Source organism: Ornithodoros turicata, chromosome 9, assembly GCF_037126465.1.
Source record: "Ornithodoros turicata isolate Travis chromosome 9, ASM3712646v1, whole genome shotgun sequence".
NCBI classification, from domain to species: domain Eukaryota; kingdom Metazoa; phylum Arthropoda; class Arachnida; order Ixodida; family Argasidae; genus Ornithodoros; species Ornithodoros turicata.
The window spans coordinates 12,292,375-12,436,553 of NC_088209.1; the positions used below are offsets into that span (position 1 = coordinate 12,292,375).

At 47.8% G+C, this 144,179-nt stretch overlaps 5 protein-coding genes and 1 long non-coding RNA gene across 10 annotated transcripts in view; 1 reads left to right on the top strand and 5 right to left on the bottom strand.

Moving 5' to 3' along the window:
• Nucleotides 1–3,798, top strand: part of LOC135369394 (PR domain zinc finger protein 8-like) — a 10,037-nt gene extending 6,239 nt beyond the window's left edge. The window contains exons 3-4 of the mRNA XM_064602987.1: nucleotides 1,758–1,974; nucleotides 2,049–3,798. Coding sequence (XP_064459057.1) covers nucleotides 1,758–1,974; nucleotides 2,049–2,962 — 1,131 coding nt within the window. The 3' untranslated portion in view covers nucleotides 2,963–3,798. The remainder of the gene's footprint in view (nucleotides 1–1,757; nucleotides 1,975–2,048) is intronic.
• Nucleotides 3,799–23,564: 19,766 nt separating this feature from the next.
• LOC135369318 (uncharacterized) lies at nucleotides 23,565–36,952 on the bottom strand. Of its 2 annotated transcripts, none has more exons than XM_064602915.1 (6): nucleotides 36,861–36,952; nucleotides 30,352–30,422; nucleotides 30,174–30,287; nucleotides 29,995–30,033; nucleotides 29,023–29,076; nucleotides 23,565–23,742 (listed from the first exon to the last, which is right to left on the bottom strand). In XM_064602915.1, the coding sequence occupies exons 1-6, from the start codon at nucleotides 36,919–36,921 to the stop codon at nucleotides 23,701–23,703; spliced, it is 381 nt and encodes a 126-aa protein (XP_064458985.1). In that variant the 5' UTR covers nucleotides 36,922–36,952; the 3' UTR covers nucleotides 23,565–23,700. The 2 variants fall into 2 exon arrangements, with proteins under 2 accessions (XP_064458985.1, XP_064458986.1); XM_064602916.1 differs by lacking the exon at nucleotides 36,861–36,952 and adding an exon at nucleotides 34,726–34,794.
• Nucleotides 36,953–43,408: 6,456 nt separating this feature from the next.
• Nucleotides 43,409–89,613, bottom strand: LOC135368117 (hemicentin-1-like). 4 transcript variants are annotated; one of them, XM_064601203.1, is made up of 24 exons: nucleotides 89,364–89,611; nucleotides 88,168–88,446; nucleotides 85,546–85,854; nucleotides 81,597–81,872; nucleotides 79,256–79,516; nucleotides 77,744–77,995; nucleotides 77,545–77,688; nucleotides 73,001–73,126; nucleotides 69,711–69,858; nucleotides 69,482–69,609; nucleotides 68,263–68,456; nucleotides 67,117–67,333; nucleotides 63,047–63,184; nucleotides 62,797–62,984; nucleotides 61,838–62,189; nucleotides 58,839–59,000; nucleotides 58,007–58,168; nucleotides 56,679–56,849; nucleotides 55,254–55,424; nucleotides 52,541–52,711; nucleotides 49,719–49,832; nucleotides 48,961–49,080; nucleotides 47,845–47,974; nucleotides 43,409–44,295 (listed from the first exon to the last, which is right to left on the bottom strand). In XM_064601203.1, the coding sequence occupies exons 1-24, from the start codon at nucleotides 89,548–89,550 to the stop codon at nucleotides 43,929–43,931; spliced, it is 4,767 nt and encodes a 1,588-aa protein (XP_064457273.1). In that variant the 5' UTR covers nucleotides 89,551–89,611; the 3' UTR covers nucleotides 43,409–43,928. The 4 variants fall into 4 exon arrangements, with proteins under 4 accessions (XP_064457273.1, XP_064457275.1, XP_064457274.1 ...); XM_064601205.1 differs by lacking the exon at nucleotides 48,961–49,080 and having other exon boundaries at nucleotides 89,364–89,613; XM_064601204.1 differs by lacking the exon at nucleotides 49,719–49,832 and having other exon boundaries at nucleotides 89,364–89,612.
• A 2,570-nt stretch (nucleotides 89,614–92,183) lies between these two features.
• On the bottom strand, nucleotides 92,184–95,706 carry LOC135369395 (hemicentin-2-like). The gene is made up of 5 exons (XM_064602988.1): nucleotides 95,646–95,706; nucleotides 94,076–94,366; nucleotides 92,508–92,662; nucleotides 92,300–92,423; nucleotides 92,184–92,203 (listed from the first exon to the last, which is right to left on the bottom strand). The coding sequence occupies exons 1-5, from the start codon at nucleotides 95,704–95,706 to the stop codon at nucleotides 92,184–92,186; spliced, it is 651 nt and encodes a 216-aa protein (XP_064459058.1).
• Nucleotides 95,707–99,008: 3,302 nt separating this feature from the next.
• On the bottom strand, nucleotides 99,009–101,193 carry LOC135369325 (uncharacterized). Its single transcript, XR_010415074.1, has 3 exons — nucleotides 101,047–101,193; nucleotides 99,208–99,384; nucleotides 99,009–99,116 (listed from the first exon to the last, which is right to left on the bottom strand). It is a non-coding gene; the product is annotated as an uncharacterized LOC135369325 (long non-coding RNA).
• Nucleotides 101,194–101,227: 34 nt separating this feature from the next.
• Nucleotides 101,228–108,256, bottom strand: LOC135369396 (hemicentin-1-like; the record flags this gene model as incomplete). Its single annotated transcript, XM_064602989.1, has 7 exons — nucleotides 108,079–108,256; nucleotides 107,156–107,307; nucleotides 106,964–107,096; nucleotides 104,748–105,020; nucleotides 102,773–102,906; nucleotides 101,413–101,566; nucleotides 101,228–101,337 (listed from the first exon to the last, which is right to left on the bottom strand). Coding segments are annotated over exons 1-7 (1,110 nt in total), but the record flags the coding sequence as incomplete, so codon positions are not given.
• Nucleotides 108,257–144,179: the final 35,923 nt, after the last annotated feature.

Sequence of the window (144,179 nt, forward strand, 5' to 3'; positions counted from 1 at the left end):
CGGCGCAAAAGTACCGAGTTAAGCTACAAGTTACAAAAAAAAAAAGAACTTAGTTACAGTAACGAGTTACCTCGAACTCTGAATATTTCTTTCTCTCACCCGAGAACACGCGGCGCACAGAGGGAGTCATAAATGAATAAACAGGAAGCACTTGATCCCCTTTGTGATGAAGAGCCTCCATATAAGCGACATATGTAAACAAACAAGCTTATCGAACGCGCTAATTATGTTCCCCTTTGTTTCGCTACAGGGCACGGACGCGAAGCAGCAGTCACTTTTCCATTCGACGTGCCCATTAAGGGTAACACGAAAAGAACGACAGTACACAGCTCGCTAATTGCGACGTCAAAGACACATCGGAGAGCCCATTGTTCGGCGCAATGCCACAGTCATAAGGAAACCCCCCGCATATAATCTAAAACGCGCTCCCCGAGCACATTCATCGATTCGCCCGCCGAGTCAATACCGCCCGCGACCCCGCCACATATACTCGCGGGGGAAACTGGGTGAAGCAAAAAGGGGTAAGCATTCGTTATGGAAACAAAGAACGAAGCCCGCAGGAGGAAGGCAACGCAGATACAAAACCGGGGATCTACAGATAAAAGCGTCAATATCGGACCGTATACATAAAGAGGAGAATCGGCAGCTGAAGATAGCCTCGCCTTCACAAAAGCGCACTCATTTTCTCTTCCTCCGTATATGACAGTCGTCATCGAGATTGTAAGCCAGTAGCTCGCGACGATGGTTCATTAGTGAAGCCCACCGACAAAAGAACATTAAATAGATCGAGGCAGAGGGCGCATCTCCGCATGCCATCTTGCCTTACAGGCGAATGTACGAACGAAAACGTCTTTCAGAGGGTCTGGATGGGGATATGACCGGAACGACGCCAAATGAGGTCCATAGTGTGTTGAGCAGCTTGCTCTGGAAGTCACATGGAAGGGAGACTAAAAGGGACCGACCGTCTATGGGAGAAAAAAACAAAATGTCAGTGGAGACTGAACTATGAGCCTGTAAGCGTAGACCATGCGAAGACGCTCGTCGTTGTCGATGACAGTGTGTGCTGTGTCCACCGAATATAAAGCACTGCGTTCATTCTACGCAGTAAAAAATAATGCTAGAATCACTCCTACGTCAGTTCTTGCTGAACGTTTCCCTTCGTCCCGCGTTCCTATAATCCTATACACCGTGTCGAGATACCTGCAGGCTATGTATACCTTCTTGCAAGAGAACCTTACTACATAACACGGTGAAGGGTAACGACTGATAATGACTAATGATAACTGACTGGTAATGGACTGATATGCAGCATCACTCCTGGTTTGTGGGAAGCTGCATTGTGTCACATAAAGGAGTACGCCTTCCGTTTTTGACCATTCGGGCTGCAGAACGACGTCATTGTCGACGGTGCTTGGCTAATAGCGATTTCGGGTGGTTATTGGTCATTCGGGTCGCCGAACGCAGCACTGCACTCGGAAATCGCCCGCGCTGGATCACGTGACAGTTGCAACACGAAATGACAGTAATCTAGCGGTTTATGCGCTTGGACGGCGCTAGGGGCATCGCTGTCGCTCGTCTCCGGGTTTCGTCGTCTGCTTTCGCCATGCAAACTGGCGCGTAATAATTACGCGTCATTTTGCGGTACGCGATTGCACTCCTTCCTTTGTTGCAGTACATAAATATAGGATGAGTCGCCTTACGTGTGAATCTACTCCAGTTATTAATTAGTATTACTACTTCTTTCTCTTTCCCGAAAGGTTTCGCCCAAGGAAGATGATGCGAGCCAGTGGCTGTGTCAAGTGACTCCCGCGCGAGGCCCTCACGAGCAAACAGTGGAGGTGATCGCTCAAGACGGCCAACTTTTCCTGCGTGCAATGCGCGATCTCCATCGTGGTGACCAACTTCTTGCCTGGTTCGGCAAAGAGCTAGCCAACGTCCTTCGTCTACCCGAGATCACACCCACGCTCGTCGACGGTACGCTGTCTCACACTGTGTCCACTATAGTGGTTCTCGTCGCTCGTTTACAATAGTTTTTTTACAATTTGCAGGTGACAAAGCCTACCAGTGTGCATTGTGCAACGAAGCCTTCTGCTTCCCGTTCCCCGTCATCTCCCACCTGATGTATCGCTGTCCCGCTAGGAATCCAGGCAGTCTCCTGGGAACCAGTCCTGAGCGGCAGCATCCTGCGCCGATGTCCAGACGTGTAAAGGGCTTCGACATTGCATCGTTGACCGACACCGCCATCGAAAGTCCTAATACGCCGCCTCCATCGGAACACTTGTCTGCCGACCGTCTCACCCCTCCGGACTCCGAACAGACGGCCCTCATTTCGCGGCGGAAACCATCACCCGATGCTCCCGCGTTACCCGACGTCAAACGTCCGTCCCTCGCGGATCAACTCCGAGCATCAATCGCTGAATCAAAATCGTCGCAGAGAGCATTAGACCGGCACGCGTCCCCGCCGGACCAGGACTTCAAGCCCAACGATCTGTCTCGTAAAAGAAAGTCCGAGGACGACCCGACATCCTTTCCGCCACAAAGCGCTTTCAAGAAGGTCGATAAGACGGATCGTACGGCACCTCAGGGCCTAGGTGTCTCTGCCTCATTCCCTTACCCTCTCCCTGGACTGTGTCCACCTTTCCTGACAATGTCCACACTGGACAGCCGCCTTAAGAGTGACGAAGACGGCGGCCGGAGGTTCCTTGCTGCAGCCTACCCGCCCCTGGTGCCATATATGCCACCGTCCCTGGCGGCCTTGTCGCTTCCATCGCAGAACTGGTGCGCGAAGTGCCAGGCCAGTTTCCGCATGACCAGCGACCTGGTGTACCATATGCGGTCGCATCACAAGCGGGAAGTGGACCCGGCCAAGAAACGCAGGGAGGAGAAGCTGCGATGCCACATTTGTCACGAGACCTTCCGCGAGAGACACCATCTCACGCGGCATATGACTTCGCATCAGTGAAGCATACACTTCCTGTAGAGACGATATTATAATCTGGGTGCTACGTTCGTGTACCTTCTGTGTGCATTTAGAACACATTTCCATCAGAAGACGTTCCGGAAGCGGTGACTTTGAAGCATTTTTTGTTCCTGTACCGAAAGGGTGAGGGAACCGATCGCTGGAACCGATGTACAGAGATATATTGTTAGTCTTGATCTTACTGACGCTTGCCAGACTTTCCAGGTTCAGCATGAAGTGAAAGAGCATGTACACACGGCTTCTAGTCAGACGAATGCTATACAGGTGTACATCTGCCAAAAAATTGCAACAACTTTCTACCAGTGCAGCGGCCAGAAGTTGTTGCATTGAAGTCTTCAAGTGATAACGTTATAGTGCAGTACCGTAGCTACCTTAAAGTGCCACTACGGACTAAAAAACATGTTTTCAGATGTCGTTTTCTAAGTCAACCTCGTTCGAAGGAAAGAAAACGCAATAAAATGGTGTCTGCGAACATTGCATACCTCAACAGATTTTCGAGAGAGACCGCGAAATCTCGTAGTTTCGGATTCTGCATGAGTATATGACGTCACCGCAAGCTATGGAATGTGTCGTGTGTAACGGCACGCTCACACAACTGGGTCTCTGCTCTTCACCTCACACTGAAAGAATGCCAGCAACTGCAGTGAGGAGGCGGAAATCGTTTTTCGAGGAGCAATGTTGTCAGACGCCTGGCAGATTACACACCCTATGACGTCATACTTCTCAAAACTAGAAAATACTTTCATGACGCGTTCCCGTCAGGCTGTTTCGGGAGAATATAATGCAAGACAGGTGGATTGCAGTGCCATAAATTAGACAGGATTCCGAAGATACAAGATTCACACAAGACACAAGAAGTACGCGGCGGCACCTTAGAGGGAATATCGCGTCAGTTTCTGTCGATTTCCAAACTATAGTGTCGTATTATTCCTCGATGACCACGGCATCTAAAATCCCACGCAAAGTACTGGCGTAGTTTGACTTTTATTCGATGGATTGCACGAAAAGAGCAGGTGGAGGATGTTGAGAGTACGCCGGAATTCCCTCTTTGAAACAACAAGGAACCGTCACTCCTTATGGACCAATGGGGGCGCGGTCATGAGAAAAGGAATGCCGCCAGCGTACAGACATCTTACGAGGCGTCTGGACGGCGCCTTTCTTCTCTTAGCGCCGCCCTCTCACTCCTGTCTGGTTAGGTAATGACGTCATGCCGCAGAAGCCTTTGCAGCTGCAGCAGCAGCGCTGACCTCCAAAATTCGTGTGCTCTTAATATCCAACCACATTTCGGACGAAAAAAAAAAAAAAAGACGAGTAGATTGTCGGCCGGTGCCGAACCTAGTGGTCACTATAGGAACAAACCGGGGTAGTTGGTGTAGATTCATGATGGCGAATAGCAGCAAGAAGACGAGGACATAGGTAGAAGTAGATCGCCGCAGTTGTCCTGTCTACTTCTACCTATGCCCTTGTCTTCTTGCTGATATTCGCCATCATGAACATAGTGGTATCAGTTTCACAGATGGGTTTTCGGATGAGACTGTCCCTTTAAAGTGACTATGGCATCCAGGAACGTACGTGTGAGACTGATACGGCAATGTTCGTCACCGCTTCACAGTCAACTTGGCCAAGTTTCGCTTCCGAGAAAAGCCTACATATTAAATAAACTAGTTTGAAAGATTCGCTCTCCCTCTGCAGCTAACGCCACGATGACGTAAGCCAGGCACACGAATGGGAACGCAGCGCAGGCGATTATCTCCGAGGTCGTCTGTTCGGCGTTCGCATCGCAATATGCTAAGTGAAAAGTCCACGGTACATACGACGACTTTCGTTTACCGGTGTGAGTTCTAACGTGACCTTGCTGGCGCGGAACGCGGTGTTACGCTCCTGGTTGTACGAACACGTCCGCTAAGCAGAAACAACATTCCGCCGACCATTGAGCAAACGCCGTCCCGTAGTATTCCGGATCGCCCGCCCGCGGGAGGAGGAGGAGGAGGAGTGTCGTTGGGAGGAACCCGAGAGGTCTGCCTGCCTGATTAGGCGGCATGTTTCTCGGGAAGGGAAAGATGGTGGACAGGAGGAAAGGGTGAAGTGGAAGACCGAGCGGAATCCGCTCGGGGGGAGGATAGCTGCGTCCATGGGCCGACTTCAGGGGAACTGTGCCGGCATACGCCTATTACACATCTGAGGGAAACCCAGGAAAAACCCCAGACGGCACAGCCGGCCCGCGGATTCGAACCGCGGACCTCCCAGTCTCCAAGCGCACGCGTAACCGCTGCGCCACCGGAGCTGGTGCCCGCCCGCCAACCCTCCTGTCGCCAAGGCTACCAAGGTCTCTCCATCCGCTCTCTTATTGGTCTAGTTCTTGGCAAGGGGCGATCACTGATTGGCCTTGTCCAGATGACGTTTACAGAAAGGGACTTCCGGAATAGCCTCAATATGTGTCGTCTGCTCTTGCCATATGTTACATCAAACTGCACAGGAAGAACGCCACCAATTCGCGTCGGATATGCGGGGTTATTATCAGTGATGAACACGGAGTAAAACAGCACTATAGTTTTGGAATCGACCGGGACAGATGCAATAGTCCCTTGAACGTTTAATATTTTTGTGCAATGACAGGTCCAATATGGAAAATCGTCTGGACTTAAAAACGTGGACAGCGTTTATGTACATGCATCAGGGTGAGATAAAACTTGAGTTGGAGTCCATCCACTGTCATAGCTCGTTTATCGACTGACTATCGACGGAGTGCGATAGAAATAGAGTATTTAGTAATGGTAGCATAGCATTATTGATCGTATGTATGGTTTATTTACTAGGGGATCAACTGGAAGCGACTTGTGACAAAGCGTGTATTTCTGTGTGCAAGGACGGCACTCTATGGCGAGTGTGTTTGGTGAGGAAAATGTGCAGTGATTCTGAAAGGGAGAAAGCAGCAATACATTATGTTCGAAAGCATTACGCGCGAATCAATTTTTATGTGCGTCCTGGTAGATGTGGTTCCTCTCTCTATAGCTCTTTCGCATGTAGTCTGTAAAAATTATATGCTTCTTAGCGAAGCATTTACAGGTTTTTTTCTAAATCGTATTTTTTGGTTGAGAGTTTTTGTGAAAATGAATAAAGAGAACGTTGTTACATATAACGTGAGAAAGAGCATCATTTTAATCTTCCATGGGTAGTGTTGATGGTGGTGGCGTCAAAACGTCCCGGGTCGATCCCGGTGCAAAAGGACAACAAAAAAAAAAAAAAGAAAAGGAAAGATGTGCAGAAAACTCTTATTAGAGCTCTTCAAAATAATCGGAAGGCACGTCACGTGTCACGTCCTGTGACACCCACAGAAGCTGACCTATAATTACAAAAAAAGAAAAAGAAAGAAAGAAAAAGATAACGGTAACTGGGGGTATGTCCTGTCGCATCCGCATGAGACCACAGAAGGATGCCTGAGTTTTTATACCTTGTTAGCGCCGCGAAGCAACGGTGGCTATGAACGGCGTACAGACTATGGACACATGGAGAGTGTACAGCTGGGGGAATGGGGGACATGGGGGTTAGTGTACTTCCTGGGGCGACTTCAAGGGAAGCCGTGCCGACATTCGACTGGAACGTCCGCTGGAAAATCCCGGAAAAATCATAGCCGTTGGTATAGGATTCGAACTCACCACCTCTCGGTCTTCAGCACGACCTTGGCTATTATAAACGAGCGGACGCTCGGATGCCTCAGTGTCCAGACAGTATGAGTATTAAATTATTTCTTCCTCTTCTTCTTCTTTATTGTATTTTTTATTTTTTTTATTTTATTATTTTTATTTTTATTATTATTATTTTTATTTTATTATTTTTATTTTTATTATTTTTATTTTTATTTTTATTATTTTTATTTTTATTATTATTATTTTTATTTATTTTATTATATTTTTATTATATTTATTTAGCAAGCCGACCGCCTTTCTGGTTGACCTTTCCCTTTTCCTTTAAAAAAATCTTCATATCTCCCCTTATTATCAAAGTATTTTTACGCAGTATCTACTCGTAACATCGGTTTTGGCCTGCATTCGTGGTTGAACGGAGCCCCATCTGTGCGCAGGAATCCTGAGAACGGAAGAATCGTATATATATACATACGTATGTACGGCTCGCGTCATAGTTAACTTGAACACCGCACTAGCCCGCGAAGCGGGAAAAGAGCCATCCGGCAGTGCCTAGCACAGAACAACACCTTCGTAACAAGGGTCCCCCCCTCGGACTGTAAACAGATGACCAAAACACCCTCCGACGTGATTCCTCCGAAGCATCACCAGGGTGCGCAGGGTGGAACGGCGTTCAAGTTAACTCTGATACGAGCTGTACATACATACATACGGGATGTGCGCATAGAGACCTAACTGTCATTTGCACACGTAACTCGTTGTCTACTTACCTGAGGAACTTCCGGTGGCGCACGATGGCGTATTTATGCGTGCGAAAGCTACAAAAAATATTGGAAGCGATACTCAGCGTTAAAAGATAAACAATGCGAAGAAGTCGGCTTCCATGCTTTAGAATAGACAACGTGGCGGCCTCAGGAGAGTTGCATTCAGGTGCAACTAAGGGAGCTATCGGTGAAGAAACCGAAACGATGTCCCACATATGGATGCTCAGAGGTAGTGCCCCTAGTGGTACCCGCACACAACTCACCGGGGACCGCTATGTTGCACCATTCTAATGCATGGAAGCCGACGTATTCGTGCCCTATTTCTTTTTTAATACGCTGAGTATGGGTTCCAGGGTTGTTTTGGTAGCTATCGCAGGCATAAATGCGCCATCATGCGCCACCGGAAGTTCCTCAGGTAAGTTGACAACGAGTTACGCGTGCAAATGCCAGTTAGGTTTATCTGCCAGTTACCCACCTTTCCTGCACCCACTTCCTGCATTATCTGCACCCACCCTGTATGTATGTATGTACAGCTGGTATCAGAGTTAACTTGAACGCCATTCCAGACTGCGGGCCCCGGTGGTGCTTGGTAGAAATCACGTCAACTCTGTCACATCAGAAGGCGAGGAAAGCGCACGCGTCTGCGGGGCCGAAAATAAACAAAATAAAGAAAAACACACGGTTTTTCGGCAAAAGGACTGTGTAGCAAAGGTTGGGCCGATTTGGATTCTGAAAACGGCAATGGCATCAGGGGAACAAGATCTACCAATGTTACATTTGAACCGAGCCTCTATATCTAATAATTGAAAAGTTAATTAGTACAAGTTAATTAGTCAGTTGCGTCGTTCATGGCTTATGATCGAAAGAGAGAGAGAGAGAAAAAAAAAATAGCGCAATTTACGCTTTCCTCTTCCCTCTCCTTTTCGTGAAGGAGTGGAAGACAAAACAGTGCGGAGGGGCCTTTGATTGGTTTCTTGGCACTCTAGTAAAATAATGCAGAGTGGTGATTGGAGAAATCATCTGAGGGAACCAATGATATCGGCTGCTGCTCGTTGGCGCTCGACTGTCTGTCTGAGGTCCCGTGTTTCTCGCTATATAGTTCCTGTCGCATTGTCCTCCCAGAAGGCTTGGTCACTCTTCTTAGCCCCGTTAGCCACGGATAACTTCTTTAATCTTGACTAATTCCATGGGAGAGACTCAAACATGTTTTATTCCGTACCTTATTCACTCCTGAGTTTTGCATGTATGTTTATATTTTTATATATTTTACTTACAGTTACCAATATTTTTACTTTTTATCGTCCTTTTTACAATTGTACTGGAATACCTTTCCATCCTTTGCAAGCACACACGTTCCCTCGTGCAGTTATCGATGTTACCACCGATCGTTAAGAGGTTCGTATTACGCGCCTCATATTCACCTACGCTGAGACGCCGAAGTGTACACTTTCTTTTTACGCTGTCTCCCTTGCCCTTTGTGTATTTCATTGCTGGTTCGTGAGTCTATCTGTTCATCTCGTCCTGTGTTCGTCCGGTGTTTTCCCCTCAAACTCAAGGAAAAGTTAATATCACATTAGAAGCGCTCTGCACGAAAGTGGGGTCCATATTTTTATATATCAAAATATTACACGTATTTTGTACGCATATTACGCGCGTTACAACGCTTTGAACTGGGTTTATTTTTTAAAGTAGCATAAAGCTTGTTTTATTCAGTGAGTGGACTGCATCGACATCGTGGTATTTAATGTCATCGTGAATCGTCATTGGATACTCAAATGTCATTAGACGGTAATATCATTTCTCGCGCCCGTGTTGCACGAAATTCTCCCTCTTAAAGCTCGCGAGGGCCATTATGTGTCTCCACAAAGAGATATCAAAGAGATAGCGTATCACGGAGTTGCTCGGATAGCAAAAACCCGAACACGTTCTCAACGCTGCATAATGGCCCCTACCACGCCATTCAAGCTCTTTCGAATCAACACGCTCGCCCAAACGACCACATCGATTTGACTGAAAAGATGCCATCAAAACAGTTAGAATATTCTTTCGAGAACATTCGGCATAGAAAGCAGGCGCGATAACGAACATGCGTACCAGATTACGCAAAAAAAGTGTCTCAAATGAAGCCCTGATGAAGGCGTGAAAAACCATTAAAGCCGCATTGAGGCTGATGACGACCTTCGTTTTATTTGCTCCAAAAAACGCGTGGGACAGGGAGGTGGTGGTAGTGGATGGGGGGGGGGGGGTCATTTATCATGCACAAAATCAACGTTTTCTTATTTCTGAGTGCTCATGCAGCCAATATCTACTGATGCGGCGATAGTGAGACGGAAGTTTTAAGTTGCTTTCTATCTTGCGTCGGTACCGCGGTCATTTTCTCAAGCATGAGGGAGTTGTAGGAAATTGTAAGCGATTCCGACCCCAATCACTGTCAGTCAATCAGATATCAGCAACGTGATGTCATCCACTCCAAAGGTTATCAGGCGATTGGCTTATCATGTTCTCGGAAACGTTATCGTGAGACTTCTACGTTTTCCTAAATCTCCTTATTGAGAGCTACGCCGATTCGCATCCGAATGTCCGGTACGGGAAGCCATGGTCGCTGCAGCGCTGGGTGGCGTCCTTCTCCGATGACTGAGGTACAAGTTCGTCTGACGTCCATAGCAAAGGGGGTGGCATCGAATGTATTGCTCCATAAACGAAAGCGTGCTGGGCGAACGCAATGCATTCTGGACAGGTCATGGTCACTCGTCACAGCAAACGTCACCGCACACGTGACCTTAAAGGGACTATGAAACTATTTTTGTCCCGTTTTCATCAGAAATAAAACATTTCTCTGAATACAGAACTGAAATTTTACATTCGTCATGCCAGCGTCTTTCCCTGCAGACAGGTCCCCCAAAGTCGCCATTTTCCCATGTATTTGTTCCTATCCCGATGCGTGCAATGCCGGAGGCCGCCCTTAGATACCCCATTGTTACCAGACGTTGGCTTGCGTTGCATTGTAGCGCGCTAAAGATCCAGTTGAAGCACAATCCAAGCCAGGCCAAGTCACCGAAGGAGAAATGGACGACTGCGCCTGCGGCGCCTGGTACGACAGGTACGCTATGTGATGCACGCAGCCGTGCACTAGATCCTTCCGATCGCTCAACACGTTTAAAAACGGGACCAAAAAGTGAAACACGGCACAGAAAGTTGTTATACGCGTTTTATTTGGACATATAAAGACTAGATTCATTCGCAGAAACAACAAAAACATTTTGCCGCTAAACTTAGCGCGCTGAAGTGATCCGGAACGGCAACAGTGGGGTATCTAGTGGCGGCCTTCTTCGTTGCACGCTTTTCTGAGGTGAGTTTGGGGGACCTGCCTGCAGAGGGCAGATTTCCGCCAGTAGACCAAAAAGCATTTTATTTCATAGTCCCGTTACAGGTGGCAGCGGCCTTGATCGGTGGCCAAGTCGACTTTATTCCACCAGGAATATTTTGGCAAGGGCTAAGGCGACATGAAAACAAAGTCATGACCTCAAAGTGACGTTGCCTATGACGTGTGACCACAACAAGATGGCGCTTTTGCGAAATCCACCCGCTCGAGGGTTGTTACAACAATGGGGGGTTTGTGTCACCCCTGTAATCTGTACTCCTGTGACTCAACGTCGAGTAATATACTGGGCAGTTTCATTTTAAATCCAAGAAGGTGCGAGGGACAAAAACTGATATATACGTTGGATGGGACCTTGGGTAATGTGAAAGGCACCCTACAGACGACCTGAACTCCCGCGTAATCGACCACGTAACGCTGCCGCGCAAAGCATGCTGGTTTGCACCTATCACCCTTATCAGCCGACGTATTCTTCCGACTTCTTGCCGACTATAACAAAATATAACCTCGAACCGGTCTTCTCGTGACGTCAGATGTTTGCCAAACAGAGTTGTTGATTTATGCCACTCTGCGACCCGCGTGGGTCAGGGTCGTGACGCATGAGAGTGATCGTATACGCTACCGACCCCAGCACTCCGCGTCGAACGAAGAGTCGCTGGAAGGCGACTCTTGAGAAGCAGTCTAGTGTTGAACCCTCGAATTTTCGAACGGGAGTCACTTCCACGGGGACGACTTCACGAGAAGCGCGCGGGCTGTATTTTCGCCTCCCCCTAAAATCGACACACTCGAGTTGCTCGAGTCCAGTAAACGTCTAAACGAACACAACTAGATAGGGAAGAAAAGTAGCCGAAGCTCTTTGGCTGTTGCCCGCCTGCGCACTGTAATGATGGCCCAATAAGACCAAAACAGCTGTCCAGTGCTGCTGTGGCGACGTTTGGGTCTTATAAGCAATCAAATAGGGTCGTCTATACTAGGCCCGTGCAGGTGACAGTGTGCGAGGTGAAGACGTGGAGAAACTCCGATGCTTCTTGCGCGCGCTTTCTTATGTGTCCTCTTTGAGCAATTCCTGAGACGTTCGTTCTCGGCGTGCAAGGAAAATACTTATTGGTGTACGAGACAAACCTTACTGTCTCTGCGTCACTCAGCTGACGCTTCGCTGTGGCACATACGTAGTTAATTTGATCTTTCATTTTTTTTTTTTTAGAATCTTCTAAAATTGGCACGTACGTCATATAGTACCAACCTTCCCCAACACATACGTTCGTGGCGGGTTGTTCCGCGACAGTGAGGTTGATATCATAGCTTTCGTATGATATCAAATTTGTTTGTATCGGAAACGCGTGTTTCTCGAAGAGCGCTCAAATCTGCACACTATGCTCATGTTTTTCTGGAAAACACCAAGTTTGTTTTTAATACGGATTCACTCGCATGAGTAGTTGGAGACCTCTCTCTTACATTAGCAAAGAGGTACTTTTGTGTGTTTGTTTATTTTTTATTTTTTGCCCGATACGTCAAGACGTGCAAAGTGACCCGGGTGCGAGTCAGGGCGCCATCTGTGCTATCTGGGTGTTTTCTCTTGGTTTTCTTCAGACGCTTAGAGACAAATGTCGGCATAATTCCCTATGAAGTCGGGCCAGAACACACAATCCCTCAAGCTACATGCCGACAGGCAGCAGGAAGATTGCTCGGAGATGAAAAATGAAAGTCACTGAAAAGGTTACCCAGCTGTAGGACTCGAACCCACATCTTCTGGATTGCCGGTCCAGGGCTCTACCATTTGAGCTAAGCTAACACGCCTTCTCAGCGACTTCCAGGGTGCGTCACCTGAAGGGACAAACCAGCCACTCTCTCTCAGTCATCCTCCTTTCACTCTTACATTTTTGCTTACTCACACACACATTCATACGACGGGATCGACGCAGGCAGCAACTGATGAACATGAAAGAACTGATGTTCTGAGACTCTTCTATGTTGTTCCAGTCTCAGAACATCAGTTATTTCATGCTCGGAGATATTACGCTATACCACCGCCGCCATCACCGCCACCACGACCCTGAGACGCGCGACGATGTGTTCTTTTCTCTCTTTCGTTTTTTTTTTTTTTTTCCTGAGCTCTCGCGCCTTAGTGCCCTGGATGATGACATACCACGCAGTGACTGGGACTCCAAGTGCTCTCTTCAGCCCCGCATCGACGACCCCATAGCACATACCATACTGGAGATATGGAAACAATTCAAGAACAACGGTATTGCCGTGGGTTTTCAGTGGGTTCCTTCCCATGTAGGAATATCTGGCAACGAAACAGCTGACCAGATCGCCAACAGCTACCACAAGCTTCCTCCTCAGGTCCCTGCACCTCTGGACCCACGACATAATAGGAAGCAGTCCTCTGCGTACGTCCAAGAAATCCGTCTCACTGCTTATCCGGAAGTACGGCACTTCTCCCAACCATGCCCCGTGAAGGATCCCAACCGGAAGCGATCTCCTCCTCTCCACAGACTCCGATGCAAGTCCACTATGGCACCCGCCTTTCGTTACAAATTGGGCTTCGCGTCATCGCCACGCTGTGAGGCTTGTTTCTGTTTTGGTGACCTGGCGCACATCATCATGGACTGTGCAGAGTCTCCAGCAGCCAGAGACACCTTCATCTAGAGTTTCAGTGCCTTATCGCTTCCCTGTGGCTCTCTGGACGAGATTTTGTATCCGTAGGGTCCCACCCACATCCGTAGAAAAGCGCGAGACGCGCTCCTAGCTTTCGCTTCCTCTGTGGGACTGTTGTGAATGCTTTCCTTCTCCCTCCCTCCCTTCTTCTTTATCTCTATGTTTCTAATTTCTCTTCTTTTTTTTTAATTTCTGACCCTCTATACTTTCTCTCTCTCTTTTACTCCCCCTCTCCCCCTCACTTTTCACAAAGGAGTGAAATTTGCCGCCCTGTCCTTGCAGGGAGACCTCACTCCTCTTCCTTATAACATCACACCACCACCACCACGGCAGGAGTCTGCGGGGTTCGAATCAGGGCTCCGGCTGTGCATGCGTGCTTTCCTCAGACGGTTTACGACAAAATATCGGCAGAGTCCCCTGTGAAGTCTGTCCAAGTTTCACGATCTCCTCCAACCAACATGCCGCAGGCAGGCAAGCAGACCGCCAGGAAATAGCACTTTACCACCTCCACCGCTGAGATACTGTGTTCCTGGGTGGTGGCCCTTCCAGACGCCAATCTTTTCATGCATGCAACGAAGCATTTCTCGGGAGCATCTCTCTTCTGTCCTCTCTCCACCTACGCCTGTACGCCGCTCATAGCCAAAGGGACTTCGCGACGTAAGCAGGAACAAAAATTCTCGGAATATCATGAACTAAGAGTCTGGTCCTCAGTTCGTTGTACAGTTTTCACCTGGTAGATTATTGTCGTTCGCGTGACCCAAAACTGATACCAAGCCTGAAGGAACCCAAGCAGCACAATGTACTGAAACTCGAGTGCAGTAAGGGTGGATGGGTAGGTGGAAGGCGTCGAACCGACTTGTGAAACTAAAGAACATTGATAAGATACATATCGTCCACCCATATTGCACTCGACTTTCAGTGCATTGTGCTGCTTGGGAACGGTCGCATTCGGGATCCGATCCATGAAATTGGTGATTTTTTTTTTCGTCCGAAAAGTGCTTAGATATTGAATCAACGAATTTTAAACAGCAGTGTTGCTTCCGCAGCTGCAGGGGTTTGGAAACGACATCAGCCTGACGTCACACTCCTTAACAGAAGGAGTGTGAGAGCTCACATCAGAAAGTAAAAGCACCGTCCACACGTCCGCATAACCGCGGTATCCTTCTTCTCAAGGCTTCGGAGAGGGAATTGCAGCGCACTTTCAAAATCCTGAGCCTGCTCTGTCATGTGCTCCATCAAATAACAGTCAGACTGCGCCAGTATCTCGCGTGGGATTTCCGAAAGCGTGGTCGATGGTCTACCAGGAATGAAATGATACCATAGTTTCGAAATGCACCAGGGAACGATGCGACCGCCCCTTTAAAGGCAAAGAAACGAAGACGCTCCTTTCACGGCCCGTATTTCGTCCCAGTATTGTCTCGTGGCTCGTTCAATTCGTTTCAGTAATTCTTCCTTTATGTGTCTTGGTAGCCATAACTGCCACATTATTCAGGACGGAAACTGCGTTCGCCATTAAAAACAAAAGGAAGGTATTCGCACAACCACAGCGGGGGTGGCTAGACGAATAAGTAATTGGGCAAGATCAAAGACGCTATTTCTTGGGGACCCTAAAACGTTTGGATTTCCTATTCTAACACTCTCTAATAACGATACGTTGTTCCTCTAGAGTCTTATGACGTAAAATTTCTTTTTCAGGGTGTCATGCTTGTACGACAACACACCAACAGGGTCTTTACCATTACTCGTAGAGCATGGAGATCGTTATGTTCAACCCTGTCACCCAACACTCCGACGACCCGAATATAGTAGGTTGTGAAATTCTTCAGCTTCCCAGTGGTGCAAACGTCTCCCTTTAAAGCCTTAGCGATGCACCTCAACGTAGACGAGCCTCTCCTTGCCGATGGTTTCTGCAGAGTGATCCTAAGGCCACCAGCAGCTTCAACGTCTCTTGAGCATATGAGCTCCCAGGAGAGAGTTAAACTGGATACAGACATTGGGACCTCGGTCGACACACACACACACGCACACACATAAAGATATACGATGATGAGATGGGACTGATGCCGGCCACATGGACTTCACGGTGCAGGAGCTACGGACGGCGTTGCGCGCTTCCCGTCTGAGTCCTTCTCCTGGTCCGGACGGAGTACCGAATCGAGCGGTTTCAAACCTGGGTCCTGCAGCCTTACATGCACTCCTACGGTTTATTAATGAGAGTTGGAGGGAGGGCAGAGTCCCAGACTGATGGAAGGTGTCGCAAGTTGTGCCTGTGCTGAAGCCTGGAAAGTCGCCCATGGCTCTTGACTCTTTTCGACCCATCAGCCTGACAAGCTGCCTGTGTAAGCTCATAGAGCGTACAATCCCAACCGAGTGGCATCTAGAGGCAAACGCACTTCTGCCTCAGGCGATGACCGGTTTTAGGGCACCGCGATGCACGATGGATTGCGTCCTTGACCTGGTATCGAGCACTGAGCACGAGCGTGGATGTGGCCGGTTAACTGCCGCTGCCTTTTTTGGACATCAAGAGGGCTTATGGATCTGTAAGCCACGCCCATGTGCTGCTTGCATTGTGCATCTTGAGTGTTGTCGGACGACCTCTTCGGTGGATTGCTTCGTACCTGGAGGGGCGGTCGATCTTTCTACGCACCAACAGTGGAGTGAGTCACCATACCACCTAGAGTCATCGGGCGTTCCGCAAGGGGGAGTTCTGAGCCCCCTGCTCTTCAACGTAGTGCTGGCTTCACTCCCGGGCTTGCTTTCCCGCCGCGTGAATATCAGCATGTACGCAGCTTGTGGTCGCCAGGCTTGCAATGGCCAGCCATGCAGCGTCGGCTTCAGGAATCTCTGGAGATAGTGGCCAAATTTCTGTCTCAGCGTGGCATGGATGTGTCTCAGGACAAAACAGTCGTCCTAGCATTTACTAGAAAGAAGCTTGCAGGCTTCCAATTCACTATCGGTGGGAACCCAGTGCGCAGAGTAACCTCACATCGGTTCCTGGATGTTGTGCTGTACATATGCCTCTCCTGGTCAGCAGAGGTCTAAAGCCTCCGTGAAAAGGCTGCTTCACGTATTAACGTCTTGAAGTTTTCGGCAGGCCATCGGTGGGGATCATCTTGTGCTTCGATGCTTCGGCTCCATTCTGCCTTGATTCGCCAGATGCTTGGGTGTCACTTGCCGGCACTCCATGGCTTGTGTCCGACATCTGAGCAAGTTTTGCACAGGATATTTGCTCGAAGCGTGAAGGTCTGCCTTGGTCTACCACGTGCAACTCGGAACAAGGTAGCCATACCTGAGGCTAGGAAGCCCCTTTGTAGGTGCTACGTGCAACAGAGTCTCTTCGCCATTACGTTCGTCTCTGTACGCGTCTGTTCAATCATCCGTTAGTTTCAGCCATTCATAGACGACGTTTTTCAAGCATTCATAACGCAGTAATGGCATATAAGAATCTTATCCTTGCGCACAGGCCACCGTCCCAACAGCGTAGTCTAGTATGGATTTTTCAAGGCCCTGTTACTAGCACCGTGGTCCCCAGACTGCGTCGCCCGTCAGTGCAGTCTGGACCTAATGACCCAGTATAGCGACCGAATGGCTGTGTTCACAGACGCTTCTAGCACGGCAACGGGGTCTACTTGTGCTTACGTGATCCCGGACCTCCCTGTTAAAAGGTCTCAAGTTATCGCACCGTACGACCTCGACTGCTGTGGAGCTCTATACAATGGTTCTGATACTCCACTACATGGAATCCTCCTCCAGTGCCACTTCATGGATTATTTATAGCGTCTCGAAGATTGTCCTACAAGCGTTGCAGAATGTGTTTGTGTCTGACGCCATTTTTGCCCCCATATACGAGGTCACCACGTCTTACAACTCCTGCCGCTTCGGCTGGCCACGACGTGACATTGCACTGGGTACCAGGTCACAGCGGAATTCAACGAAATGACGCAGCTTACGATGCAGCGTGTCCGGCACACCAGCTTGCGTCCACGCGGAAAGTGTTCTTTTCGCGATCGGACGCGAAATGCATGCTTCATTCCCTTCGAGAGCGGCTCAGTAGGAATCTGTGGTTTTCTGGCAGTACACGGTCCACTCTGCGGTTTACCATCGACCTTCAGTTAAGTTTCCGCACTCCTCGGTCTCTTTCGCGTTCTACATGGAGTGCCTTGTCCACCGGCTGCGCCTGAATGTTCCCTAAACTGCTCGGCTGTTTCACAAGGTAGGGAAGGCGGACTGGCCCAACTGCCCCGACTGCGGTGTCATCGAGGATTCAGAGCATATACTGGTGTTGTGCACTCGATACTCTGATACCCGATCGAAACTTCAGCGATCGCTCGCGGCCCTAGACAGTCGCCCTCTTGGGTTATATCTACGGTTCTGGGTGCCCGACCCCCGCATGAAGATCTGTTTGCGCTGCGTGCCTTGTTCTCGCTCCTGTGTGATATTGATGCCGACGATAAGTTTTGATTTTTGTGCATCTGTTTCGGTTTCTGTTCACTTCTTTTCTTTTGACTGTTCTATCTTTGTGTGACTCTCTCTATCTGAGTCTAGTGTATGTTTTCTGAATTGTCTACGCGGTGTGGAGTAGCCGGGTTCGACGTTGGTGGTACAAATTGTCTCAATTATTTTCTTTTTCATTCACTCACTCACTCACTCATTATTCAGATTCGTACGCTCATTTTCCATCCAACATCCCCAAACTTTCTTGCCCACAGCTTTGAACTCCTCCTCTCCAGGAACAGTCCGCATACACCTACGCCCCCCCCCCCCCCCCCCCACACCCACCCCCCGCTCTACGAAATCTCTGGCCACATTCCCACACGAATTTCTCTACCGTGCCCAATTCGCTTGTGGAGGCCACATTCTATGCCCGCCGACAAATCGCTTCACAGAGCGGAGGATCCCCGTTTGATGGTCACCTAATTGGGTTGAAGACCCTTGGGGGCTTGTGAGCGATGGGTCCCATGCGAGCCTTCGGGCAAAGCCACCGCGGCGCATCAATCTGCTCTGGCAGATTGTCTCCCCGAGACCGCCGGATAGATTGTAATATTTCCCAGATGCCGCTTTAACGTTAGCCGCATTCTCCATGCAAATATATGGTTTTTCTTCGGAAGATGACGTTGTATCGAATTGCTCGAGGGTACAGGTCTGGTCGTCGGAGTCTAAGACAAAATTGGAGGCACCGAAAAGGGTGTGGGTTGTCAAGGAGAAGCCATCTCGTGGAAGTTGATCGATATATACGCATCGTCGCAAAGATGTTATAGTCTAATACACCTGTTACATGGGCAGTTTTCAGTGGCCTTTGGAACCAATGGTCATGGAATGGTATCAGAGGTATCATGGCTGTGAATGGCAGTGGTATCGAGAGCTCAAGAAATGTTGATGCTCGAAACTTAAGCTATGGTGTTTTCTTCTTGTTGTTTCTTTTTTCTTTTCTTCTACAGAACCTGCTGACCTTTCGTCGTTACCACCCAGGGATGAGAGTGCGTACCCCCAAGCTGCTGAGGGTACCTCATCCAATTGTCTTTCACCTTTTTTTTTTCCCCTTCGTCTTTTTGGTTGCCAGTGATGAATGACAGCCAGTCATTGTATAACAGAATGTTTTTTTGTTTCTTTGTTGTTGTTGTTTTTTTTGGGGGGGGGGGGGCAAAGTCAAAATCTTCTGTTTCGCTCATGATCACAGTTGCCTTGCCATAGTAAAGTCACGACTTATTATTATTATTATTATTATTATTACAGAAGCTGTTCAAATTTGGTATATCCGTGTATCCGTTGTCAGGCATACACTGCCATTTTTCACACAGTGTTGGTAACACATCAACCAGCTTTGAAAATTCCAGCTCTCCCGACAAATGTTTTAAGCACAAAATATCATGTATTATGGGTGGACATGAGTCAGAGTCAGTTGACGCAGACCATGAACCCGAAGATAATATTCCAGCCCGGGATACGCCAGGTATACGTTTATTTTCTTGTTATTCGCAAACTCAGAAGATCGTAATGGTCACTACATGTGTGTGTAATGTTAACGTAACGTGTAATATCATGTGTAATATCATGACCTCAGGACAGCCACAGAGTCTTCCTGTATGCTCTGCTCATCATCTGTCATGTGTGCTTCATCCACTTCATCGACATCCCTATTACATAATAACCGATGTGGAACGAGGTATACATGCCGCGACCGCTCTGATGAAACACCTCTTTACGACACCAATATGCATCTATTGGTTGAGAGTTCTTCATGCCTGCGCTTCGTTAACTGATGATGATGATGATTGAAAGAAAAAAATGGGGATTGTAGCTCTCATCACGAGGGCCGGCTACCCCAGATCACCTAAGGAAAGGAATGCCAGACGCATCCACCCACACCCACTGGAGATGTCGCGAAGCGGCGACGAACGCCACAGACAGGGTCATAGCCCGTCTAACAGCTTGGGCTTCGTTAACTATGGGGGCTCGTTACGTAAGGCCCGCGTAACCATGCATCAACTTAGCGCTGGGCCTCCCTTTTATGGTGGCATGTATCTTTTCCGTGTGTAAACTTTTAATGACGTGTGAATGCTCTATTGATTACCAATGCAAGGTTGTCATTGCGTGCAGTGGTGGTTGGAGGCGTGGAGGATGGTTGCATGAGTGGTGGTTGATGTGTGACGCCCTTTCATATGTTTGGTAATGACAGCCCCCTAAAGTCAAAGTTGCAACACGTTCTAGATTGCAAATGGTGCCACACAGTTTTGCTGCATTGTGCGCACGGTTGACCTTCGAAACTTGTCACATGACACTTTTTGCATCAAATGCCGGAAGGCTAATTTCGGCAACTTTTATAGCAAGAAATACAAGGGTACGCTTGCAAGCGAGCTACGCTCAAGGGGCTATGCCACGATATTCCCGCGGTTGAAGTCCCAGGACTCAACATCCACAATATACCCAAATGGCAGTCTGTGGACCTCTTCCGGACAACCCATCACGGATGAGGACCCAACGACACTTTGAGGACGTCCTGAGGACCGCGAGTGTTCTTGGGGCACTTTGGCAGATAGACTTTGTTGTTACACTAAGCAAAGAAAATTGCATACCTACTCGCAGTAGAAGTCGTAGAAATCTAGCTTTGAACAGTCTATGAAACGATTTTTTCTTGTTTTCGTTCAAACAAAGGATTTTTCCGAGCCTATGTGCCGAGAGATGCGCCGAGCCGAGAGAACGTGAACGAACGGAGTACGAATGAGGTACACCTGGCGCCGCCCAGTGGCAGTGCACAAGGATACGTAACTCGGCAGTTCGATAGCTGGATAAAGTGAGGCGCTGCATCCTTTGCACGTCATTAAACGTGACGATGTGGCGTCACAGAGATGTAATTGCGATCAGTCTTCAGCGATTCGTTCTCACGTCTCGTCACCCTCTCTCAGCGGCGGATTCAGACCCTCGCTTGAGTGTGGGTGAGGGTGGGGGTGGGGGCGGGGTTCCTTTGTCGAAGCGCGTAACTGGGGAAGAGGAATACTAATGTTGGGGGACGAACGTCAACTACCCCCGTTCCCTGGTGGGGGGTGGGGGTGGGGGGTATGTTCAATGCGAAAGAGAGAGAGAGAGAGAGAAGAGTGTCGGGCTGAGAATGCTTCCTTCAAGGACCCTATGATGAACAGAATGCTTAGGGCTTTGGCCTTGCGATGTCCTGACAGCGACAGTTTGGTCCGTAAGGAGGTCTTTGAGCTAGATGAAGAGTCCACCGGACAACCCCCCCCCCCCCCCCAAGAAAAAAAAAAAGGCGTGAAGCACGCAATTGTGCGAGACGGTATCACATGCGCGCTTCATGTTCAGGAAAATCGATATGACGATCCGCCGATGAGCACGAGCATGTTGAAGTGTAGAGACTAAGGTCGAGAGCTGGATCAATGGAGTTTCTGTGTCGACGACATCCAGCTATGTCGTGAGGGGACACACATTGCTGTTCCAGCCGCCAGTCGAAGCGATGCAAAACCTTTCTCTCCGTCAGTTTTCCCAGACAGCTTGTCATGCTCACAGGGCGAAAGGTGGATAGGATGGATTTGGAACCGGGTTTTAGGATAGGAACAACTAATGCCTCCAGGTAGGTGGTAGAGATCCCTGTTACCAAGAAGTGTTATACACATGCATGGAGTAGAGCATGGAGTGACCGCTGGTGACTGTTTCGCAGTGCGGCATAGGTCATCGAGTCCCGGGGACGAGCCGGCGTTCACAATTTTCTTTAGCTCGATTGGTGTGAAGTCACGGTGCATAACCTCCGGTGAACTGAGCCAATCCTGGTGAATTTCAAACTGCTATGTACCGGAGTCGTCGAGGCAACTGTCGGTGTTGTTAGTACCACACAAAACTCCGTCGCTAGTGTGTTTTCGTCTACACCCTTAACGATGCGTATTTGACTTTGTCATACAGCACGCTTTTCAATTGCTTCCAATATTTACAAATAGGCTGTGTGTAGGCTGGTTCACAATCGCGCATTAAAGTGAATGGTTAGAATGCAATTCACAGTTCTCACATACACTGAAAGGATATTTTACGTGTTAGGAATATGCGCTCGTATTAAAACGTATGCACGACAACCAGGCACACTAGCATGCTGAAAAAAAGCATTCGATTTGAGTATAGGAGTATAGAAAACATACTACCCTCGTCATATCCAGACGCGGCGCTATGCAAATATAACCTATTAGTCGTTGAGGCTTAGAACACATACAGAAACGCAACACAAGCTCACAACACCCAGTTATATATTCCAACTGCACTAGGCGAAGGAAGATCTAGCGATGGTACAGCTAAGTGTAGGAAGGGGTTACTGGGTCCCACCCGTATTCTATACCCTTGAAACGCAGCTGACAACATTTCATATCCATACATTGCTGTGGAAGCGTGTTTGTCATCAAATTACTGATGGCCATCCCAGCAAACCACGAGACATTATCAACCGCAAGATGTTACTTAATGGTAAAAAAACGACGATAAAACCTGAGACACGGAAGAGAAAAAAGACAACACGACACGTTCTCACTCAGCAACCCATTTAAATGGGTTATGAGTTAAATGGGTTAAATGGGTTGCTGAGCTTGAGAACGTGTCGTGTTGTCATTTTTCTGTTTCGTGTCTCAGGTTTTATCGTCGTTTTTTTACAATGTACCACCTCGCATGCACCCTCGCACTTCTACCATCGTTACTTAATGGACAACGTGATGTTCCGAGGACGTCCAAGATTTGTCTCTATGACGTAACTTGGATGACTATAGGACTGCCAATGCAACATATTGTGACATATTCATAATAGAGTGCACACGCAACACAGAAACAGGGCGACGAAACAACCACTCACTTCCATATTGAGACATCCTTCTGGCAATCCTGTGAACATCCAGAGGGACATTTTAGGGACGCCTTACGGGACGCTACCGCCGAGCGCCCCCAGCTGCCTTCGCGATTCGTCGCTCGGCAGCTGGCGAAACCTCACATCCAGCGATTGTTGTTTGTATAGCTATCTAGCCAGTTGCTGTTTAGGCAGCGTTCAGCACCGTTACAGGCACTTCGGGTGAGGGGGTGATGTAGGGGGAAGGTGCGGACTTCGGGTGATGTCGAGACGTATGCCATCATGATTCACGCGGATGTTCGGAAAGATGGTGAAAGACAAGCACGAAAATGCTCACACAAACTGTAAGCGCACTTGACTTGCACTTGACTGCACTATCTTGGACTCCACGCAAGACGGGTTTTCGGGAGTTGCACTTTCCAGCTGAAAGGAACTTTGTTAGTAATGCTTTTCTTTTCAACAGGAAAGTGCAGCACGCAAATGACCCAGTTCAGATCTGGTGCAGGAGGTGCAAGCGAAAAGAATGCACCTTGTAATACCAACTTCTGTGAAACAGCGTGCCGAATGCCAAGATCGTCGTAGCTCAGACTTCCGTTTTCCATTGAAGGACTGGATAGCGACTGAGGATAGCGACTCGCATAACTTACTGGATAGCGATTAGCATAATTCATAAGGCAGGTTTCGAGTGCTACTTCTTGTTTTTAGATGTTGTGATGGCAACGTTTTTACGTAGAAATGTCGTTCCATGCAGATTATTCACAATCTATCGCATTTTACAGTGTTTATTACAATAAACATCAGAACTCATCAGGCTCAACTTTATTTGCTTAGAATCGAAAAACTGAATACTTTTTAACAGCAGTAACCTGCGTATTTGTTACTGTTCCCTGCTCTTTCGGAAGATGCTACGGTGCCTCCGTGCGTCGTAGCTTTTCCTCCTGCCATTGTTAAGACGCAAGCGTATTGTTCCACAAGATTTCCATGCAATCCTGCAAAGCAGAATAAACAAAGAGTACGTCGTTCTGAAATGTCAAATATTAAACGGATAACCGCATACCACGCTCATATAGCAAGCCGTTATCCAGAGGCATGTCCTTATCTCTGACAATTTGTGCACTTTTGGAGGCACATGTTCGCTAAATGTCACACACCGCCCTATGCATCTTCTCTATAATCAAAGCGACATCGATAACGCTATCACTCTGTGTGTTGGTTGGCCCTGAGCATGTTATGCGGCGGAGCCTGACGATTGCTCTCTAAAGACAGAACTACATTGCATAATACCCATGGCTGTTTGCCAACGGGCAATTTTCAACGATCACCGAAACCAATGACAATTGAAGACGCATATAGCGTTCCACGAGGCGTAGAACGCGTCAATATATCGCATGAAAGGTTCCCAGACAAGGTTAACGTGTTAGGGTCGATTCACGCGCTGCAACTGTTTTGCTGCAACTCAGTTCCCGCAACAGTAGCGCACGACCGAAGTTACAAAAAATAGGTTCCCCAGGCAGCACGAAACTTTATTTCGATGTCCGAAAAATATCCCAACATCCCACGTCCCAGAAAGAGCGTCCCTAACATAGCCCTGGGACGTGCCCCTTGAACAGCGGCTCTAGTTGTTAGTTTTTTTGTTTTTTTTTTGTTAAGGAACACGTAATGAAGTCCCAGAAATGTAATGTCCGTCGGCGTGCGAAGTAGGAATCTCCTCCCACTCCTCCAAGTGTGTTGAGAGAAAGAGTGAAAGAGCGGGTGACATGAGGCGTTCGCGCGACAGTGGATACGTGGCGCCAGTGCCGTGTATGCCAAAGGGAGTCTGGCCATTAGGAGGAGCCTAAAAAAGGGGCTCGACCTGTCAATCAAATTGAGCGTTTTTCATTGGCTGCTGTTTTCTATGCGGACCGCCATGACACCAAAATTTTCCCGAAAATGGCAGCGTAGCTTGGAACGGCGAAGCGAGGATTTCATGGCAATTTTTTTTCACAAATTACGTCAATTTTATTCCGTAAGTGTACGTTCTGTTGCAATTATCTTGCAAATCACCTTTAAATTACGCTCCAGTGTCGATGTTTACCTGAAAATAATATGTTTCATCGTCCTTGTTAGGCCTAGTAACGACAGCGATCACAGGCAAATAGCGAGAAAAACGCTACAAATTGCCAAAAATTTACATTTTATGACATACTTTTATTCATATACACACCTTTGCCCGTTCTTGGTTCAGTCTTGTTATGTTTCATAGTTAAAATACGTATAATACCGGCAGTCTGTTCCAACTAGCGGTTCTGCCGGCCAATCAGTTCTGCTAGCAAGCACTTCTGCTTCTGCTACTTCTGCTATTCTGCGTCTTCCCGGCGTGCCCCTCACCATCCAGATGGCGCCGTTAAAAGTGGATGCAAATCCATTATGTTGCTAGGTCGTCAGGGAATATCCTATTCAATCTAATCCAATCCAGTTTCTCGAAAATGTCGGCACCCAGTTAATACAGGTAATATATAGCTTGGATAGCCTGGGGTTAATAGCGAACTGTATTTTGGCTCGTGATTGGCCAGAGAGCTCAAAAAGTGGGTGGAGCTCCAGGCATAGGCATGCTCCATTAATGGCCAGACTCCCTTTGGCATACACGGCTCTGCGTGGCGCCATTTGATGAGTTTACGCCGAGCTTCCGAGTAGAGTATGCAGAATACGAAGCACCACGACAGTTGAGGTTAATCCTTATCATGATGTCCATGTTTACGGTTCATAATTCGAGGTGTTTGCGTTCGTGATATGGATGACAAATGCAGAAATGTGGCTTGCTGAAACTGCTCTTTGAAAGTGGAGGGAAGGCAAATTTCCATTGACACCTTGTCCTCCATGTTGACTATGCGTGTGGCTGCTTACCTTGTGAGGAACAGGCGAGAGCACTGCATGGCGAGTAAGCTATGCAGCTGATTCTAATACTTCGAATTACTTAAATGTGACATTATATACCGTTGTTTAAATGAGCAATAGTTTGACTTAGATGCGCTGCACAATATGTTTTGGCCAAGTCATTGCGAATATTTGCTTACATGGGACAGCGTTAGGTTGATAGGACAAGGTTCCTGGGATATGCAACGGATGAACTGGCTGTGCATTTGTTAAATATTTAGCATGTTCTTTGCTTTGTTTGTTTCCAGGTTATTTCACAGAAACTCAGAGTGTATCCTCAATGATGCCACTGTGGAAGAAGCTCAACAAGCGACAATGTCATGGTTGCGCCACGCACACAAAAAAACACACACACACACACACAAAAAAAACGTTACTCCATCCATTGAATTTCCCTCTCTCCCCTCCCCCACTACGCGCTTCGACAAAGAAACCGCCCTCCTCTCAACCGAGGGTCCGGACCCGCCACTGGCTTAGCTATTGAGTTTATCTCAGTTATTGTACATGTAAACTAGATTGGGGAGCTAATAAAGAAGGCGCGTTTATTATCTCGCAGCAAGTGATCATTTCCTGTTGCCTGATGACAGTAATTTGTACAACAAGGGAGAGTCTGTCAAACAGCATAGATGAGCACATGTCCTGATCTATGGTGTTTGTAAACCTCTATCAAGTTCAACGCGGCAATATCAATAGACTCTCTTCATCTGACGTCACTGTCGCAGACGGCATAGCCTTTCGCCCTGCTTGTGGCAGCCATACGTTTGTGCATGGCGCGTGCACGCTACCAGCATTAACTGTGGTGCGAGCACGTGCGAACACAAAAGTATGGCGGACGGAATGAGGTAAGTGAAAAGGGTCTATAAGGCTAGCACATCTGCAGAGTTGACATGCTATGCAGGGAAGCCCGCTTCCAGTGAATGCATAACATCCCAATAAGGACTCCTACCAGCCCAATACAGATCACAACGGACGTCCCTGTAACGTGAACCACAAAATCTATCCGAGTTTCATCTAGACACGCTTTAGCCTTCTATTGGACGAAACTCGCACAACGCCTGGACGTCCACAACATCCGCGAAGGGACGTCGCAGAGACATTCCTCGGATCATTTTGTGCCATCTTTCACACGGCGAGCAACACGGAATGTCGTGGTGGTCAGCGAGCGCTCCAGATGGCGCGAAAAAAACATCATTGTCATCATTTTCGTCCTATCCGCACTGAGACTTCCACCCGTTGCGAGTTCAATCCGCTGCGACTTCACATTTTTCTACGAGTCAGTGATATATTGATCGTCCCGCGTATTGCATCTGCAACAACTGATACCCCTGTCACACGGGCAGTCTTCAATGATTATTGAAACCAATCGTCATTGAAAATGCGTGAAGCGCCACCTTGCGTGTAACGTGTCAAGCTGTCGGGGAACATTGAATCCAATACTCTGTGGGAAGTTGACACGTCACACGCTTGGTGTCACTACAGGCATTTTCAATGGTCATTGGTTTCAATGATCATTGAAGACTGCCCGTGTGACAGGGGTATGACACACGGAAGTTTCATCACGGAAATTGCGCATGGGCAGCCAATTGTTCTGATTTTGACGAGCTTGGAAGGAGGAGCCATGTGATTGACAGGTTGCACCTAGAGCTGCAGGAGGAATCGCTCGTGGAGCGATCGGCTGTGCAACTCCTGCAACTCGGGTTGCGCAGCCAGAGCTTCCGGTACAACCTGGTGGCGCGCAAGTAAAGTTGCATCGTGTGAACACGCTTCTTAGCACTACGCAAATGTTCAATGACTATTGGTTTCAATGATCATCGAAGACTGCCTGTGAGGGATAATACACCCGACATCACCCAGCACGAACGATTATGTCGGTATGTCTTCCGATTATTGAAACCCGAGGTGGAGACACGGCCTTTCTATATCACTCGACGGACACACAAAATGATGGTGCATTCCACTGATGAAATATGAAAGTCACTGAAAAGGTTAGCCAGCTGTAGGGATCGAACCCACATCTTCTGGATTACCGGTCCAGGGCTCTAACCAGAAGATGCAGGTAAGGTAATCCAGAAGATGTGGGTTCGATCCCTACAGCTGGCTAACCTTTTCAGTGACTTTCATATTTCATCGTTGATTTCGTAGGCAATTTGAGGCTTTGTCTGTATCTGTCTCTTCTATGTTGTTCCAGCCTCAGAACATCAGTTTCTCTCGCATTCCACTGGTTATCAGGAACGTGATTTTATCTTTTTGTAGTCACTTTGTGGTACACTCTTAAAAATGAACTTCACCGCATAGCACGCTCCTAGCCAACCATTATCTCGAATGATATCGTTATCTGCCCTGATTTGTTGAAAACACGGGGCGTACGCCTTTTCTGTGACAATTATGAACAGCATCAGTGTCACAGAAATGGCGTACGCCCCCCGTTTTCAACAAATCAGGGCAGATAACGATATCATTCGAGATAATGGTTGGCTAGGAGCGTGCTATGAGGTGAAGTTCATTTTTAAGAGTGTACCTGACCGTCATCGCTATCGAACACAATCCTGTTTCACGATGAGGAACAGCAACAGAGCTCGACTCGTGGGTGGGATGGTGATGGTGGTCGTGGTGCTGCGGCTGCAGCTGCTACACGAGCTCGCCGTTGTCGGCCCCGCAGAGGTGGGCAGCGTGACGACGAACGCTCTTGGGTAATGTGCGTAATGGGCCGACTTCTAAGGGAACTGGGCCGACATATGTCGTGCACTCCGACAGAGCTTCACCACATAGAACGGTGAAGGCCAACCTCTGCACAGAATGATACATTTATCACTACCGGTGCGTGGAAAGTGCGGCGCGTACGCTTTTTTTTTTCGAGCTGCATAAGTGTTCCAAAAAGGCGTATGCCTCTCCCGTTTTTAACCAATCAGCGTTCAGAACGATGTGATTCGGGATGGTGATTGGTAAAGAACGTGCTATGTGGTGAACCTTCATCCTCCTCTATCCTCCATCCGTCCGTCCTTCTTTCTTTTTCTTTTTTTTTTGCTATTTGCTTTGCTATGCTTTTTTCCTCCTCTTCTGTTGAGTCGCTTTGTCCTCTGTTGCATGCAACCGCTGCAGGCCGTGCCCAACCACAACAACAACAACAAAAAAGTTGTGGCTGTAAGTGCCTCCCTGTGCGGCTGGCGTCGACTTGTTTTTACGGCTACGGCCATCGGAGATGCGACCATGATTGGCAGGGTTCCTGAGGACGTCACGTCGATTAGGATTAAAGGCCTTTTAGTGTACTGATGCCGTTGACTGAGCTCTATCAATACGTTTAGCCCACTTATTTAATGCAATTCACAGCGAGATCACGAATGACACACAGATCTCACCTGTGCGTCCCTCACGGCTGCGCTCTCAGCTGGTAACAGTCGAACAGACATTTTCTGAAAAGAAAAAAAAAAGAAAAAAAAAGAAACATGGCTGAAAGGGAAGGCTTTGCAAGACAACTCATGTTTTGAAACTTGCTATAATTGTCCCCTTATTTTCCTGTTATAATTTTTCTACTAAATGCAGAGCTGCGCTTCAGTTTTTAGATAGCATGTTTAAGGTTATGCTTACAGTTGTTTATCGTCTATTTATTATTATTATTTTGTCAAACCAAACACCTCAATGGAGCAGTGTTCCTGGTCTCCTCTCTCGCTCTAGTGATACCAGTCCAAATGCCTAGCGCGATTTTCTGCCAAGGTGGTCATTATTGGGACTTGGCTTTGTTATCTGTTTCTCTTTCGTTCCTTCTTTTTTTTCTCTCTCTCTCTCTCTCTTTCAAGTTGCTCAAGTGAGCTGGCTATGTATTTTCCTATGGATTTCTACTCTTCGCTACACAACGCCACCTTGTGTAGCCGCAGGGTATATCGATATGATATAATTAATAAATTAATAAACTACAAAATTACGTTATTTGAGTACACGTGAGCTGGACAGAGCGCTGAGGGGGTTACTCTACCCTTACAACCTCTCACACATAGGCCTTACTAACGCTCAGTAAAGCTGACATGCACACATATTGCAATGGCCTTCATTCTCATCATATTTTCACGAGAGGAAATAGAGTATGCCTCGATTCACAACAGCGTTATACAGTGAAATCTACTCCTAATTATTATTATTATTAGCGTCACGGTCTAGTCGCTTCAGGAACTCCCGATAACCGCGCGAAGCCTACCATTGTGCGTGGCGGAAATTTTGATAGCCGAAATAATTTACAATACATAGATAGGCGTTCTACGTTTTCGAGAATTCCACCGAAGGAAAAAGAAAAAACACATCACGGTTCCTTGTCGTGCCTTCCCAGCCACTCTCACCTTGAAGTCTTCGCGGTGTTCCACAATGCACTTGATGAACTGAAACACATGAAATGCAATTCACTCGGCGTGAATTACAGTTACCGTATTAAGATTGCAAAGGGCAAAGCGGCACTGTTATATGATCAGCTTTGCACGTTACGCTGCATGCTGCGTTTCGCTTGCAGCACATCGCTTACACTTGTGAAGAGATGCCGTTTCTTGCAGAAGTATTCTTCAACGTCTTTTCCAAGGGTATCGCCTGTGACCTCTTTCAAGCAAGCAGCCTTATGTTTGTCTCCAGCTTCCCGTACCTAGTAACGTCCCACATTGAAACTTTTATTAATTTTCCATTTTCTCGACATATTGTAAGCTCACCTGTCGAGGAATCATGTTCTCGCATTTCCTAACCCCCTCTCTCAGGACGTCCTTCTTCTCTGATGACATGTCTGGAAGACAAAACGTTTTCACAGTGACACGCTCACTACGTACAGGGTGTTTTTTACCGCTTCTATATTTTTATTAAAACACACTATAAGAGTACCATAGATGTTGCGTTTGTTGTTCATTTACATCACAGGGCTAACACAAAACCCTTCATATCTGTAACGACCATCAAGCGGGTGTTTTGTTTTTCTTTTTCTTTGCAAAACCGCCATTTTGTCCTGGCCACACGCCATAGAAAATGTCATTTTGAGGTCATGTGACCCTGTTTAGTAAGTCTTAGTGCTTGCCGACGTACTGCCATCTGCATAAAGCCAAGGGATAAATGTATTTTGCCACCGTGAACTACAGGGTGCCTCATAAGCGAGATGGTAACCCGTAGAAGAAATGAGTAATAGGCAAGCTAGCTAGGCACAGACTGGAAACACATTTCCCTGAGTTTGAAGGCCACAACGAGAACGAGTTTAAGTTTAGTTTAAGTATAAGTTTAGGTTAGTACATCGCATCCGCTCAGCGCGTATTACGCGGGGTCGTCATCACATCTTAGGAAGTGATCAACAGTACTGCGCGTTTTACTACAAGATTATGAGTTTAAAATAATTTCCGTGGTGAAAAGACGTCCGAAACGGCGCACAGAAACAGCAAACGTGTTTGTATACAAAAGGCTTGGCCTCAAATCACGGGCGCAGCCATCTTTAGGGTCACGTGTGCGCTGTCGTTTGCTGTGACATGTGATCAGGACCTGCCAAGAATGCATTGAATATGTCCAGCACGCTTTCGTCTACAGAGCAGTAAGCAAGACACATGGGCCTGTTTTACGACGTCTGGGGGCACTCCGAACCGTATTCTGCACACTGATCTCTATAGTATAGGCTGGATCCCGCATAGGGTGCTCCACAGCGTGGTCACCAGCCGCCATATTGGTGGGCCCAACGCATTCTGTCGTCTGCATTTAGTTCAAGCGAGGCTACCCGTATTTTTTAAGATTTACTTTAAACTAAAGGGCATGTCATGCCAGTTTGTTGCAGCTTTGAGTACACTTCACACGGACAAAGAAAGAGGGATAATTTTTCACAGGTAAGCTCTTTATTTTGAGGAAAAATCTGTTTATTCGTATCGCATGCATCTGACAACTCGGACTTGTTTGCATTGCTACTTCGCTGGTGCCGTTGCGTGTATGTGTGGCTGCTCCTACAAATCTCAAGGCCATGTATATTCTATAAACAATGCGCTTGCGCTTGCAGGTTCCCCTCACAGTCGCTCAGCTGTGCCGAAAAACCGGATGCAGAACCTACGCTAATGTGCCAATTAGTTCCACTGTTCTTTTAATCTGTGGTGGAAGTAAATAAACTGCTGTGTTAACCTCGGGTGTTACAGATTAGCTAGGAACAACGCTGACAGTTGAACTACTGCAAAGCACTCGTGACAATAACGTTATTTTAAGTTGAGGAATGGGGAGTTTCATCGCCAGGGTCCGTACACCACCCCATTGCTGGTGGTCATGTGGTGAATAAAATAATGAGCCCCTATTCAGAATAAGGATCGAGGTTGTGTGTTGTGCAATACACGCAGAAACACTCGTAGAACATAATACAATAATGGAAAAAGTCAAACGAGAACCGTATAATACCAAACCACATAATAACGAACGAAAACCGCGGAACACCACACGAAAACCGAACAACAAACGAAAACAAACAAAAAATATAAAAGCGGAAGTACCTTACAATCACAAACAGTGTGGGACCTTTCTGAGTAAAAATAATTAATTTTATAGGTTGACATTCACCAAATTCACCTTCATGTGTATGCGCCCTGTGCACGACAGTTACCACACCCTATTCGTATTCGGAGTACAGGCAGCGGAGAAGAATAAGGAAGGCAATTACCATCAAAAACTACAGGAACACTGCTAAAGCACGTTTGGAATACATCAGCACACTGATTCCTAAGAAAGATGCGTGCTAGTCAGCAATGAGGAGTGTTTAAAGCGCAATAAATACTCCAGATCAAATCGCTTCCCATTGTTTCCTATGGGAGCAGCCGGCGCCAGTGGGCCCTTCAACATGGGGGCCGGTTGCCGCACCTCTCTCCCATTCACCCCTCTCCTATGCGCGATCCAGCCTTTATACATAGAGATCAGTGATTCTGCAGCGCCATTTGTGGTCGTATAGCCTGAGGTTCTTCCGTACACAGGCATGTATCCCTACACTGCGGCTCTGAAAAATCGTGGCGCAAGGATTTCCACAAAAGAGATGATGCCGGACACGACCGTCTAGTAAAGGCGCTCCACGCTAGAGGAGGACTGTTGGCGCTGGGGTCGCCGAACGAAACTTCTGTGCAACAGGCCCATATCCAACATTTGAGACGCTCAGATTTAGCACTGGGAACGAGGCTTAGACGGAAGTGCAGCTGAAGTGGCAACGGTTGTTTCCCCTGTCGTAAGGCTTCTGCCATGGCCCCGCCGTCTGTTAGGCTCTCCAACCTAACCTCACTTACAAATTTACAAATAACAGCGTAATTCATTACTAGCGTATACTCGCGACTTCCGGTTAGCCTCGCTCCCAGGAGTGGGGTCCGATATGAGAATTGTGCTTTTCCGATAGAGCAATAGACTGGAGGGCACCCGTCCGAGTTACACGGCCACGCGCACATCCTCACGGGAAGGGCACCTACATAGTTGTGAACATTCAACTTTTCCGATTAGGGGACCTCGGGCAAGGGCGAGCCGGCAGAATAGAAGACAGTCCTCGTTGAAATATACTTCATTTCTTAATCATTGTGAAACTAGCGCGTGCTTTAAAACATCCATCTCCGAATTTCGCTATGCAAACGAATCGAAACGGAAACCGCGTCCATCAGGAGCGCAGAGGGGACAGCGCTCATTCCACGTAAAAAGGTTATGTGATTTGGAGTGAGGGAGATTATTGGAGTAGGTGTTGACCTGCTGGCCACATCAACAGCTTTATCGTCCAGATAACCCTCGCTGTTGATCTGCTTGTCACATCAACAGCGTGACCACGTCCAAGCCACGTGACTCTCTGGCGTGGAATGAGCTCTTGCTGCAGGGTTTCAGCTTTGCATTCCACATAAGCCTCGACGTTGCAAACTAATACTGTGCCCGCCTAACGACAGCATGGGAGACCTCGATGTCACAGGGATCATTAGCTTGCGCCAAACCGGTCGTCCTGATGGAATCTTCACAGCAGCAATCTCTGGATCTACAGTTCTCCTTCATGGGATTGGAGAGCTGCCTAAAGGAAACCACCCCCTCACACTCCTCCTGGGCCTGATGGTATTACGTCCAAGGCGTTCCAAAATCTACGCTTCCATAACCGACACGCCCTCCTCAGGCTCTACAATGGTTGATATTGCGGAATGGTGTATTTCAGACAGAATGGAATCATAGCGCCGCCTCTGAAGCCAGGCAAGTCTCCACACGCCATTGATGGCTTCCGACCAATCGCCCTCACCGGCGATGTCGGCGATGTATGGACCGAATGGTGTCCGCACGAATGAACTGGTATTTTCAGAGAACCCGATTCTTTCCTGCGGTCATAACTGGCTTCCGGCAAGCACGTTCCGCAGTTGACAATGTCATCAACCTTATACCTCCTCAATAGAGTCATGTCTCGATTATCCGGACACTTCGTCGGAGTCGTCCCTTTTCGTACGTATAACGAATTTCCGGATAAACGGACCAAGCAAACTTCGAAAATTTGGAAGACGTCTTTATAGCAGTGATGGCCAGTAGTTAACTACATGTAGTTAAACTACTAGTTAAACTACCTGATTGTAGTTAAAAAGTAGTTATCAACTACTTGCAGAAATGTAGTGTGCAACTACTAGTTAAACTACTATTTCAGGTAGTTAACTACTGTAGTTAGGTTACTGCAGGCGCCAACTACTTCCGATTTTGCCGCAAGCTTTACGGCACGATTGTGCTTCCGACTTTTACCTTGATTGACGATTGATTACCTTGATACCTTGATTGCTTGATGAGAACGGAGGTGCAGAGCAATTGTGCCGTGCATGTGTACTAAATCTCCACTTTTATCACTGCTTGTGATTCATATTTAGGTGTCCAAGAACACTATAGAAGGGGATTCGTGTCGATGGACAACGTTAAGTAGTTAGAGATGTAGTTGAAGAAGTAGTTTTAACTACCTCCCCTGAAAAGTAGTTGAACTACTAGTTAAACTACTCCATCGCGAAGTAGTTAGTAGTTATAGTTAAACTACTGTAGAAGTAGTTAGTGGCCATCACTACTTTATAGCTCCAGAAAAGGAAACCAAGAAAAGATCTTACTTCAAAGATTCAGCCGGAGTGAGCTGCTTGAAATTAGTAGGCACTGGGTGGGACAAAATTTTTAGTCACAGCGACGGCACCCGCTGCGTCAGCCTGCTGTTGAAAGAAGGGCAATGTCTCAGAAAGATGGTCCCGCGCACATGTTTTTGTCTCTTAGCAAATGCCTTTGGCATAGGCCAAAAGGCGGGCGATGCTTTCAGACGGCCTGTGGACATTGACGTTCACACGTGGGTTTCCTCGCCCGGTGGGTACAGGGCACCTCTTCAGCTGATCGTCTACCATCTCTACCGTGTGCCCACACACACCAAAAGGGAGTGACCTCTGAAAAAAGGGGAGTCAAACAGTACAGAACGCCCCCGTGAGACGTGCCCCCTTCCCGGAATAATTCGAACGCAGCACACTCTTAAAAATGAACTTCACCGCATAGCACGCTCCTAGCCAACCATCATCAATCTCGAATGATATCGTTATCTGCCCTGGTTTGTTGAAAACGGGAGGCGTACGCCATTTTTGTGACACTTATGCTGTTCATAATTGTCACAGAAAAGGCGTACGCCCCCCCCCCCCCCGTTTTCAACAAATCAGGGCAGATAACGATATCACTCGACATTATGGTTTGCTAGGAGCGTGCTATTAGATGAAGTTCTTTTTTAAGAGTGCACATGCCACACTGTTAAAACAGAACTTCACCTCATAGCACGCTGCTAGCGAACCATCATTCCGAATAATATCATTCTGTGTACTGATTTGTTCAAAACAGAGGGGAGGCGCCTATCTGGGACAAGATAATCTGTCCCAAATAGGCGCCTCCTCCCATTTTCAACAAATCAATACACAGAATGATATCATTCGGAATGATGATTGGCTATGAGCGTGCTATGTGGTGAAGCTCTGTTTTAACAGTGCAGGGACAGAGGACGTTGGCACTTTTCCGGATTAGCGAAACAGAGTGAGCTAGGTCCTGGGAGATTGTTCCCCGTACTTGCTGTCCGGATACGGATGACGATTTCCGGATAAAAGAGACAAAACCCAATGGTAGCATGTTCGTTCCCGGTAATGTAGTCCTGATAACGGACGTTCTTGGCCATATGTTGCTCAACCGTCTAATGATTAATTACCTAAGAACCATTAGTTAACTTTTTAATTATTAAAGCTACGAAGTTGTCCCAATAAGAACATCTGTTCCCTTCGGTGAACAGATATCGCAGCCGTTTTCAGAACAAAAGTCCGTTCGATAGACTGTCTGCAAAAAATTCGCGAAGGAGCACCAATTTTTCTTAATTTTGTCCATTCTGCATCTTGGGAAACGCGTTTTTCCTTTACCCCCAATGTGAGAGGATGAAAGAGCCACTATCGCCTTTTGCGTCCTCGAAAAAGATTAGAAGAAAGCAGAAACTGCAACCCAAGATATGGGCAGTTCGTGTAGCCCCACACGATACATTTGTGTTTGTTTTCTTTCCGCAAGTTAAGGCTCATCTTCGACACATGAAGGCAGCACTGTGCTTCTTCACCCTCTCACAGTGGGGGCGAAAGAAAAACGCGTCTCCGAAGATGCGCAATGAACAAAATAAAGAAAGAAGTTGTGTTCATTCACGACTTTTTGCGGGCGATCTATCGAAATCTGACACGAACCATCGAACGATCTATCAAATGTTCTGAAAGCGTCTACGATATCAGGTGACCGAAGGGAAGAGATTTTCTCATTGTAACAACTTCGTAACTTTTATAATTACAAAGTACGGGGCGCCCCAATGTGCAAGAAAACAAAATATTCAAAAGAAAAACATGAAGAAAAGAAAGAAAAGAAGATTATGTCTTACTTACCATAATCCTACGTACACACCCTTAAGGGAATGCACACAACTCCTTGTTTTTTTGTGTTTTTTTCTTCTTCTTTTTGCTACTAAATCTAAGAGGGTCGAGCTACACCTCTGGCGGGTTTCGGCTGGAATGGCCGAACTGTTGTGTTATAACGACCATGAAAAGGTCCCAGAATTTCCTACAAGTATTCTAACACTTTACAGAAGTTGCCCCCAAACTGCTGCTCCAGCACCCCATCCAGCTCGTGCCCCAAACTATTACTTGCCCCAAAACACTATTTCTCTAACTGACGTGCAAATACGTCGCAGACTCACTGCAGATGACATCCAACGTCGTCTGATCCACTACGAACCGCGCTGCGATTAAGAGGGACATCCAGAGAATTCCCGAGCACGCTGCCACGAGAAACGACTGAGCCCTACGACAGGTCATTGTGGACTGCCTCTCTCCACGATCAGTGAAAGGAAGTTATTGTGCACGGACTGCATGAGCTACTGGAACGCGGAAACGGCTCTAATTTATAAGACCGCAGAATTGAGGACGACTTTGTTTGAACACATGCGGCTGTGCACACATGTTTCCCGAACAAGTATGGGTTTAACCTCAGAAGAATCGTTACATGTCAATGCGGCTCGGAGTGAAAGAAAACACGACTAATGTAGAACTGCGCACTCACGTATACGATGTGGGTAGAGTATTGAGCCCGCTGTTTTCGAAGGGTTACTCCCACAGCGAATTGGTCAAAGAGGGAACGCAATATACGACTTAAAGCGACAGTCAGAAGTAGTGTTTTACGTTTTTAAACTGTTGGGTCCCGAAATTCTACTTAAAAAAAGTCTAACAAAGCTTGTCGGACATTGGTGGGGTTAGCGGCAACTACCTCGTTATGAATTAGGAGCACTTTGGCAACTTTGATCAGCTCTTAATGGGCGATTTTAAAAAGATGCGCGCGCCACCAAACGAGAGGCGCAAAGCAGCATGGGAACTTTGAGGGTTTGAGGGTTGAGGGAGGGAACTCTGTCGTCTGCTTCGAATATGGTTGACTCTGGCTGACGCTGCTGCTGCGCACACCGGGAATGTTGTTGTTCTTCCTCTACCTCCGCCGTATCTTAAGTCTTGAAGGTGCCCTAAGCTCCCATGAGCCCTTGCGTGACACAGGTGGCGCTTGCTTTTCTAAAAAGGTCTATTTCGAGAAACTGATTTCTTTTTCTTTTTTACTCAGCTGCTATACTATTGTACCAGGTACCTTGTTGTGAGTATTGTGATAGATTGGGTGTGTTTCTGGTTCTGATAATAAAAAAAAAAAAACAGGAACGTGACTTCACTCGGCAAATTTCGGAGATTTTTAGGATGATACTTTTATCTTGACCAATCAAGACGAGAATTTCGTTCGAAAAGGGAAGGTCTTTCGGATCTAATGTGGTCGCGGTCAACACGAACTTAAGAAAATTGTCAACAATGTATGTCAACAAGGCGCGCGCATATGCTCTCGATATACATACCACACATCGAGTCGACACGCCGTCTGGCTGACCTTTCCGATTTTCTTTTTTTTTTTTACTTTTTTTTACAGTGGCTGCGGTTTAGGAGAAGCTGTTCGGAGATCGCCGTGTCAGCGGCACAAAACCAACTGCGACACACACACGCCCCTCCCCCCCACCACACACACGCGGGCGCACACACATGCACAAACACGCATATATACACACGAACGCTCATATACGCGCACGCGCACAAAAAGACGCGTACAAACGCGCGCGCGCACCGACGCATGCACAAGCTCAAAAACCGACACGCGTTCGCTTACGCATATCCTCTCTTACATGCACACAAAGACACACCCACACAAACGTGCAAACACCCACACGCTCGCTCACACATGCGTTTACACACAGACACAAGCGCATACAGGCTCACACGCACGCACACACGCTCGCGCTTACATACTCACACACACGCACAAACACACGTCCCCCACACATCCGCGCGCGCGCGCACACACACACACACAAACATACCAAACATACACACACACATGCCACGCAAACAAACAAATCGCGCGATTTTCATCTACAGCTGAAAATAAAAAATGTGTGAAAATCAAAATGTCAAAAATTCGTTTTTGATGTTGTGGGTTTCATATTCTTTCATACATTCATACGTAAGAAAAGTACGAAGCATTACCGACGCTGTGTGTGCTAATATACCTGGTAGTCCGTAGTCCGCTAACTGGGTACTGTTGTAAAACTGAGACTGGTTTGATTTAATTAACCTATATAACTGCCTTCGTAGGGACTTCATTTGTTCAGCAATATGAGCATTGCGAGTTCGCTTGGACAACCTGTTCAGACGACATTTGAGGTGAATTACGTCACGTGTTATCCAAGGTCAGGTCCGACCAACTCCTTTTTCCTTATTCGACACAAACTTCTTGACGCAGTCGAGTACAATGTCCTTGAGCATCGCACAGGTCTCTTTGCTCTCACTCAACACACTCAGTAGCGGCAAAGCAATCAGAATGGAAAGACAGGTAGTCAATAATGCTTTCATTATCTGTACGTGGGAAGTCAGGGAAAGAGATATACTCACTAGTGTCTATCTGAAGTATAATTTTAAAGAACCATTAAAGAAACTAACACTGTAGGTGGATTCTTTTCGCTTGCACCTCCTGCACCAGATCTGAACTGGGTTATTTTCGTGCTGCACTTTCCTGTTGAAAAGAAAGGCATTACTAATAAAGTTCCTTTCAGCTAGAAAGTGCAGCTGCCGAAAACCCGTCTTGCGTGGAGTCCAAGGTAGTGCAGTCCAGTGCAAGTGAAAAGAAGGCACTTTGTGATCAGAAAGACCTCCACCAAATCAGTGCCATGCTCAGGTATATATTCCCGCGGATGAACATCAAGTCGAGGAGAGGAGACTTTTCATTACAAAAACATGGGGGGGGGGGGGGGGCATTGACAGTTTGCAATAAATCGAAGTTAAAAGCAATGTCTGTTAGAAGACTAGCATTGTACTTGTCACGACATTCTACAATTAGATAAATCCTTCAGCCCCATGAAGATTAAAATCGCCACACAATATAACCTTCTGATTTTGCTTAATGTTGTCATGTAAATAGTCTTGTAATGTCACGAGAACACAGCTATCGGCGCCGGGATGCCTATAAATCAGACCAGTCTGTACATGATAATTGTTATTCAACTGAACATAGTACCATAGCCCTTCACAGTCGATGTCGGGAAGCGCCTCAATATATACCGTGTATTCGCACGAGCGACATTCCCCCAGAAGCGTAAGATGCGAAAAGTGTCATAGCTTTCTGGTGTCACGTGAGCGCGACCGCTCAACGTCGTGTCTTCACGTACGCTGCTAACCGTGAATATCCTACTACACAGCCACAAGATATTCCGTAGCAGACGACAGGAAAACGCGCTGACGGTGTCGTCTGCTAAGTGTCGTCTGCTAAATGCGCAGTACGCCACTTCCGATATTCCGCGTGAATGCTCAACATAACACAGGACGGAACTTCAGCTCTGTGAGCACTGTTCTCGCTTTTTCTTCCACTAGAATATTCCGTGAGGATGTCGCTCGCGTGAATACACGGATAATCAGTCCTTTTGCGGCATAAAAGCGCCACAGCTCCACCAGGCGAGGAACGGTATTTTCGTACTGCAGTATAATTAGGAGGAAACACTTCTGTTGGTGATATTTCAGACGAAAGACAGGTTTCTGTCATTGTAACTACATCAGGTGTGTATTCTAGCAAAAGACATTTAAGTTCTACCTTCTTATTGACGACACTGCGGGCATTAGTATAAAGAATAGATAAATACCCTTGTCCATTTAGTTTTTTGAAGGTCCCCTAACGGCCGTAACCTCACGTACTGCAGCGTTCCGATGGTCGAAGATGTATTGTTCGTTTCCTATAAACAGTTCATTATTAGTTCTATCTAGTTGGTGTTGACTCAACATGGACGACGCGTTCTTGGATGGAGAAACCACGTGACATGATCGGTCCAATAGCGGACACCGAACGGCAGGTCCGGCTGGAAAAACGAATGCGGCGCTATGCACCCAGGCGCAGCCAAGTCCAACAGCAACGGTGTCGTGTCTTTCCTTGCATATGAGGTGTTTCCAACTGCAGGTGTCGAGCAACCTCGCACGGCACGGCCCTCTGTACGCACGCTAAATTCGAGAAATAGCGTACGTACGCAAAGCGCAAAAAGATGAGTTGCCTTCCACGCATGCACAATGTCCTCCCGTATGCTTAACACATTTCCGTGTGCTGGCCTACACAGTACTGAAACATCCCATTGTACTGGTACGCTGCTGCAGTGTCACGGGGTGGACAGACATTCGCTCTGTTTCTGTGAAATAAAAGTTTGGTGTTTTGGTGCTTAATGGCACAAGAGCGACTAAGGTCAAACAGTGCCAAGACACATGATTTATTTTCCGTGCTGTGTTTGCATGTTCTAGGGCGGATTACTGGCCATTGCATCGGTGCGTCGGCCTAACGTGGCAACGCCCACCGTCGGGCAAGCGCGCGCTGCCGACGCACGATCTGAAGTGGTCAGTAAGGCCACCGTCGTCCGCTGGATAGGCGAGCCTCGCCGGCGCGAGGAGCAATGACGCTACTCAAGTAGACTCAAGGTGGCAGACTCAAGTCTGTCAAGCAAAAAGCCTAAATTTGACGACATTAACTTACTTTGTATTTACCTCTAACAAATATAAATTTTGTTACCGCGTGGAAAGAAACCTTCTTGCACGTACTTCGCTAGATGAGCACGTAATACACGAATCAGCCAATGCGAATGCAGTGCGGTATCGTCTGCTGCCGTCGCTGGCTCGAAGGGAATCCTTCGGCGCTCAGAGGTGTCTCTTTTTCTTCTCACTCTACACATGTGTTGAGAATTAGTTTCGTATTTTATATTAGTATCACATTCGTAGAAGACGAGGACGGTGATCTGTGCACTATACGGCGCGTGGAAGATTGCTATATTGACGAGGATAAAGTTATTTGGTGGACTTACGGTGTGCTTGCTGAGCTTGTCGAGTGATCTCGTCCTCCTTTTTAGTTCTACAACTAAACTAAGCAGTGATTCGGGTAACAGCTCACGACTACACAGCCTGCTGGGGCTTCCAGAGAGTTGCCGGCTACAACAAGCAGCCAAGCTCAAAATGTGCGGAGCGGAGGCAGATGTCGACGGAGGAGGAGGCAGGTGCCACCATCAATGTCCACCAACACATTGAAGAACGAAGGAGAATCGTGGAACAACAACGGTGGACCGCAGGAAGCATTGATCGCCTATGCCAAGTATGCCCAATGAAAGAGTTACTAACAATACGGATAATAAAATATGTGCTGGCTCATTCCCGCAGGCACTGGCTCCAATATCACAATATTGTGCGCACAAGCTTCTGCAGAAAATGCATACAAATGAATAGCGCTAGTATTGCTAGTTTTTTTTTTACTGCTGTGTCCAAATATTTCATAAATAAAGAAATGTCATGCTTGTGCAAGGCAGGGTTAATTTCACAATGGTGGGTTACATACACACGAACTCAGCTAATGCGGGTATATAACATTCCCTATATGGGGAACACTCGATGTCATGTCAATGTTTCCATATACATCCTGTATGTGTATACACGAGGCTTTGGACAGTCGGAAGAAGGAAACAAACTGCTTTTCCGACAACGACGTGAAGACATCCTTGTGAGCACGAAATGTCCTCGTTGACTGCACTGAAGTGGCTACTTGGTCTTCTAGAAACCCGTACACAAGCGCCATTTTCAACGACGAACATCGCAGCGTTTTGCGTCGGCTGACCTCCTCGCCCAATGGCTACGAACGCCACACACCCGGCGATGGTGGCAGGCTGCGAGTAAGGTCACTTCTTCCTTCTCACGACGAAGCGGGTCACGTGCAGCACGCGTTACTATGGAGACGACGCTACGCTACGCACCGACAAGTGGCCAGTAATCCGCCCAAGACAAGAAGAGTCTTATGTGTCATTGGTTTAAAAAGAGCTGTGGCTGTTTTCGTTTTCGTGAGTGTAATAAAAGTTAAAATGTTACTAGGTATAAGTGCAAGGGTGCACGCGCGCTTCTTCCCATTGCACTGATACTTCCCATTGTACTGGTACGCTGCTGCAGTGTCACGGAGTGGACAGACATTCGCTCTGTTTCTGTGAAATGAAAAATTAAAAATGTTACTAGGTATAAGTGCAAGGGCGCAGGCGAGCTGGTACATTGTAAAACGACGATAAAACATGAGACACGGAACAGAAAAAAGAGAGCACGGCAATTTGGATATATCATCGTGTTGTTTCTCGGAGACATCGTGTTGTCTCGTTTCTGTTCCGTGTCTCAGGTTTTATCGTCGTTTTACTAGGTATCATTTTTAGTGACGAAGTGACGATTCTAATTACTTGGATCGTACGTAGAAATGGGGTAAAAATGGCCCTGTTCAAGAAGCGCAACCATGCGAAGAGGCATCCCATTGGTCTCCTCAAAGGATTTCGCTTTGTGATTGGACAAATCGTTTGAGGCGAGACCAGCGCATTGCCGAACTGGATGTCCATTTCTGTGATTTCAGTTTCCGCTTCATTATAGCACCTTCAGCGGTATACCCGCACATAACTCTCCGGAAACATCATCATCACATTAAACGTCATCATCACATTAACATCGCATTAACCCATGCGAAATGCACAATGTGCAAAGTGTGCGTGGTTACACTTTTCTGGCGCACAGTTCTGCTAGTCCGATTATTTTTATGTTTTTGTTTTGTTTTTTTTATACCGCACGAATGTGTTGTGGTGCGCCATTGGATGCTCGTCCTGAAAACAGGCACAGCGTTACGTGCGGAGACGTTGGCGTCCTTTATTTCTATACAATCCCTGTACAATGCGTGTGTGTCGCAGAGAAACGCACCCACGAACGTGTCGCAGCCCCTCCTACCGAAACACAGCGAACATACTTTCCAAATCAGATCGAATAGAGTCAACAAAACAAATCCCATCTGTATTCGCACGTGACTATACACTCTAAGAAAAAAGGGTGTGAGGAGGTGGTAACCTCCATATAGTCAACATATATAGCGTCTGATAAAGGGTGTAAAAGGGACGGTAAAAGCAATTATCATGTATATCCAAATTGCTACAAAAAGGCGTACGCCCCCTTCCCCCTCGCTCACCCTATCACTCGTGTAACCCTATATCATTCGTGGCAATGGTTGTCAAACATCGTGCTCTGCGGTGAACTTCTGTTTTAAGAGCGAGGTAACAGATAGAACAACATATGCAACAACTGTTACCTCCTAAAAGGTGTAACTGCCCCACCCTTTTTTCTAAGAGTGTACATCGAAATGCTCTCACGAAAAGCTAGTAAGGGTACCTGGAGATAGAAATGAACACAATTATGCGCGTAGTGAACAAATTCGTCGCATTCGTGCGGTCGCGTGACGTAGCCTGTAACGTCACGCGGTACAGCGCTCCAGGCGGTGGCTCGTACAATGTCCGCACAAATCCGTAGCCGTTCTTTTGGCTCACAGAGAACGGTAGGTCAGCAGAGAGCATCGTGAAAGTTGTGTTGGGATAAAGTTCCCCGCCGTGAGCGTACGCTGCCACTCTGATGACGTCAGCACCCGCCTCGACACCGCTTGGAAGGGCAGCCGTCCTGAATTCCACGATGTCCGGATTCCCGTGTGAGCAGTTATCTTGAGATCGTTGACAGTTCAGCTTGCACGGGCTTTGGAAGGAGAAAAAGGTAGCGTGAAGTATGTGGCGTATAAGATACACTCAACTCGGGCAGCACAACACCATCGGTCCAATGTCGGTCCAATGTCGGTCCAACATTTGCCGGCCAAAAATGGCGCACAGCAATTTATCTTATCACAGTTACAATCGTACATGTCATCATGATTACATCTTATTACAATTTTCACCACTTTCATAAGTGGGAATATCGAATGTCATGTTGCATCCCAATATTTTGCCACTGGTAACAGTATACGAAGGCACTATATTTTCTAGTCAATATGGACAGGCTGCTACATTACGCAGTGACTGCATGTGATGTCAACTGGTATTCTCGTAGTTTCTACTTATTCAGAAACTGTATGAACTGGTATTCAGTACTGGTAAGCTATTTGTGGTTCAAATTCCAGTAGATAGCAAATATGCTGCAAATAATGGGTCTACATGCCCAAGAAATAGCCAATATTTGGAGAATTATTGGAATATTAGTCTCATATACCCAACATTTAGCCCATACTGGAAGAATCCTAGCAAGACTGTTCCAGCATTGGAACACTTTTACAGATATGGAGGGAATATTGGGCCAAGACTGTGTACTGCTTGGGAAAGAAGAAAGGAGTAATTTTAGTCTCATTAGGAACCCTAGATCCACTGCCAAGACCACTACTGACTTCCAGGTCCAAATGCACGCAAGAGGACGTCCGTCAGTATGCCAGGCCTGGAGCGGGAAAGGTGAGTTTCCCCCATAGTATGTCATGCGCGGCATTCTGCCATGATATGTTCGATAGTTTCCGGATGATGACAGTGACCGCAACTGGAATCCTCCCTGCAGCCGATTCGGTTCCTCTTCGAGGCGTCACACGAGCGAGAGAACTTCGTCGAGATGTGTTGCCACATATTGCTCTCCCGTTTTACCGCAAACGAGATGCGGGACATCATACGCGAAATCTTGGACGAGTACCTGTCGGCTTACAGGGAGCAATCACTGGGCGAGCTTCAGGAACTATGTCAGGAAGAAATAAGAGTCCTGGAGACGATCATCAATCGCACTAGGAGCTAGGGATGAAAATAAAGATGCGTCATACCTCGCTACACAGTCTGCTCAAGTCATTGCACAATGCGCATGCAATTCCCCCGCAGCACCCCGCTCGAATTCTCATCTCCGTCTCCTCCATGTGTGGCAAGACGGTGCTCACGCAGAATATAATGAGACACCCAGAATTATTTAGCATTCCACCGCAGAAGATACTCTACATACGAAAGTATGCAACTGGATGGGAAAAGGATTTCGACGGCGTGGAGTTTAGGACAGGATACCTGCAGATTGGGATGAACAGTATCCCACTCTTATAGTTATTAACGATCAAATCATGGAAAAGGGGGTTCTATCGGTAGTAGAGTCGCTGTTTGTGTGTGGTAGCCACCATAAGAATGCGTCCGTGATCCTGATCACACAAGCCTTGTTCTATCACAACGCCTCTTTTCGTATGATATCGCTGAACGCGAGTTATATCATATTGTTCCGAAACGCTCCAAAACGCGAAGTCTGATTCCGTAGGACCAATCAGCATGAAGTGGGTGGAGCCATAGAATAGTTACATAATAATAGTAAATAGGTATGTTTGAACATCTGAAATAAAGCTGCAGCGGGGCCGCTCGCATCTCACGGGCGCTAATGAAGGCTATGCGCGCCAATCGGTGGGCTTAGAACGGGCCAATCGGTGGCGGCGGCCAATCAGAGCGGTTAGAAAGTCAGGGAGAGTGATCAGTAGATATAGAATGGACCAATCAGCGGAGCTCAGCGATCGGCGTGCCCCAATCAGCGTGAAGTGGGCGGAGCCAAGGGATTGGCATAAAGGGACGGAGCTACGACCAACTAATAAGCAGTTAGTGGGCTTTGCATGGGCCAATCAACGTGAAGTGGGCGGAGCCAAGCCAACTAATTAGCATTAAGGAGCGGAGCTACGGTCAACCAATCAACGATCAGTAAGCCGGGCATGAGCCAATCAACGTGAAGTGGGCGGAGCTAATGGCGGCCAATCAGATGGCTTTGGAATTGGCTTGTGTTGGCTTAGAACTGGACTTTGGCTTAGAATTTGATTGGAATTGGATTAGAGAAAACTCTTGACTATAGGACTTCTAATTATACTACTACTGTGATCTGCCTGGGACCTCGCGCAGACGCTATAGGGGCCACGCTCGCTAATTGGTCCCGAGAAATGCTGTCTGCTATTCGGGGTTGTGAAACAGCATTGCTCCTGGCTCTTGACAACTGGCTAAACTGGTTTACGGTGGCAAAGGGACTGGGCGCTGACCCCCACTGGCCAGCGAAACATAATAAGTTGCCCCCGTAACGTCATCCGTGACGTGGCATCATACCTTCTCCTCCTTGTTATACCTGGAGTGGTGAGTTAAGGGTGAACGCGCGAAGCGATGTTCATGTGAGTTTTTTTTTTTTTCTGGGAAACAAATTGCGCACATCAAAACTTTTAGCGGTACTCGGTAAGGTGACACATTCACTTTCACCAGACGTCTCAATCTGATTTTTTTTTCTTTTTTTATGTCTCTTTGTACTCCTTTAATTAGTGAGCGTATGCAAATGAGCTGCTCACTACTCGGTTCATGGCCGACGTGCCAATAATCTTTACCACAAAGAAATTTCTTGGATGGCGCCACCTGTTCACGAATTATTCAGCCAGGGGACCTTCGTGAAACACCCGGTATACGCTGAAATTGTGTAACCACTACAATGAGCAACGCAATATAAAGAAAGTTAACTAGTTCACGAAACAATAAAACGCTTACAAATCAGTATTTTACAGCATTTCCAGAAGTCTTTTATAAAAAAAATGTCGCCAACAACACAAAGCATTTAAACGAGATGCATTCAATCATCGTCCTCCCCAGATGCTCCAGCCGAGCTACTGGCTGATCAGGAAAAAGCTATGGAATATAGATCCTGAAACAGTTTCCCAGTCTCCATTCTCTGTCCCACGTTGGAGTACTGAGAGTGATACACTGCGTACCCCACGACGTCCTACTTCTCAAAGCTGGAAATTAATTTTATGATACTTCTGCTCCACATCGAGGGACGCTATTTTTTGAGAAATACAGGAGGATTGCGATGACATTTGATTTGATTTGATAACATTCTGAAGACACAAGACTTAGTTCGAACTTGAACATTTTCAACACAATTGTGTCTAGTTGGGTAAAAGAATGATTGTACCGAAAATCTCCAACCTACAGGAAGGGTATACCGACGTTTCGGAGCCAGTCCGGCTCCTTCCTCAGATGCGACAGTGGTGGCTGTTTGCAGCAGTGTCCTTGTCGCGGTTCGAACGTCGTGATTCGTTGGATCACCAAATTCGAACGACGACGAGAACGCTGCTGCCAACGGCCGCTACTGTCGCCTCTGAGGCAGGAACCGAACTGGCTCTGAAACGTCGGGTATCCCCTTCCTGTATCTTGGTTGGAGAATTTCGCTATAATCAAGGCTTAGTTCGTAGTGTATCATCAAATTTGAGAAAAAGTATGTTACCCGTCTTCTGCATCGCGCAGGTAACCAGGAGGGCAAGACAAGTCGATACACTTATAACCGCCTCTGATATTGAAACAACTTTGTCCTTCTTCACAGGTGATGATATGATGCTCAGTGCATTCATCAATATCTGAAAGCACAAATGAATGGTAATTCATACATTACATGCGACGCGACAGTCAAGCCATTACGTATCAACCCTCCGAATTTTTCATACCGAGGGATTTAAAACACTGGTAGTTTCGAGTCCACAGCGTCCACAAACGTGTGACATACGGCAAACATTGGAGGACGCTCCAGATTGGGGGACACGCATCACGTGATGTTGGAATTAATGAAAAGGCAGGACAGGCAGGGGCGCAGGACAGGCATGAAGCGCCCTCTTCCCGCCCAGTCCCCGCTTTGCAGTGCCATGGTTGAAAGATGATACACTAACCCAAGTTTTTCCCTTCCCCTCTCGGGGAAGATGTCCGGGAGGCTGCCCCTCTCGCCTCCCCTCGAAACGGCTCGGCTCATTACTTGTAGACCCGTTTTGAAGAACAACAGCCACTACTGAGTAATTCGGTCAACACCGTTGTAACCTGCAAGAATATCTGCGCAATGCGCGCCGCCTGTCGGCCTTCCATGCTCCCGTCTCCTCTGCTCTTCTGCATTTCCCACGATCCCGGTGTGACTAGAGTCACCAGAAAATGTAAGCTGCGAAAGTCGCTTTGGCATCGCTGCTCCGTGCGAAATCTGGCCATCTCTACGAATGTCCGGTTTACGCTGCAGTGTAGTGGACGTGGAGTGACGAAGCGCACATTCCAGCTGCCCACGACTTACCAGCTGGCTAAAGTAGCTACTTGCGTTCTAAATAGATAGCGCGCGAGTAGCATCACGGTTGCCGCGTCTTGGAGCCCGTCAGTTTTTTGTTCGTGCGACAATCTATGAACTTCGATTACAAGAGAAATACTCATTATGCATTAAGGGCTATTAAGTATATGAATCCTCCAAGTGCAGTTACAGAAACGCACACAGTTCCTATGGATTGACCATTCACTTTACAGTCCCTTCTAAAAAAGACGCAGTCTTCGCGTAACAGTGCGTTATCGATTCACCGCCTTGCTTGACGCGTACCTTGGCAGGTAACTCCGTCGTCCGATACGCGGTATCCGTGAGGGCAGAGGCAGTTGTAACTTCCGTCGGTGTTCAGGCACTGATGCTGGCAGATCTCCTCTACCAGACATTCGTTTATATCTGCGAGTTGAAAGTACCAGGATGTAAAACACAAAATATCATCCGCCTTCAGTTATGCAGCGAAGCAGAGGTTCATTTGCCGCGCGATGCCACACGTCAATAGCATTTAACGTCAACAGCCAGCAACGTCAACGTAACAACGTAACGTCAACAATGTCAACAGGTTTTACGGGATTGTTCACTCTGCAAGCGCGAGTTTGTAGACTTTTGTTCCCACATGTAACGTATTCCCTTATTTATCGCACCTTCGCTTTACTTTTCGCCAAATTCGCATCATTCCACATTGAATGTAACCCTAGCCGGAGTCGGTGAACATCAGCGCTCTGTGGCGTAGTCAAGAAAAAAATATTTCGAGAAAGGTTAATGGGGACTTTGCATGGTGGAGGAGGATTTTACCCCCATGCGCCTCTCCCAAACGATTTCGGGTACAGGTACGATTTCGTGGGGGGGGGTGCCTGAACCCCCGAAACCACTCAGTCTACGCCACTGTCTGCGCTCCTCTGTCTTTGTAGAAGTTGCGTTATCAACTGAGAATACCGTGATAGTTGGTGCGGAAGAAAACAGAGCGTGCAATCGTAGTACCACAGCGGTGCGGAAGGGGGAAGCCGTCGCTCGCAAGTCCGGCAACCTTGACATACCTTGACAAACTCCGTCATTCCAGATATGACCTGGGGGACAAATCTGAGAGGTGACGGGCATTTGGCGAAGCTCTTCCAACCCTTCCTCCCGCGTCTCAGTGTAGCTCAGAGACCCTGTGGAGGAACGCAGATATAAACAGAGTTCGACAAGAGCTGTTGGGGTCGAAGCACATGATCCAGCTTTAATGGCGCGCAACTATGTTGGGCCGTGTGAACTGGTTGCGCAACTTGGTTGCTATACGGTTGCTTGGGGACTCGTACACAAGCGACTTTTCTGGTATTATCTTATTGCGCAGCCATAGTAGTTATCAATTGACTCCCCATCCGAAGACATCCAGTCGCGATGGCTGGCTGCCGGGGCGTCACTTACGGGACGTAAATTCCGCAGCCCAGACAAGAACACGACGGCAGCATTGAAGCTGCCCCAGCGGTTCACGTAAAACGTTTTACGAGAATGTGTTCTCGAATACGTCATTGCAACCTGCCAACCGTATGTTTTTTTTGTTTTTTTTTCAGTTCTGGCTCTCGTGTAATCGGATGAACATGATGATGATGACATTTTCTCTCGCACTACTTCGCTCAACACTACGATGCGGCGGGTTGCTCACCGTGTGAAAGGAGCCTACTATCTGCAGCTTCAATTGCGCGCAACCGTTGGTGGAACGAAGCTGCAGCAAAAGTTGCATCGTGTGAATCGACTCTTACAGTCAATCACTGGCTCGCTTAGTAACCCATAGCGAAGCGACGGAAGATAGACGAACACGGAAAACGAAAAAAAAAAAAAAAAAACAGTCGCATTATCAACCGTTTATTGACATAGTGAACGGGTGAAACAGAAAGAAACGCATGCTATGTTTTTAAATCTGAACCGGCTGTCCGAGCCACGCGCCTGCATCTATCACCTGGATTTGTCGTGCTGTTGGGGTGGGTACTAATGCCCATCCATCTTGCGCTCTGTTTATTCTTGATGTCTCGATAACTTGCCGGGTAGCGCAAGATGGGGGGATGCATCACTGCCTCAACAGACGCCCCATCACCAAAACAAACACGTACGGACGCAAAGGCGATAGAGTACGTAACAGATATGGTTGGTGGTTCTGCGTACTGCGCCAAGCTCTCTTTCTGTTATGGGCGCGAGCAAAACCATCAACGACACCCCTTATGCACTCAAAGGCGAAGGGATTACGATGTACTAAAACTGTATTGTCTTGGCTCAGGAACACTACGTAATGTTGAGAGAAAGGAATCATAATTTGTGATTGTGTTCCAACGGCATAATGTTTACATTGCTGAAGCTGGGGGGTGACAACCGCCTCCCTTGACAGTGCTCATCCCCGCGATCTTCAGCTCAGCAAGCGAACAAGTTTCTGTCTGAGCTATAGAGAAGGGATTCACCCGTTCACGGTTGTCAATAAACGGTTGGTAGTGCGACGGTTTTTGTTTCATCGTTCCGTGTTCGTTTATCTTCCATCGCTTCCCAATGAAACTTTACCAACCAGCCCCAGTGTTACTTTCTTTTGATCTCTTAGTAACACTCGTAAAACAGAACTTCACCGCAGGATGCGCTACTATAGCCAACCATAACCCCCAACGACGTCGTTCTATCCCCTCACTTGATCAAGAGAAGGGACGTATTTGTGACACTTATACACAAGGAGTGACTTTTTCGGGTTAAATGCTTTTCTCAGATTCGGGGGGTAAAAATCGGGCGCTATTTTAAAATCTGTAATTCGGGGAGAAATCGGGCGATAATTGTGCCTTCGGGTGTTATCGGGTGTTTTTGTTTCTCCTCTTGTCTATTAAGTCCTTTCCTAACCTCTCTTTCTTGTTCTTTTGTTGTTGTTTTTGCGAGATCGTGACCTTCCAGCGGTAATCCTCGAAGGCATAGACAGTGTTGACACACATGGGTGTATTGCTGGGAACGTAAGTGACCCATTCTTACACGTGTTACACGTGGCGACCTTTGTTCGTCTTCAGTGGAAACGTCACTTCAGGATTTCATAGTGACTGGAATTCAGTGAGAAATCGGGTTTAACCCGAATTGGTCGGAGGTCAGTTCGGGGGGGAATAACCGGGCGGAATCGGGTTTAACCCGAAAAAGTCACTCCCTAATACACGATCGATTTCGTGTAGGCGCCGTGAAGTAACTGTGGCTATGAACGTACAGACGTCGGCAGGTGGAGAGAGTACAGCAGGAAGAAGAGGGAGACAAGGAGTTTATTATGCGTCTTGGGTCAGCTTCAGGACGAACTGTGCCGACATGCGTTTGGAAAGTCGGTTGGAATGCCCACGAAAAACCTCGATCGGCACAGCCAGTGGTAGGATTCGAGCCTACCACATCAAACCCGTCATCACAAAGTCTTCAACACAACCTTATACCTACCATTTACGAGCGGATGTTCTTATCCACGAGGCCATGCCACTTGTACACATATGTATATGCTAGTTGTTACAAAACAGTGTATGTCACGCGCATCTCACAAATGAGATGTGATACCAGTATCACTCTGTGCGATGACTGGCATTCAAGTTGTTATGTGGTGACGTTCTGCTTTAGTGCACCCGTGGCTCAGAGGTTAGCGTGTTGGCCATGTCACGTCGAGACTGGAGGTACGCGGGTTCGAATCCCGGTGCAGGCTGTGCTGTCTGGGGCTTTTCCCCAGTTTTCCTTATGTCGGCACTGTTCCCTTAGAAGTCTGCCCAGGACGCACATTCCCCCCGGGGCGTCAGTCGTGACGTTGGCCACCTCTGTGAGGCCAACAACGGCGAGCTCTTTCTCCACCACCACCATCTGCTTTAGTAGTGTAAAACATTGCTACTACCTGGGCAGGGTGTCGAAGCACAGTCGGCTTCGTCAGCGTCGTCACCCATGCATGACCTTCCCCCGTGGGTTGGGACGGGATTGTTGCACGTCCTGAACCGCCTTCGCTTCCCTCCTCCACAAGAGACAGAGCATTGTCCCCATCGAGACCAGTTGGACCAGTCGCCATGAACTGTATGGGCATAATGCGTGAAGTCAAAAATTAAACGCACAGTGCTTTAAAGGAACACTGAGGTGACCCGAAACTTTTTTTTTTCATTTTTCGGTGCAGAGTGTTCTCTAATGAATAAAATGAGTTCCTGCGAAAGAAAGTTCAGTGCAGGTGGCCTACTGGGCGAGCGCGAGGGCTCTGTTCTGCACACCTCCGAAAAATGCTTCTTCTCGTGGAAAGGGCGCATAGCAGAACGAGAAGGACATCGTGACGTATGCGTTATTCCTCTCACGTGACTAGTGACGCACAGCCAACACCACCTAGACAGAGAGAGCCTGCGCATTGCCTCCTCTCCCTTCTTCGATGCGTGGGCATATACCGGGTGTTTCAGTTAAATCCCCGGGCTAAATAATTCGCGAACGGGTGCACCAATCTACGAGCTTTCTTTTTTTACAAATACCTGTCCGATACCGCCTACAAGCTGCACACCGTGTGAATTAGTGGGAGGCGCTCATTATTAAAATAAAAATGCAAATGAGTTAAGTAAAAAAGCGTAACTTCTAAAGAAGGGCGCTGTCGGCATTAAAATGGGTACTACCCCTTTTGGGACCTTCAGTGGACACCTTTTAGAGAAAAATCTGCCACCGAAGCGTGTCATTTGTTGCAGTAATTAATTGGTTTCGGTTTACGTATTTTTGTCGGGGCTTGTCGCTGCGAAGCACAAAAGGACGCTCTTTCACTCCCTTATCCATCCATGAATTACGTCCTTACACCAATGAATTACACCAATAAATTACACCAATGAAATACGCCCTTTTGCGCTTCGCCGCGACCAGCCGCGAAAAAAATACGTAAACCGAAACCAATTAATTACTGCACCAAATGACCCGCTTCGGTGGCAGATTTTTCTCGATAAGGTGTCCACTGAAGTTCCCAAAAGGGGTAGTACCCATTTTAATGCCGACAGCGCCCTGCTTTAGAAGTTACGCTTTTTTACTTAACTCATTTGCATTTTTATTTTAATAATGAGCGCCTCCCACTAATTCACACGGTGTGCAGCTTGTAGGTGGTATCAGACAGATACTTGTAAAAAAGAAAGCTCGTTGATTGGTGCACCCGTTCGCGAATTATTTAGCCCGGGGATTTAACTGAAACACCCTGTATAGTCAGAATTCGAATTCGAACATAATTCTGCGATTCGCCGCTCTGCGAATTCAAGAATCCGTAAATGATTGCAGTGCACCTTCAACCTGCAGACCTAAATATTTATACAAAAAGTGAAAAAAAGTCAGTTTTGAGAAAGATCGAGACCGTTTTGCGCTTAATTTCTAAGTTTTCACATTTAGTATACGCGGGGACATTCAATGACAACTCGCAGACGACGGTGGTTCTTCTTCCATGACCACGACCGCTGAATGCAAGCTCGTGATTGGCTACGGCCGTTGAAAATGCGATACTGATTGGCTGACTCTTAATTGTTACGTCACGTCGACGAGCGCGCAGGCTTTCTGCATCTACACTCTTAAAAATGAACTACACCGCATAGCACGCTCCTACACTCTAAAAACAGAACTCCACCGCATTGCACGCTGTGTGCCAACCATTGCAAAGAATGATAGGCTTATCGCTTCTGATTCGAAGAGAGAGGGGGGCGTACGCCTTTCTGTGGCAATTTAGATATATGATAATTGCCACAAAAAGGCGTACGCCCCCGTCTTTCTTCGAATCAGACGCGATAACCCTATCATTCTTGGCAATGGTTGGCGCACAGCGTGCTATGCGGTGTGTTTTTAGAGTGTAGCGAAACATAACCTCGAATGATATCGTTATCTGCCGTGATTTGTTGAAAACGGGAGGCGTACGGCTTTCCTGTGACACTTATATGCTGTTCATAATTGTCACAAAAAAATGCATACCCCTCCCGTTTTCAACAAGTCACGGCAGAGAACGATATCATTCGAGATTACGGTTGGCTGGGAGCGTGCTATGCGGCGAAGTTCACTTTTAAAATATGTAGGTGGTGTTGGCAGAGCTGAAGCATGTATAAACGTCGCGTGAGCTGCGAAGAAGAAGGAAAAAGAAACAAGGCACGGGAGCTTCCAACACGTCACGCGAGAATCGTGCCGGCCGTCTGCGGCTGTTTTATTTTTCAATTCGTTTGTACGGCTATAACGTACCGCAGAGCAAGAATATTTTGCATTGTGACTTCTGGTGGACAGATAAGGAAGGATTTCGAGTGACGTTAAATGTTACTTCATTGCTCCGTTAAGAGGACACGACCACACAAGGCCTGAGCTTCACATGTGGTTGTGGTTGTGTGCACTTTCTTCTTATGATTTAACGTTTTTAAGACTTGCACCAACCAGCCAAATTTCTTATGTAGCTTTAAAGGGAGACAGGGATAGTAGAGTGTTTTTAGGGTAAATATGGACGAAGGTAGTTGGGCACTTCCGCAATTCCACGGCCCAGAAGTATTCTAGCCAGCTAACCACCCAAGCCACGGGCCCAGAAGCTGAACATGAATTTCACCCAAGCAGTCCACGTGAGGCTATAACTTACTCACTTGGACAAGACTGTGGATTGCAGAAGTCCACCTGGATGGCGTTTCCGATGCAGGATCTTCCGCCTATGGAAGGAGGAAGAGCATGACAAGTACGGGTGCGGCTTTTGGTACCGCCGCCACAGGAGACGCTGCAATGAGACCAGGAAGACCACTGGCTCCACGATCCGTACACTGTTGAGAGTAATGGAAACAAACGACAGCCGTTAAAACGGAGAGTAATGAGAAATGGTTTGAGTTATAAGCCCTGCACCATTCGCGTATGGAAGCGGATATCTGCGGACATCCGTAAGAAGCTTGCGAGTTCGGATGAAATAGGGATATACGCCTGTTGTGATCTGCGATCGGATGCGGATGCCGCCGCATCAGAAGCGCTCCGGTGTTGTGTCCCCCGCGTGGACGAAGTTCGGTGAGAGCCCTCTCTCTTTTTTCTGCGCTGTTTCGTGCCGACGGGAAATAGAGGTTATTTCCTGGAAAATTTGCTAGATATATCGAGCCCAGAAACTGGAACATCTCTGCGTTCCGTGGGTGACGCGTGTGTTGCTGCCGGATGCTGATGAAATGCTCAACTTTGCGGGTCGGATGCAGATGTAGAAGTTGGTCGCCATTGCGATGCGGATCGAATGCGGACAGCAACAAGCTGCAGGGCTTTATTTTGGGTGTACACTGCTCTGACGACGTTTCACGTTAATGTGAGCTTTTCGCCATGTTGGCTAGACATATGCAGCGAAGTTTGAGTGTAGAAAAGGGGTAAAAGACACAGCAGACAATCACTTGAACTGGTGCTGTGTGATTGCCTGTTCCGTCCTTGTCCCTTTTCTGTACTCCAACTCACCTGGAGATGTAACACAGGCTTCTAGAACGCTTCAAACTACCTACGCAGGCTAGACCATATTTTACAATTATAGGCTTTACTCCACGTCGCCATGCGCCGACTTTTACGTAGCTATGGTCATCACCAGTATTTTAGCTTGCGGACGAACTTTTGTCGCGTTAGTTCCTTTAGATTTGACGAGAACCACAACCGCACTCTTAAAAATGAACTTCACCGCATAGCACGCTCCTAGCCAACCATCATCTCGAATGATATCGTTATCTGCCCTGATTTGTTGAAAACGGGAGGTGTACGCCTTTTTTGTGACAATTATGAACAGCATAAGTGTCACAAAAAAGGCGTACGCCTCCCGTTTTCAACAAATAAGGGCAGATAACGATATCATTCGAGATGATTGTTGGCTAGGAGCGTGCTATGCGGTGAAGTTCATTTTTAAGAGTGCGGTAAGGAAAGGCCTGTTGGAAATACGAGCTCTGGAACATCTTTGCACGCGTTTGGCGGTTGGCTAGGAGCGTGCTAAGTGGCGTAGTTCTATTTTAACAGTGTAGTACTAGTGCGTTACGTACTCGGCACGAATGATGTATTGCATTTACCTTCACATGGCCTTTCGTTGCAAGTCGTGAACTGCGACGTTTCTCCCTGGCATTTATTTCCCCCGTGCTCCGGATGAGGAGAGTCACACTGGCGGGTTCTCTCTTTTTGTCCCGTCCCACAGGTGGAGCTGCATGAGCTCCAGTCACTCCATTCGCTCCAGCCGCCATGCACTGCAATTGGCAAAGGAAAGATAAATGCAATATGGCGTGCCATAATAATGCGTCTCATAAATAATGAGGTATCAAGATGAGGGAATATGTAGCTGTTCGCTTTCGCAGTGAAAAATGCAGACAGTATTTGATGTACGTGATGTATTGCTACCGTGCAGGTCACCCTTCGAGCATCAGTTTGATTTGTTCTATTCACGGGTAGTGCATGCTATGTTTTATCGAATACTTCTTTCAATATCTCCGCCGACTAGAGCTGTATAATTTAGCGTCCTGGAAATTGGAATCCACATTGATTGAAATGGTCCTGGGGGAGACGTGTGTGCAGTTGTGACGAGCGTGCCCGGTCTTGTTCTCCAACGATGTCCCCGAAGCTTCCTTTTCTTCAACTGAACTGGCGTCAACTTGCCTCAACTTTCAACTGGCTTAAAGCTAGGATAGCCAGTTGGCCAAAGCACCGCAGAGACAATCTGTTCAGAATATATTTAATAACCATTCGGGTAGACCAAGGTACACCGTTCTCGTTCTCGTGTGTTAGCTTACGATGCGATAAAGTACTATACAAGCAGTACTAATACAACTTCAATGCTACCAAGTGTACCATGAGAACACGTTCAAGGAGGGAACACACTGAGCACACTAGGGCAAGGAACAACAGAAAACCCTCACAGTAAACAACGACTGGAGAGAGATACCCGGCACTTGATGACAGAAATGTATCGCGTGGAACGCCGCAGGAACTGCCCGTCCGAGAAGCATCATCTGTGTATACAAATCAGCTATATCAGGAGTGGGTGCTAAATTCGGATGCGCCTACATCTAGCTTTCCTTCTACATCTGTTACGACACGAGATGTACCGGGCTCAACCGTACCGGGCTTAACGTACCGGGCTCAAATTCTCAGACTCAGCTTGGGTCTGAGAATTTGTTGCACGTCCTTCTTGTTCCGTGTGTCTCGGTCCCCTACCATGAGTGGTGTTACATATTTAACTTCCACGTTTAACGAGGATCGTGATATCCGTCAAGACGGGCACGTATGCCACACGACACGTGCTATCATACAGTACAATTATTGGACTGAGCAAGTTGATTGATGCTATGAAGTTCAGTCTGTAGAGCACGGACAGCTCTTCATCGTTGTTGCACGTTAATGAACGTACCTGGACATTCTGCAATAATGCATTCCTCCGTCTCCTTGTCTGGACCGGGACATTTTACAGTGGATTCGTTGGGAACTTGACATCGGCGCCTTCGGTAGCGTATCCCACGACCACAGGTGGCGCTGCATACCGTCCACGCCTCCCATTCCGTCCAGGCACTACCTATACAAAATACGTACGATAAAAGTATGACAATATATTGTGCTTTTCCCCCTCTTTATATATATATGCATATAGATAGATAATGAATGTGAATATATATACGATATTAGATAATGAATGACACGTGTCCTCTGGTGCTGTCGCATCGTTCCATGAGTATCTGTTTCTCTGCGTGCAGCCATAGAAGGCATCTGAATCTGTAATTTTTTACTTCCAATACGTCTAGTCACATTTACTTCTTTCTTTAATGGCTTTTCCCCCTCATTATATATATATATATATATATATATATATATATATAAGTTGGAATGAACGAATGCGGTTGACCACGAAAAATAAAGATATTCAATAAGGATCAGAAGTGGAGACAGTGTTTCTACAGAACAAGGAATAAAAGGGAAACTTTATTAAACTAAGAGGGGGTATTCGACGTTTCGACAGCAGCGCTGTCTTCACCAGGAATGGGATATTATGGTGACGCAAGACAATTCCAAAGAATGGGAGGGGAATGGTTTGTTTTACTAACAATTAATTAGCGACTATTGGGAGATTCTCCCTCATTATAGCGTCTTCTTTTAAGAGCGCGAATGCTCATAATAAGATTGCCATCTCCTATAAACGGCATACAATCTACTTTACAGCCCACAAAGTATCAAAACTGTTAATTTACCTTCACACGACACGCAGGGAAGATATTCTCGATCTGGCCCGTCACAAACTTTTCCGCCGTTGCGAGGCTCGGGGTTGTTACAGAGCCTTTTGCGGACTCTCTTGCCGCCACAGAGTCCAGGACACTGGCTCCACGGTTCCCAAAGTGACCATCTGCCATCAACTGCAATGTCGCGCAAAAATGTCAACAACACCTTAAGGTTACAATCCAGATTCAAACACAAGTTCATCAGGTAGTACAACAGATAAAACAATGTACCATGTTTTCTTGTAGGGGCGGATCTAGAAAAGGGGGGGGGGGGGTCAGGATGACCTGACCCCTACCTCAATGTTTTTGTCCACATAGTGTTTAATTGACCTAGATCGTGTATCTACCATGCTGGGTCCCCACTCTGAGAAAAATAAATCCGTTTTCTTGTGACGATCCTTGCAAGAATTGAGGGTCTTGAGGCCTGACCATCCGAGTCACCTTGCAAGCTATTCCAATGAACTTCGGAGCCGGTTACCTAAATGAATGAATTTTGTAGGCATGACTTTCACGGCCTGGTTTCGGTTTGTGTTCTGCCCATCCAATTGGACACAAAACCCGTACTTACGTTTCATCCGTTTTAGCCGGGCGCCGCCAGCGCTCCGTGGGTATCTTCCCTGCCTTTTCCAAAGACGCTTTAAAAGAGCTATGAACTGTACCAAGCGAGCCCGCCGACTGTGTCGGCTCCAAACGGCAATTTCAACGTGTTGTCTGTGACACGTTTTGTATAGGTAAATTTGATAGGTGCGTATCTTCAGCACGTAGCATGCTCCTAGCCAACCATCTTCCCGACAACGTTCTCGCCCATGATTTGTTGATAACGAGAGGCGAAGTTTATTATGTATCTATTATGCGCGGCTACAAAATAAGCTACGCCTCCCGTTTTCAACAAATGAGAGACAAAAGCGTTGTCATTCGGGATGATGGTTGGCTAGAAGCGTGCCATGTAGTGAAGTTCGTCTTGAAGAGGGTAAAGTAGAATGCTGTGTCTACCTCCGCGTTGGCGTCTGATTGGGTGCTACAATACTTCAGATGACGTAACGATGGATAGAGGTATCTGGACGCCGGTGGGCGTGTACTCGCCCGAATACGAAAGCGAGTGCGTTTTTGTATTAACGCTGCACAAGTTATGAAGGAGAAGAATTGAACAATACATTGTAAATAGAATTACGAAGCGTAGAAAGACACTATTACACCTATTAAACCCGTAACTAAATACATGCAGATAGGAGTTCTTACCCCCTTTAAAGGGACTATCGCATCCGCCTCGGTCGATTCCGAAACTCTAATGATCTTTTACTCCGCGTTCATCCTGGTTGTTATAACGCTAAAAACGACGCTGATTGGTGACGTTGTTCATGTGCGATTTAGTGTAACGCATGGCACGAGCAAGCGAGGGATATTGAGAGTATTCCGGGATTCTCTCGCTGGAAATCGGAGGAAACGTCACCAGGACAAGGCGAATCAGTGAGCGGCATTTGTCGCGGACAAGTCCAATCAGGGAGCGACTGGAGGGACCTTGGTAGCCTTGGCGAAAGACACGGGTGCGTGTCAGGGACGAGAGGACGGCGTCTGCTCGTCGAGGAGAATCTGTGATCGGTTTGTGGAATGTTGTTTCTGGTTAGCGTCGGACGTGTTAGCACAGAAATGACCGTAAATTCCACGCAACATGGTCGCGTCAAAACTGACACTGATAGGCGAAAGTCGACGTATTTGCCGAGGAATATTCACTTAGTATATCGCGGTGTGAACGTCAAGCAGATGACCTGGCCTGCGCTGCGCTCCCATCCGTATGCATGACTGATGTCATCATGTCTGACGGCGTCAAAAAAAATAAAAAAATAAAGGCCGTTATGTATATCGAATACGCTACGACAGTTTGCCTCCGCGCTGGAGAGAGAAGGAAGTTGTTGAAACCACGTGGAGAAGTGTCCACGAACAAGGCAGTAATAGGTGTGTGTTCGTCGACCATCATAGGTCCATAGAGAAACCGTGTGCGGTCTCACCTTGAAATATTACCCCTCATTTGGAAAAGGGACCAATGAGGTTGCTTCACGAGGAGAAGGGAGAGAGTTTCAGAGGAGTGAGGGAGACAGGGGAGCTGCGCAGAATGTATTCCCTCGTTGCTGCCTTGTGAGTGGACAGCCACTTCGTCACGTTGTTTCCTCAAGCATTGGCACTCGCTCTAAAGCGGAGAGACAAACTGCCGTAAAGTGAAAGGAGGAGGTCACTGACAAGGTTAGCCAGCCCAGCCGTAGAACTGGAACCCATGTCCTCAGGATCGCCGGTCCAGGGCTCTACCAATTGAGCTAAGCTAATAGACCCCATCCCAACTACTTCCAAGGTCCCGTCATTTGAAGGGACATACACTTGCACCCACTCACTCATTCCACTTTTACATGTTCTCTCACTCACGCACACGTTCATACGGCAGGGCGACGCGGGCAACATCTGTTGAACACGATGGAAATTGATGTTATGAGGCTGGAACACAGAAGAAGGGACAACACAATACACGAGCCTCAACTCTGCCAGGTTCTTCTTCTTCTGGTGGTGGTTTTGTTTTGCTTTATTTTTATTCTTCTCTTTTCTTTCTTTTTATTTGTTTTTGTTTTGCTTTATTTTTATTTTCTCTTCATTTTTTTCTTTTTCTTTTTGTTTTGTTTTGTCTTTTTATTTTTTTAAATGGAGTCTCACTTTTTTCCTCTGCTTTATTTTTCTTTTTATTTGTTTTTCGTTTTTTTTTAAATGAAATAGCATGCCGACCTTGGTCTTTCGACCCATGTTATATTAGATTTCCTTCCTGTGCGCGGAGATATACAACCGGTCTTATCTGTACGTGAAGGTATGCAACTACCGTATATCTTATGCTTGTTACGTGAGGATAAGCAACTGTCCAAGCTATACATTAAAATACATATGAAACAACCTAATGACGACCATCGAATGAAGAATGAAGCTGGTATTGTTACCTCTGACAGCGACCGTAGCTGAAGCAGACGACGATCCAGCAGAACTATTAGCCGAGCACCGGTAAACACCTTCGTCTTCCTCTTGAACAGCCAAGATCCTGAGGGTTCCGTTAGGGAACACCGATAGCCTTCCTCCCTGTACGACGTCTCTGCCATCCAGTTTCCAGCTAACTTGGGGGCTCGGCTCTCCGACAGCGTGGCAATCCAAAGTGAGCAAGGACCCGATGTCAGTCACTCCTCCCAGTGGAGCCACCAGCAAGATCGGTTCTTTCGTTACAGTCACGTCTGCTACGGCTTCGGCTACACCGTACTTGTTGGCCGTCACGCACCTGTACTGACCACTGTCCGTAATCTGCGTAATAGATGGTGAAGACTGATAAACACTTTAAACCACCGTAACTCGTTTGTGCGATCGACTCTGCGGTGCGATCCCGCAGTGCGATCATAGTGCGATCCCAATAAAGGCTTCTGGGGTATGTTTGGCACCGGGAGTTCCGTGGGAGGACTACCTGCCTTCCTGCTACGGACTGCTCTTCGTTTTAAAGAGTGAGGGCAGTACTATTTTTGAAACGTGACGTGGGCAAGCTTGCACTTGTCTCATCTTACAGTTGGCAACACTATTCAAACAATAATGCAGAATGTAAAACCCCGAGACTACGGAACACAAAGGGACAGACACAACACGAACACGAACCCTTCGTGTTCCCTGGTCTCGGGGTTTTACATTATGCGTCAACTTCACCAGCTCTCTTGCTTCTTAGCCACCTTGAACATTGCTTCCAACAACGTGTGCCGGAGATTTCCGGCGATCCCCAAGAACCCCAGGTGATCTAAATTATTCGCAGTCCTATAGGCTGCGGCACGTCCAACATGTCGCCACACTGGGCACACAAACCTTCTGTGTAACGTCACGGTATCATTATTACCATTGTTATTAAAAGAATCGAGAAAGCACACACCTGACTAAACTGTACAAGAAGCGTATTGTTATGCAGCTGGCTGAAGTGTTCATCAAAATGCAGCTGCTTTCCGTCTTTAAGCCAGAACACTTGAGGAAGCGGGTCACCGTCTGCTAAGCAATTCAAAGTAATTGTGCTGTTTTCGGGCACTCTTTGAGGCGACGGATGCTCGAGGATCTTTGGCGGCACTTAAAGAAGCAAACAATGTCTCCGTCACATATATGCAGTGAAATTGCGAAGTACACCTCACCTCTCACTTTGACTTGTGCCATTGCTTTACGCTGACCAACCTTGTTCTCTGCAATACATGCGTACATGCCTCCGTCTTGCTGAGATACAGGGTCGACGGACAGTATGCTCATTGTTTCGTCTTGCTTCAACACAGCGTCTGAAACAAGAGCACCATACGATATATCATTGCAATGTCCCTGTTTAAAACGAATCCATAATCTCTAGGATGAGTGCTAATAACATCGACAATATCCACATCGGCACGGTCCCCAGGAAAGTAAGATCCACATGCGAAACCGCGCCAATTGAAATGTGTTGAAAAGTAAAACATTAACAAAACAAAACGTGTGAATCAGATTCCCCCGTCTGCATGGCGTCCACCATCTTATCGTATGTCTTACTCTCAATAGCCGCGTTTACATGGACAGATGTGTAGACTGAAGTCTCCAGTCGACTAATCGTTAAGGTCGACTGTCCACGGTTTACATGACTAACAGCGAATTCTGCTGGCAGTTTTCGTGCAGAAAAGTTGGACTGGCTCGAGCGTGCATGTAACACGGCCGCTTCAATCCAGCGTGAGTTGCGTTCGGCGGCGGCGGCGGCGGCGGTGGTGGTGGTGGTGGTGGTGGTGGTAGTGGTAGTGGTAGTGGTGGTGGTAGTGGTAGTAGTAGTAGTAGTAGTGGTAGTGATGGTGGTAGTGGTGGTAGTGGTTGTAGTAGTAGTAGTAGTAGTAGTAGTGGTGGTAGTGGCAGTGATGGTGGTGGTAGTGGTGGTGGTGGTGGTGGTAGTAGTAGTAGTAGCAGTAGTAGTAGTAGTAGTGGTAGTGGTGGCGGTGGCAGTGATGGTGTAGTAGTAGTACTAGTAGTAGTGGTGGTGGTGGTGGTGGTGGTGGTGGTGGTAGTAGTAGTAGTAGTAGTGGTGGTGGTGGTAGTAGTAGTAGTAGTAGTAGTGGTGGTGGTGGTGGTGGTGGTGGTGGTGGTGGTGGTGGTGGTGGTGGCAGTAGTAGTAGTAGTAGTAATAATGGCTATAAAAAAGAACAGTGTGCCAGCTCAGCCTCAACCTCGACTGAAGCCACGCTAGTATTCTACACAACATGACTTTGGACTAAGGCATCGTGGAGATCTGCAAGCCTCTATCGACATGATCTTCGAATGAAGATACCGCAATCGCCTTCGCATTCTAACCTTGAAATCTAGATGCATCACAGAAAACCTTTTATCGCGCTAACTCATTTTTGCTCCTCAAATACTTTTGCAGCTTTTCGGCACATCATCCTCCTTCTTGCATTTGCAATTGTTTCAGCACTCCACTCTTTGGAGACCCACATGTCCAAGTATTTTGTGAGTACAGTGTACGGGTGGGCATATTTTTGAGATTACGAGCCTGCCCCAGGATTATCCAAGGAGCGCGCCGCCGTCGCAAAACAGTGCGGGAGAAGCTGACTTCAGGCTTGACTTCAGATGTTCCTCGAATTTCATGGCCGGCTGCTAGGTGAACGGGATAAACAACGTCTCAAAATCTTCGATTCTGAGATCTCGTGCAAGTCTTAAGGCGATATCTCCAATGAGAGATGGGTTCATACGTGCCTGTTTTTCTTCTGTGTGTGATTTTTTTCATTCCGCAGCGGGAATCAGACGTGGGCGGAGATAAAGTAGCCTCACATTTTCGCACATAGCACGTTTCCTGCATACCATACGAACTTCCGGCGGCGCACGATGGTACAAATCGAGAAATGGTAACCAAACTTTGTGCAATAAAATTGTTAGCAACGTGAACTTCGCTCCGTATATTTCCAATGGGACATGGCAGTGGAGCACAGTTGCATCGCCCTACCACTGGGGGTGCCAGTGGCGCAGAAACAAAACGCAGCCTGATACCCTAGCGGTAGCTAGACGCAACTGTGCCGTAAGTGCCGTATTGTCTTCTAGATAGGAAAATCGAGACGCACGGAGATCTACGTTTACGTGGATAACTTTTCTGTTACGTCGAGTTTGGTTCCAACAATTTTATTGTTCGTTTTCATCCGAAAAATGTGTTATCCCGCGCCGCCGGAAGTTCGTGTGGTAACCAGGGAACGCCATACGTTCAAACATGTGGGGCTACTTTATCTGCACCCACCCTGTACTTCGTTGACAACCTAAGACTAATTAGCACATCCGGATTCGTTTTGAACCATTCGTCAACAAAATATGCAGCACACAACCTGTACTGCTTTGCCTGCCTCCAAGTAGGGCTGAACGGATTCGTGGCGATACGTTTCCCGTCCTACGGAAACAACTGAACTGCGACAGTAATCCAAAAAGGCAGACAACTGGCGAGATTTGAACTATGCACCTCTCGATTACCAATCGAACGCCAACGACCAATTTGACCACGGAAACAGAGACAGTCTAACAGAGCACGTTAGATGTGAAACACATTCTGGTCGAACGCAGGGTGCGACTAGAGGCACTAAATAGGGAGCAGAGTAGCAACACTGAGCCACGCCGGCCAGCGAGACCGCCATATTGGGCCCGTCGTGGCTCCGTCACCTAGCGATGGATGCCAACCTTTCGCTTCTCTGCCGGAGAACTGCGCACAGCCGAGCCTGCTCGCAACCGATGGATGGAGGGGACTCAATATGGACAGCGCGTTCTGGGAAGGAAAAACCACGTGACACGACCGGCCCAATCGCGGACTCTGAACGGCAGCTACAAACGCGGAAAAGCAATACTCTGTACCCCCATTTTCTGACTCTAGGTGCGACAGACAACAATGCGACCAGCAAGACTCTCACACCTAGAGAGAATGAGGTCACCCTTCTTTGGCAGGATTTGGGGGTTAGCCTCGGTAGGGTCGTCTTTGTAATAAATGTCAGTTGATGGTTGATGCTGGATCTATGCCGTCTGTCCGTGTGTCGTTCGTCCAAGAAACACTCCGTCCACTGAAACTTGTGTTGCCAAAAGGAAGTTGGCAACACGATGTAGCACAGTCAGGAAGCGCTTCACTTTGTTTGTGCATGTCGCGCAAGTCAATCTCCGATCGCAAAACAACGGCAAAATGAATGTCAGGAACTCCAACGGGACGAAAAATTGGCATCACTTCCGTGGTCTGCTACAGTGGCGCGGCGATGCTCACCAGGGGCTCAGAGTGCTCCGTGGCCGAAATTTATATCGCGATTACGGTGGCATTTCAACGAATACTCATATATCTCAGTCAAATTCCGCATTGTTTTGGTACACACCGCAATATGAGATAAACAGCTTTGCTGCTTATTTTCACTTCCGCCGTATTTAAGCTGGCTGCCGAGCGTCTTTGCCCGTGTTCTCAGGGGAACGTACCCTTGGTGTCTCCACTTAACGGTGTTTGTAAGGCTGTCCGGAAGTCTGGAGCCCCACATGCGCGATACTCCTCGAGTTTCCTTCTGTTGTCGGCCTTGTGTAATTCAAGCCGCCCACCAATCCCGTCAAGCGCGATCTCTAAGGCCAAACGGCAAGTACACGGGAAAATGCATCATAGACCGGAAGTCCACTGCATCCCGACATGAAACAAGGGGCGCGCAGGGTGCACCCCTGAACGCGCACCTGAAGTTCCCTTGGTGGTTTTAAATGAACCTGGGAGAAAGGGAACGTTCTAGGAATACCAACTTAACGCACCCATGTACTGTGTTTTGGACATACATTCTACATTCTACCAGCTGTTCTTCTTCCTCTGCCTCTGGCCATCATCCACCCATTCTATTCTGAATCCGGTAGTCACTCGGCATCACGTATCAGAAGCGGTTTACATGACGGGACTGTCGTGAACTCATGACAGAGTTCAGCCAACATTTGTCGTCTGTACTACCCAAGCCGAGTCAATGTCGTCTTCTATTTTAAGTCCATACAACGGATTACATACAGACAATAGGTCGATTGATTCAGTTGTAGTCTTCATGTAACCGTACCTATTGCGCAGATTACATTTTCCGCTGGTTGAGATATACCTCTATGACTGTAGCTCTTACGTTGTCCCAGAATGTAATAATGGTATTATGCTGTCCACATGCTCAAGTATGCCACATTAAACATTATTTTGCTGTGCATGCAGTTCATGTGGAAGTCGACATACCATTCAACAGTTCGCTGTCATCCCGCATCCAAGCGATATGAGGAGTGGGTGTTCCGTCCGCCTCACACTCAAGCTCGAGTCGGTCTCCGACACCGACTTCAGTGTCACGTGGTAACCGGATGATGCTTGGTGGTACCAGGACCACGAGCGAGACCAGCTTCTCATCGGTGCCTGCTGAATTTTTCGCCGTACATGTGTAAGTACCGGTGTCCTCTGCCTGTAAAGACACTGCCATCATCGTCTGGAAGAGTCTATAGAGCAAAGCACGTTGTGACGTTGCCATGCACAACAGAGTGCACAATATAGTTTCAAAGCTGTTGGCGTGTGAACTATGTTCAAGACATTGCTACAGCCTGCAATGCTTAGTAATCCTGTAGGACTGTTCCATGACCATGAAGGCTGTCCTCTGTGCCATAGCCACCTACAGGAGATAAATGATGTATATAAAAAGAAAACGTGGACCGTTCACAGTACGCTGTCGAGGGCAGTAGTCGTCTAAGAGTTCCACAAGCGAAGCAGACCCTGACGCGTGGTGATGGATCATGATTCCAAAAGTTTGAAGTTGTTGGACGCTCGGAACACAGTTTGTTGCATAATATTGCTCATCAGAGCACCTTGCTTGTAACGAGTAGGATACTAAATACCGTGGAGTATTATACCTAAGTACAGTGTTAAAATACTTAAAATGCGTACAAGTCTGAGCATAGGTCGTTCGTGGCAGGTCCAAGACGCTGTTTAAGCACAGGGGGAACTCGACTTTTACGCGTAAGTGGCGGCACGTAGACAGGGCAACCGGCGGCGACGCGTCAAAGAGAGATAGAGCGACGTAATCCACAGCATACAAGAAAGAGCATGATGTCATTCGTGCTGCCACTGAGCCCTCATTCAACACACCACACCCAGATAATCCTCGAATTACGAGCCTTCGTTTACAGATTCCCTCGTTTCCTGAACCGTACGTCTTGGAACCAACATTCCTCGTATTTCTCCCTCGTTTTATGAACCTGCGATTTCCCGGGTCTCCAAAACAAAGTTGACAAGAACTTTAGGACATCCAACAGAGCAGTGGCTTTGCTATATCATGCGCGGAGAGGCGTAACAAACGCTCTTGAAGTAAAGTTATCGTGATCGAAACAAATTGGTCACCTGAAGAGACATCAGGACAAGGTCCCCCGACGGCTGCACTTCTGCCCGAGAGCTCACAACTTGGTCCCCTTCACGTGACCAGGAAATATGTGCCGGTGGATTCCCTTCGGCGCTGCAGTGCAGAGTCGCTTGGGCTCCTCTTTGGGACGTCACCTCGCTCTCTTCATTCTCGTCTCTCAGTATTTTCGGCGGAACTTTGAGAAATAGCAGTGGAGGTGCAAATTCAAAGAAATCCTAGCTAAATTTAGGAGAATCGTTCATATCAAAGCAATACAATAAGTTAAATGGACTGTAATGCGAATGGTAATCCTGTAGACACAGTAACCGCATTTTAGTAATCGGATTTCAAAGATCGCTTCACGAAACTCGAAAAGATTCCGACTCTCTCATCTAGCAACGCCGGTACCCCTTGTGGGGCCATCTATCGGGAACGGAAAGAACTATACTAACCACCTCATCTGAAACCACCCCGCTTTTCGACTATTAATTTATTGTATATACACCATGGAATTTCGTGATAGCAGACAGACCCCATCGAAGATGTCACCGTGCTCGGTCCGTGCATCATTATTGTAATCGTCCAGTTGCACTTATTTTATACAACTTTCAAATCTGCGTTCTCTCCCATATTTCTTATGCGGATTGTGTACGACTCTGTAGTTACTTGGAACAGAGATATTGATATCCTCTGCACCCGTCACATTTTTTCTCAAACTATTTTCATAATTTCATTCATTTGACACAGTGCGCAGCTTGTAGGTGGTATTGCACAGATACTTCATAAAAAAGAAAGTTCGTCGATTGGTGCACCCGTTCGCGAATCATTTAGCCCGGGGATTTAACTGAAACACCCGGTATATATATCATCTTACAATATTTAATATTCCGTGCCTTACGTCTCGAGACAACTGCGATCATGAGGACGCCACAGACGTCGGGTCTGTGGATTAATTTTGTCCGCTCGAGGGTTCTTTAACGTTCGCCGAAATCTCGACGCAGGGCACACCACATTTAACGTCCCTCGCGGAAGACGGCGTGTCTGTGCAACTTGTACCTACAGTCATTAAACACTTGTACTCGCCCACCAGGTTGCCACGGTCCTCGTGTGTCATCACTTTACGGACGCTCGAAATGCTTCGGTAAGCTCGGTCCCTGCCTCTCCCCTCTCCCCACATTAGCAGGGCAGAATATTCAGAGTGCCCACTGTAAATATGCTTACCGTGAACTTTCACCAACGTCGTCCTGGTGTCAGATCCGGCTTCGTTCTCAGCCACGCATTTGTACTCTCCTGTGTCCTCGGGCTGGGCAAAGGGAATTTGCAGTTCTTTGTCGTTGACTAAAATAACCCTGCAATATTTGGGAAATGAAACGCGGGACTCGTTATTTTCGGTTCTCGTGACTATTCGAAACGTACTGCGGCGGGCAGTACGGTTGCGGTGGTGACGGACCTCGAACTTGACGCGTTCACGGGCGCTCCATTGTGAACCCATCGCACCATCGGGGGCGGATTACCGTGCGCTTTGCACGTCAAAGAGATTTCATGCCCTTGAATTACAGCTTTCTCATCCTGTGAATGTGTTAAAATAGCCGGAGGCTCTGAAACAGACAAATAAATAAATAAATTGCTGGCGCAACAAAAAAGACGAGCAAAGAACAAGGTTCGATTTATTTCGAGCCTACGCTCTAGAAAATTTTTAAAAAAGTTTGGCTTCACCACATGCATGGCGCCTTCCTAGCCAACCAATCCTCCCGAGTGACATCGTCCTTTCCCCTGATGTGCGGAAAGCGGTGGCGTACGCCATTTTTGTGGCCAGGGGCGTCAGTCGTGACGTTGCCCACATCTGTGAGGCCGACAACGGCAAGCACTTTCCCCAGCACCACGTCCTGGGCCGACGTCTAAGGGAACTGTGCGTCTGAGAAAAACCTAGGAAAACATAATTGCCACAAAAATGGCGTACGCCCCCGGTTTCATCAAATCAAGGGAGAGAACTTTGTCATTCGGGATGACGGTTGGCTAGGAGTGTGCTACGTGTGTGTGAAGCTCCGTTTTTAGAGTGTACTCCCACATATTCATTATACGACACTTGCTCTTTGTTGGCACTAACTGGACCGTCTGGGTGACGGTTCCGTCGATAGCGCGAAAGTTCCAGAATACTAGAGGGTTTACTCGTATAATTTACGCACCTCCAACTTCGCCGCCCAAACGGTGGTGCTATTCCACCTATGCACATCCACCTATGCCCTATCCACCCTATCCACCTATGCCCGGAGGAACAACGAAATCGTCCATGCACAGGGTCACCCTTTCATTCCCGAATACTCTGTGCAAGTTGAACTTCAGCGCAGGAGAGGGAAAAATGGGCGGATAACCCATGGGACAGCGTTCCTCCACGCGTCCACCGGTCGGCGCGGAGTATCCAACGTGCTCGATGTTGTGGTTGCGGTTACTTCGTTGCTTCCTTCCCAAGTGAACCGATGCACGAGGTCTCTCCGCGTCCATTTTGTTGTGCCCGAAGGGCGGCCAATCATGTGCCGCGTTAGGTTACGTGAGAGGCTGAGGGAAGTGGGGAACTGAGGAGCTGCGCTGAAGCGTGACCTACTTGCAGAGCGTATTCTAATCTCTCTGTGCATGGAGGATACTGGTTTTCTGGCTAGAAACCCCGACTGACCAGCGAACCGGAACGCGCTGACATTGTGCCATCATCGTCCTTCTCCTCCTCATTACACCCCGTGTGGCGAGTCGTTGGTGAACACGAGCGGCTGCGTTTGTGTGCGTTTAGACTTTTAGTGGGAAAGAAATTGCATACACCAAACTATTTTGTGCTATTCGACAGATTGACGCACTTACTTTCATCAGACGTCTCAAGCTGAAAATACTTTGAATGGTCATCTGTGCTACTTTAAATGCTGCGTTTAGCACTGATCAAAACATGTATACGAGACTCGTTTTAGATAACTTTCTTTTTGGATATATTTCAGTTGAGTTCGCTACATTTTAGCGAGAAGGGTCATATAAACGACTTACGTTTGACAGACAGAATAACGTTTTAGAGAACGTAACGTTTTAGAGATCGCTGTTCTAATAACCTAAGGTTATTAAAACGGCGTCACGTCTTGCCGGTGTTATGTGTTGGTGACGTGAGTCTTGGGTGTGACAAACAACACGTTAAGCCAGCTGTTTAGTGAACTAATTTATTTTGCTCTTTAAGTGGTTCTTGGAAAGTGTACTTGCCTGCAACAGATTTCCTTAACCTAGAAACGCGTATGTCGTCTGCCGCGCATGCCACAAAAAGTTTGCGAGATCTCCGATAGGTGCGAATAAAGCTTCACCCCACATGCGAGCCGTATCAAACTTTAGAGAGAAAAAATGAAGGAACGTGTTTTAACCATTTTCAGAATGTACCTCCCTAATCATGTCGACCTTCTTTCTGACAAACGTACTATCCACGTTATTTTCTTGTTTCTATTGCACTTTCGTTCCAGTCTGACAAACTCGATTCATCGGATGGAATTATTTTTATACATTAAGTTATTTATTATTGTTACGTTGTTTCATGTAATCTGTGCTCGGGGCTGTAGACGATAATGGACAATTTCCTAAAATCCCAATCCTCCTTGCGTGCGCGTTGCATCCTGGGAGATTAATGGAATGAACAGACCTTCACGTTTCGTTTTCCCCTGACCTTGACTCCTCGTGAACAATCGGCCGAGAGAGGAGGAATCGGAACTGCTTGAAGACCTTCTCCTCCTTTGTTACCAGCATGTTCCCATCGGTCGAAGCGATGCTCAGTAGAGTCGCTAAATAGGCTACCCTTCAGAGTATCGACACTGAGTTCCAAGAGCGAGCATGCGCCATCTTGTTTCCGTGTCACGCTATCCACACGCACACGCACTGCGCACTTCAGAGCCGTTTATAGGGAGAGTTTGGCCATTAGGAGGAGCCTAACTTAAAGCGCGTCATGCGACGTCACGGCTGAATGACCTCCCTCGTCGTGCTCTATTGTTGTCCCGTCGTCAGCTGGTCGCCGACGCCATATTGATGCTGATCGTTGTTTACAATCCACGGAGAGAAGACACGTGCGAACTTCTTGCTTCGAAAGCCTTTCGTCCTTGAACTCTTTTCAGTTCGGCAACAAAGCCACCGTTATCACTGGCGCGAGTGGGTCATAAGCCGGTTATTCCTGTAGATTACATTCAGCGCGACCACGAAGCTGTGGGCTAGCTGGAGGACAGCATCAATATGGCGCGGACTAGACGGCTGATAAGCGGATTCCGCTCGGATTCAGGCTTTTTGGGCGGCGCAACGATGACTCTGACGTCAAAATAGGCTCCACCCATGAGGCGGCAAAAGATCAAAGAATGGCCAAACTCTCCCTATAAATGGCTCTGGCGCACTTTAGCGCACGATGCCACCTATCGTGCGCGGGTGAAATGCTCTTTTCGTTTGCGAGCAGCAGTTGATGGCCTTGAGCTCACCTTGGCATCCTCGGGACGCTGTGGTTGACAATACATGGATTATCGCGCAACAATCACACACGCTTCTCTATCTCACAGGGAGCATTATGTTAACCGTCTTTGATCCTCAAGTGGGGATGATACCGGTGTGGTACGGAAACAAGATGGCGCCCCCGCTCTCCCTAGGACCTCAGTGTCGATACTCTGAAGCGAAGCTTATTTAGTGACTCTAGCGCTAAGCTCTCTGTGATTTTCTGAAGTCGTCTATTCCAGTCCTGCTTACCCAAAACACGCAGTTTCCTGGTGGCATGAGCAACTCCTACGCCGTTCTCTGCCGTGCACACGTATTTACCGCTGTCAGATGTTGACGCCTTGTAGATGTACAGCCCGTTCGGAAGGATTTCGTACACTGGAATGGAAAAAGAATAAAAAAAAAAGAACTTGTTAGTCAAGGGAGATATGACCGAAAGCGAGCAGACTTTTAGTTGAATTTATTAAACTAGTTAACAAACAAACATTAAACATATTATATGGCGTAAACTCCACGCATAGGAAAAGGTATCAGTGGCTCTTTCCGGATGTAAGTATTGTTCATCTTTCTTCGGTATTGTGTTAAAGGAGTACAGAGGTGACCCCAAAAATAGTTTGTTTTTCGCTGCGTTGCGTACTGCGACGAATACAATGAGCTGCTCCAAAAGATGATGAGCGCAGGTGGCCCACAGAGCACGCGCGAGGACTCCGCACCGCAGAGCCATTTAGGAAGATGTGGTTTGATCATTCTGGTTTTGCCGCCTCAATGGTTAGCCCGTTTAGACGACAGAGATGTCGTTGTGCCGCCAAAAAAGCCTGAATCCATGCGGAATCCGCTTATCAGCCCTCTGGTGCGCGCCATTTTGATGCCGTGTGCTGGTTGGTCGACAGCTTTGTGGTTGCGCTGCATGTAACCTACAGGAATAAGGGGGCTGTGTTGCGAAACTGAAAGAGTTCAAGGACGACGGCGTGTCTTGCCTCCTTGTATCGTAGAAGAGGATAGCCATCAATATGGCGTCGGCGACCGGCTTACGACGGGACAACGATAGAGCACAGCCAACACCACCTAGATAGAGAAAGCCTGCTTATTCGTCGACGTGACGTAACAATTAAGAGTCAGCAAATCAGGACCATGTTTGCAGCGGCGGCAGCCAATCACGAATGTGCCTTCAGCGGTCGTGTCATGAAGACGAACCACCGTCGTCTGCGAGCTGCGACCGAACGTCCCGTGTACTAAATGGGAAAACTGGGAAATAAAGCGCAAAATGGTCGCAATCTTTCTCAAAACTGATTTTCTGAAACGCGTCTTGCGCTTTTTGTCTAAATATTTAGGTCTGCAGGTTCCAGGTGAGCTGCAGTCATTTGCGAGTTCTTGAATTCTACAGAACGGTGAATCGCAGTAGCAGACGAATTCTGACTCTTAATGTCCATGTAGCGAAGAAGGGAGAGGAGGCAACGAGCAGGCCTTCTGTATCTAGATGGCGTTGCCACAGCCATGGAGGTGGTTCATTCCGTGACGTCTTATGACGTGCTTCAAGTTATTCTCCTCCTAATGGTCAAACTCTCTCTACACCCTAAGAAAAAAAGGTTTAATTTTCTACCAGTGAGCTGCCCTCACTGGCCAACGAGAGTATTAGTACGGGCCGCGTTGAACCGGCGCGCGCGTTCTCCTCTCTGGGTATAAGCGGGAGCGTCTCTTTCCCCAGGCCTCTCTCTACCTATCAAGCAAGGCCGCAGTTGGCATGGGAGGGAACAACTAGAGTCACTAAAAAGGGAGCAGAGTGTCGACACTGAGTCACGCCGGCGTGCGAGCCCGCCATCTTGGGTCCGGCGCGGCTGCGTCGCCTAGCAACGGGATGCCAATCTCCCCCTTCTCCGCCGGAGAACGCCGCGCAGTCGAGCCAGCTCGCTACCCAGGAAACCGGTTTTGGATGGAGGTGACTCAACGTGGACGGCGCGTTCTTGGAAGGAGAAACCACGTGACACGAGCGGCCCAATCACGGACACCGAACGGCGGCTCCGGCGTAGAAAAGGAATGCCGTACTCTGTACCTCTATTTAGTGACTCTAGGTACAACGCCGGCCTCGGTGGTTTCTTTCTTCTGGGCGAAAAAAAAAGAAAAGGAAGGCTTCGGTAGCTCAGTCGGTAACGTGTTGGCTTGCTGAGGGCAAGGTCGCAGGTTCAAACCCGGCCGAGGACGGTAGGAGTGTAGGGAGGTAAACATTGCTTCCGGCACCGTATGTATCCCGCGGCACATGAAGACAAACGTCACGTCGCCTATACTACTTGGTAACCCTAGCGGCTGAACCTGCACTCCAATGGATGGATGGATTCGTGCTATGCGAACTGCCAGGTTTCCCCAAACAGCATACATAATTATGGTATAATAACATTTGAACTGTTGTACTACTAATTGTACCGGTAGAAACGTTTTTACGCTTGCAGTTATACTCCTCTGGGTATAATTCGGGTTTTAACGCAATTCTACCCTCACGGGTAGAAAGTTCTACTTTTTCTTTTTAGAGTGTATAAACATCCCCTGCTGTTCCGAGGTTCTTCACGCCTTTCAAAAATGCTTCCCTCGTGAAAAGAGCTCATCGCAGAACGAGAGGACGTCATGGCTCATTGTGTTCCCCCGCACGTGACCAGTGACCTACAGCAGCACAACTCGAGCATGTATAAGCATGTAAACGCGTGAGTTTGCGTAGACAGAACAAAGAAAAAAAAGCACGAAGCCTTCTTCACGTCACGCGAGGATCGTGTAGGCCGTCGGCGGCTGCTTTCTCAGACTGTTTTTATAAATCCATTCCGCAGCTGTAACGCACCGCAGAGCGAAAATATTTAGCATAGTGACTCCTGGTGGACAGCTTGGCAAACAAGGCAGGGTTTCGAGCATTGCTAAATGTCACTTCATTGCGCCGTTAACCTGCGGATAAAGTTATTATTCAGTACCAGAGCCCCTCAATAATACTTCCATGATGAGTGCTGGATGTCCTACACTGTTAAAACAGAACTTCACCACATAGCACGCTCCTAACCAACCATCATACCGAATGATATCATTCTGTGCATTGCTTTGTTGAAAATGAGAGGAGGCGCCTATCTGGGACAGATTATCTTGTCCCAGATAGGCGCCTCCCCCCTGTTTTGAACAAATCATGACACAGAATGATATCATTTGGTATGATGGTTGGTTAGGAGCGTGCTATGTGGTGAAGTTCTGTTTTAACAGTGTAGTGCTGCTCAAAGGCATAATTTTCATAATTTTTGTTTCGTTTTGTTTACGAATGCATGCGGTGTGTTGCGCGAGAAATACCGTACGCACTTGCACAATTGAACATCTTGCTTTTGAACAATAACCGTAGCAGATGTGTACTGGGCGAGAGAAAGACATGTCGGTGATCAGTCTATGGCATCCTAGAAATCGCTCAACTCTTTCACACACTCTAAGAAAAAAGGAGTACTTTTACTCCTTTTGGGGACTAAATGCATTGCCACAAAAAATAGTCCCTTTCGGGAGTAAATGAATGTTACAGAGTGGAGACTCCATTTCACGGGCTGTTGTAAGAGTCCCAGGTACATAATTCGTGTACATGCATGAAAATACTTTGAAGCAAACTGTCAACCGTGATATATCGAGTGATATAAAATCGTGCGCCATACATAGTGCACAATTTGCGAAGAAAGATGCGCTAACTGTTTCTTACTCTGTGTGGCTGGAAAATTGCAACGTTGGCTGAGTTATACAGCCTGATGCCGTTCAAATTGACCGAGGGCACATATTTACGTAGACCGTTGCATTCAGGGGACCATTCGCGAAGTTCAGTGACAATTTGCAGTCCTGGGGAGTAAATGTCGGGAGTAAATGTCGTGTTAGGGGATTAAAATGGGGAGCAATTGCAGACTAGGGGAGTTGAAGCTGCGATTACTCACCGTTTCACTCCTTATTTTCTTAGAGTGCAGAGCCCGTGAGAGGCGAGGTAAAGTTCGAATAAGCGAGATAAAGTAAAACGAATAAGCGAGGTAAAGTTCACTCCGTGATGCAGCAGCGCATCAGTGACGATGAGAGCCCGTTGCCTTGTTACGTCATGGCAGCGACTTGAGGGCTTCCAGTGTCGCCCTGCTTCGAGCATCATTGGTTTATCTGGATATCTTTTTCTTTAAACTCAGGAATATTTGTTCTGTATCTGGCGAGATATAGGGATAGGTCTGTAAGGCACTGCCGCGTACCAGATTAGCGTCAGTCGCGCTAAGGTGCTTGTACCTTGTGAGCGCAAAAGACAGCACGCCATCATGTCACCCTGCTTCACTGTCATGCACTGCTTCGCCTGTATTTTTATTACTCTATGGTGCTGTTTTATGTCTTCATGGAATTTTGTTTCTGTGCAGGATAGAATTCGTTGTGTATGGTCGCTCGAGTGACATTCATTTTCTAAAATCTCTATTTGGTACTACGAAGAAACTATGTAACTCAAACGTACGCACACTCCACGAAACAAAACAACAAATCTGCGTGGGTTTTATATACGCTGTGCAAATGGGTCTCTGCGCATGAGAGGAGGCAGTGAGAGGGAAGAGGGAGGGCGCCGCCGTAGCCAATAGGGCTTCCCGAGTGGAGTAACCGGGAGAGGATTGGATTGGATTGGATTGGAAAAGAAAAATATGGAGAGGAGATGTGCGCAGAAGGCTCGGTTACTTGCAAAGCGTATTACCAGCGCTTCTCAAGCAGCAACATTCACATTTATAACCACGCACGCGCTCTGCGCGATCCCTGCTCGTCTGAATGAAAAGCTTTACCTTCGCTATCATCCTTCAGCACCTCAGAATCCTTGTACCAGGTGACATTTGGATGCGGGTCTCCCACGGCGTTACAGGTCAAGATAGCGGGCTGTCCGAGACTCGTCGCGACATCTTCGCTGCTACTTTGTATCGTCGGTGGCACTGTAAAGGCATTAAACATCACGTCTGTCTCCAGGTTTGCGAGAAAAGACTTTACCAGATACGAGCAGAGCGACTGTTCTTCGATCGGTGCCAGCTTCATTGGCAGCCACGCAAGTGTATTCCCCCTCATGTTCCTTGGTAACTTCGTCAAAGGACAGAACGGGAAACGTCCGACGAAGGGTGAAGGGACCGTCCCACGACCAGGTGAAGCTGGGAGGCGGATAGCCGTCGGCTATGCATTCCAGGGCGAGCCTCTCCCCTGCCGCTACTCTCCTCGTTTTGCTGAAACGCCGAATTTTCGGCGGGACTGCAAAAGGGAAACGACTCTCTTATACGACATGCTATATTTCTAAATGTGATGTTAATAATTTTCTTGGACTTTGTCCTCCCAGTTGAAGTCACGAGATTACGTGTATTTGGTCTTTGTCAAAAGGTTGGATTGATTCATGGGATGCGACTCGATGTGGCTTTTAGAGCCCGTTGTCGTTGTCACAAAACAACTGCACCCCTTGAGAAACCTGTGCGCGTTCATTTTCCGGATATTTTAACTTCCCCCCACACACTTGAACCAGTCAAATCTTCCCCACCTGGTACGTCCGTCGGCGCATGCCTATCATGTAGGACAGCTTGAGGTGAGCTGGCTCAGCCATAGGCCAGCACTCCTTGTGTCACGCAGATATACTGATTTAGCATTTTGTCTTCACGTATCTTATTGCCATGCCAGCGTGCCTCAAACCACTAAAGAAGGTGAGGTACTATAACTATACATGGGTTTAATGCGCCGCCTGTATACTGAGTTGTGGAAATATTCAATATCCTTAACTTGTCTCCAGTGCACGCTCTTTTTATAAGAGCATTTACAGATCATGTGCTTTCATAAAACACTCTAGTCCTTTGAGCTCGAGAGCGCCGCTTGGTCCTCGGGCCAACGCAGGGTTTTGCAGCTCTTTACCATCGAAGCTCTTGGAGATTTCTTCACGAACAGAGGACTGACAGTCTTGCGCCCTTTTTTACCTAGGAGTTCTAGCAATTCTTGTATGCAGAAGACAGCAGGTCCTATATTTCCCAACCAAGCTCCGTGCATAATATATCGGCAACTTCCCTCGCACGCAATGCACATGATTAGGGTGCCTGAACACTAGCACCTTACGAATAGTGGCATCTTGTTCATGGCAGGCACAGCGCAGTGCCAAACCGGGTATCGTCCTCGAGATGATCGTGCCAGATTTTCCGCGCGTAATAGCTCCCAAACGGGAGACGGCATTGGCCTCGCACTAGTTTTCACATTCAGTAGACAACCACCACGATTTCTGAAGTAATTTGTAAGTAAGTAAAAGTAGGATCCCAAGCAGCGCGCAATGTACTGAAACAAGTCGAATTCAATGGGGGGTGGACTGGTAGGTGGAAGGCCTTGAACAGATCCGTGAAACTAAAGAACATTGATAAGACACATACCGTCCACCCCCATTGCACCGGACTTTCAGTACATTGAGCTACTTGGTATAGTGCTTTCACAACCCCCCCCCCCTTTTTTTATTCGGACGAAGCCATACTATCACAAACTCACCTAGCACCGATAAGACAAACTCCTGCAACGCGATTCCCACTTCGTTAGTCGCTTTGCACGTGTAGCTTCCCGTGTCCGACGGCTGCACATCTGGTAGTTTCAGCACCTTTTCCTCAGACAGGAGGACGTCTTCACTTCCCGATCTATACCAAACGATGGATGGTTGTGGGACGCCGGTTGCGGGACATTCCATTGCAACGGGGTGACATGATACGGACGAGATGGAGATCGGGAAGTTGCTTTCGAAGATTTGCGGTGGCACTGTTGAGGAGGAAACAGAGAAGACACTCAAGTAGGGCAGAAAAAACCCCATTGAGACAACAGATTTTGCCCCACAAGACAACGGTCTACTTCCATCGATGTCGTTCTGCGGGGCCTACAGGGACGAGCTGCACGATTGCACTTGTGGGAGCGAGGTGATGCTTCGCTGTGAAATTACGTTTTGTGACTGACGGTAACTTCCCGCGCTGCGGCACTTTTGTCAATGGTTTAATGCACCCTTCGTATTTCGTTATCACATACATAATAAAATGTTTCATTAACAGTTATTCCTGCATGGTATAATTACAATAAAACATCACTTTGATTAACTTCAGGTGAAAAAAGGAAGGTGCTCCAGACTCAGAACATCAATTCCCATCGAACTTCAGGTGACTTCGAAAAAGAAAAAAAAAAGCGTTCTGTAACACCGCTCACTAGAACTACGGTGTACATTGCGGCGGCGAGGTGTACAAGGGCGTTCTGTAACACCGTTCACTCATGCTCGGCTGTACTAGGTGTTCTGCAGGGTGTATGTGCTGGAGGTTACACTCCAATGGCACCCTTATTTCATAGCGTGTGCCATCTGCGGAAGCAAAGCGCTAAAACGGCGATTTCGGAAAATTAACGCCAACTAGTCTTATCGCTTACTTGAAAAGTTAATTTTGGTATCACTGGGGATCAATATTCGAATTACTGTTTCGTCCGTCGCTGTAAGCTAAGTTGAAGGACCTGAAAAATTATGCGCGAAAGGCCTTCAAACGAAAAGCTTATTTTCCAGATGGGGCGAAATGATATCACCACTTTCGGACCAGTCAAATTAACTTAAGCACGGGAGGAAAGTACATTTTCAAGCTTGTACAGGAGGGAATCTCAATTTTTATCATTCTTGCGAAATGATGATGTGGACTTACAAACGCACACATAAAGAAGAAAGAAGGATTGTTCACGTTATCGATATCTGATGTTATCCGTTATCGTTTACCTGTTTCGCACTATGTACCAGTTTTGCATCTTCAGAGCGCATACATTATGATAATTGGTCCCTGCTAAACGGAACAGTAAATACACTCCAAAAACATATCTTCATCGTATTACACACCAGAGGTGAACCAGCGTCCAGGTCGATATCGCTGCATCTGCTGGACATAGCTGAAGACGAGTACGCTAGTTTTGCGGCATTTTGGGCCAATTTAAAGGGCGTACTCCTTTCGTTTTCTACGAGCACGTCAAGTAGTGGCCCCACCCAACACGCTCGGTGTACCCAGGTGCCTTTAGGAAACGGCCTTTCAGAGCCGTGACCACGATATGCACTTACGCGCTCCAACCTGCAATCTGGACCGTGAAGTTTATCATGAGCGTCACGCTCCGGAAGACGAGTGACACCGCTTAGTAAGAAGAAGCACGCTCCCTCCGCTCGATAGCTGCCGCGCCCAAAGTTTAGAAGACAACGATATCAGAGCGTTCGCACGTGATGAGGATAGAAACCGATGAAAACGCACGAGCAGTGAGACTCGAACCGATTTCCGGTCACAGGTAATAGTAGCATCTCTGTCTGGAGATCGGTGTGTGTGTGTGTTCCAAGCCCTTTTTTGTATCGAATTCAACTGTGTTGTGCAGCATTCTTCCTTCTGTGTCTCATTGTCTCAACTACAACTACGTTGTGGCAAAGACCTGCTTTTAAAGTGTGTAGGTTAGATCACTGCACGGACCGTATCCTTATGCCCGGGTCCGACTACCCATTCAAAAATATCCTCTGGGGCCCAGTCCGACAGCTCCACACCTCGCTCCAGTCAGATAAATTTATAAGCTGCCCAGCCGACTCATCAACGACAGAGTAGCGCGCTATAATAGTTGACCGTGGCTGAAGTCGAAGACGATGTAAGATTAACATAGACATAGCACAGGCCAGGACCCAATCGAGGCCAGTGAATGTACGGGTCTCGCCCTGGCCCGCAATGTCGGGCAGACCTCGGCTCGCCAAAGGAATACGGTACGTGGCCTGGCCCGCCTGCTAGACCGATCTTTCGAACAAGCTTGAGCTCGCGCACTTCCTTACTGTATAGCTCACATGGTTACTCACCTAGTACTGTGACATTGAAGCACTGCTGCGTAGATCCTGCAACGTTGCTCGCTTCGCAGCAGTAACGACCCGTAGCACCTGCGCTTGCCGACATGATGTGGAGCTGGTTGCTAATGACGTTAGTCGAGACGTCAGAGGGCAGGGGAATGCCATCCTGATACCAGGCGAACGACGGGTAGGGGACACCCATAGCGTCGCAAGTGAGAGCAAAGGGATGTGTCAAGAGCACCTTGTGTTCACTCACAGCCGGATCGCCGCTCGGGAAAAACGGAATGACTGCGAGATAAAGGAAAGTAAGAACTAACTTACCCCATTTATTAACCGCGGCCTCTATGGCACTAGGTCCCTGAGTAAAAGGTGCGTCAGTAGTACATACGGTATGTAATTTGTACTGCTGGAAACATGGCTCCTCGTCTTGTCTTGCGCGCCACGCTGTGTTCATGACGCTTCGTACGCACATAGCCTTGTACACAATCGCGGCTCTTTTCAATGCGCAACCTAAACAGTGATCATGAGAAATGTCTGTGGCTTCGTCTTCCTTTCGAATTTCTATACTTTAATGCCTTTACGGGGGCGGAGGGGGGGGGGGCGGACGTTCGAATTCTGTAAGGCGCGTTCTCGCATACACCACACCGTAAGTGTAGACGCAGACTGTCACGGGCGCTTGGTGCGCACAGGTACGGCCGACTAGAGAAATTAGGGGCCCCAGGTATGGGTCATGTCCGAGACCCCTCCTCGCGTCTCGATACCACTCCTCGCGTCTCGATACCACATTCAAGTGTTTCTTCCTTATATGATTGGGTCTTATCGGTACCTTGGGTCCTGCGGACCCCTGAGATGGCCCGGGCCCCGAGGAGCCATCTCCCCGGCTGCCCCACACTCTCCCCCGTCCCTCCGCACACCCATCAACAAAGAATTTCACGGCAGACAACATTGCCTGCTGCATATCGTCTGCAAGCCGAAAATGGGTGACGCACCAAAGAATTTCACGTCGGACTGCTAGAAACGTAAGTTTATAAGTCCCAAACGTCGCCACACCAGCATTGGACAGCTGTTTCGGCCTTATTGGGCCTTCATCAGCAATGCGTAGGTGGGCGACGTTTGAGCGAATGGCGGCGGAAGGTCACGTGGAACGTGATGTCCTACCGTCAGGGTGAAAAACTCACCTCTGAAAGCCCAGTGCGAAGCCAGTAAAGTATTAAGTGAAAAAAAAAAAGTAGCCTAGGCTCTTTGGCTGCACGTTGAACATATGTTTATAAGTCCCAAACGTAAGTTTGTTTATCGTTGTAGTACAGACTTGTCACAAAACGTTCACCGGCACTAGCCGAATTGTTCCAAGAGAGCGCGTTTTTAGCACTCATCAGTTATGGCGCACAGAAAGACGGCGACTGTGAGACGCACCAGAGTTTTAACGTGGTCGAGGTGTGTAGTCGAGGTGTGTACCTGGCAAGCTCCAAGTTGCTAGCTTACTAAGTTACCAAGTTACTAAGCTTTACTAACACCTTACTCCATTATGACAGCGCAGCAAGATTGCATCTGCTCGTAAATACAACCTCGTCGGTGGTAACCGAGGTCGTGCTGCAGACTGGGAGATGGTGGGTTCGAATCCTACCACCGGCTGTGCTGTCTGGGGTTTACCCCTGGCTTTCCCGAAGACTGTCTAGACGAATGCCGGCACAGTTCCCAATGAGGTCGACGCATTACTAACACCCCTGTCCCCCACTCCTTCCTGACACTGCCCTCTCTACGTCTGTCACATGTATACGCCGTCCGTAGCCACAGTTTCTTGCGGCGCGAACACGAAGAAAAAATATGGTCCCTGGTCCCTCGTTCGTGACAAGTGTTCCCACTAGTTCGGGATACTTGTCTCCCCCCTCCCCCGCAGCTACTGGGTTTTCTCCCTTTCCTTTTAATTTTATTTCAAGTAACTTCGGCTAAGTGGTCTGGGGTAGCCAGTCTGACGTTCTCGTGACTTAAATCCCCCTGTAGAGGAGGTGGTGTTCCTCTACATGAGTCCTGACCGGCGATGATGGAATGTCCCAGCGGGCAGATGTGCGTGGCCTCACGCTAGGACGGTGCCGGTAGAGCTGCTGTGCCAACGCCGTAGCGCGTGGCAGCAGAGGCACGTCGTCATCGTCGTCACCGGGCCGCCACATCACTCCCCCCCCCCCCCCTCAGACGCGGAGCTGTGCATGCGGTTGAGATTCGCGTCGATACCACGAAGAGGAGAATGAATGACGGCTCATAGATAGTGGACGGCTGGGCATACGGCTTGTGCTTGTGGCTGTTGATGCTGCAGCAGCGGGATGGCGGGAACAAGAGTGCTGCGATCCGGGTGGGTTCCAGTGATGAGATGTGAATGCCGATTGGTTGGGTGGTTGAGTGGTTGCTGATTGTGCTGAGTGTCAGCTGAGTGCGTTGAGCCCTTGTTGAGTGCGCTGGGTGATTGCTGCCGAGCGTTGATTGTTGCTGAGTGAGTGAGTTGCTGAGTGGGCGACAGTACCGCGACCGGTACGGCAGCGTGAATGCCGGTTGTCGCCAGAGAAGTGCCGGGGAGGACCATCATGAAGCAGGTGGAGGCCGTAAAGTCAGCTTACTGTTGTCTCCCTGCGAGTCCCCGGTGGAACAGTGGTCCCGGTGCGCCTTGCCTGCTGGAGGGTGGTTCACTGCTGGTTTGCCGAAAAATTTAGGATGGTGAATGGCCGAATTACGCCGAACATGGTGTTCGTTGTTCGAGTCACCAAATGTAGAGGAGGTGGTGTTCCTCTACATGAGTCCTGACCGGCGATGATGGAATGTCCCAGCGGGCAGATGTGCGTGGCCTCACGCTAGGACGGTGCCGGTCAGAACTCATGTAGAGGGACACCACCTCCTCTACACCCCCTTTTCTTTCTTCTTCTTCTATCATATCACATCACATCATCTGCTCGCCATCGTCGTCCCTTCTTCCCTCCGCCCGTTCCGTCGTTCTTTTGTGACACGTGGTCTCACAGGGTTGCTCGCAAACACAGCAGCTCCGCTGTATTTAGGGAGATACACTTGTTAATTAACACTATCTCCGGCAAAGCATGGCTGCGCATGGGCAGTCACAGGCTAGCATGGGGGTATCCCTTTGGGAGCGCGCCATGTCCGCATGTGTTGCGATGAAATGACCACCCAAGTACACCATGGCAGTGCAGGCACGGACACCATGGCACGGACCACGGACACCATGGCAGCGCAGGCACGGAAGCAGGCAGAAAAGCCGATTCACACATTTAGTCAAAGCAAATATCTTACCCGTCTGCGTTCAAAAGCATACAAACGTGCTCTCAGTAAGTCGTCTCCGAGATGTGTTTTCGCACCATTGTTAATGTACAAGCAACAGTTTGAAGCACGCGAGCACACTAGGTGGAGACTCGGAGGCGTCATGAGCCCACGTAAAGCCAATCACAGACGTCTTTCGATTCAGGGGCGGAGTTGACCTGTCCCGAAGCATGGAAACTGAGATAGAAGATAGGGACTACGCACGTACCAATAACCGACCCGCTGTGATAGTTATGCTAGTCCAAACGTTTCACGAACGGTAACGTCTACAGGCCTGACACGGCTGTCCTAACTGTCAAAGTAGAAGGCTAACACGGTACAATACCACTCGGAATAGAAAGTCAGCAAACTCAGCCGAGCAGACACTTGACACGACTTGGATTGAATCCTACAGTTGGCAAAACAACTTGGATTGGATTGGATACCAGTCGGAATTGAAGGTTCGTAGCCATACGCAGGCGTCCCAATAGCAATGGGGTAGCGTTCTGCTCAATGAGCGGAAGTCATACCCATATCATCGTCATCCTGTATTTCTCTCTCTCTCTCTCCCTCTCTTTCTCCCTGATTTTTCTACCTCTCCCTTTAGCATTTCGATGCTATTTTTACAACGCATTCTGCATTCAAAAGCTAAAGTATTACTTGCCTACCACTTGTAGATTGTAGGTCAGAGTTGCTGTTCCCGCTTCGTTATTGGCCAAACACACATAACGACCAGAGTGGCTCAGGTCAACAGCATCTATACAGAGGGCGCTGCCATTCTTTGAAATGATGCGTATCCTCGCAGAAGCGTTCTGCTGGGCATGCTTAGTAGACTCCAGAGGGGTGCCGTCTTTTAGCCAGGTTACGTTGGGTGATGGTGTCCCGGATGCGGAGCATTGCAGGAGGGCGGCCTGACCTTCGACGATGGTCACCTCGAGAGTAGACTTTGTGTGGTTCTCGATGGACGGGGGAGCTGGGAAAAGAGGTATTACATATTTGCGCATTGCGGGTGTCCACGAGAACTCTCGACGTAATCTTATAAGGTAGGGACATACATTTTCCTATTCAGTTAAACAAACGGCAATATATTCCGGGTCCCATGTGGGCCATATATAGCATTTTTCGGTAAATTCGCTCATGATGCTATCACGGTATCAGTCAGTAATCATCACACCATGGAGAATGACGCGATATTCAGTGATGGGCTCCGATATAATGCGACGTGGCAGTCGATGCTGAATGAAAAAAAAAAAAAGCACCAATGCACCAACAAGTACGAAGGCGCGTTCATGTCACAGTGCCTGCTAGGGTGCATATACATCATAAAACATGCACGAATATACCGAGTGTTTCAGTTAAATCCCCGGGCTAAATAATTCGCGAACGGGTGCACCAATCCACGAACTTTCTCTTTTACAAGTATCTGTCCGATACCACGTACAAGCTGCACACCGTGTGAATGAGTGGGAGGCGCTCATTACTAAAATAAAAATGCAAATGAGTTTCGTAAAAAAGCGTAACTTCCGAAGCAGGGCGCTGTCGGCATTAAAATGGGTACTACCCCTTTTGAGACCTTCAATGGACACCTTTTAGAGAAAAATCTGCCACCGCAGCGGGTCATTTGTTGCAGTAATTAATTGGTTTCGGTTTACGTATTTTTGTCGCGGCTGGTCGCGGCGCAGCGCAAAAGGACGCTCTTTCACTCTCTTATCCATCAATAAATTACGTCCTTACATTAATGAATTACACCAATGAATTACACCAATGAAATACGCCCTTTTGCGCTTCGCCGCGACCAGCCGCGACAAAAATACGTAAACCGAAACCAATTAATTACTGCAACAAATGACCCGCTTCGGTGGCAGATTTTTCTCTAAAAGGTGTCCACTGAAGGTCCCAAAAGGGGTAGTACCCATTTTAATGCCGACAGCGCCCTGCTTTAGAAGATACGCTTTTTGACGAAACTCATTTGCATTTTTATTTTAATAATGAGCGCCTCTCACTCATTCACACGGTGTGCAGCTTGTAGGTGGTATCGGACAGATACTTGTAAAAAAGAAAGTTCGTGGATTGGTGCACCCGTTCGCGAATTATTTAGCCCGGGGATTTAACTGAAACACCCGGTGTATATATATATATATATATTTCTTTCTTTCTTTTTTTTTGACGTGGTACTCTACTGAAGTGGGAGAGTGAACGTGCATTTTGTGGAGTGTTCGATGTGGGCTTTCAGAATATCACAACCGTTTTAACTGTTTAGGATATCGGCGTAGCTAGATGACCTTTACGGGAAGGGAAGAAAGCGCGTCAACCTTCTGTCTTGCGTACATAAAGAGTTCATAAGTCAAAATTAAGGAATACGCACCCGAGAATGGCCGAGATAACCGTCCATCACTCCGAATGACCGCCGCGAGACAGTGCACGTATGAAACGACCCAGTCGCAAAAACCAGGCTCCTGGCCTACGGGTCCCGGCTAAGTCAGGCAGAGGCTGTCTATGCTCCCTCGAATGCGCTCTTGTTCGCGGGCAGCGGAGTTAGTATAACAAGGGCAGACTCTCTTTGATGTATGAATGCAAGATTAGATTAAATTGGGCTCCATAGCACGTAGAACAAATTCAGCCCTAGAGAAGCCAGATCTTTTTGTTTTTTTCTGTCATTTGGGGGCGAACTCGTGCCTTCTCAGCAGGAAGGAAATGCCTCGTGAGGCAGCAATCTCATGCGACATCCAACATGGTGAACTCGTGCTGAGGAACGGGGGCAAAGAAGACAAGAAAAAAGAAGACAAAGAAGACAAGAGAAAAAGACCGCAGTCTTTTGTCCCTGTTCTTTAGCGATATGAAGGGAATTGCCTCAGGACGAGAGCCGCCGATATTTCGAACAGAGACTGTCTTTCTCCTGGGTGCTCAGAAGGAGGACAGTCTCTGTTCGCAATATCGGTGGCTCTCGTCCTGAGGCAAATCCCCTCATATGGATTTCTACCCTTCCCTCTGGATTTCCACCCTTCGTTCTTTAGCGATAGTTCGTTACGATGGGTGTTCACAAACTTGTCTAATTCCTCGCCCTGATGTAGCTTCACTTGAGCACGTCAATTCAGAAAAGAGAAACAGTGGTGTCAGCAGGACACCTTTCACTTTGCTTTTGATGCAAAGGTCGTATTCAACTAAGAAGTCTTGCCCATGACATGAACAGGCCATACTGGCCATTGGTTCTAGCGCTGCCTATCTTCTTCAGTGGTGGACACTATACCTTCGGTTTCCGTTTCTCTAATTGTTCGTAAGCACGTACCGACAACCGTAAGATTGACTCTTCGTTCCATCAGACCGGCTTCGTTCTGCGCCACACAGGTGTACACCCCGGCGTCCTCCAGTCGTACGCCACGAGGAAAGTTCAGGGAATGACCGACGGTCTCAGCTCTCTCACTTGTCTCCACCAACCGTTCGTTCCAATCCTTCCACGTGACAATCGGCGCAGGGATTCCTTGGCTTTCACACGAGAGACGCACGGCGCTGCCGACTGTGGCAGTGACAGCCTCTCTGTAGCCATCACTACGTAGGGTTGGTGGCACTGTAACGCATAGAGATTCACAATCAGCACACAATAGGGTAACCAAAACGCTAGTGCTATGATAGCATCATGGCGGTGCTCTTGTGTTCTTCGTTTATAGCGTCCCGATGGCGAACAACCAACAAATACAAAGGCAGAAACCAAGGCGTGCCTTCGCATTTTCCATAGAATAAAATGAATCCTAACAAATCGCCTTTTCTAAACATATTGTGTGGTTTTCTCTAAAACGTTTGATATGTAATTAAAACCTTTTGTCATCGTTGTTGTTGTAATCGTCAGTTATTTCGGCCGTTTGTGGACGACACGCTCATGCGCTAACGCTCGCATATATGAAGACAGAATAGGAGAAGCCGGCAAAATCCGTGCGTTCCTTTTCAAGGCCCCCGGCTGCAGTTTAGCGAACTTCGATCTATGATGAATTACGTTCCTAAAAATGGCGTTAGAACGCGTTTTAGATAGCTGGCTTTGGGAAATACTCGTAACGTTGTAGAGATCGAAGAGCCCGATATACATAGAGCACGCCCGTTCTGGCGGACTAGGTGGCCTTAGAATCAGGCAGGAATGTTAAGCGAGACGAGAAGATTTCAGTAACGTAACTTTGGTACACTCTTAAAAATGAACTTCACCGCATAGCACGCTCTTAGCCAACCATAATCTCGAACGATATCGTTATCTGCCCTGATTTGATGGAACGGGAGGCGTACGCCTTTTTTGTGACACTTATGCTGTTCATAATTGTCACAGAAAAGGCGTACGCCTCCCGTTTTCGACAAATCAAGTCAGATAACGATATCATTCGAGATGGTGGTTGGCTAGGAGCGTGCAATGAGGTGAAGTTCATTTGTAAGAGTGTAGGATTCTGAAGACAGGAGATTTAGTCCGTAGTGACACTTTAACAATGTCCTACCGCTACTTACCCTGCACTGTGAGTGAGATATTCAACTCAGCAAATCCTGCTGCACTGACAGCCGTGCACTTGTACGTTCCCGCGTCGTGAACGCCAAGTGTATGCAGGACCACAGACCGATTGGAAGAGGCCATTTTGTGGCCATGTCTATACCAGGACACAAGTGGTTCGGGATCTCCCAGGACGGGACAGTCCATAGAAATATTAGCTCCAGTGACTCGCTTAAGTTCCGTTTGTGTCACTGATGTATTGAAAAACGGGGGAACTGAAAGAGAGAGAGAGAGCAAAAAAAAAAATTCCGTGCAGCTGTACAACCTTGTTACTCCATGAAGAGCCTGAGACTGCGCAACACTCTCAAGAAGGGCAACACCAAACCAGCAATGATTTATTCACAAACACAACCAAAGTTAGATACCCCATGAAAACTCAGACCTGACCACTATTCCCACACTCTTAAAAATGAACATCACCGCATAGCACGCTCCTAGCCAACCATCATCTCGAATGATATCGTTATCTGCCCTGATTTGTTGAAAACGAGAGGCGTACGCCTTTTTGTGACACTTATGCTGTTCATAATTGTCACAGAAATGGCGTACGCCTCCCGTTTTCAACAAATAAGGGCATATAACGATATCATTCGAGATGATGGTTGGCTAGGAGCGTGCTATGCGGTGAAGTTCATTTTTAAGAGTGCAGGAAAAGGCTCTAAACGGAAACTTGTATGCGCTCAGCCGTGAGAAACGGGTTACCACGAATCCACCAGGCTGGATCGCCACGGAATCTGGCTATTTAGTGGGCCAAATACATGGATAGGCTGCTTAATGCAGGTTGTTCACAACAGTTGATACTCAGTTCGTTCCCGTTTCGAGTGTCGCATAAGAAGTCCCTTTGATAAGCTGATAAGCCCATTTGATTTGGGCAGAGCTTTAGTAACTCGTTATCATAAAATTTAGCACAATTTAAACGCGAATTCTGGACAGCATGAGGCTCGACCGTTTATAGTAAGGCTGTTAGGTGAGAACAACTCATTCCGTTTTCACGATGCAAAGTGGATTGTGTGGGGGGGGGGGGATTCCCTGAACTCTTTCCTTTGTTGCCTGCGCGAAAAATGTTGCGTATTCTATGCCACTAAAGTGTGAATGCATGTACATTAGCCAGGCATTTCAGTGAATTAATGAAAGATTGGGGCAGCACAAACGGTGTTCCGACTGTAATTTAGCGGCTCATATGCCAGAATGTAATAATTGTGAACCGCATTGGAAGGAAGCATCTATCGTCTCAGGGGAGCCTTTAACACGAACCTGCCTGTTAAATTGGTTTCGATTGATGTGGTTCATTACATTATGGGCGCGTTGCCTACACGTCAGAGGACCGATAAAAGAATAATTATTCCTCTACGTATTGTACTTGGCAAGATACAGGCCATCGAACACACTCCCTGGCGAAAGCAAACGTCACAGAGCTCAGAGTTGCGTTCATGCCCATTGGGAGCCGTAAGCACGTGACCTTTCGTGCGCTGCCTCATTGGCTCCCCCCCCCCCCCCGCATGAGTAGCATCTTTTGTGGCAGTTATCACATATACATACGGCCACCTACCAGCTCCGGTGGCGCAGCGGTAACGCGTGCGCTTGGAGACTGGGAGGTCTGCGGTTCGAATCCGCGGGCCGGCTGTGCCGTCTGGGGTTTTTCCTGGGTTTCCCTCAGATGTGTAATAGGCGTATGCCGGCACAGTTCCCCTGAAGTCGGCCCATGGACGCAGCTATCCTCCCCCCGAGCGGATTCCGCTCGGTCTTCCACTTCACCCTTTCCTCTCCTCCTCTCCACCACCTTTCCCTTCCTGAGAAACATGCCGCCTAATCAGGCAGGCAGACCTCTCGGGTTCCTCCCAACGACACTCCTCCTCCTCCTCCTACGGCCACCTCTCGTTGGGGAAGCACGATACACAGCGCACATAAGACAAGACCTCTCCGTATTATTTTTAGTCCGTCCAACTCCAACAAGGGCGAAGTAAAGAAAACTTCGTCCTTGGTGTCTTATGTGCGCTGTGTATCATGCTTCCCTAGTATGTAACCGACTATCCCCCCTACCACACTGTACACCTCTCTCTCCTAGAATCAGAAGTGATAACCACATCATCTTGTGCAATGGTTGGCATTCGTGCTATGTCGTGAAGCTCTGTTTTTAGAGTGTCGAAGCAAGCATTCTTAAACCATAACTACACCACACGGTAACGGTGGATGCCACCAATTGTACCAAATGATGCCATTGTCACTCCTGACTCCTGGAAAGCGCGGGGCCTACGCCCTTTTGTGACAATTAACGTAACTGCGTCATTGGCAGCAAAAGGCGCAGACTCCCGTTTGTAACTAGGAATAGAAATAGAAAGAAAAAAAATGGAAACATAGGTCGCACTTGCGCGACCAGCTGTTCCAGGACGCTTAATGTGTGGAAACACTAAACGATTTAAAAAATTCTTCCAGCACAGATGTCCTTGAGGTAGTTCGTCAGTGCACACAACGCAGGTTGTTGGCGCTGCCTTGGCCAGCTCCCCAGTGCCTTCTCAAGACTATATAGTCGGTTGTCAAGTTTCGCGAGGGCGTTCTTCAGTATTCGCCGACTAGAGTCGAAGCTTCGGCAGGTGACCAGCACGCGCTCCGTGTTCTCCACAGTTCCACAAGTTGAACAGTTCGGCGATCCAACGACACCTATCTTATGAAGGAATGCTGCTGCTGCGAAAGGGACGTTTAGTCGCAGGAGATGAATCTTACAGCTACTACTTACTTACTAATCTACTTAGAGGGATGGCGGTTGATTGACTAAGAGCGTGCTACGCGCTGGAGTTCTGCCCTATGGAGTGTGAAGCTCTTTCGTTAGAATGAACCACACCGTTTTGTGAAAAAAAAAAAAAAATGGCGTTACCGAGTACGAACCAATAAGCCTTACCTAGCACACGAACCGTGTAGTTGACGTAAGCCATGCCGACTTCATTAACAGCTTCGCAGATATAAGTTCCAGAATCGGCGAATGTTGCGTTAACTATTCTGAGCTGGTGCGTATCTGGTAGGACCTGCAATTTACGGTGCGTATGTTGTTAGTCGGTCCCCGCCTCCATCAAAGTCACTTTTTCGTCATTCAAATTAGGAATACACACCTTCACACGGTCGTCGCCATTTTCGATGGGTTCCCCGTTCTTGGACCACGAGACGACCACTTCACCAGAGCCTTCATAATTACAGTCCAGGGCGAGAGATTCACGCTGTAAAACTTGAAGAGTCGTATTTCGCGGAACGGCTATCGACGGGGGAGCTATCGACAAAAGAGAGAAAGATATATATTTTATTGACACTCCTCTAGACTGGTTCATTCCCCGAGAGCGTGAGCCATGACGTGGTCCACCTCTGGTGAGGCTGACAACGGCAAGTTCTTTCAGCAATAGCAATACCACCACCACCCCCTTCTCCAATCGTGGACACGGTCTCCCAGCTTGCCAGTACTTATGCAAGTTTGTCGAGGGCACACATATCGCTGTGCAACGCTCAAGTAGCAGTGAAACTGTATTTAGACTGCTTAAGCCCCTCAAAAAGTTCATCAATAACTTCATCAGAAGCGGTTACGCGAAATGAAGGGCATTTTGTTTATTTGTTACAAATTTTCACCAACAAAAGCTACGGGAGCAGCACAAGTGCCAGCTTCGCAGGCCCATTATTCGGCCAGGCGGACATTCTATAGGAGAAAGTATGTAACACCAAGACCAGATGACACGGTTCGGTGGAATATCTCCCCCCTTGCGGTGAAACTCCCCAATCGTCTTCCTAAAAATAAAGTTGGGTAGAAATCCAGCGAACCGGTAGGGAAATACGAAGGCAGTTGCCTCAGGACGAGAGCCGACGATATTTCGAACAGAGTTTCAAATATTGCGAACAGATATTTCGAAATATCGGCGGCTCTCGTCCTGAGAGGAAGCAGTAAGCAGGACTTCTGTATCTAGATGGCGTTGACTCGACCCACTTGGAATGGGTTCCTGCTACGTCAGGAAATGACGTAGACATCACTCACTCTCTATTCGCCCTCTCAATGCTTACAAACAGAAGGCACTACCGGAAGTAGTCTATAGGGTTCCCCGCGTTAGCGGCTACATGTGGCGCCACGCCCTGTCACTCATTTGAGTTAACCCCTTTCACTATTTGTAAACAGTGAAAGGGTTTAACTGAAATCAGCCGCTGACGCGGGGAACCCTAGACGACTTCCGGTTGTAGATTTCTGTTTGTAAACATTGAAAGGGTGTATACAGCATTGCGGAAAGAATGGAAGTAATTCTGTAGAAGGTGTCCAAATCAAAGATAATCTCGCGCGTGCTCCACACCCTTAAAGATGAACTTCACCACATAGCACGCACCTAGCCAACCATAATCTCGAATGATATCATTATCTGCCCTGATTTGTTGAAAACGGGAGGCGTACGCCTTTTTTGTGACAATTATGAACAGCATAAGTGTCACAAAAAGGCGTACGCCTCCCGTTTTGAGCAAATCAGGGCAGATAACGATATCATTCGAGATTATGGTTGGATAGGAGCGTGCTATGCGGTGAAGTTCGTTTTTAAGAGTGCAGAGCAGCCACAATTATTGTTTGCGTTATTTCGCGTGTCTGTTATTTATGCGTGTTACCTGGAGTATCGAAATCGATATCGGTTATCAAGCAACGAAAGAACCGTCTTACTCATAACTTCCACGATTGTTGTGAACGCGTTCTTCCCGGCAACGTTAGCAGCGATACAGGTGTAGCTTCCAGAGTTTTCGTTCTCCGCGTGAGCAGTTTTCAAGCTCCTCTTGTCCACAGAAAGGATGCTGTTCCCTGGAAGTCCGTGGCCATTCAGGTTGTATCCGTTGTGCTGCCACGTGACGCTCACGGTGTAACGGTCCTGGCTCGTGACTGGACATTCGACGACGAAATTTTCTCCTCGGATAACTCGGATTACGTTTTCCTTCGTTGCATTGAAGTAGGGCGGTTCTGCAAAAGCACAGAAAGAACGTCCTTTAGTAGTTTTTCTTTTTCTTTTTTTTTAAGGTGCCTCTACGGATGGAAAATGTAGAGGCTTGGGTCAAAATCCGCTTGGCAAAAGTAACAACAAAAATATAAAACACTGAAGCTTTCCTTTAATGGATACAAGCTTTCATGCAGTGGACTGCACTTCGTCAGGTACCTGACCTGACCTCAGCTACCTGACCAGCCCACTGCATGAAAGGTTGTATCCATTAAAAGAAAGCTTCAGTGTTTTATATTTTGCTGTTACTCGTGCCTCCACGGACTAAGATGATGCTACTTCGTGTCTATATCAACCTTCTTCAGAGACTCACCACGCAAAGATATAAATACCGTCAGTGACAATTTCGCGTTTTTTTTCGCGATGTTTTTCTCTGCCAGTAGCTGTCGCGACAAGACAGAAATCCACCTTCCGGAAACAATGTTGCCCGAGTGATGAATACTGAATACTAGCAATTACGTAGTGGAATTAGTGCACATCGGTATTGTAGGGTACAGTCTAAAAAACAGAACATCACTGCACAGCCCGCTGTGCGCCAATCATTGCCGCGAATGATAGGGTTATCGCTTTTTATTCGGGGAGGGAGGGAGGCGTACGCCTTCTGTGTCAATTATCATATATCCAAATTGATACAAAGAGGCGCACGCCCCCCTCTCTCTTTGAATCGGAAACGATAACCCTATCACTCCTGGGAAATGGTTGGTGCAGAGCGTGCTATGCGGTGAAGTCCAGTTTTTAGAGTGTAGCCCTCTGAAGGCCAACCATTGTACTGAATGATACCTTTAATTACTGTTGATTTGCTGGAAACGGGAGGCGTATTCTTTTTCGTGATACTTATGCAGTTATGTTAAGTACCCCGAAAAGGGGAAAATGCCTTCCACAAATCAAAAGTGATAAAGGTGTCATTCCAGTGCAATGGTTGGCGTTCAGAGTGCTATGCGTTCTGTGTTTAGAGTGTAGCACGCTGCGCGCTAACCACTGCCACTTCTAAAGGCCGGCCCGCATGGTGCGTGTTTCAGCGAATACCACGCTGCGTAAAACTCTGCGTGGCCACGCACCGTGAAAAAATACGCCTGTCAAACCGCATGGGACGCAAATCCCGCTGCTGCGTGCACAGCGGGTTTGGCGTATGTCCTTTACGAAGTGTTGGCAACGTTCTCTCCTCCTTCCTGTTCCGTCCTGAAATGGTTGTTTTTGTGTGCGTTCCTCTGTAATTGATTCGCATTTGGTAAAATGGACCATCACGAGCAAAAGCTGAATTGTACTTGGAGATGTCCTTCTGCAGCTTTTTCGTAAGAGCGGTCATTGTTAAAAAGGAAGTAGGTTATACTGGACGGGAACCAGAAGTGACTTGCTGCGCCGTGATTGGTTGACGTCTGTGAACTGACTGCTGCGTTAAACCAATCAAACCTGCTCTCATGCAGTGAATCACGCGCTAGAAGCAGCTGCGACATATATTTCGCAGCGGCATAGCAATTTCTGGCTATCCCGCCATATTCGTTTTCGGGTCTTTCCATAAGAAGTATGGATGTCATGCTCAGTCTGTCACGCGTAGGGCAATATTGCTCCTCAAAAGTCGATTTCCGCGTCTGCTGGCAGTATTTGAACGTGTGGCGGAGAGCGGAGACCGAGAAGGAGCGAGCACGCGGTGACATCGCCGACTCTTTGGAAAATACGAAACAAGGAACTCACAATAAATCCACGCATGGATTCACAAGAAAGTTTTGCGGGTTCTTTCGAATTCCTAGAAGCGTCCACTGACGGCACTTATACGAGGCTTTTTTAACTCATCTACGGATTCTTAAAAAAAAACGAATGAGAGAGAGAGAGAGAGCTATGACAGGATCATATATGTCATTTGTGCGGTTGAGTTATGCACCGTTTTTGAGCCGAGCCCGACCCAGAGAGGAAGAAGAGGCACCATAGAGGAAGCACCAATCTCCCTTAGTGGCTCACGGCCATCATCACATTGGACGAAGAAGAAGAAGAAGCACACGCCCCGTGTGCTGTAAACAGTTTTCAACGTTCTCCCCGAGTAGACTGCGCTGCGCTTTCAATATGGCGGCGTCCACGAGAATACAGTGTATACGAACAGATGGACATCCTCTCGAAAGGTCATGGATGTACTATAGATAACTAATCACTAACTCTTTAATTAGTGGAATTCGGGGGAAAGCGATATAGCAGAATACTCGTTTAAAGCCGTTCCACTTCACCGTTCACTGATGCTTCAGTACTACTAGTTGGGTCGTCTGCTGCATTCTGCATCCCAGAGGATGGAATTGGGCACGGGTTCTCTTATGTCTTCTGCCGAGGCCGAGGCATTCGCAATACTGGCCGCTTTGAGGCACGTCTCATCGTTGGCGCCCAGGGCCTGGACGATCCTGACCGACAGTAAAGTCGACAGTAAAGTGGACGATCCTGACCGACAGTATTGCAAGGCTCTCGAGGCGCTGGCCTTCTACTCTGCTGCAGTTGTCGCCGACACCTACACCACAACCATCGCCCTGCACTCCGAATTTGTATCGCTGTGACCCGGCGTGGTATTCCAGTAGACTCGGAGTCATGTCGGACTTTCTGGGAATGCTCGTGAGGACGCTCTCGCTCGACACACTGAGCAGCCAACTGTGCTTCCCCTTACTCTCCCTATGTGCCAGCTGAAAATCAGCCGTTTTATTGCCAACTGCACGCAGCTCTCTCAGCAAGAAGCCATACCCACAAATGCCTTCCTTAAATCCATTGATCCACTAATGGCACATGCTGTACCTGGCCGCATCCCGCGCATCGAGGAGTCGTTGCTTCATCGGCATGCGACTGAATGTGGCACGAACTGCACTCCTCCTGTTTAAAATGAGCCAACTTCCATCACCTCTTTGCCCCACGTGTCATGTAGAAGCTGACGTGCAACACATACTCCTGGCCTGTCAGCGGTACGAAGGTCACCGGTCCAGTCCAGGGGCGGATCCAGGCCCTGGGTTTGGGGGGCGGTTTCATTGTTGAAGCGCGTAGTGGGGGAGGGGAGAGAGGGAAATGCAATGTATAAACTGACGTTTTTTGGGGGGCGATCGCCCCCGCCCTCTGGATCCGCCATTGGTCCAGTCTCCGGTGCCGTCTCGCTCATGTAGGCTACCGAGAGCTTTCCCTGGCGGTGCTACTTGGCCCTACTGAGCACACGGAAATCACGTCTGCGCTGACACGATTCCTTCGGGAAGCGAAACTCTTGGGCACTCTCACACCTCCTACACTCTAAAAAGAGAACTTCACCGCATTGCACGCTCTGCACCATCCTTTGCCCAAAATGATAGGGTTATAGCTTCTGATTCGAAACAGAGAGCGGAGCGTACGCCTTTTTGTGTCAATTTGGATACATGATAATTGACACAAAAAGGCGTACGCCACCCCTGTCTCTTCGAATCAGAAGGGATAACCCTATCATTCGTAGCAGTGATTAGCGCAGAACGTGCTATATGCGGTGAAGTTCTGTGTTTGGAGCGTATATGACTAGCTGCACAACGATTAGTGAAGGAGCTGTCTTTTCCTGTACTTCTTATTAATTTTCTGTGCCTCTGCTGCTTCATCTTCCTTTTCGGTTTGCTTTCGGGAATAGCAAGCCTACATCACGGCTAACCTCTTCCCTCTTTTTTTGTCAGCGCTAGACGTATCCCCCCGTTCCGCTTTCAGGTTATCCCGAAACCGCGCCGGTCGCGAACCCATGGGGCAGCGCACTAATATCGCATCAGAGCGTTCTGGAGCGATCACACATGGAGAAAGGAAAGAGAGAAGGAGCTCTATTGCGCCGAAAAGTGAGGCCGAGATTGGGGACCCACTCCAGTGGCATGACCACTCGTTTTCATTTGCTGTTTCCGGTTTCGGCTACGTACGTCTCCATGGGGACTCAAAAACATAGTTTTGGAATACTTGGAGAGGTGTGGTGGTAGCTCGCCGACGAGGCCCCAAAGTGGCGTGCACAAGGCGACCTCATTGGAGTGTTCAGGTAACGTGACGCCCTGCGTTGCTCCGAAGAAGCCACAGCTCGTCTCCTATCCTTAGGTAACTGCCACGTCACTTGCCCCAACCTTCTCTCTTCCGTTGAATGGGGGCGCCTCCTTTTCTTCTTTCCTTCATGGATGGACAGATGACCCAGGTTCATGTTTGATGAGCCTCCGTAGGGGAAGGTGAATGCGTTACCGAGACGTGGTGTTTCTGGTTTCAGCTTGTTTCCATAGCAAAATCCGTTGGGTGGTCATTCACGGAACGCGTTCGTTTCGAAATTTTTCAAAGCTAGAAGACGATAGAGAATGAGGATTGTTCCCATTCTGCTGCCTCGGTTCTGCAAGAAATACCCTAATTAAACAGTTAATTAATACACTTCAGGTAATTAGACTTCCGTGTATTTGCATACTCTCTTCGAGAGGATGTCCGTGTGCGCGGTTTACTCAACTGCAGAAACGACATCTATGATGCCCTCGTAACTTCTTCTACGGAAATTTCCGAAATGATTACAAAAGTAAAATAGAAATAAAATAGAGAAAAATTTACGTAGTGGGACGTGCACTCAATGCATCTTTTAAAAGTGTTGGAATGCACAATCAGCTTTATCACCGATGACGAAGACTCGATAATCCAAGCTGTCCGAGCCAATCATGTTTGAAGCCTCGCACGTGAATGAACCAGAATCTGCAGCAGTTGTAGAGTGGATCACTAGCGTTTGCCCTTCTGCAAGATAATGGTGAGATCATGTCAGTGTACCGTTACGAAGGCACTGCAGTGGCACTGTGGATGTGTGTTCATCAATCCTGGAACGAACCTGAAATAAAGACGTAGCGAGGATTGCCGTACTGCACGCCGTAAATTAATTGTCCCTCCTTGAGCCACTGAACAGATGGGCGAGGAATCCCTCGAACAAGACATTCCAGCGTAACATTTTCGCCTCGTACGACATCGACGTCCCTGTGGTGTCCTGATCTGTGGATAGACGGCGGTACTGCAGCAAGATAACACAAAGTTCAGTGGCTTCATCATCTCATGTGTCCCCAGAGTGGAGCCCTGCTATATCTAGCTCCACGTGCAATCATTCGTCCTTAAACGACAACAGCTAGAGTAAACAAAGACTGGTCGCTTAAAGGGAGACTCCGGGACAATTCGAAGCTATTATAATGGCTGCGTCAATAAGTTCGATACATCCTTCCGAAATCTGAAATGAAGTTTGTTTGGCAGTCGAGGACACGTTAGTTGCCAAAAGCGCTCAAAACGAAACCGAAACTTCTGGGTGTTCCCCCCTCCTACTTCCTGTGCCCCGCGTGACGTCACCGGTTGTCCCGTATGGGCATGGCTGTCTTTCGGGCACGCACATTGTAACTTCTTCATGCCACATGGATGGCCAGTCATCTGCTTCCTCGATTTCGTTCTAAAATATTGGCCAGCGGTAAAAACAAAAACCTACAGAAACCCGTACACGGGGAATACCGGTGAAGTGAAGCCCAGTGTTGCTGGACTGCTTTTCCGTGGAGGAGCGCCTAATCACTCAAAAGAAAATATTCCCTCTCTCCTTATCTGTGCCACTTGGGGATAAGAAACTGCATTCACTGAAATATCACACGGTACGGATTGATGTCGCACCGTTACCTCAACACGCTTTCGGTGCGGAGTCTCCGTTTAAGCGACGCTGCGTACTCAGAAAGCGTCCACCGGTCACGACCGTGCTTCGGCTGCCGTAGCCATGGAGGCAAGCCGCCATGAGTCACACAGAGCGTGTGTTTGGCTAACGCAGCCGACATCCCAATTATATACAAGTCTGCATCTGCACGTGGTGAAGAACCAAGAGCAAGCATTAAGCGGACTTCCGTTATCTAGTTGGCGTTTCCTCAACTCGTGCAATAGAGGATTTTAAAAAGATGCGCGCGCCACCAAGCACGCGTCGCAAAGCAGCATGGGAACTTTGAGGGATACTGCTCCGTCGTCTGCTTCTGTTATGGGTTACCCACGCTGCTACTGCGCACACCGGCAATGTTGTTCTTCTTCCCACACCTCGGTCTCTGGCCGTATCGTAAAGCTTGAAGGCGCTCGAAGTTCCCATGAGCCCTTGCGTGCCAGAGGTGGCGCTTGCGATCCCAATGAAGGCTTCTGAGGGATCTCAGGCGGTTGCTATTTTGTGGTCTATTTTTGAAGCGTGATGTGGGCAAGCTAACGCTTCTCCCATCCTACAGTTGGCGATAGAAGGTCTATGGCGATGTGGGCAAGCTAACGCTTGTCCCATCCTACAGTTGGCGATACAAGATCTATTCGTTTTGGACCGTTCACACACCATTTCACACACCGTTCACACACGTCATCTTGGAAAGTGGCCGCGTCCATGGTCATAACGGTAAAACCCGACACACGGAGGAGTAGACACGACAGCACGGTCTCGAAACACAGCAATCCTTTAATCATGTCGTCGTGCCTTGTCCCCATGTCCCGGGTTTTCAGGGGCCCACATGTTGCAAAATGCGGGTTAATCATACGAAACGTGAGGATGTGACGGGGCCTGAAATTTTTCTCGCCGACCCGGCCTGACTCAAAAGGAACTAGCGGAGCGTGAACCTGAACCTGAGGAGGTGGGCGTATGGCCTCCCGTGGATATCACTGTACGCGTCATGTGACTTACCCAGAACGGTGACATCAAAATGCCTCTCATCCATCCCTACAGTGTTCGTTGCCCGACAGACATAAATCCCGGAGTCTGACACTTGTGCTTGGTTGAGTTCCAGTTCAGACAAGCAGCTACTATTGCCGACGCGCACTAAAGGGCTTGAGGCGGCGACGCGCTGATTTTCTTTGTACCAAGAGAGCAGAGGAGTTGGCAACCCTGTCGCAGTACAAGACAGCTTCTTACATCCGCCGACTGGTACAGTTACGAGCTCAGCATGTCCTCCTGAGCCCGAGATCACCGGGCAACCTGAATTGAGGGCCGGCGTCACAGGTGAAGTAGTAGTTCTTGTAAGGTGGAAGCCTATAGGTCAGTGATACTTACTTAAGACCTGGAGAAAGTAATCGCGGGACACCACACCGGCGCTGTTTGAAGCGATACAGGTGTAACGACCCGATTGGTTACTGCGTGCCTGAGTGATGTACAGCGTTTGATGGTCCTCGAGGAGGTCGACGTGTCCAGGTTCCTCTATTACTTCCTGTGTGTGTGGAATGAAGAAATTAATTTCGTTTGCACTTTTCTCTTTTTTTGATGATTTATTATCTTCGTACGCAGACGCTGAAGGAAAATAGGACGACATGACAAATACACCAGCCGTGTCATGTTGTCTTCTTTCAGCGTCATGCCTACGTATGATCGTAGCAAACTCGGACGCATCAGTGCTCTCTGCCATCTTTACGCTTTTCAACTTTAAAAAGAGTGTGAAATTACTTGTCAGGGGAAGTGAGGATGGTGCATTTTCGGCAGAAGCAGACGGGACCTAACGTGATAGAAGGCAGCAGAGGAACGGCATTACACTCTAAAAACTAAGCATCACCGCATAGCACGCTCCTAGCCAACCACCGTCCCACGTGACACGGTTCTTTCCCCCAATTTCGCGAAAAACGGATGGCGTACGCCATTCGTGTGGCATTAAGCGGTTCATAATTGCCACCACAATGGCGTACGCCCTCCATTTTCATGCAATCGAGAGAAAGAACGTTGTCATTCCAGATCATGGTTGGCTAGGAGCGTGCTATGCGGTGAAGCTCAGCTTTTGAGGCTCTTGAGGTTCTTGTGCGGAACGACTTTCAAAAACTCGCGGCCTCGTGCGCTTTCTTCAAGAAACGGGCCTAGCGGAGAGACCACTATAGTGCACCTCTCACCTACAGTGTGCTTCCGTCCCATCAGTACCGGTCATCCTGCCTCTACATCACTTTGAAATCCTCAACTCCCCTCTCCCACTTTCTTTTCCTTTTTTTTGGCTATAGTCGTGACGATGCCCACTTGAGTGCGGCCAAAAACGGCAAGCTACCTCGACACCCCCCCCCCCCCCCCTCACTTTTTGAGGCGCCATGCGTTGCCGTTTTTGAGTCGCCATGAGGACGCAATGCCATAGTACTTAAACAGAGATGTTCTGCCTCTGCGGAATGTGCGTAAAAGGAACGAAACATTCTGTCGAATGCAGACACAATGTTTCGTGGTACCTTTAAGGTCACAAGGCATCATCTGCATACGTACAGGCAATGATGAAAGGCCCAATAACGCAAGATGATAAGTGTTCAAAATTCCTATGTTCAACAAATGAGAAGAAATGTAGTTGGAGATGATGTTTAGCTCGGGGGGAATGGGCCTTGTAAAGTTTAGAGGAGCATATATTGAGGGGTTAGTCAGAGGCAGGACAGCAAACGCCAGCAGTACTTACCGCTCCGTCCTTCATCCAAGTTACGTGCGGCGTCGGCCGCCCGTAAATGAAACACTCCATTTGGATGTCTTTTCCGGAAACAACTTGAGGTCTCAGCTTTTCCACGTCCTTCAAGGCTTCTAACTTCGGAGGGACTTTGTAGATGTAGAAAAACAAAACAAAAATCAAAACAATAACTAACACGAGTGGAAATCCACCACCCATCTTGTTATAAAGCGATAGTTTGTTTCTTGCGCAACTTGAAAGAAATTTATGTGGCAGGAGGTTACATGGCTCTAGATAACTCTCACGTAAGGCCGTTGCTTCGGAGTCGGGGGAGAGAGAAAAATTACCGCCGACACGACGGCGTGAAGCCGTTGCTGCTACCTGGCCTACTTAAAAATGAGCTTTCGCGCATGGCACGCTCCTATAGACCATTTTCAAGCCAGCCTCACGCCCCCCAGCGCTTTCGCACCCAGCACACTCCAGCAGCAAGAAGGAAAGCGATGCCAGGGAGGAAGCAAACGACATGTGTGCTTTCCTTCTCTCTGGCATGGGCAGTAAACCGTTTTCAACGTGCTCCTCCGGCTAGACGGCGCTGCGCTTTCAATATGGCGGCGTTCACGGGAAAACGGTGTAAAGCCAACCATCATCCGAATGGCATCGCTTTCGCCTTTATTTGTTGAAAACCAGAGCCCGACATTAAAATGGGCCACGAACTCCAGGGATAGTTTTGTCCAAAGAGAAAAAAAAAAAAAAACTCCCGTGGGATAGTGGTTAGAGTGATCGCTTTCCACGCCGTGACTGGGAGGCGACGCGGGTTCGAATCCCTGCATCGGATGTGCTGTCTGGGTTTTTCCCTGGGTTTTCCGGCAGACTTTCGAGACGAATGACAGCACAGGTCTGCACAGTTCAACCTCAAGTCGGCCTAGGACGCACAATAATCCCCTGTACCCCGCTCCTTCCTGCTATCCTCTCTCCATCTGTCCACGTCTGTACGCCGCTCATAGCCACAGTTGCTTCGCGACGCTAAAACGAAGTACATAAATAAATAAAGGCAATAGTCTGTAAAAAAAATGTCGAGAAGTTCCCGCTTCACCGTGTTTGTTTTCGTCACTATTTTGGGCGGCAGTCATGTGCCATATGGTGGTAAAATGCAAACCAACGAGAGGTGCGAAACTGTGACAGGTCGAGCCTCCTTTTGTGGTGCCCCTCCCAAAAGCCAGACTCCGTTTCAATGTACGGCCCTGTTGAAAACGGTAGGCATAAACCTCCTGTTGGTGAAGTGCTTTTGTTTTTGTTGTTTTTTTCTCTCTTTCTCCTTCTTTTTTTTTTTTTTTTTTTTTCGTGTTTAAGGCGGTAACCGCATGAAGCAACTTTGGCCAACTGAATCCGGCCAACGGAGCGCCAACTGATACGAGCTGAGCGTGAACGGAACGAAACCAATGGCGGTTGGCGATTGGCGGTCCGTTTAGAAATCAACCGAATAGCGAGGTATTTACAAGAAATTTTGAGATACAAAGCTGAGGTGAAGCTGAGGTCGTGGGGGTTTCTCCGCGGACCCTTATCCGGGATCAAAGGCGGAATATGAACTGCATAAGTGTCACAAAAAAGGCGTACGCCTCCTGTTTTGAACAAATCAGGGGAAAGAACCATGTCATTCGAGATGACGGTTGGCTACGAGCGTGCTATGCGGTGAAGTTCATTTTTAAGAACGCACATTCAAAGTGTTCTCTAGCTGATGTAAGCGCTGAAATAACATATTTTGAATTTGAATTTTGCGACGCTGACACTAAATTATACCTTACAATTTTACACAAGGTGGCGCGGCAACTTGGCTACGCAGGAAATGGACAACCCTTCGCAACCGAAATATTCGATTTGATCCATCACGAGCGAACTGTCCCTTTAACGAAATATAGGATGTGTCAAGAACAACCCGTCCACCAGACCTTCCCGTGTTCGGATTGTAATTTTGTAACTGCGAGCAACCTACCCAGCACGCTGACAAAGAGGGTGTGCTCGTCTGCTCCAGCAATGTTGGCAGCTCTGCATGTATACGCGCCTTCCAGCTCCTCTGTAATGCCGCCGATCTGGAGAACCTGTCCTCTGTCTAACATCCGCACCAGGGAATTGTGTTGCAAGAGTTCCCCCTCTCTGGTCCATTCGACCGACGGTGGAGGATGACCTCTCACGTGGCAGCTCAATGTTGCTGGATAATGGAGAAGCACCTGGACTGCCGACGTCTCTTTCTGGATGCTTGGAGGGACTAGAAGATGGAGAGATTGCGACGTCACCGTATTTTCCGGTGTATAACGCGCACCCCTAAAAGCGGGCCAAATTTGAAAAATTTTCGATGTACAACGCGCACCGCAATGGTGCTACAAGCTTCTGTACTGCCAGCCAGTATACGCAATAAACCAAAGCGGTGTATCATGTTTGCGTATGCTATATATTTGAAACATATTTAGTCAAATCCGTTAAACTCCGATGTAACAGCGTCGCTGTCACAGTATACTTCAGTCTCCTCTCTGCTTTCCTTTTCGCGTCCCTTCTCCATCACGCCATTCTTCTGAAATGAATTCAAGATTATTGACTGCTGAATAGCATCCTTAAGCAGCATCATTAACCTTTTATAAAGTTCAGTGCCCTTTCGCCGGTTTTGTCAACTGACCCTAAGTGATATGGGAGAAAGTCACAGCCCACACTGGAAGAGGCTAGAGTTTGTTCGCCACTGACCTGAAAAGGAACTCTGCGGGAAAATATTTACGTGTAGAACCTGCACCGTTAGATAACGCGCAGGACCTCTTTAGACAACTTTTTTTTTACTGTATAACGCGCGCGCGTTATGCACTGGAAAATACGGTACTACGTAGGGTTCTTCGATTTTGGGTTAGCTCCGATTTCGCGATATTTGCACCCGGAACACACATTCTGAAATTCAAGTACATCCCGTTTTCAACTAGGAACACACGAGGACTTCAAGCTTCGTGTTCCGCAGTAGGACCTCAAACGGCCGAATCGTGCTATCACAGTAGGTACAGGAGGACACTGTGTCCTCCCTTCTATAATCCCGCCCTAGTGGTCCTGCGAAGACGAGTCTTCATAGAGCTTGGACACAGGTTGCAATTCTTCAGGTCATTTAGATCAACATTTGCAAGTGCTCCTTGTCTAGTGACCTGTTCCCACCAGTGCGAGTGCCCAGGAGGCCATAAAGCACGACAATGACATGCAGATACGTCACATGCGAGCTTTCATACACGGGCAGAGTTTGCGTGTTGTAATCAGAGGATAATAAAAATCCTGCGTAGTTTCTGGGGTCGCTACCAGAATGGTGGCTTCAGTGAGACAACTCGGGTTTCACCAGCAAATCCTCAATGGCATATGAAATTCGGAAAGAAATATCCGATTTCCCCACAATTTTTTTGTGAAAATACCAACCGATTTTTACAAGCAGAATTGTAAAAATCTTGAAACCCGAAAACGAACAACCCTTCAATGTTAAGAGGGTAGAGTAGAGTAGAGTAGAAGTCGCTGCGTTTTGGAGCTTGGTGACGCCCGAGTTTGGGGTCTGCTGCTCCATTTCTTTTAGTTGAGGAGTATGTTCCTCTTCTTCGCTTGTATGTCCGCTGGGGGAGGGGGTTAGCTGGATTAGGTAGCTTGTTGATGATTACATTTATAGATCGCAGGAGGATCGTCCTTTGCACTTTGGATCTATCTGCTGATTGTCAACATGCGGAGTTTCTTCTTCAGTGGACCTGTCCTAATATTTCTGCACGATTTGCGTTTCTTTGAGGAAGTCCAGAAGATGTTAAGAGGGAATTGAGTGCAAAACATTGACACGCACAAGAGACCAGAGGTACATGAACTATAGTAGGAAGCTAGTACAAAGGAACTATAGTATGGCTAGCATTGTTAGAAGATTCAATCCTTCGTCTGATAGCGAAACAACTGATAGCGATGCAACAGCTTCCATAATGCCGGATAATATAGTCTCAAGATCTCCCTTCGCAGAGAACTTGCTGATTTGTTGAAAAGTTCTATCGTCTTGGGCTAATAACCTCACGCATCCACATTTTCTTTCACAAAGTTCTATTCCATGTCCTCTTTGTAGCTTGGCCGTGCGAATGTTTTGTACTGGATTTCCTCCCAGTACGTACACACGAGCCGAAATAACAGCTTTTCATAAGAATGTTAATAGCAGTTCTTTACCAGCTACTGTGAAAGCTATTGATGCAGTTGCTGTTCCAGCCAAGTTACTTCCGATGCAAGAGTACTTTCCGGAATGACGTAGCATCGCGCTGGGAATCTGTAGGGCTTGACCGTTATCGGCAAAAGTCATATTCTGCGTCCGTAAGTAGGTGATGAAACGTCTGATGCCTTGGAGGCTATGCAGAAACTTACCCTTATGGATGTCGAGTTCAAGTCGAGAACGTTTCCATCGTAAAGCCAAGTGATCATAGGGACTGGATTACCCGTTACCCGGCAGTTAAGTTGCGCAGGATCTGACTCCAGGACGAGCCCTTTGTTCTGGCTCAGGTGGACCCGTGGAGGTTCTGAAAAGAAATAGTTCATATTCACCAAATCTAGTACAACAACAACAACAACCTTGTTTTCAGAAGGAGAGTGAGGAGGTTCATCGCAAGAGGCGATACTCTACCCCATTGCCGGTGGGGATGTGGGGTATAAAATACAGAGCCCCTTCACAATAACGATCGGAGTCCGGTGGTGTCCAGAAATGTCAAAAGGGCTTTGAGCACTGATCGTTGCTGGGCTGGTTTGGGCCAGGGACCAAGCAATTTCGATAGGGAGAAGGGGGCGAGAGTCCAGCTGGGGAAGGGACTCGGACAGTGAGATTTGGGAAGGTTGGTAGTGAGGGCAATGAAGAAGAATGTGCTCCAGATCCTCTAGGGCACCACAGTGGCAGCAGGTGGGAGAGTCTACAAAATCTAGTATCTTGACATAAATCAATATATTTTTCATATCTTTTGTTGGTCCCTAATTAACTGGAGACGCTTTCGAATTACGTGACCGGTTACCGCAAAACAAGTGACTGAGGCTCTGCACATATCGGTGTCGAGTACGCCCTTCTCGTGAAATAATGGTTTGAGTGTACCTTTATTATTTGTATCCTTATCTTTACCCTAATAATTACCACCCCCGACGGTGTGCTGTTCGTATCACCATTCAATGCCACGTTAGAAACTGTCTTTCTCTCTCTCTCTTTTTTTACTCCTGTAACGATTGATAACGTGTGGGTTGCACTCATCTTCCACTGTTGTTCTTCCTTTTCGGTCACACGAGTAGATAAAGGAAACAAAACTCACCGTGAACTTCGACGTCGAACGTTTTTTCTGCCAAACCCGCTTCGTTTTCAGCGATACAGGAGTAGGCACCTCGGTCTGATGCGTGGACACGGTGGATGACCAGATACCTGGCTACATGCAGTATGTTGTCCACTCTGTGACGGAGACAACCCATAAATGTGACATGATGTTTATTCCTCGTTTTCCCGTGGACGCGCAGCACAGGCTAGCCGGAGGAACACTTGAAAACTGTTTACCGCCCAAGGCAGAGAGAAGGAGCGCACGTGTCGTGTGCTTACGCCCTGGTGTCGCTTCGAGTCACTAAATAAGTGTACCGAGTATCGCAATCCTTTTCCGCGCCAGAGCCGCCGTTCGGTGTCCGCGATTGGCTCGATCGTGTCACGTGGTTTCTCCTTCCAAGAACGTGCCGTCCATGTTCAGTCTCAAAACAGGCTTCCAAACACAGGTGTGACACAAACCCGCCATTGTTGTAACTACCCTCAAGCGGGTGTTTTTTGGCAAAGCTGCCATCTTGTCCTGGTCCCACGTCATAGAAAACGTCATTTTCAGGTCATGTTACTTTGTTTACATGTCGTTTTGCCGCTTACCGACATATTTTCGTCGTCATAACGCCAGGAGATGAACGTATTTTGCCTGGGTAAACTATATGTGGTGCTTCTTCCGCAACATGGTAGCCCATTTCTCCTTAGTTTAAGCACATCGCATCGGCTCAGTGAGTCTTAACACGCGATCGTCATTACATCTTTGGAAGTCGTCAACAGTACGAGGCCTTATGTGTAAAACTGCGCATTTTACTGCGAGATTATCGGCTAAATTAAAAGATTTAAATTTAATTTAATTCAAAATTAAATAAATATCGGATTAAAAATAATTACCGTGATCGAAAGACATCCAAAACGTCGCGCAGAAACAACAACCGCCTTGTGTACAGACGGTATGGCCGCCGATCACGGGCGCCGCCATCTTTAAGGTCACGTGTGCCTCGACGTTTGCTGTGACGTGCGACCAGGACCTGTCCAGGATGCATTGCGTTCGCCCAACACGCTTTCGTCTACGGAGCAATACATTGGATGCCACCCCCGTGTTTCCAAAACAGACTTCTTCGGTTGCGAGCTGGCTCGACTGCACGCTGTTCTCCAGCGGAGAAGGGAGGAGATTGGCGTCCCGTTGCTAGGCGACGCAGGTGCGCCGGACCCAAGATGGCGGCCTCGCTCGCCGGCGTGGCTCAATGTCGCTACTCTGCTTCCTATTTAGTGACTCTAGTGTCGCTTTTCTCCTTTCTGGCTTGGGCGGTAAACGGTGGCTGCCGAAGCGCTGGGTGTGAGGATGGCTCGAAAACGGTGTAAAAGTACGATGCTTACTCGTAAGGTTCGCCGTTTCTTGTCCAGTAGACGAGAGCGTTTGGTCTAGAATCTACGTCACAATCGAGAACCAGAGGCCGATTCTCGATCACCTCGATGGTCTCTCGCAGCGAGCCAGAAATTGTTGGAGGCACTGCACAGGTCAGATTGGCGGAGAGGCAGAGAGACAGATGTAAGTCGAAAAAAGAGGTCAGAGAGGGTGGCGGTTCGTTGCGTCCTCCTCTTGAACATGAGACAATTGATGTTCTGAGGCTGGAACTTGAGGCTTTGTATGTATTTGTCCTTTCTATGTGCTCCTAACCTCAGAACACCAATTGTGTCGTGTTCAACAGATGCCGCTCACGTCGATCCCGTCGTATGAATGTGTGTATGAGTGAGAACAAATGTAAGAGTTAATGGAGGATGAGTGAGAGAGTGGTTGGTTTGTCCCTTCAGATGACGCATCTTTGGGAGTCGCTGTGTTTGTGTGTGTGGGGGGGGTTAGTTTAGCTCGGTTGGTAGAGCCCTGGACTGATTATCCAGAAGATGTGGGTTCGAAACCTACGGCTGCCTAACCTTGTCAGTGACTTCCAACTTTCATCGTCCTCATCTTGTTAGCTCCACTCTTAAAACAGGACTTGACCGCATCGCACGCTCTTGGGCCCTGATTGATTAAAGACGGGAGGCGTCTGCGTTATTGTAACACTTACTCAGTTATGTCAATTGTCACAAAAAAAGCCTATGCCCAGCGCTTTACAAAAATCGGGAGTGATAACGGCATCATTTTCTGCAGTGGGGCCTTCATCGTGCTATGCGGTGAAGTTCTGTTTCAAGACTGCAATATTCAAGAATGAATGGTAATGAACTGACCCGTATTGCCTTCTTACACTATAAAAACAGAACTTCACCACATAGCACGGTGAAGGCCTACCATTGCACAGAATGAGACCTTTATCACTGCCGTTCTGAGCAAGGCGCGGATAGTACGTCATTGTTGGAACTGCAAAAGTGTTCAAAAAAAGCGCACGCCTTCCGTTTTTAGCCAATCAGGTGGCAGAAGGATGCCATTCAGAATAGCGGTTGGCTAAGAGCCTGCAATGTAGTGAAACAATCGAGCACGTCCTGCGAGACTGCCGTGCATACTATTCTGCGCGCGAAGCCCATCACCCTCACTCCTGCTCGGGCGCGCTAGCGGACATCCTCTGCCCCTGTGGTTCTTATGCCGCACGTTCCGCTCGCTAAAGCAAAGAAACTTCGATCAATTTCTGCAGGAGGCAGGTCTTGTTCAACGACCCCTCGAATACTTTGCACTCCCCGACGAATTCACGCACCCTCAACGTATCTCCACCCTTCATCCTCCACCCGTCTTTTCTTTTCTTCCTTCCTTTTTGCATTAGTCACGACGACGCCCACTGCTGTGTGCCCAACAACGGCGAGCCGGTAATGCAACCCCCCCCCCTTCTCTGTTTTTAGAGTGTGGCAATGCTCTCTTCGCAGTAACAAGAAACTCCACTACACGCAAGTATACTACATTGCACAGCAACTTACCGAGTACGTCCACATGAAAGTCTCCCTCCGCTGTACCGACCTTGTTTGACGCCAGGCACGTATATTTTCCGTGATCCGACACTTGGGCCTCGCTTATCTGCAGCACCTCCTCCTTGAGCAATGTCTGAGGTAAAGAACGCTATTATTGGTCATCAGTTGATAGTTTGGTGTTTTAAGAATACACTCGTATCGTACGCCACGTACTCTAGCAACAGTACTTCACAGCATAGTACGGTGTGCGCCAACCAACCACTTGCGTGAATGATATGTGGCTACCATTTCTGATTCGAAAAGAGAGGGATCGTACGCCCCTTTGGGACAGTTTGGTTAAACGAAAATTGCAAAAGACTTCGCCACGAAGCCTTCGTAGGAGGACCTCCGGTCAAAGATACGAGCGAACGGACGGCACGCACGGAATGATTTTCGTGAAAACAAGATGTAGTATACATAAGACAAACCACGTTATCTCACCACGTGCCGTGTGCTCCTGTCATCCAGTGGGAGGCCATCTTTCAACCAAATAACCGTAGGATGAGGCGTTCCCGTCACTTGACACTCAAGGACAACGCTGCTGTTCTTCAAGACGTGAACATTCCCTGAGACTTCGTCCGCCCTTTGGGAATATGCCGCCGTTTCTTCCACTCTGGGCACCCTCTTTTGAATCTGTGGAGGAACTGTCACGATGCACGCATTTCACAAGTGATCGCTGATCATCTAAAGGTTTCAACCGGTTTCAAAGGCTGCAAGATATGAACACACAGTGGTCATCACGTTCACATGACTACGCGACTCGTTCGCGACGTCTTTCTCGTTTTTTTTTTCTTTTTTGTTCTTTTTTTGCGTTTGTTTAATACCTGCCTCTCAGACGCTTTTTGTACCCCCACTGACCGTACGATTTCGAGGCTTACTGTGAGGCAATTCATTATTCCATTTTACCGCATTATCACCCGATGGACGCAGCGTTTCTCAAAAAGTGTTGCTATTATTTATTTATTTTTTCATTCCGTGTTAACACCGCTAACGAAGCAATTGTGGCTATGAGCGGCGTACAGACGCGGCCAGATGGAGAGAGGACAGCAGGAAGCTAGGGTGGGGGAACAGGGGTTGCGTCCTGGGCCGACTTCAGGGGGAACTGTGCCGACATTCTTCTGGAGTCTCTTCAGAAAACGCAGGGAAAACCTCAGACAGATTCGAACCCTACCACCTCTCAGTCTTCAGCACTCGCCCGTGTTACTTGACCGCCTACGAAGTCTCGCTCTCAGAGAGAGCCTCATGCGACATGACCGCGGATGGCGCGCCTAAACCCCCATCATGCAAATGATCTAAACTAACCCTAACTTACTCGATATAACGATTATAATAGTCGTGAATAGTGGATGGTGAAAGGGCCGACTTCTAAGGGAACTGTGCCGACATATATCTCAAAGCGTCTGAGGAAACGCCCTAGGAAAAGCCCCAGCCAACGCAGCCGGCACCGGGATTCGAACCCGGTAAGATTCGAACCCGGTAAGATTCGAATCTCGGCGTAACATGGCCAGCACGCTAACCACTGAGCCACGGGAGCTGGTCGATATCAGAGAGTTTTAGTACATCGTACAATATCGCTTTTGCGTACGTAAGGGATAGCGTTGATGGTTCTGCGCACGCCCATAACAGAACGAGAGCTTCGCGCAGTGCGCAGAACCACCAACGCTATCTGTTCCGTACGCTATCGCCTTTGCGTACGATGTACTAAAACTCTCTAATAGCGACTGTTACGACACCATTGAAGCTTACCGTGCCTATCGGAACCAATGGCAAGGAGCGTGACTCAGAATCTTATCTGATGATAGGGTACGGTAGCCCACCTGCCTATCGGTACCGTTCTAATAACGCTCGCCATTTCTTTCATTTTCCGGAGGTATCACCGAAAAAAGAAAAGCAATGATAAGTAAACTTTTCTCGTTTCACGTATCACATAGAGATTTGACATTTCACCGGAGCACATGTGGCTTACATTAAAATAGCTGAAAATTCGGTGCCGAACATTGAGAGAAGCAACAAGCGTTCGCGGAAGTTAGTTGATAAGTTGAGTTGAGTGAGTTGCGTTCTCTTTTCTTATTTGTTTCGCTCTCCTGTTATTTGGACTCTGCATGATGCAGGTTGCGGGTAATCGGGGGTGTACCCGCATGGGTATAACGCTGTACTGTTGGAGCGTGGGCAATGCGGGCATACCCGCATGAGACGCAATGGGTGGCACATTCGCGAGAGCTGCGCCGGGCACGGATTTACTTACCCGCGTACACCACTACTGATGATGATCCACTTTTCCGATCGTTCCACCCCACCCATCAAAGAGGCAGGGTGCTTCTCTGTCGCGTGAGGTCAGTTGGACGTACGACATACATTTGACGCGGTGAATACGGATGAACAACAACAACTTTATAAGGAGATGATGGATGGGGAGTTTCATCGCCGGGGGCGATACTCGACCCGATTACCGGAGGTGATCCGGGGAATGAAAGAATGAGCCCCTTCACAGTAAGGATCGAAGTCCTATGGTATCCAGACAGGTCAAGAGAGCTTTGAGGGCAGAGAGTTGGTGGGCTGGATGTGGCCAGGGACCGAGCAATTTTGTGTGAGAGAGGGGGAGAGAGTCTAGCTCGTTAAGGGATCCGGAGAGTACGGTTTGGGAAGGTTGGTAGTATATGGGCAATAGAGAAGTATATGCTGTAGATCTTCTATAGCAATCCGCAATGACTGCATTGGGGAGAGTCAGCTTCCCTCAAACTGAAAAAGCCGCATCGAGGCGCATTCGATGAATTAATGTGGCATCTTGATAGAGAGGTGAGCCGAGGCATGCGGAAAGCGTGCGCTGGGTCAACTCTGGACTACCGAACTCTCTGGACGGATCAACTCTGGAATACGGGTGAACAACGTGTATTGTGATAAAATGTGTCTTTCTGACGGTATAGTGGCGCGGGACTACATAGCGATGTGCCTGCCGGTGAGGGGACGAGAATCTTGTGTCCTGTGTCGATTTCACGAAGAACTTTGCATGCGTCTGCCATAAAGCGTCCGAAAAAAAGAAACAGAGAACGCAGCCAGACAGCGCAGAGCATAAAGCCGGACTGCCGGCAACCTTGCAGTACATGATGACGAATAGCAGCAAGAAGACAAGGACAGAGTAGAAGTAGACAGGACGACTGCAGACTATCAACTAAAAATGTACAGAGACGACAAGGTTTATGCTGCCTGGTGGGAGATAGCACTCAACATCTTATCCATGCGTGGAAAATCTATTTCCACATTTGCTAACGTGACAAAAGGGGAGCTGACACATCTGTCTTTACACGTGGCAATAAGAAATGCCTCCATTATCTCCCGCACCAACTGATCTTTATGAACTGCCAGCACCTCGGTCTGATTGAAAAACGGCATACACTTACAATCACGGCAATGGACGCTCAAGTGACCGGATGGGGTTCTTCCAAGTGAAGAGGCATGTTCCATAAGCCTAATGTTAAAGCATTTACGTGATTGACCAACATAGCATCTGCCACACTGAAGCGGTAGACGATATCAAGCTAGCAGTCTACGAATGGCTGTCGATGTTTCACATTACCCATCCATCCAGCGGCTTCGCGAAACCTTCGCAACGGGCGGTCTCTATCTGCCCAGCACGTACCTTGCACTTGCACGGCGAATCGCTGCTCGAGCCTCCCCGCTTCGTTAACCGCGATGCACGAGTAGTTCCCACCATCTTTGTGAAGAATGCGTAGGAACCTCAGGCGTCTTCCGTCTGCCGAGATTTTCAGAAAAGGATTGGCCCTCTCGTTCAAAAGGTGTCCCTCCTTCAGCCAGCGGATGGAGGGCGGTGGGGCACCAAAGGCTGGGCACTGGAGCACGGCTGGATGGTTTTCAATTACATCAACCAGGTCGGACCAGTGCTCCGATCTGTCCAACTTTGGTGGCACTGCAGAGAGAGAGGGAGAAAGCGCTGCAATAGTCATTTGGAAGCAGCGTCACGCAAGGTATGTCTACCCAAGCAGCACAATGTACTGAAAGTACACTACTACTAGTACTAATGTACTGAAAGTATTTAAAAAAATTTAAAAAAAAACCAGCACACCTTCAGTGGACACCTTCTAGAGAAAATCTGCCACCGAAGCGGGTCATTTCTTGCAGCAATTAATTGCTTTTTCCACGAAACTCATATGAATTTTTATTTACTCATTTAAATAATGAGCGCCTCCCGCTCAATCACGCGGTGCGCATCTTGTAGGCGGTATCGGACAGATACTTGTAAAAAAGAAAGTTATTCGATTGGTGCACCAGTTCGCGAATTATTTAGCCCGGGGATTTAACTGAAACACCCGGTATATATCCTATCCTGACGGTAACCTGACATCGGCATAGCCTATACGACTACATTGAAGGTCAAGTCTGCGACACTATATTTGTGTTGTTACGCTGATTTAGTTTCCGTGACCGTTTGCGCTATAGGCTTTAGCTCCCATAAGTACTTCGTCGTGCCCGGTAAGTAGGCAATGCGGTGACCCGTGGACGACGACGACGTGCTTCGTTTGCCACGAGGTACCGCGATGGTATACAGCGATGGTTCGTTGGTTCTGTCGGCCATGTACTGGAGAGAAGCAACGGACTGAGGTTCTCCAGGCCACATCCGACCCCCCTCCGTAGGGGATAATCGCTGATCACGACTCATGTAGAGGAATACCATTTCCCCAATATTTGGTGCCCTCAAATACGAACACCACACTCCGGTAAACAGCTCGACCTTCAAATAAAAGCGAATAAAAATATTCACGATAGAAATTGATGTTCTGAGTATAGAACACAGAAGAAAAGGCAAACACACAAAGCCTCAAGTCACTCAGAATGTTAGCCACCTGTAAGACTCGAACCCACATCTTCTGGATTACATGTCCAGCGCTCTGCCGATAGACCTCTCCCTGTTAGTAAGCAAATGACGTCATAGTGTCCTACAGCGCCACCAATTTGGTAGAGTTGAACTACGCTCGAAACTAGAGGCGAACAAGGTCGCGCCAGAAAGTCGCGGTCTTCAGGGGATTACGATCAATTACGATGGTCACCGAAAGGGACGCGCCCTTCGGTCCTACTTTTCTTTCAATAGAGGCAAAGAACAAGTGCCCATTCGTGGAACCCGGCCCTCCCATTTCGATTTGTTTCGGTTTCAGTCTGTCTACCAACGTCATGATGACGTTTCTCGAGTAGTGGTCTCTTGAGCCAGGCTAACACGCCTCCCCAGTGCCTCCCACGCCCCCCCCCCCCCTCCGCGCCTCCCCAGTTCGGTTTCTGCTGGCTAAGCTTTCCAGTGACTTCCTCCCCTCTTCAAAAATCTTCCTTTGGCAGTCAGTGCGTGCGTCGACTCCCCCCCGTTTTGTCTTTCCCTTGTACATGAGGCTTAAAATTACTTTAGAATCGACCTTCTACTATTTGTGAGATTGTGGTTGCAGATGACAGAATTGCTCATCGAGCTGAGGTGTTCGTAGTCCGTGTCACCAATGTAAGGGACATAGTATTTCTTTGCATGAGTTATGACCGGCGATGATGGACACGGAATGTCCTGGAGGGCCGGGTGTACTTGGAGGGTTCTCATCCTGTGGCTTCACTCCAGATGTTGCCAATAGAACTGACGAGCCAGTGCGATTGTGCGTGGGAGTAACGCACATCATCCTTCCTTGTCCTCGGGCTGCTACATCCCTCTACACAAGCAACACGTCTTAAAATGCACACACCCTGTATGTATAGGTAGCATGTCCATACCTCTGATGTCCAGGACGAAAGTTTGTTCATCAGTTCCAACGTCGTTTCCTGCCACACATATGTATTGGCCGCGATCCTCGAAGACAACCTGCTGTAACCTTAGGTAGTGGTTTCGGTCAATCAGCATCACTCGAGGCTCCAAGGAGGTCGAAATAATTGCGGACTCTTTTAGCCACGTCACCGTAGGCTCGGGGCTGCCGAGTACAGGGCAATGAAAAGTAACAGATGATCCTTCGGTGACTACGACGTTCTTGGTTAGGTTGTCCCGGTGGATAACAGGAGGAACTATCAAAGAAGACAGGGTAATACATCGTACGTGAAGCAAAAAATACACTCCCCAACACAGTACTCGTGGCTAAACGTCACGTGCCTCCCGTGCATTTAGCCTCAGAAGAGATTGACTGTTGTGGCAATTAGAGTCACTAAATAAGCTACGCTTCAGAGTAGCGGCACTGAGCCGCCATGTTGTTTCGGATGACCTCCAGCGCCATCCATTTAGCGCTGTTCGAAGTGTTGTCTTCTTCCACTGCGGAACTTCACCTTCATCTATTTTTACTGCCAAAATAGAGGTGGGGCTGGAGGTCATCCGAAACAACATGGCGGCTCAGTGTCGCTACTCTGAAGCGTAGCTTATTTAGTGACTCTAGTGGCAATGTGTCCCTCAAAGGACTATAATCACACCATTTGTCTTAGAATGTAGTATTTCAGTAAGGCAGACGTGCTCTGGTATGCGTTAGCGAGCCAACACTTTGCTGACGCTACTGAACACATACAACACTGGGATCTTTCTACCAGTATTCGATTAGAAAATGGCAACATTTGCAAATTGTTTTTCGTTCGATCGTACGCATTTCTATAGGACAATATTCAGCTTGGCTTTTATAGTTTTCAAGTTTGTGATCGAAATTCTTGTTTGCCTGCGGTGAGCGGCTGAAATAGGCGTGACGCAGACGTAAGCACGACAGGGTTCATTATCACAGCTACACTCTTAAAAATGAACTTCACCGCATAGCACGCTCCTAGTCAATCATCATCTCGAATGATATCGTTATCAGCCCTGATTTGTTGAAAATGGGGGCGTACGCCTTTTTTGTGACAATTATGAACAGCATAAGTGTCACAAAAAAGGCGTACGCCCCCCGTTTTCAACAAATCAGGGCTGATAACGATATCATTCGAGATGATGATTGGCTAGGAGCGTGCTATGCGGTGAAGTTCATTTTTAAGAGTGTACGCTTTAGAGTTTATGTATCATTGCCGAAATGTGTCTGAAAGTGAAACAATAAGCAACACCTTTGTAGGGCTGCACAAGAAAGGCGTTAGCGGGTGCCGTCAAACATCTTGTTGGGGAGGGGGCTAGGAGGTGCAGGGGTTGATCAGTAGATCAGTGACGCCGTGTATCTCCCTCATGGACGAAGAGGAAGAAAGCCAGAGAAGGGCGATGGAAAACCTAGTCAGCCTGTAGCCGTGCATCAACAGGAACTCTTCAATAATTATTAAGACCAACGGCCAATTATCGTACACGTGGCGCCACCACGCGTAAACGTGTCAACCTGTCAGGGAATATCGGATCCAATGCTCTTTGAGAAACTGATGCGTTACATGCAGGGAAAGGTAACGGAATATTTTTCGTTTCCGTTACCACCTCCGTTTACTAGCCCTTGTTTGTTTCTGTTTCAGTTTCGGTTACCACCATTGTTGTTTTCGTTGCCGTTACGTTTCCGTTTCGGGTTTCGGTACCGTCCCACCCCTCCAGCCTTTTGTTTTCCTTCTTTCTTTTCTTTCCTTTTTTTTCTAAAAAAAAGACCATTGAGACCATGACATAACTTAATCCCTCTACGTTCTGATGTCTATTTTGAGGACTCCAGGGACACATGCATACAAGAGACAACGTTTATTCAAAAGCAACAAACAACTTTATTTCAGGATGATGAATGAGGAGTTTCATCGCCGGGGGCGATACTCTACCCCATTGCTGGAGGTGAAGCAGATCACATATAGGTACATGATTTCTGTGAACAGCTAATACGAACATGGTTTCCAGGAATGTTACTCACGCTTGCAACTTCCAGGTCACCATAAGCTTCTTCTATTTACTGTACACTTATATGTTCTAGTTTGATAGTTCATTTTAGTTTTTGTTCTGCAGTTAATTTTAGTTTACTTCATTGAGGTTTAATTCATATATTTATCTACATGATATGGTAAATAATTGCAATAATTCGGGTCTTGTACCAGTACCTCCAGTCTTTAAACAGAGACGATTTACTAAAAAGAACTACGTTTCAAAGTGTTCAATAAATTTTTGCGTAACAAATTCATGTCCATACTGAACATTTATAAAGCATGATCTTGCCACGTCTGTCGGTAGTCGTATGCCTTATTGAGGACTCTGCGTGTATCACAAGAACGACTGTACGAAATTTGGCTGAGCGAGAACGATATTATCCAGAATGGTGGTTTGCTGGTTGCGCGTCAGGCGCTGAGCGTGTATTCTTGAGTCAACCATGAGTGGACAGTTGTTCCGATACCTCGGTCTTCGCTTCCCTAGCAATGGCGAAGTGGTGTCTTCGACGCGGACTACATTGATAGCCCCTAACGTCCCCTTGGTGATGCTCAACTCAACGCGTGCCGTGTCTTTGAATGTGCCGTAGTGTTCGACAATATCACGGATCATTAGATTGTGCATTAGCATGAGTTAGTGAGTGCCTAAAACACGATGCTTACTCCCTTCAAGGAGCATGGAAGGGTTCGTGAAGAATATTTCGGAAAGTGTTTTAAATTGAGCCCTGGGGTTCGAATTCGAACAGGAAGCACGATTTCCGCGCGCTATAAACACGAGCCTGTCGACGTGTCAGTCTGCCACGCCATCTGATGCTTTACATTCCTTGCAGTTTAATTTGGCGCCGCCAGGGGTTACTTCACTGTTACTATATCCAGAGCCGTTTATAGGGAGAGTTTGGCCATTAGGAGGAGCCTAACTTGAAGCGCGTCATGCGACGTCACGGCTAAGCCACCTCCCTCGCCGTGCTCTATTGTTGTCCCGTTGTCAGCCGGTCGCCGACGCCATATTGATGCTGATCGTTGTTTACGATGCAAGGAGGGAAGACACGTGCGTACATTGTCCTTCCAAAGCCCTTCGTCCTTGAACTCTTTCAGTTTGGCAACAAAGCCCCCCTTATCACAGGCGGCTGTGGGTCATAAGGCGGTTATTCCTGTAGATTGCATTCATTGCGACAAAGCTGACGGACAGCATCAATATGGTGCGCACCAGATGGCTGATAAGCGGTTTCTGCTTGGATTCAGGCTTTTTGGGCGGCGCAATGACGACTATGACATCAAAATAGGCTCCACCCACGAGGCGGCAAAAGATCAGAGAATGGCCAAACTCTCCCTATAAATGGCTCTGACTATATCGACAGGTCAAGTTGCTCTCTCGTTGCAGCAGACAGGCACTTTGTCGACAGCCAACAAAAGTGCTTCGTTAAGTAGGTGTTCAGGAACAGGTTACGTGCGTGACGCACGCAACCTCGCAGCGTGGAGATTTCAGTTCCTCTGCACACGTTCCTGTGTACCAAGGGCGTCAAACACACGGGCGTGGCCCGCTTGTGATAAGCGATTCCGCGGTGTCGGTGTCCGTGTGTCTTTGATCACAAAACAAAAGGAACCGCCCCCAACAATGAAGAGTCCGGGATGAAATCACATTTTCTTGCATCGCCTTCCACGACCCCTGTCCGTGTTAGGCAGCACAACGCCTATACAGGGTGGTCCACCAACCATTATAGAAATTCATAGTAAAAAACGTAAGCCCCGGAGAGACATGCGATCGAGGGATTTTTTTCTGCCAATAACTTTTGCTACATATTGGTAACATTTTTATTTTATTTCAGTTGACGGAAAGTTAATTTCTTGAATTGAACTCCGAAATTTCCCAAGGCAACCTAACGTTTTCTGTGCGGAAATGGGTTCCCCGTGGTTATTCTACTCAGTATAGCACATAATCCTACTCGTAATGCAATGGCAATTGCCGAAATAAATTCGCCGAAAATCCGTGGAGATGAGCCCTTGGTTCCGCCTCTTTTTTGACGGCTCGTAGTTTGAGCGCAAAGCTGCGAAGAAATGAGGTTACATTGACACGCCACACGAGGGGGGAAAGGGTTACAAGCCGTCGGGTGACCTCATTTTTGGCTCATTTTTGGACCCGATTCATGGTTGGTGGACCACCCTGTATAAGCAGAGCCGTAGCGACGAGGGCGCGACAAGGGCAGGCGCCCCGAGCGCCCTCTCTAGAGAGGGCGCCCAACGGTAGGCCCTGGCAAGCTAGCTGGACAGTATAAAGCGGGAATGAGGAGAATTTCAATTTCCAATCTCGGCAGTGCAAATAAGCGTTTTCTTTTCTTTGTTTATAGACCTTCTGGCGGCAACAATTAGAGGAGGGGGGGGGGGCGCTTCAGGTTTGCCCTGGCAGGGCGCAAACTCGCTTCGCAACGGCTCTGCCTATAAGTACTTCTTGTGGATCACAACATTCAATGATCACCACAACCAGGCTTCTACAACAACTAATATGAGACTCTGGGCTCATCTTAACTCTCACACTAAATTTATAAGCTCATAGGAGCAACAGGCTCTCCAGGTATCACGCGCGGGAAATTAGAAAGAAGCAGGGACAGGCAGAGACGGAACAGTCATGTACGAGGGCCATTGTATCAATCGCTGTTCAATTTTTGCTGTTTCCCTCTGATATTTCTGTTTTTTTTGTTTTTTTTTCAAGTTAGAACTGTAAGCAAAAGCAACAATATATCGTTTGGAAGAAGTACGTATTTTTCTTTTCTCGCATATTTTGATATTTTCAGCTCCCCAGTTCGAAAGACACGGCTTAATTTGTCTTCTTGTGGAGGTGGAGCCTTAAGGTATTGAATTGTGCACTCCGTCCGGCTCCACGATAATTACACCGCTCCTGCTCTTTGCATATATTTTTATCTGATCCTCTTCAAGTTATTGTACGACAATTGCGTCCACTTCTTATCTGGACAGCCCTCCACGATGGAGTCTGAGATCAATGCGGGCTTCGACTCGATTGAGTTTGAGACCCTTGCTGACCGGGCCCGGGCCGGGATGCTTACTGGTTGTGTGCTCCAGGCCCGGCCGAGACCGGGGACGCAAAATACGCCAGCACCGCGGGCCGGGCTGGGCACAAATATGTTTCCGAGAATCTGGCTCGGCCGGGTCACGCAGCTAATTCCACACAATGGTCTATTAGTTCATAAAATCCCGTGCTTGCATCATTCCTGTGCATATATTCGCAAAAGTAACCAAAGGACACTGCATTACGCGTACGATTCGGTCCTTTAGAACCTTCTCAAAGCTCATTCACATTGATCCGGGTTCCTCACATCTTTGCCCCAGCTGGGGCAGGCACTGGAAGAAGAAATCTGTCGACAACATCCTCTATCTCCACAAAAACTTGTAGTGTGACGATAACGCGTTTGCACGCGTGCGTTCTGGATTTACTTTGGTCTCGTGTTGTTGCGGTGTTAAACCACCGGTTCTTGTATGTTTGTGGCCTTGTTTTCTCTTATTATAAATTTACTTATCAAAATCTTTTATAAGCACTAGAAACGCCTAAGTCGCGACTGAAAATCCTATGTCGGGCTCTATCCGCTGAGTCATTGGGCCGGCCCGAGCTCTACTCACTGGGTCACCAGGTCGGGCCGCATAAAAACAGGTGCGCCCGGGCCCGGAACGGATTGCGCCATTTTTCGATGTGCCCGGACCGGGTCGGGCCCGGAAAAGTCGGCCCGTGCGGAACTGTAGTTCATACTATGCGGTAAGGAAAGATATATGTCCGATGTGCCCTCCATGCATGTTCATTTAAAACAGAACTTCACCACACATCGCGCTTCTATAGCCAGTCATCCATAACGATGTCTTATTCTTTCCTGGGGGCTTAATCGCTTCATCCTCGTTACGGTCGTTACAAGCTAACGAGTGGCGGGGAATTCAAAAAGGTGGGCGGGAAATTTAAAAAGGTGGGCACGTGATAAAACACGTGCACGGCGCTCTTCGCGCGATACGTGAAGGCCGTGGTACACGTCACGCGCAATGTGTCACGTGCCCACCTTTTTGAACTTGCCGCCACTCGTTAGCTGGTAACGACCGTAACGACGATGAAGCGATTAAGCCCCCTGGTTTGTTCAGAGTGGGAGGGCGGATAACGGTATTATTCTACGCAATGGCTGTCCAGGAGCGTAATGCGTGGTGGAGTTCTGTGTCATGAGTGTAAAGGTAGAGGATATGACGATGTTCCTTACCGAGCACCTCCAGGACATAATCCGTTGACGCATATCCAGCAGGACTGAGCGCTTCGCAAGTGTAGACACCCGCTGCAAATTCCTGAACAGCATGCAGGTTCAATATCCGGCCGCCCTGACCTAGGTAGATGTTGGGATCTGAAGGAGAGAGTGGAGTTCCGTCGTGGAACCACGATATGCTGGGAGAGGGAGAACCGGATACCGGACATTCCAAGGTGGCTGTATGGTGAACCATCACTGAACGCTGCTGCTGCTCGGACGGAGTCTCAATGCGGGGAGGAACTGCACATTAAACGAGCAGTCATGTGTAGACGCTCAGGCGGGCCCGTTCTTGGAAGACTGGTAACGTGACAGTGAACTCGATTTTCTGCTGTTCAAATTGCGCTGATGATTGACGTACACTCTTTTAAAAAAAGGAGTGTACTTTAACTCATTTTCCTTGCCGCATATATCACTCTGTTTTGGAGAGTACAGTGACTCTCAAGAAGGAGTCTCCTCAATCCCTTCAGAACCTTTAACTCCCAACTGGAGAGTAATATTACTCTCCACTAGGAGTAAAAGGAGTCAAAGTACGCTCCTTTTTTAAAGAGTTTTTTAAGAAGTTTTTTAAGTTTTTTAAGTTTTTTTAAGAACTCAGTGGCAGCAAAATATTACGCCCGAAAGTGCAGCAGGTGTACCGTACGCGAAGCAAAAGTGTCGATCATCTTGCAAAGTACATTTTAGCACAAAACATCATTAAAAAGCGTGTCATCGGTATTGAAGTTGTGCAACTCTGGTTGCATCCCGACACGCATGGCGACATCGCGAGACATCGAATGGCGTGACGTCAGCAACAGTATTTGTGTGCGGGAGGCCTGACACTCAGCCGTTTCTACTCCTATCAGCCAAACAGATACCGACTTTAAGCCCAAGAATGGACTAGTGACACGATGAAACATGGCAGATAAATTTCTTAGTCTGTGCTTACATGTCTATCCGTGATTATCTGAAATTTTGAGCCCCACCAACACTTTCGCAAGACGATGAGGAACGACATACTAGTACAGGTCGGGACAAAAGTTTACGAAACACATGAGCGGCGTGCATTTTCTTCAGTCCGACACCCTAGCGTCTTCCGGAAGAATCATGTGAGTTCACTGTTTCGGAGGGGTGGAAGACTGCGCTGTTAGCGACGCAGGGTGGCAGCTTCCACGTCCCAGGCACACACACACCCAAGCGACACTGGAACTATCACTCTGTGTCGCTAACAGCGAACCCTTCCACCCCTCCGAAACAGTGAATTCGCCCGCTTCCGGCAGCCGCTAGGGTGTCGCACCGAACAAAAAGTACGTCGCTAGAGTGTTCCGTAAACTTTTTTTTTTTCAACCTGTACGTGTAAAGGGGTCGGTACGTTATTTATGTTATGCGTGGAAATGGGATGACCTTCCCGTAATTTATTGTAGCTTAGGATTCAGTTTGAAACATTCGTTCACATTTGTTCATCTGTCGATTGAGATCATCATTGCCAATTCACAATACACTCCAGGAAAATCACGCACCAGACATTGAACTGCAGTTCGGGAACTGAACAACATGCGCGTCCGTAAGAGCGTTTGGATCACACGCTTAGGACGCCATGGGCAGTCCCTCGAGAAGCCGAATACGCCCCGATCCTATTCGGTAAACACAGCCGTAAGGCGTCTTCCGACGCAACCGAAAGAACTCTAGTTGTCAGTACCGAACAGTACAGCGAGAATGAGGACCCCACACGTAGACGTTCTGATTGGTATGTCCAGGCATGACTGTCATGTCTGTATGTCCTGACATGTCGAGACATGCCCACTATGGCCAGGCATGATTGCTTGCTACTGTATGTCCTGACAGTCATGAAGCGAACTGGCTTCATGACTGTCTGCCCAGTGGACTGGACCCTCTGTAGTATGTAATGTATAGACACACTGTATGTGTCTACAGACACACTGTATGTCCAGACATGACTGTGACTGTATGCCCTGACAGACATAAAGAGGACTGGTTTGATGACTGTCACAAAGTCCGTTTCGCCCCGTCATGCTTGTTACATATCATGAGAGAAATGAGGGTCCATATCTATGCCACCTGTGGGCGCTTCTATTTCTTCAAAGTTGCCAACAACTGCACCTTTGTTATGTGCACGTAGCACTGAGGGGTTATTAAGGACGAATTCCTTCAGAGAACTGAAAGAGGGTTGTGCACTTGCTACACACGCCCAACGAGTTAAATAGTAGAGCAGGGCCTCACCTTGAACTTGTACGAACACCGTTGCTTCATCCGATCCGGCCTTGTTCGTCGCTATGCATGTGTACTTTCCAGAATGTGATTGCTGCTCAACGAGTGAATACCATATTCAAATCTAGACGCAGTCCAAGACTAAATACCTTCATCTCACCTGAGCATTGATAACTGTGAGAGTGTGGTCGGCGTCTGAATAGACAAAGTTGTCATTGGTCAGCAGATCCAAGGGAGAATGATCTTTCAGCCATGAAACTTGTGGAGCGGGATGACTAGTGACATTGCAGTGCAGGTGCAGCGTATTGTTCTCTATCACCGTTTGATGCTTGAGAGTGGGAGTCTTAATTCGTGGAGGGGCTAAAAATAACGTACCAAATGCTATAAAAATCGAGACAAAGTTAGAGGACACGGAGGGCTTACTGACTACGTGGAGCTTGACACTCCGGAATGCTGTCCCGGCTTCGTTGTTCGCCTTGCACACGTACTGCCCAGTACTCTCAGAAGTGACCCTATGCAGTTGCAACATCTCGCCGTTTTGCAGAGCTTCGACGTCTGGGAGTCCATGAGGCAATATTGGAGATCCATCTTTGAACCACGCGATGTCTGGTGTTGGATGACCGGATGCGAGACAAATCAGTGACGTGGACGTCCCTTCCAAAACTTCGTGCTCCGGAGTCTCATCTCGTCCGCCCGTTGATGGGTTGGTGATTTCGGGAGGAACTGCATTTCGGCGCTTTACTAAGCTGACATAGTATACCGTGAGACGTGTGCAGGGGTCTCAACGACCTGTGAAGCTTCTTTTAGCGTCATGTGCATAACTTACATCTCCTAAATAGCAGAAGGCCTGCGCTCTACGTCACACACAAGGAAGCCTGCTGCTACACTGTTGATGACGTCAATGAAAGCATGAACAAAAGAAAACTCGAAGCATCTTGAAAAGGTCAAGCAGGCCTCCATACGTGACGTAGGACGGAGGCCTTCTGCTGTCTAGGAGGTGTTGGCGTAACACGTTTCAGTGATTGACAAACCATGCGTGTGAGGGAAATTATACAAATAACGGAAGAGAAGTCCGTGTTCTACAAAGAACAATTGACCCATGCCGTAGCATCTTCGGGTTTTACAACAATTATCTGTCAGGAATACCCGTGGTGACGGTTCCATTCACATAACCGCGATTGCAACGAAATTTAAAAGTACCATGAAGCAGTAGGCAATCAACTTATGCTGACCGCATAGTTTAGAGCTTGCTGCTTGTAAAGCTAGCGCGACGAGCTATAACTGTGACGTAGAACGCTCAATATTTTTAATTTGCCACCAGATTTGAGGCAAAATGTCTCGGCTCGACGTCTGGTGGGAATAATCCCGAATTCGTGAGGCAACAGTGATCTATGTTGCCGACTCAGTTGCTGCTCCTGATAGCTACGTAGCCGACGCGTAGTCAACTTCTTTCGTTTCAGACCCAGCGTTGCCCGCATGCCATGTAGCTTCGCAGCCCTGACAAGCAATGCGCAGCTGGTGTCCACATGAACACAGCGTTGTCCGTAATTTACAATTTTAATTTTCTGAAGAACTATGAGCGACCCTGAGGGCGAAAATTGTGACGTAAGAATACTAAGGGCTGACGTTTATCAAATAGATAAATCTTCTAAGATTGCACCTCTACTGCCTTTATGGTATCTTTAACAGGAAATTGCAAAGGATGTTAAAAGAGAGATAAAATTTCCTTGCCATTGGCTAGCTTCCTCCGCTTTGCACACGTTCGTTCACGCTCTGATCGATTACGCCTTGCGACACGATAGTACGGCTCGCGTCAAAGTTAACTTGAACACCGCTCCACCCTGCAAAGCGGAAAGAGGGCCACCCTGGCAGCGCCTAGCAGAGAACAACGCCTTCGTCACGAGGGTCACCCCCCTAACTGCAAACAGGCAAGCAAAACACCCCCCGCCGTTATTTCTACGAAGCACCACCAGGGTCCACAGGCCGGAGTGTCGTTCAAGTTAACTCCCATGCGAGCTGTACAGTCGTTCTGACAGTCAATCTTCTAAGGGTCAAGGCAACTGGTATTTATGAATCTCTGCACGCAATCCATCGATGGTTGGTTGGATATGCGAAGAAAAATATGGAGCTAGTGGTTCCACAACTGTAATCCGTCTAGGATATGACGCTTACGGTGTCTACATCCAACTTAAGGACGTGATATATCTACGTTACCAAGCACATCCAGGAGGAACTCCTTCTGCGCCGTTCCCGCGACATTGGTCGCGACGCAAGTGTATCTTCCAGCCGCCTCCGTGTTGACGTAGGTGATATGGAGGCCCTCGGGGTAGACTTCGATATAACGTAGTTCGGTACCGGAGAGTACGCTGCCGTCCTTAAGCCAGGTGACTTTCGGGTTGGGCATTCCTGTGGAAGGGCACGTCAAAGCGATGGTACTCCCTTTGACGACCTTTACCGTGTCCACCTGGGTTTCGTTCACAATTGATGGAGGCGCTGTGGAGAAAGACGGGTCGGATTCATTTTAGGTGCGTGGCGCTGGGCATGTAATACTTATGTCCGTATTCGGAGAAGTAGAGAAGGGAAAAGAAATGAAATTTTTCGTCTGATGTGCATACATGACGGCAAAGCTCACTCATTTCGATGCAGCGAATGAACTGCGAAAGAAAACGGAAGGCTGAATCGAAGATGAGTGAGCATGAGTGAGTAAAAGGAGAAGTGAGCTGAGCAGATAACGGAACGCTTTGTATTACTGCGGGCACTAATGTGGAGTTCTTGAAGATTCAAGTACTGAGATACTGCTCTAAGTACATTTCCGAGCGTCTCTACTTCACTTGAAGTACATCTCCGGTTGTTTACTTTATACTGCACTTGAGGTACTTTTTTCTAGTGGGTTCCTATCAAGTACCCAAGCGCCCAACTGGACATGCAAAGCACAAAATGAAAGAAAAAGACAAATTACAGCGAACAGAAACAAAATGTAACAGAGATACAGAGTGAATGTGTGTCTATGTCTTCACGAACGAGGCGTTGGTATGTTGGCAGAGCCAATGGTACCTAAATACAGAAGGCCCGCTTAATGCCTCCTCTCCCTCCTTCGCTACATGGAACATATATAATCAGAAATCGTCTGCTACAGCGATTCTGCATTCGGCCCGTTCAAGAGCTCGCAAATGATTGGAGCTAGCTTCGCAAATTTGCACCTATAGAGTATAGACTAAACGTGACTAGACTAAACGACAACACGACATAGACTAAACATGAAATACCTTTCCAGAAAATCAGTCTTGAGAAAACTATGGGACCGTGTCGAAATATTATTTTGTTTTTCATTTAGTGCGCCGGAACGTTCATTACTCGCAGACGACAGTGGATGCCCATGTGACTGACCGTGGCTCGCTTCCAAGGCTATACGACCACTGAAAGCACATTCGCGATTGGCCGCCGCCATTGAAAGCCCGAATCTCATTGGTTGAGGCATAGTTGTTACGTCACGGCGACGAGTAAGCAGGCTTTTTCTCTCTATGTGGTGTTGCCAGAGCGCGATGTCCCCATGTACGGTATGTGCTATACATCCGAGCAACAGTTCTGAAGAGAGAGAGAAAAGGAGATGGAAGAAGTCATGTAAGACCGTCTTTATGTGCTTGATTCTGTGTTAACGCCGCGAAGAAACTGTGTCTACGAGTAGCATAGAGACGGACTTGAGAGGTCATTGTATTGTCGTTGGCGCTTTCTTACTTGAATAAATTCCTTCGTTTCACGTATATCTTCCTCAACCACGCGGTAATGCTCGAGTACTTCGTGCTTTGCGGCGATAAAGCCTTTGAGCGATGTCAATAAGGACACAGCGTTATTCAGGTCCATCTTTTCACATCGTAACTTTTGGCTGGTCTTGTGCACTCTAAAACATATAGTCCCAAACGTCAGACATTGTATCAGCCAAAACTCTACTGATTGTGTCAATGAGACCGCCGGTTTTAAAGTGCACATAAGCCTGAATCGTTAGCAATGACTTCCAGCGTTTTAAAGGAGATAACAGTTGCCCCTCCCCAAGGCTCCTACGGCATCCATTCTGCTACTGGAACGGGCTGCTTTTCTGTGAAGTTGTCGGAAACCGTTGTGGTGAGGTCGTTTAGCACCTTTTGTTTATGCGTAGACGCTGTAAAGGACTCGTATACCAGCTCGAGGAAATTGGAAAAGGCAACTACAGCTGGGCATCATGCGGCATCTGATTTTGCCACCAGATTCAGAGAGTGCGCTAAACAACGAACCTGCGTAGATCTTTCTTCCGCGTGGACTCAGCATTGTCGTAAGACTGCTCGCGACAGTCCTTGATGTTTCTCCCATCTGCATTAACTCATTAGGAAACTCATTAAAGTTCTGAACATGCCCTGAGCCTTATGTCCCTGGTCAGACATGAACTCTACGAATGTTTCAACTGGAGTAGTATTTTCCATGTGCAAAGTGACACCCCGGTCAACACAGATGGTTGGTAGAATATAAAATCCACGTTGAATATCGTTGTATTATGTGATCGAGTTTTAAGCTTTCTGAGGGTTTTGGACTGCGACCAACTTCTCAGCATATTTTAACGTTACATACCCTAACCCCAAGAATTAAATCACACTTCCTGGAGGCCACCATTGTATTATATTATGTTGTGTATGTAACGTAATTGTTGTGTATATCACTCTATATGCAACAATAACAACTAATAAACAATGACGATGAAGGCGTTCGGTCACAAGTGTACTGGTTAGGCATGTGCTGTTTCGGAGACGAGTACGGTCGCCTACATTCGAATTTCGAATCGGAATTCATGTTTCCTTCAAACCTAACACATTCGAATTGTTCCGAACCTGCACACATACGGCTGAAAACGGCAGAAGAGAGCGCATAAAGGCACTGTAAGCGCATTTCGTCATCTGATCCATATTGGTACATGGCGTATATACACGCTGTACACATATTTATACGTATGTGCTGTACTGGCCGTGCTGTACACTTGGCGCCTGTGTATCTCTGGTCCGGTGACACAAATATTCGCTTCGTATTCACTTGGAGTTTAATTAATTAATCCCAAGTGCCTAGTGGTCACATAGAGGCTTATGTTGTCGCCTTTCCTTGTCTCCGCTGACATAGCTCATCACAGCACCCAGATCAATGTGTCAAGTTGCTGCGTGCGGCGTTTCGCCAGTATGTAACTGATAAAGGATTGATTCGTTCAACACTAACCTCTTACTTCCAGGTGAATGAATCCTTGATCCGTGCCGGCAACATTGGAAGCCACGCACATGTATTCTCCTCCGTGGTTTTCTTCGACTCGAGGAAACAACAGGGTGCCCAACTGGCCATCGGCAGCACTGCTTGGCGGCAACCTGTCTTCACCGCGTTTTCTCCATTCCACAACCGGAGTTGGAATTCCGGTGACGTCACAACGAAGTGTGGCACTCGCACCGCGTAGGACTGCGACGCGCGTTGCCGAAGTAGTCACTCGCGGAGCCTCTACAAAGATTGATTGATTGATTGATTTGGGGTTTTTTGGCGCAAGAGCCTCTACAAAGAGGGATGACATAATGGTCGTAACTTTACACAGTTCTCGGTGTAATCCTATATCCATCCCCGACATTCTAACTGCGTGAATTGTACGAACCGTTTCGCGTGTCAACCAACTTGAAGAGAAACATGGGTGAGAGTTCGCGTCAACTGACCAGTTAGTTAGTTAGTTAGTAAATTAGTAGAGTAACATAAACCTTGGAGCTTTCAGCAATCCAGTCAGACCAACACGCTTATACGTCTTTTTATTTCTACATCTATCAATCAGTCTGCCTGATCATCGCACAATGTGGGCTCGTTAATCTTACAACCATGAAAACAACATGATTGAGAACGCACAGAGACAAGGACGACACAGACGGAAGCGTTCTCGACTATGTTGAGTCCCAACAAACACGCTCTCCAGATTCTCGCACTCTTATCATGAAAACAACAGCTTTGAAACTATATGGGCGCATTCAGTAGCGCCTCTACCCAACGCGCTCCGTGTACTAACAGTCACTAAATAAGATTCGCTTCAGAGTATCGACACTGAGGTCCAAGGGAGAGCAGAAGCGCCATCTTGTTTCCGCACCACACCGGTACAATCTAGAGTCACTAAATAAGCTACGCTTCAGAGTATCGACACTGAGTTCCAAGAGGGAGCATGCGCCATCTTGTTTTCGCGCCAAGCTAACCCACGCGCAATGCGCACGCCAGAGCCGTTTATAGAGAGAGTTTGGCCATTGGGAGGAGCCTAACTTAAAGCGCGTCACGGCCGAAGGACCTCCCTTGTCGTGCTCTATTGTTATCGAGTCATCAACCGGTCGCAGACGCCATATTGATGCTGATCGTTGTTCACAATCCAAGGAGAGAAGACACGTGCGTACTTCTTGCTTCGAAAGCCTTTCGTCCTTGAACTCTTTCTGTTCGGCAACAAAGCCCCCCTTATCACTTGCGCCAGTGGGTCATAAGCCGGTTACAGTATTCGTGTAGATTACATTCAACACGGCCACGAAGGTGTCGACCAGCTGGCAGACAGCATCAATATGGCGCGGACTATAGATGCCTGATAAGCGGATTCCGCTCGGATTCAGGCTTTTTGGGCGGCGCAACGACGACTCTGACGTCAAAATAAGCTCCTCCCATGAGGCGGCAAAAGATCAAAGAATTGCCAAACTCTCCCTATAAATGGCTCTGGCGCACGTTAGCGCACGATGCCATCTGTCGTGCGCGGGTGATATGTTCATTTCGTTTGCAAGCAGCAGTTGACGGCCTTGAGCTCACCGTGACATCTTCGGGACGCTCTGCAGAGCGTCCATGTCAACCATGTATTGTCAACCATGGTTGACAATACACGGATTATCGCGCAACAATCATACACGCTTCTCTATCCCACAGGGAGCATTATGTTAGCCGCCTTTGATACTCAAATGGGGAAGATACCGGTGTGGGGCGGAAACAAGATGGCGCTCCTGCTCTCCCTTGGACCTCAGTGTCGATACTCTGAAGCGAAGCTTATTAAGTGACTCTAGTACAATCCCGAGTTGAGGGTCAAAGACGGATAACAGAATGCTCCCTGTGCGATAGAGAAGCGTGTATGATTGTTGTGCGATAATCCATGTAGTGTCCACGAGAACGTCCCGAGGATGTCAAGGTGAGCTCGAGACTGTCAACCTTGATGAGCTGCTTGCAAGAGAAAGGAATATTCCACCAGCGCACGAGAGATGGCATCGTGCCCTAAAGTTAAGTGCGCGTTCGCGTGGCTACCGTGGCGCGGAAACAAGATGGTGCACGCTCGCTCTTGGAACGCAGTGTCGATACTCTGAAGCAAAGCTTATTTAGTGACTCTACGTATATTCTATCCCTCGTACTCCAGTGCCTCTATACTACAGGGTCTTTCAGTGCCACGAACGTGATACACGCTCCGGCGAAGCTCCCAATGCGGTTCTTGGCTGTATGTTTCGAAAAGTCCACTTCCAGTGGTCAATACCCTCCCCGTTCCTGGGTGATATACACTGACTCAAAATCAGCCCTGCAATGTGTAGGAACTATGAGCATCCGCGGCTCGTTGGCCCCGGTGGTTGTTGGTATCCTGACGGCACTCAAGGTTCTCGGCGAACAGAGACACCGGGTGACCCTACAGTGGATCCCCGGCCACACCGGCATTCAGGGCAACGAAGAGGCAGATTTGGCGGCTGCTGCGGCCCACCGTATCTCCAGAGCCGTGCCCATTATCCTCTCCAACGGGGATAGGCGCTCCTACTTGTCTGCGTTGGTGTCACCCTTGGCCCGCCAGCAATGGCTGCATGACATCACTCAATGGTCGCTCCTCCATGCAGTGGACCCGTCTTTATCATTTAGGATGCCAGGTGGCTTCCCTCGCAGCTTTACGACACTCCTGCGGCGTCTACGACTCAACGTCGCCTTCACCCCTGTGTTCCGTGTTAAGCTGGGTTACAGTAACACGGCGCTGTGCCTAGCTTTCCGCACCCCAGCTACGATCCCCCATATCATCGAGGACTGTGAGCGGTACACGTGTGAACGCCGGGTACTTCGACGCCAACTTGAACTCCTCGACCATACACCATTCAGCCTGTCCAAAGTACTTGGCCCATGGAGCTCTCCTGCGCATCAGTGCCGGGCTCTTCGCTCCCTTTTTGCTTTCCTGCAGGCCACTGGACTCCTCGAAGAGCTCTAAACAGAACTCCGACCTGTCGTCGCTTCAATCTCACCATAATTCCTCCTCTCATATTAACCACTGTGAAGTGGGGTAGTGTCCTGTGGCTACCACGGGGAAACATCCCATGTCATCATCACCTCTTCATTTATTGTTGTTGTTGTTGTTGACGCAATTATCAGTAATCGAGTTTTCTAAATGGGCAATAGCCCCATCAATTGTGCAACTGTTACAAATATCCTTCTATATTGCTCAAAGAATAACATGCTTCGCTTGGCTCTTTCGGAATGGCGTGTGGGGGTTCAAACAACTTACGATGAAGAAGCCCGTCCTCAGCATTATCGGGCGACCTACGGACAGATCCAGTATGTCACTCTCGAGCAACACTGTGTGACCTGGTCCTGTGGTCGCTGCCTTCAGCGCTTTGACGCAGGGACTGAAACCGAAACGAATATCGGATCGGTTACGGTTTCAGTGTCGCTCTGAGAGCGGTTACGGTTACGCGATTCGCCGTTTTAATATCTGCGGTTATCTGCAGGCTGCGTGGATTTCGCAAAATGAGCTAGAAAGTGCAAGCGGCTAAAAATGAATAAAGTTATCTCTTGCGCGCCGAAACGTTCTTGAAAAAAATTTGGGTTCCAAGCGGTTTTCGATTCCGTTCCAGTTTCAGTCCCTGCTTTGACTGTTCTACAAGCGCTATGTGTAATCCCGAGGTCAACAATATCGGGAGTCACACTCTTTAAACACATGTCGCCCTGTACCTGAGGCACATGGCATGCAGCCTCTCCTTCTGGCTGGTCTGAGGGTATAATGGGCCAAGTGCCCCAGTCATAATAACGAGAGTATAATACCTGTGTCTCACCCTACTCGTGACATCGGTCACTGTTGGATAAGCAAATTGTCGTATTAACGAAATGGATCTACGTGACAGCATGACGGTTCCCAAGAAAAACCGCCATAAAGCGAGCATGTCAGATTAACGGGGGTCATACTAACAATGGTGCACTGTAGACAGAAGGGTTCACCACGCGACCAGTTCGGTACTTCTATAACCGTCATTCAAAATGATATCGTTCTCTTTCTGACATCCGGTTTTGCTCTTTGCGAGTATACACTGGAGGCTGCCCATAAAATATGAATGGAGCCGCACGACGAACGCCGCGGGTTGCGTGCGCATGTGGCACATCCATGGGCGAGATGCGGTTGCCGGCGCTCACATGGATGACCACGCGGCTACCGTTATCCATCTTGCACCGTGGCTTTTGTCCCGTTGTGGAGTGAAGCTCCATGCCGGTAATAGTGCTAAGAAATACGGTACCTATATAGTTGCTGCTTTACACCGGGGCCTGTACTAATCCTGCTAGGACTGTGCTGATCACCGACTTCTTGCACTTCTTGCAGAGAGACAGCAGCAAAGCAGCTCTCCTGTGCATTAAAAACATGGGCATCCGCGGTTCCCTTGCCTCAGTGGTGATAGACATCCTGTGCGCCCTGAAGTCCCTACAAGATCGCACCTACTACGTTGCCTTTCAGTGGGTTCCAGGGCATTGCGGAATAACTGGGAACCACGAGGCCGATGCTGCCGCTGCCGCTGCACACCAACAACGACCTTCTATGCCTATTATACTCTCGAGAGGAGACAGAAGGTCCCTCCTCAGGCATTTGTCCGATTCCTGGTCTACCCTACAGTGGCAACACGACATTCCAACTATGTCCTCTTTGGGAAATGTAGACCCAACGCTGTCATACCGGCTGCCTGCAAAGCTTCCTCGTCCTCTGAAGTCACTCATCCACAGGCTACGTCTGAATGTGGCCTTCACTCCGTCCTATCGATACCAGCTAGGCTGTGAGGCTAGCCCTATGTGCAACGAGTGTGGCGTACTTGCCAACGTTGACCACATACTCCTCCGCTGCCGGACCTATGTCAACGAGAGGCGTACACTGCAGCCACAGCTTGCCCCCCTTGGCTGCCGCCCCTTCAACTTGTCGACCATCCTCGGCCCTTGGGACACCGCGGCCGACTCCAGGGCGGCCTTACGTCACGTGGTTGACTTCTTTGAGGCGACAGGCCTAAAGGACTCAAAATGACCCCAGCAGCGCCCTCGGACACTCCCACCACCACGATCACGTCCAGCATCGTCATCGCCACTTCGATCATTCCCGTCATCTCTCATCGTCATCACTCATCATTGTCACCACTCATATTAGACCCCTAGCTATGGGGTAGCGTTCCACTCCTAGAGGGGAAACCTCCCCACTTCATCATCACAATATATATGTTGTTGTTGTTGTCGCTATGGACGCCCTCGTCTACGGTGGTGACAGCCGCAATACGTCAGCACATGCAATACGTGATTTTTTAATGCGTTAGCATTAGGAGTGTCAAAATGGAAAAAGTTGTATGTACGTGTGTGTGTGTGTGTGTGTCCGTGTGTGAGATGGGGAAGCCTCACCGAGAGAGCGGTATAAGTGGACATGCAAAGGCGATATAAGAGGGTAAACGTAAATGGAGACAAACGATTTGAAATTGAAGTAGTCCAAGGTAATTAACAGTAAGAGGTAAGAGTAATTAAAGGTAATTCGTGGCATTTAAAATAAGAAAGTTGAATTTAAAGGTAATGGGTAAGATATATGTAATTAAGAGAAAGATTAAATGAAACTAAAGAATACCTGAGGTAAGCGCAGGTTATACCGGACGTAATTAAATGTAATTACGTGTAATTAACGTCAATTAAAGGGGAACTGAGAGTAATTAAGGCGAGTAAAATTAAGACGAGGGAATTCAAGATTACCTCAAGTAATTAAAGGGTAATTACAGGGTGACTGAAAGTAATTGAGGTTAATTAAATGGACGTACATATAGTAATTGAAAGTGCCAAACCGGAAATCAAGCTTTTACTGGAGGTGGACAACCGGAAGTCGGGTTTAAACCGGAAATGGACACCCGGAAGCAAAAATATGGACCGGAAAAGGCGGTCAATGCCAACGCATTTCTCTCGCATTTACCGTTAAATCGCTGACGATTTTTTTTTTCCTTTCGCATATATGCCAGCATTTTACAGCCCCTTTGTACGGACACTCACGCAAAGAAAAGAGAATCAGGAAACGGTACTTACGATAAACCTTTAGGAGCGAGACCTGCGAAATGCCCCGGCGTGCTCCATCTATAACTACACACTCGTACGTCCCAGAGTCTGCTTCCTGCAGGTCGCGAATGACGAGCGATGCGTTCGCGTTGCTCTTCATGCGGGATCCCCTCAACTGCATCCTCTGTGTCCTGTTCTGGAATGTTCTGTACCAGACCACGTGGCGTGTCCTTGTACCTACTTGACCGGTGGTACATGGAAGAACTGCGGTGCTGCCGGGGTAAGCCGATACCTCTACTGCTACAGGGGGGCCTTCGGGGTGGTCTGATAAAAGATAAAGATTGCCTTAAACATCGTGTATCGTGCAGATCTCGAGAGCGCAACCGTGCTGTTCTTACACCCGAATACCACATAATGTCCAATCCGTTCGGCGCCTGCCTTATCAGTCCCCAAAACATCATCCTGGTTTATCGTTCTGGTTTCTTTTCAACACTATATTCCGCTCTCTCTCTCTCTCTTCCACTTGATTGATTGATTGATTGATTGATTGAAAGAAAGAAAAAAACGGGGATTGTAGCCCTCATCACGAGGGCCGGCTACCCCAGATCACCTAAGGAAAGGAGTTCCAGACACATCCACCATCACCCACTGGAGATCATCACACCATCATCACATCACATCACATCACCATCACATCACCATCACGCCACAGACAGGTCATAGCCCTTCCACTTCATATTGTTCGTTCGCACGTTACTGCGTCGACGGTCAGCCAGATGGACCTTGCGATGAAAGTGAGATGTGAGGGCAAAGGATTTTCCGCAAGATAGTTTACGACTTTCCCTCGAGACCGTCAAAGCCACGTTACCAAACGCAATGAACAGTGTGGCGCAAATTTATGAATTTAATGCATTTGCATTATGCATTAAATTTATGCAATATGCATTTAATTCGAAATAAAACGTTTTTACGAGATGCAATGTTCCGTCAACTTTTTTGTTTCAAAGCCTGATGTTTTTCTGATTGCTTTTGCAGTTTGGTTCTCATTCTATCTCGTATGCTCAGCAGAGCCCGTACTACTACCCTGGAACCACTACATTCTTACACTCTCTACTTACAAAACTTCGCCGTTCAACAAAACTTCAAAAGCGCTTCAAAGCAAATCTCGTTTGTAGTAGAATGTTTGAAATTCGCTACGCGCCAACTCAAGGTTGTTTCCGAGTACTCATAGCAAGAATAAATGTGACTTCACTACATTCCCTTTAGCTCCCGCAGATGTGGTTATCGGTGAAGACATCGTCGCCAAACCTCCTTCACGGATACCATCTGGCCAGTGATGGAAATGCTGCGCCATCCTGCGCCATTTGCTCAAAAGATGCGCCAAAGCGCGGAGCAGGTGTCTACGTCGCAGTCCACATAAGTCGCGCGCGGCACAAGAAAACGAAGCCCCAAGTAAACGAGGTGAACCAGCGTTTGATGAAACTTAAACGTGAGGGGGCGCTGTCGCAGCGGCTTCCTAACCTGCTAATCGGCCGTAGCCGATGCGAGCTATAGGCCTAGCCTAGCCCTAGCCAGACGTTTTATATTGTCTTTCGTGCTTTCCCCAAGCTCAGGGACGTGTTGCGAACGTCAAGTGCACACCAACTAGCTTGAATTTTGCGTCTATGTTCATCGCCATCCAAGCCGAGAGGCACGATTTGATCTCCACGCTAAGACCGCTTTTCGATTCCTAAGGGTAGCTCGACTTGTCTCTAAAGATATCGTTTAGACCTGTTGTTGACGGTCACTGGAACTTGCTACCTTTGGAGATCGCGGGGCTTCTAGACTACGAAACACATTGGGTATGTGGACACGCAGATCACGTCCGCTATGCACCGTCTCCTCGGAAGCAGGTTAGGCTCGTACCAGTCCAATCTCGCGCCTCTAAACTGAGTGACCCAAGGGTGCCCAAGACACAATTAAACTGATGGAAAGCGCTCGTTCCATATCACAAATTGGTAACCACACACGCTCGGGGCCCTGCGACTGTTGCGCGGAAACTCGACTTTTGCTGTACCAGAACGCTTCGAGGCATCTCCATCACTGCGTCTCGCACTTTCCTATGGTCTAAGGTCGTATTTCAACTACGACCTTCTCTTAACACCGCAACATTAAAGACCGTTTGTGTGTCCGACTTACAGTGGTATTATAGGCTGTAAAAACAGTAATTGATTTACAGTTGCAGTTACTCTTTTTAAAATGTAACTAGCGAGAGCCACAGTAACCACGTTAATGTAACTTAGATACTTTGCAGTTACCTTCTAAGGGAAAATATCCGAATAAATGTTGCTCTCGGAAACTTCGTTTTTGCAGTTGTACTGTACTAGCCTAGCCTGTTCATGTAATAAGCAGAGGATCTCCACTTGGTCATAACAGCACAGTGGGAGATAGTCTAGGTAAACCACGGAAATTAGTTCAGGCAGGCTACATAAAACACGAACTCGTTGTTTGATTTCTTAGTTAGCCTATAAGTCATCCTGGCTGCGTATAAGACGACAAAATTCGTTCAATTCCTGGTTCGGAAGCTGTACTCAAAGCACGACGACAGGGAACTGACGCGTAGAGTCATACCAGAGTAGCTTTAGTTATATTTGCTTTAACCAAAAGAGGTGGAGTTATTTCTGCGGAAAAACAAGCCTAATTAATGTAACTAGTCACAGCAAAATGGAGCGAGTTACGGTTACACGAAGCTTATAGTTACGACGCGGGACTGGATGCCAGTTGTTTTCCAGTATTTTGCGGGCCCAATGGCGTGTCTTCTTCTTACCTGCAATCTCTAAATACGTGAAGGAGCTCCTACTGCCGGCTTCGTTCGAAGCGTTGCAAGCATACAGTCCTTGATCTTTTGTGGAGACTCTGGCCAAGCGAAGAACAACTTCCGTCGAATGCCTCAGGAGGTGCGAGAGGGAGCAAAGAGAGAGTAAATGTACTGAATCCAAATATATGCAATATTAACAGTGAATGAATAGCAGACTCACATATATGTTTGTAGTTCCGACGCTGGCATGCCGTCTTTGAGCCAGTACGCCGTAAAAGGAAGAAGGGAGCGAACGCGGCACCCCAGTATTACGTCATTTCCGGTATTCGCAGCAACGAGAGCCTCTGTCGTCACCTCAGGTAAATCTATAGAAACAAAGGCATTTTGTTATCAGCTGAAATCAGCATCGGAGATACGCCTTAACGATTACCTAACAGCTGAGGCTTGATAGCTGTTGGAGTTATTCGCTCAACTGGAAATCCTTCATTGTCTGCCCCGACAACCTAGACAATGCAAAGCACAATGAGACTGAAGTGTGCTTAGGTTGATTGATCGATTGATTCGTCGATAAAAGAGCGATATGAAGATGTTCAGGTTTGACAATGCGTTCGCTCCTCTACTTCTATGCGAATGAAAGCGTTCACACCTTGAGGTAGAAGAAGTCATCCGGAGGCACAAAAGAGTTGGCGTTGTAGAGGTTCATGCCCTTTGAAACTGGATACAATGGAACCGCTTTGAGTTTGTTCCCGTGGACGTCCAGTAATTCCAAATTGGTGAACACCGACTGCTTAGGCTTTCCGTAATCTTTTGCGCTGACAACTACGTACGTTGGTGTTCCTATAACATGCAAGCAGATTTGTCAAGTTCATGCATGAATGACATTCCGCGACAGTAGATAAATTGATGATGATGAATGGGGAAGGTCGCGTACATCAGGTGCGGCCCGCTACCCCGAAGCGCGGTGGGCGGCATCAGGGGCGGATTTAACACTTCCGTATGGGGGGTGCGGACACTCAATTTTCTTCCTGACCATAGCATAAATCAGAGCATATTTCCAAATAGTCGCACTACAGTATGTTTCACGCATCATGTCATATGGACTTCATACGAAAACGACTTCATTACGAGCGATGTCCAGGGCCAGTTGGACGAAGTTTCACATCGATTTTTCATTTCTGTCGAGAACATGTGGGGTTGACTTGCGAAATTTCGAAGCTCAATTCAAGGAATTGAAGTTACTTCAAATAAAATTAAAGAAAAACGACTACTGAAGATGACGAATTTCACTGTGGCAGAAAATCAATTCAACCTCTATTTGTCCGCTGAACCAAATGTGGACAAAGTCCGGACGACATGGGGAGGGAGGAGTGTCGTTGGGAGGAACCCGAGAGGTCTGCCTGCCTGATTAGGCGGCATGTTTCTCGGGAAGGGAAAGGTGGTGGAGAGGAGGAGAGGAAAGGGTGAAGTGTGGGGAGGATAGCTGCGTCCATGGGCCGACTTCAGGGGAACTGTGCCGGCATACGCCTATTACACATCTGAGGGAAACCCAGGAAAAACCCCAGACGGCACAGCCGGCCCGCGGATTCGAACCGCGGACCTCCAAGTCTCCAAGCGCACGCGTTACCGCTGCGCCACCGGAGCTGGTCCCGGACGACATAGGTCGTGAAAACCGTGCATTTTGATGTGGCGAGGGCGGCCTTGGTTTCATGGGGGGGGGGGGGCGGTCGCCCCCACCCTTTAATCAGCCCCTGGTCGGAATGAGACGTGACATGATGATGGGACGATGAACGACGCTGAAATGGGTGGTGGACAGTCAGCGGAGTCGGTAGGTCGAAATTATGGGGGACGAAAACAACAACAAAACACACAACAACGATATAACTATAGATAACATAGATACTTCGATAACTAGTATTCTCTGTTTTCTAAATAAAAGTCTGCGAGCTATACGAGAGTGAAATTTAAAGTGCTTAAGTTTTATCCGAAAAACTGCACTCTTGTGGGCCACTAACAGAGATGTCAGCAAGACAGCTATGGATGAAGTTGCCATGAAGTTCGAGGAATAATTACAGGAACAATTATAGTTACCAATTTCAGTAAGGGTGACAAGAGTGAAGGGGTATACTCCATTTAGAGACTCTACTCAACGTGAGGGCATATTGCGTTCATTTTGAGGTGACACTTGGAAAAATTGTAGTGAATAGTATTTTCCTTTCCCTTCGTCTGTGGGTAATATCTCCCCTCCTTTTTCAAAGTGGACAAAGGAACAGAGGTGACCTGACGTACAAATTGTCCTGTTGAAGGGCAGATACACACACACCTAAAGATGATGGGCAGGGGGAGGGGGGAATGGTAGGATCGGCTCGCCGTTATTGGCCTCACAGAAGATGAGCTTCACCGCATAGCACGCTCCTATCCAACCACCGTCGTCCCGAATGACACCGTCCCCCCCCCCAAATTTGTTGACAGCGGGAAGCACAGCGGCAGCTGTTAATACCCACACTTCGTCTTCACGTAACTCACATCTTTTTTCACGTATGACGACCAATGACAAGCGAGACACAAAGTAATAGAGGTCGATAACTTTGTGTCTCCCTGTAACACCAGCTGGTCGCACCAATGCCGACCTACGTTTCCATCTTCTAACTTTCTATTCTATTCTATTCTATTCTATTCTATTCTATTCTATTCTATTCTATTCTATTCTATTCTATTCTATTCTATTCTATTCTATTCTATTCTATTCTATTCTATTCTATTCTATTCTATTCTATTCTATTCTATTCTATTCTATTCTATTCTATTCTGAGGGCGCGTGGAATTCGTTTCTGACCCTCACGCCTTCTCCACGTAATGACTAATCGAGGTAGATTACTCTGTGTCTCCCTGCCATTGGTCGTTACGTGAAGAAAGTGTCACGAACAGAGATGTGCCCCCTACCGATGGAGATCCAGAACCGATGAAGTGCTGAGAAGATCATATGAATCAACATTCGAGCACTCGACCCTGCACTCTTCGTGATTTATTTACTTTATCACGAAGATTGAAAGATTAAGAGCTCGGCCATTGGTTGAGGGTGCGTAACATATACAGGGTGTCCCAGCTAACTGTGAACATATTTTAAAAATATATATATAACACTTTTTCCAAGATGAAATCAATTGCAACATAGCATATGCTGAAGGGCACTCCCTAGGAGGGCATTAGCAAAGTCCAGAGGCAATGTCTTAATTAACTTTCATTAATTAGCTTTTTAATTATAAAAGCTACAAAGTTGTCCCAATGAGAACATCTGTTCCTTTCGTTCACCTGATATCGTAGCCGTTTTCAGAACAAAAATCCGTTCGATAGATCGCCCGCAAAAAATTCGTGAAGGAACGACATTTTTTTCTTTATTTTGTTCATTGCGCTTCTTAGAAGACGCGTCTTTCCTTCACCCCCAATGTGAGAGGGAGAAAGAGCACACTATCGCCTCTCGCGTCCTGGAAAAAGATTAAAAGGAAACAGAAAATGCAACCCAAGATAAGGCCAGTTCCGATAGAGTCACCCGATACATTTGTTTTTGTTTTGTTTCCGCAAGTTAAAGCTTATCTTCGACGCATGAGGCGGCACTGTACTCCTTTCCTCTCTCACGTTGGGGATGAAGGAAATACGCGTCTGCGAAGATGCACAATGAACAAAATAGAGAAAAAAATGGCATTCCTTCACTAATTTTTTGCGGGCGATCTATCGAACGGATTTTTGTTCTGAAAACGGCTACGATATCAGGTGACCGAAAGGAACAGATGTTCTCATTGGGACAACTTTGTAGCTTTTATAATTAAAAAGTTAATTAATGAAAGTTAATGAAGACATTGCCTTTGGACTTTGCAAATGCCCTCCTAGGGAGTGTCCTTCAGCATATGCTATATTGCAATTGATTTCATCTAAAAGTGTTATATTTTTTTTTCACAGTTAGCTGGGACACCCAGTATTTATGTTATTCGAGCCCTCTTCACGTAACGGCCAATGACAGGCGAGAAGTGTTGTACATAGAGGCGTTACTCGTAGCGCCGCTATCGTATTCGCTACTTTTTTCGATGGCGAAGTAGCGATCCCGCTACATTCCAAATTGGTAACGCAAAAATCGTTATTGCAAAAAAAAAAATGGTTACGTGAATGTAGTCCTTTGCGTCACCTTTTAGAGGCCTATGATGCGTCTCGGCCAGTGACTTTACAGGTCCGTTGGAGAATCCGTGCTCAAAGTTGACCTCGCTGAGTCCAGTAGACCGCACCGTGTACTCTCCGTCACTACCCACGTCAAGCGTCCACTGTCCCGGCTTGGGGCTTTTAACCTTAGCTACGAGCACGTTATCAAGGTGAAGGATGACCTTGAAATCTGTACCTTTCTCTAGTCGATACCCTAAGGGAAGAGAACAACATTTTTTTTTATCAGTCAGATATGCCGGTATATGGCGATCAGTGTTACCATGCGGGTCTACTATCGAAAGCGTCGGTTTGTCCCCTGCTACAGACACAGTGAATTCGTCCAGACTGCTGTCCACGTTGAGCTTGAGGTCAACTTTTCTTTCTTCAGAAGCCTCGTGCGACACCAAGTTCACTTTGCTTGGTTGCATTGACTCCCGGACGAAGTCTAGAACCTGCGGAGGACAGCAATGAGGCCTAAAAGATAGAACAGAGCCGTGTCGGAAGGTTGTTACCTCATCGACGTCTGTCTTATTCAAATGGAAGACCTGACCAGAAGTCGTCGTAGCAATCTTTTTATATGCCATG

Excerpts from the sequence above, each read along its gene's own strand:
- LOC135369318 (XM_064602915.1), bottom strand. The coding sequence starts at position 36,921 with ATGTCCCTCTTAATCGCAGCGCGGTTCGTAGTGGATCAGACGACGTTG. Across the intron at positions 30,423-36,860 it reads GACGTTGGATGTCATCTGCA|ACATGTCATCAGAGAAGAAG; the intron begins GTGAGTCTGCGA and ends TTTGTCTTCCAG. Across the intron at positions 30,288-30,351 it reads AGAACATGATTCCTCGACAG|GTACGGGAAGCTGGAGACAA; the intron begins GTGAGCTTACAA and ends GGACGTTACTAG.
- LOC135368117 (XM_064601203.1), bottom strand. The coding sequence starts at position 89,550 with ATGGACTGTCCCGTCCTGGGAGATCCCGAACCACTTGTGTCCTGGTAT. Across the intron at positions 63,185-67,116 it reads TGACAGCGAACTGTTGAATG|ACGCTGTGTTGAAGCAAGAC; the intron begins GTATGTCGACTT and ends CTCTTGTTTCAG. Across the intron at positions 44,296-47,844 it reads CTGCGCGATGCAGAAGACGG|CCCGTGCAAGCTGAACTGTC; the intron begins GTAACATACTTT and ends CTCCTTCCAAAG.
- LOC135369395 (XM_064602988.1), bottom strand. The coding sequence starts at position 95,706 with ATGACCGCTCTTACGAAAAAGCTGCAGAAGGACATCTCCAAGTACAAT. Across the intron at positions 94,367-95,645 it reads GTACAATTCAGCTTTTGCTC|AACCGCCCTACTTCAATGCA; the intron begins GTGATGGTCCAT and ends GTGCTTTTGCAG. Across the intron at positions 92,663-94,075 it reads AACAATCGTGGAAGTTATGA|CTCCCCCGTCGATAGCCGTT; the intron begins GTAAGACGGTTC and ends TTTTGTCGATAG.